This window comes from Topomyia yanbarensis, chromosome 3 (assembly GCF_030247195.1).
Source record: "Topomyia yanbarensis strain Yona2022 chromosome 3, ASM3024719v1, whole genome shotgun sequence".
NCBI lineage: Eukaryota > Metazoa > Arthropoda > Insecta > Diptera > Culicidae > Topomyia > Topomyia yanbarensis.
The window spans coordinates 311802643-311946821 of record NC_080672.1 but is presented as its reverse complement, the minus strand read 5'-3'; the positions used below and the strand labels follow the sequence as shown (position 1 = coordinate 311946821).

General features: G+C 38.8%; 4 protein-coding genes across 13 annotated transcripts in view; 3 read left to right on the top strand and 1 right to left on the bottom strand.

Annotated features, from left to right (window-relative positions):
- Positions 1–42410, top strand: part of LOC131689425 (phosphatase and actin regulator 4) — a 534941-nt gene extending 492531 nt beyond the window's left edge. Inside the window, exons 9-13 of the mRNA XM_058974505.1 lie at positions 15523–15763; positions 16358–16387; positions 39366–39712; positions 39782–40058; positions 40134–42410. Coding sequence (XP_058830488.1) covers positions 15523–15763; positions 16358–16387; positions 39366–39712; positions 39782–40058; positions 40134–40149 — 911 coding nt within the window. The 3' untranslated portion in view covers positions 40150–42410. The remainder of the gene's footprint in view (positions 1–15522; positions 15764–16357; positions 16388–39365; positions 39713–39781; positions 40059–40133) is intronic.
- Positions 42411–68561: 26151 nt separating this feature from the next.
- Positions 68562–98107, top strand: LOC131689198 (lethal(3)malignant brain tumor-like protein 3). Of its 4 annotated transcripts, none has more exons than XM_058974126.1 (7): positions 68562–68700; positions 70653–71304; positions 92965–95805; positions 96375–96600; positions 96661–96987; positions 97049–97214; positions 97280–98107. In XM_058974126.1, exons 2-7 carry the CDS (start codon positions 70825–70827, stop codon positions 97815–97817), a joined length of 4578 nt encoding a protein of 1525 aa, XP_058830109.1. In that variant the 5' UTR covers positions 68562–68700; positions 70653–70824; the 3' UTR covers positions 97818–98107. The 4 variants fall into 4 exon arrangements, with proteins under 4 accessions (XP_058830109.1, XP_058830108.1, XP_058830110.1 ...); XM_058974125.1 differs by lacking the exon at positions 68562–68700 and adding an exon at positions 70444–70596; XM_058974127.1 differs by lacking the exons at positions 68562–68700; positions 70653–71304 and adding an exon at positions 81959–82306.
- A 7859-nt stretch (positions 98108–105966) lies between these two features.
- On the bottom strand, positions 105967–107179 carry LOC131689880 (chromatin modification-related protein MEAF6). The gene is made up of 3 exons (XM_058975234.1): positions 106970–107179; positions 106700–106903; positions 105967–106640 (listed from the first exon to the last, which is right to left on the bottom strand). Exons 1-3 carry the CDS (start codon positions 107045–107047, stop codon positions 106290–106292), a joined length of 633 nt encoding a protein of 210 aa, XP_058831217.1. The 5' UTR covers positions 107048–107179; the 3' UTR covers positions 105967–106289.
- Positions 107180–110182: 3003 nt separating this feature from the next.
- On the top strand, positions 110183–132489 carry LOC131689115 (akirin). 7 transcript variants are annotated; one of them, XM_058973952.1, is made up of 5 exons: positions 110183–110373; positions 111219–111554; positions 126390–126589; positions 130690–130846; positions 130906–132489. In XM_058973952.1, the coding sequence occupies exons 2-5, from the start codon at positions 111335–111337 to the stop codon at positions 130914–130916; spliced, it is 588 nt and encodes a 195-aa protein (XP_058829935.1). In that variant the 5' UTR covers positions 110183–110373; positions 111219–111334; the 3' UTR covers positions 130917–132489. The 7 variants fall into 7 exon arrangements, with proteins under 7 accessions (XP_058829935.1, XP_058829936.1, XP_058829934.1 ...); XM_058973953.1 differs by having other exon boundaries at positions 110183–110389; XM_058973951.1 differs by having other exon boundaries at positions 110183–110394.
- Positions 132490–144179: the final 11690 nt, after the last annotated feature.

Here is a 144179-nt window from a genome sequence, read left to right as displayed (position 1 = left end):
AAGCACATTTCTCACTATATCTCAGTAACCAAGCAGAATGTCAAAATTCTGAAAACGCCACTTTGTTGGGATTTTTTAGACAAATAATGTGGCATATCTAACTCAGTTTACCCCAAAATGGCGTTTGTCATGAGATAGCACAACAGCGACGATTTACGAGTTTGTTTTACTTTCCCTTATTTTTTATGCTCATTTTATGAAGAAAAATGAGCGTCTGGTCAAGATTTTGTGCAAGATGGAGTAATTTCAAAAATTATATTTTAGGTGAACTTAAATTCGGCTAATAGCCAATACAAATAAGCACTCATTGGTTTGCATCGGATGAAAATTGTGAAAGTTATTCAACTTTTCGTAGAATAGAAATTTTTGAGTTTCTCTGGGTCAACTTATTGAACCGTCTCGATCCCAATTTTTTCTAGGGCTTCGCGAGGAGTTGTAGAACTCGAATCACAAAAATATTGGCGCAATTTTTTTGCTTAGATTGAGCAATGTGTGCAGATAAAATTTCAATGCTGACAAAGTCCCACCTTTAAACGGCAAAACATAATTCCAGATTCCACCGGTTCTTGAACACCAATGATATCTTATGAACAAGGAGATATAGAGAAGCGAAAATAATTAAAACCAATGAATTAGTGAAATTAGTACGAAATTGATACTCTTTTTCCAAGGTGCTGAATAGTACAGCAAAAAAGAACAGTTTCTTTTCTGTTACAAATATATTCGTTTTTTTTCATTTCTTTACTTATTCTAGAGGATGACTGATGTAATCTTGAATAATCCTCCTTTCCATTAGCATTTCGTAAAGTACATTTGGCTTAAATTCGAACCTTTCTACTTGAACAAACTCGATTAGATATTTCGAGTCGTTTGATTTGGTTCTAATATGGACATTTGTTATGCAAATCGATGTTAATCGATGTGGTATACATGTCTTTATATAAAACAATAGGTGTTTTAGTCCAGAAATTGAAATTGTTTGGGTTTTTGGCACTTTTTGACTATTTTGCTAATTATTAGAAGCAAAATAATGCAATAAACAATAATTACAATTATTTATTGAAATATATTTTACCGGAATTAAACTGTGTTAATTCGGTAGGACTGCGAAAAGTGCAATAAAAGTGGCCTGTGCGAATGGTTTCGGTTGGAATTTCAATAAAAGAAACAGGTTGAATTTCTTGTTTTCTCTTATATTTTCAAAATCCGGTTGGGACATTATCAAAGTTTATTCAACAAAATATATTATCTTAAAGCTACGTACGCATCGCTATGGGAAATGTGTTCCGTTTAATCCTGAACTTTTTCTCTCTTCTCCTGTTTCTTGGCGTAGATTTTCTATAGTCTTAAAAAATCGCATATTCTAATCGTAAACTTATATGCTTCGCTCTACATTTTCAAAACTACTGTATCTACCACAATACGAATTCCTGCCTACAATCCTAGCAGGAAGATCAACAGCCTACTCGGTCACCACATTGGTACCGCTTTTTAAAATAATTTTAATATCGTAACTACGGGAGAAAGTTAGAAACAATAACCAAAGCTAGCTAATCGGGCCACTTCTGGCACGCATTTTTAAACTAGGCGCGGGTTGTCGGCAAATAAGTCAAGAAATCACAGTTTGCCTATTCTTTACGCTCCATTTTATAGATTGATCAACATCGCCCTTCCCGAGGCTTTACGGTGATGATCTGATCGTACGCAGCTGGCATTGAATAGTTATCGACTATGCGCGGCAATACCCCCGCACGTTTACAAGATTTACTAATAATTGCTATGCTTTAATGCTGCCCAAGAGCGAATCCTATGTTTCATCCAACTAATCGACGATGATAGGACTGGCTCTGATCCAACAATGGCAATACTCAATCCAATCATATTTATTTACGGTAATTTAGTCTTTGACACGGTTGTCGATATTTCACAAAAAACAAGCAGCTCTTCATACTATACGTTGGAAGAAGTGATTTACCAACCCTTGGCTACCGCACAAATGGGGCCCAATTTGTCTGTCATTTTTTATTTTCTTCCGCTCGCATATGACTTCTATGTGAGATGATTAATTAACACACTTTTCGGACCAATGGGAAAAGAAATGGTGGTCATTATAGCGATGTTACAATCATCCAATGTTTACCATACCAAAATTCCACATCATTGCTGTGATCACATGTATTTTCGGCGATTCACCTATGTGTATATTGCGTGCAGAATATATCTTCCTGCACTTTTTAATGTTAATGAACTATTAGTGCTGGATAGATTGTAACGAGCTTCGGTGAATCATAATCTGTTATGCACTAGGGATCTCAATTCTCATCAACATTACTAAAAAAAGCCAATCGAGCTTCGATGAAATATTGTCGCTGGTAACAATATTGTTGCTATCAGGAATCAAAATCTGAACAATCGGAGCATCAGTTGAATATCTATAAATGATTATGAATGTCCTTTAATGGCCAGTTGAGCCAACAACAAAAAACGCTTATTGGAACGTTGTTCCTTTTGTTGCTCCACCGCTCCAATCCCCACTCTGCCGAAGTACACTTCTGCCAGTGTAGAAACTGAAAGGGGACGTTTTTGTCCGTTGAATGAATTCCATCCGAGTATAAACATCATAAATTTTCCACTTCGGAACCACTCCCAGTCATCGGTTGAACGGAACCAACCTGCGATGCCTAAGCAGCTATCGTTACGCCGCATCAGTTTCAGAATGAAATGTTTGAATATTCACACAATGAAAAGCAGATGAAAACAATCAGCTTTCGGTGGAGAAAAATGCTCGAACACACTAGAACACACATCGGATTTATAGCGCCCCGCCTTTTAATGCTATGGATGAAAATCTTGTTTAGTTGGCGGTCAGTGCGGTAAGAAGCGTGTATCCATTTTCTTTGCGGTCGATTGTCATGTAGGGTAATTGTCTCAGGAACGGTTTTAATGGTGCGGTTTTGTACCATTCACTTGGTGGCATAATATGGATTTTAGGAATCATTTCCGTATCCATTAGTTCAATAACCATGAACGTTCAAAATATGCTAATGAATAGTTATTTTTAAAATTTGCGAAATAGGGTCTCACTTTCCGCCTTTTTGCATTCTCGAAAGAATTTCTCAAACGGATTCATTTTTGCGGAAAACATAAAAATTTCAAAAAATAATTGCGGCTGACTCAATTGACCGATTTTAACCCTTTCATGCCTAACATTTGAGGTCAAGAAACACGAAAAAATAATAAAATATATGCTTCTCTCGCAGTGCTAGAAGTTGCTCAATTTCCAGCTTCAGATGCTCAATATTCTTCTTCTAGAATATTTACAATAGTCCAATTACACGACAGAAATTTCGGAAGACAATCTAAATTGATACTTTTCATTAGTTTTCAGTAATATTATATTTTACCGTTTACTGAAAATGTTCCTGGCAGCGCTGCTGTAGCTGAATCCATTCAAATTAATTGCAATAAGTTCTACGAATAGTAGCTTAATCTGTTAGTGTTCAAATGAATGGTAATAGTCACAATTATTAACCTTAGCTGTGATTGTGAGCAAATCTTCCAAAACTGAAAGTAACATCTGTTTTAAAGCATTTTTGTTTATAAACAACATGGGTATGAAGGGGTTGCTTATTAAATCAGCAATGGAATCTTCAAGAGATACGGACTCATTAAAATATGTTTTCGACCTCATTTTTGTTCAGGCATTTTTTATAAATCGTTTATAACAACATGGGAAAAAGATCTTCTGGACCTCTTTTTCATTCAAAAAAATAACACATACAGTAATGAACCGTTTTTATCAACCAAAAATTTTTGGTTGTTTAAACGAGAAAGTTGATGAAATGGGGAAATTTTTTTTAACTTCCTCTTTCTATCCTAAATAATTAGAAGCAAGCTGAGAATTATCTCAAGCTGTTAGTCTGCAGAAAAATTAAACCTACTACCCTATCAGTGCAAAAAATCGTATTTGTCCGCACTGTCCGACAGTTGTCTAATCCAACTTCCAAGCATAGAATCGATCTGAAATTTTGCAGATAGCTTCATAATGAATGACAGTGTATTCTGTTAACGAAATTTAACGTAAATCTCCTTAAAAGCGCGATTTAGAAATTATTCTTTGATTAATTATACATAGAGCGTTGGTAGTTCACATCCATTTTACACCCATGTTCCAAAACTGACATCGAAGAAAAACGCGATCGAAAATGGCAATTAAATTAGCGATCTGGAAAGAAACGGTGGATCAAATAAAGCTTTACAGTCTAAAATTACGTTCATATTCAATTCTAGGGGGATTAGTCCAGTAGGAAAATCTGATAGAAATTGGAAAATTCTGAGCATGTTGGTCCAGCAACCATCCTCACAAATGATGTTATCTATTCATTTTGTTTACGAAAGTGTGCGCTGAGAGCTTTCTTGTTAAGCGGCCGACTTCAAGTTTTACTAAAATCGAAAATGGATGAGTTCGCCATATTTTAAGTTTTTGGAAGCGATGACAGTGATGGAAGTTTTATAGAATCGATATCACTATTGTAGTTATTATTATCGTACCCATCTCTTAGTTAATGAAACTTTTTCTTTCCACGAACTTTATATTTACCTTTTTGGTTATTTTATTAGTGGGACAGTTATGCGTAGAAATTTGGCATGAACTACAACTTAATACTAACATAATATTACTAAATATACAATACTTACTATATACGGTATCTCTTCAATGGTTATTTTTTCCACGGTTAATATGTAAAAGTGTGTTAGTTTATCACGAAAACACACAGCATTGATTTTTTTATGAGAATTCAAGCAACATGTAATTCTAATCCATCAATTACCTTAAATTGGACCAAAATTGGGTAAACTACCCTACATTTTGACTATTACCTAACAATGCGGGACCCATTACCTTGATTAAATACAATTGTAAGATTGTAGGCCTGAATTTCTGGCATAAAAGAATGAATTTGCGGGAGGCTTATAGAATCGGGTACAAAAAGTTAATAAAATCGGGGGTGCATAAAATGGGGAGTTTATAAAAACGGGTCGAAACTGTACTACTTTTAGTACCTGAGGGGTTATATAAGTTCATGTGCAGGTAAATAGGGAATAGTTTAAATTTTTGTAAAGGTATGTGGCCATTTTTTGTTGAATACTTGCGTAGTACAATGTCTAATTTGTAATATCAGCTTGAGAACATGGAAAAAATACTAATGTTTATAAAAGATATTAAAATTTCCGCACGTTTTTACATTTCTTATAAAAGAAAAGTATAGACTTCGCTCAAACTTTTAAGATTTTTTCCGAGGGCCGAGTGGCTGTGTATGTGTCTGTATATGTATGTATGTGGCAAACTCTCATTCGTGTTTCTCAGCAATGGCTGAGCCTAATTCATCCAAACCAATTTTAAATTAAAAGCCTAAAACTCTGATAGAACGCTATTTTTTTTGTTTTTGATTATGATGTTTAATTTCCAAGATATAGATAATTTTCCGTGTAAAAAAGTTTTATAATGTTTTGAATTATCTGTCAAAATAGACAATTGTTCTACATATCACCAGAAAGATGAAAGATTGGCACAAATGACACGTTCCCTATGTTGATCGGAGATTTGTTCCATGCGGTGATTTGTACTCTTATCATTTCTTGAAGGAAGATGAAGTGGTTAGGGATAAGAAAAACAACGACAGATAACTTTGAAAATACGGAAGTATTCTTCACTTCCAAGAAAATAAAAGACACTTCTCGATGAGCGGATGTATCAACACCCCCGAGGGGATATTGAGATAACAGAGCAACAACACCCCGGAAGAGATATTGGCATTCAAATACGGTTTAAACTACTCTTTACTACGCTGGGTTAGGAACAATAGAATATCCTTGAGTTTCAGCTCTCTGTACATAGCTTCATCTATGTATGAAGAACCAAAAATCCGGATATGCAATTGCATGCTGCAGGGCAATTACATACCAAATGATATGAAATTCCGTAATCGAATTCACAAAAATCACTCGAATAATACTCAGCACACTAAATAGTAGCCATATGGTAATTGAGTTTACTATGTCCGGTCAGTGCCCGGACTAGAATACTGCAATTGTGCTTGGATAAATGAAGTGAATTCTTTGAGATTTTCGGACTCATATCCGTTTTTGTTAGAATGCAAGTTTGCAAGTTATGCCAATGGTTGACATGTTCGGATGAATCTTGTGTTTTGTTCAACTCATCGACAGTAGTAGAACTGGCTCTGGACCAACGAAGTCAGTCGCCGCGCCCGTTCTAGTCAATTTGTCCACCCATTCATTTCCGGTAATATCGGAATGACCGGATACCCATAGAAGGTAGATAGCATTTGAAACGCTAAGTTCTTCGATTTGAGTTCGACATTCGATTACTAATTTCGATCGCGAAGCTACCGAATTAAGTACTTTCAGGGCAGCCTGATTGTTACAGTAAAAATAGTTTCATTTACCGAAAATTCCCTGTTGAAGTGCCGATTGTACGTCACACATAATCGCGAACCTTTTTGTTTGGTATTCCGGTACAGTATCTACCAAGCGAATGAGACGGGTTTAATCTCATTTCACGACAATAGACACCAGCTCCGCCTCGGCTCTCTAACAAAGAACCGTCAGTATTACAAACTACATATTCTTCAAGATGTCGCTCCAACTAGCCAGCCAGACAGCCATTCTTTGCGAGGAGGAATTCTCACATTGAAAGTTTTGAAAGGAAACTACATGTGAGTGTAAGGTCATTGAGAGCAACTGTATACTCATCCTATGTAACTATTTGGGGTCACAACCTTGTGTGGCTAGTTGTACGATCTATTGGGTTACTGTTCCAGAACACAGTAGCCTTAAGACGGTATGCGCAAGAAAGTGCTTCTTGTTTCAGAAACACACATGTTGGTTTTATACTCAAAAGTGCCTCTAGGGCAGCGGTTGGTGTTGCCGAGAACGCACCAGTCATCGCCATCAAGACTCTCCTCTGAAGATGGTTTAACTTTGATTGGATTGTCATGACTTCTTCGTTCTACCACCAAACAAGGCACCCGTGTGCCAGTATTGGTCTAACAATTGTTGTGTAGATCTACAGAATGTACTTGGGTGTGAGTCCCCAAAATTTTCCGAAAGCCTGTCTTTATTGACCGAAGGTCATGCAAGTGTCTTGGCTCTCAAATCGATTTGAGCTGTCCAATTAAGTTTTTAGTCAAGAATTTCGCCAACATACTTAACTTGATCTGCGACAAGTTGTAATTCTTTGTAACGTGAAAAGCACCATCGATGTTTTATTTGGATTAACTGATAGTCTAAAAAGAAGGCACCATTACTCAACAACACATGAGACTTCCCGAATAGAAATGTACAATAAGAAAACTATGATTTTCACTGTAACAGTACAGTAATTTTACAATCATTTACAGTAAGTTTTAGTGTTATGCTACAATACAAAAACAATAAATTTTAACGTTTTTACAGTAAATTTAAATGTAAAATAGACTTTTACAGTGAAAAAGGGGGGTGGTTATGTATCTTAACATTAATAAAATCAATTTTTTTCCATACATTTTTTCTCGAAAACAGCAAAATTTAATGTGAATGCACTGTATCAGTTTTTTTGCTGAACAGTGAAATTTATTGTTACATGAAATTTTATTGTAAATCTACTGTGAGAACTTGGCATCGAACAATGTTGAAACAGTAATAACTATAATATTTATTGTTTTAAGATTGTTTGTAGGGTAAATGCTATTGTAAAATTCTATCCGGGTTGCTGCATCAAATCAAGTGCGATACGTAAATACCGGTGATCATTATATGATAATCATCGGCGAAACCATATATCGGAAACCCAAGCTCATTGAATTTCTTCAACAAGCCATCGGCGACGAGTTTCCATAGAAGTGGTGACAGCACACCACCTTGAGGACATCCGCAGAGATTCAGTTTGCTTATCTCTACTTGTCTTAACGACAAGACAGATGTCGGTTGCTAAGCATTACGTGTACATGAAGATACTGCTGCGTGCTGCTTCCAAAATGGATTCCAAAAACACGTTGTCAAAAGCACCTTCGATATCAAGAAAACTCCTAAACTTGATTGCTTTTGCGAAAAAACTTTTTCAATGTTGTAGACAGCATTGTGTAACAGGGTGGTAGTGGACTTCCGCCGCTGATATTCATGTTGCAGTTATTTCCCACCACGCTACTGGAATATATCCTGTTGCAAGACTACAAGTAAGAAGTTGCTTGAAGACTTATATGGAGCAAAACTTTCAATCGCATGAGGCATTTCACGTTGATTTGTCGTGCCATTTTTGTCGAAAGCTACGAATGCGGAGTTAAGTAGCTTTCTAACATAGAAGTTATGGAAATACGGTTTTCGAATCGAAGCTAAGGAAGCTTTTCCTTCCTGCACAAGGCTAGATAGAGTCATAGTTGCTGCAAGTTTATGCTGAAGATTAATTTGTGCTACCATACTCGATCACAGCACTACACATTTCATCATCAGCACTTATTGTACAGCAAGATACCAAACACACCTATAGCGAACCCCGAAATGGGTATTAGGCACATGATCATCATTTAAATCCCACGACTTGCGAAGAAAAAAACATCCACTGTGTCAGAGATTCGCTTAACACAGCAAGGGTATGACCAACTACACTCCGTGCACGACCGGTATATTTTAGTCCTGCCAGCCATTCAGTCCTCGGCACGAAGAAGCACCTTGAATTGAGGACTGCTGTTTTCAGTCGCTTCTTACGACATGGGAGCAGGAACCTAGTGGATCAATTCTTGGTTGAGATACTTCAACCCGCCGGACGACACACGGCTTCTAGGCTGGTTTTGTCCGGAGAAAGATAATAGACTGTTATCAAACTCCTGAATGACCACAGCTACAGCAATAATAAAATTGGATCACAAACTAGTGAAGTAATCCACAGAATAAAGCAAACCTGTTCAACAACGACTAACTATCTTGTGGGATTTTTTTTTCTCAAACATCCTGAAGTGAAACCGTTCAGAATGTGCAATTTGTGTTTGCGAATGGCCCAAATTTTTTCTGCATTCCGAATGACGTTTATAAATGATTGTGGATCTGATAAGGCAACCATGTTTCTTTTTTAATCTTTTTTTCAAGTCACGTTACTTATTCTTAAATTAAAATATTTGAAAAATTGAAATATTTTTTCCAAAAATTGTGAATGTTTTAGAAATGCAAAAATAGGAATTAAAAAAGGACTGAGATTTCAACTCACGAAAATATTCTACAGTGGGAAATGATTTGCTTGTATCCTACATAAACTTACATTCTGATCTGAGATTTTGTCGTGACTAACGACTTACCTTTCAATATTGGGCCCCCTTTTCAAAATTTCGGAAGAAAAATGATGTAAGGTTTTGAACGCTTATATCTTTTGTTGTACTGCATGTATTTAATCAATTTCTTCGGCATTTTGTCAAAAATATTTGTACCAATGTTGTATTAGATTTTGGAATATGTAGGATATTAATTACCAATGGAAACGTAGTGTTTTGAAAAATCTTTCGAAAACGATTCGGAAAAGTGAAAATTTTCAGCCCATCCCGCACAGAGCCGTCAATATGGTGCACCAACCGAACAATAAAATGATGAAAAGTTTTAAATATAGGTCCACTATATGTTTGTTCCTATGATTATTCGTATTGGGTTGCTTGACGAGAGTAGTTGGTGGGGGAAAGCCGGCATATTCGTTTTGGTTATGCCACCCTGTAATGTATATTACATAGCAGGGGTGTCGTGACCACACTTCGAAGTGATTTCAAATCTTGCAAAGCATAAATTGACACAATTTCAATGATTGTTCCTATATGAATGAAATGACAAATTTTCAGGTGAACACGGCAATTATAGGATAATTTTATATTTTTAGTTATCATATAATAACTTTCATCTCTTCCAAACAACTTAATCCTCTGCTGCAAAGCCCGTGGTTTTGCGGGGTTAAGGAGAATCATTGTAAAATGTCCAATACACGATTTTATGATACCTCCAATAAAACCACTTCAAAACACTCCCAGCTGTCATACAAGTACATTGTCTGCTTGTTGAAATCATACGAAACTCGGTAATAAAATTGTTTTACTGAATAGATTAACGAACGGGATCCCCAGGAAAATTTCGCTGAACCCGCTGAATCGAACTTAATGCGTAAAATTTAGCCAATTGAAAGAGATACAAGCAGAATTTTAAGAATATGATCATAGCGGTTAAGTCCCGGACATTACCTGCCCCTAGTTTTTCGCTAAGCGTGATTCATTTCTGTACACTAGGAAAAAGATTCTGATGGTTGTTTCGAGAGATTTTGGCATTGATATTTCAAAGAAAGAAAATATGAAATTTGTTCATTTCATGAATGAATGTCTCAACGAGCTTAGAATCCAGCGCATCCCTATCAACGCAGACGCCAACAACAAAGGTTCTTTTCAGAACCACCATAATTATTATAAAGAATAACTTGAAACATTCCCACATATTTAATTGAGTATCATTCGATTTGAATTACAAGTCAAACAAGTAGTCACGACACTCCGGTTATGTCCTAGACATTAGCCACCCATCTTTTTTTCGATCACGTCACAAGACCTAAACAAAAAACAAAATGTCATTTTCTGAAATCAATTCCGTATCGGTAAAAAGGCGCAGTATAAGTAAACACAAGTCGCGACAGTTAAGTTGTTAATATACATATTATATTAAACCATACACATTAAAACCATACTGGACAATCAAAAGTATTTGTAGACAGGACTATTCAGGAGCGACATGTAGCTTGTATGAGATATATTGCAACAAGAACACAAATTTGAAGCGATAACAAACTCACATACGGCAAAGATAATGATGCTTTGTCGCCGCTAGGAAACTATGGGAATTGTAGCGGAGAAACGACTGTTCGTTGAGTTATGTGGGTGGACGGAGTCTCTTTATATGATTCTATAGAGCGTGTAATTAAAAGCTTGCCAGTTACGTACTGGAACGCATCTCTATCACACAGTCTTTCTATTTTGTGCTGCGATCATATTCCACCCTGGCTTCCCATTAACGAACAAACCAGCACGCAGTATGCAGCATCTCCAGCCAAACCACACACTACTGCTCAACCAGCAAATATCACTCAATCAGTTACGACTGAATCCATAGACACAACCAAAGACGTCGGATTGAGCTCGAAGCAGCAGTGGACGAAGCGAAACAGCGAAACACAATCTCCATGTGCACTGGCAAATTTCGTGCACAAATTTCATATTTTTTTGTAATTAAATAAAATACTAACGGCGCAGGGAAACTGAGTCGAAGAGCTTTGTAAAATTGCTATTTAAAAAAATTAAATTAAATACAGTTTCTTACATTTAAACAGATGTATTCTCACAAGTAACAATTTTGGTCATATTGAAGTTTTATAGCGTTTAATAAAACTAATATTTAAAACCTCCCATGCTAACCTTATGGTCTTATGTACTTCCTACAGGCTGCCATAAACCCATGTTATGACAAATTGGCCCAGTTTTATTGTAATCAGTAGAACTTGTTATGCAAACTATCATGGGAGTAATAGCTTCATTACAGTTCTCTTCTACTCTTTAGGTGTGATATTAAACCAACAGCATAAAACCTTCTCCTGACCTAGCAATGTGGAAAATCACTATATAAGCGCTATTAAACCATCATAAAACTGTGTAAAGTCTTCCTGAAGAAGTCCAGAAAGCTTGTTATGCTATCCATGTTAGAACTTTCAGTTTTAACCTGAATTTTTTCACTGATTAGATGTATTCAATAAAATTTTATCGTGGTTTTATTCCTTAGCATCGCATAATCATCGAACAAAATGCCATATTGTGAGGTCTACATTTTTTTAGAATAGTGAATAAAAGAACTTTATGCTATAATTCACCCTAAGGAGGAAAATTTGGTAAAAACCAAAATTTCTCACTAGGGTGAAAATTTGTTGGTAAAAACCAGTCTTTGTACAGGAGGACACAAATCCTTATTTAATACTATGTTGCGTTTCGGCTTCGCCTCATCAGAAACCGACACTAACTTATTGTCGGAATAGATTAGCGCCGGCTTGACGCAAATCCCTTAAAACTAAAACACACTATGTGTTTCAATCAAACGACTGATCAAAGGTGATGTCCCGTTCGAGCAGAAGTTCTGTTTATGCCGATGAGACACAGTGAATCCGAAACTTGTCTTGGCTTAGCAGGCCTATGCGAAAGCATTATGCTATATTTCACCCTAAGGAGGAAAATTTGGTAAAAACCAAAATTTCTCACTAGGGTGAAAATTTGTTGGTAAAACCAGTCTTTGTACAGGAGGGCACAAATCCTTATTTAATACTATGTTGCGTTTCGGCTTCGCCTCATCAGAAACCGACACTAACTTATTGTCGGAATAGATTAGCGCCGGCTTGACGCAAATCCCTTAAAACTAAAACACACTATGTGTTTCAATCGAACGACTGATCAAACGTGATGTCCCGTTCGAGCAGAAGTTCTGTTTATGCCGATGAGACACAGTGAAGCCGAAACTTGTCTTGGCTTAGCAGGCCTATGCGAATGATGAGGCGAACGGTGCGGTTGTCAAATTTGAGTAGCGCAATAGATTAAAATAAACACACTGAATACTCGCCATCTCTATAGTGTGTTCACCATTTACTGTCAGTGTCATTACAATTGAGCACGAGATTTGCCAGTAGTCGTTCGATAAAGAATCGCAGAAATTTTCTTCAAATTGTGTATCGAAATCTAGGGACAGATCTCTTGAGATGCATTTTTAAAAATTAACGAATTTAAATATTTACTTTCCATCAAAATAGAAATTTGAAATGCATTTTGCGTTGCGTGTAAGACGTCAAAGCCCTACCACAAACTAACTCTACTCCAACAAAGTATGAAGTAGATAAGCGTAAGACGCTTGTTGAACAAATGTTTCGGCAAAATAGTGAAATGAAATGCGTTTTTTCAAATTTGTTATAGATTTCTATAGTGATCTAACCCTAGACCGAAATGCATTTGAATGAGCTTATTGTTTATAGTACTAAAAGGCAGCTGGACTTCCTTTTTTATAACATAATGTGAGAAGTGGTTCTTAAAAATGTTGCAATGGCTGTTTTTGTCGGCGAAGTCATTTTTTTATTACATTGCTGCTTTTAATATTAAAAATTACCATGCCCCTTGAATCAACTACCAGCCTTTATTTATTTATCAATAATGACATAATTTTCACAAATGTATAATGTTCTAATTTCGATATTTACTTATTTTTCAAACGAATGTTATTTCGTTAAATGTGTTTTCTAGCTTCAACATAAGTCACCAAATCGTAAATCGTTTTAAAAATGAAACAATTAATGATTAATGAGCTTCTCGTGATTGCCCGATCAGAAACACATAACAAGAATATTTCAAAACTATATCTCCCGTTGTTACTTGTTATAATTTTCTGTTATTTTAACTACTAACGAAACCAAATTTATAACACAATATGTTACGAAAATTGCATTCTGTTATAATCTTGTTATTTCATTCTAATCGGGTGACAACTGCATCAGCACGCACAAAAAAGCTCTCACCTTTATTTACCATCTTGATAATCATCCTGGAGAAACGAGAAAAACAAACCAATCCTGTCAGCGGTTGATCAGAAATTCTTAAGAGTTATTAACCTGCAAAGACGAAATAATCCTGTCTTGGTTCGTCTTCTGCTTTGGGTCAAAAGAAATTGAGGGAGAATTCTATTTCCAAATGGTATGTTTGAAGTAAGTTATTTGCACTACAGTTACTATATTACATGCAAGTAAACAAAGATTCGAACTTATCACAATTTTATAACTCCTTAGTATAGCTCATGCCTTTCATAAGAGTAATTATTTTAAAGAGGTTTTAATATAGACATTTCAAAACCTGAATACGTGCAATAATCTACGATAAAACTGTCTTGTAACTTAATTTCTTGTTGTATGTTAGTTTTATTCCAGTTTTAACAAAGTATATAAAACCGTTTCACAACCACTACATAAATTTGTAACCTAAAGCTTTATCGTAGAAGTCATAACATAGTTTTGTAGTGAAATTTAGGAACAAATGAAATCCCGAGCAAACGGAAAGTCCATAGTACCCCCATGCTCATGGGGTTTGGCATGGGTGTTTGAAATGAGTTCAACCCATGAAAACACCATTACCATTGTGCGGTAGATCCCATATAAAATACCATATGTTGGTATATTTATGGGTTATTGCGACCATTTTATAGTGTCTTGATGGTTGGGAATTTTGGCACGGACCATGTTTAAGGTCTTTTCAAGGGGATGTGTGGTGTTTGAACCCATGAGTATTTGCTCGAGATGACCGCTGCATAAAACCATAATAAAATCACCGGTTTTAAGGAGATTTAATTAGTATACATTTTCTATCGAGGAACGTTTTTTGTCTTCATTTTTAAGGATTCAGTTTTTCCAGTTTATTTGAAAATAATTTTTGGCACCACTACTCACAAAGCCTCGTCTTAGGATTAGGCTATACATGATAAACTTCGTTATAGCTACGAAAATGATTGGTATTGTGCATCAAATCTATTACTTATCCGAGTCACAATAATCCATGACACAAGCTATCACACAAGACCCAAACTGAGTCATTATTTTTTTAATAATATCATAACCAAAACCGTCTGAGACACACATAGTTTATACTATATGCAGGATATGCATACTATATACAATAAAGAAATTTGATTTGTTGCAGAAAAAAATCAATAATTGTTGCGAGCATTGTGTTTCCCGTTTTCGTTCTATTTGCGCCGTTTTCACTGCATATCATCACTTTCTGTGTGTACAATCAACCCGCTGCAAGCTTCATACTAACCCTGCTGAAATACCCCTAAACCGTACAGCTAGCTACCGCTTTGATTATCAATAACAGGCACTTAGTGCAATGTGATTAGTTTTGGCACTAAATACAATCACTATTGACAAGCTTTGCATAGCGTTCCGCTTTCCACTACAGCAACAGATGCTATCGTTTTCCACCGCTTTGCTCGCGTGAAATATTATCCACAAAATGGCTATAATTGATGATGGTAGTAATCGATTTAAGCGTTTGTGCAACAGTATACCTCCTATACCTATACCTTAACAAGCACGTCAAAATCGCTCTATATACGCCGTTCGTTCGTAGTGGCGAGTGAGAGAATAGTCCGTAATGAATTGGATTTCGCTTGTTGCCAGACACGCCGCGAGAATGTGCGATACCCGTGCGTGGATGATTCAGCAGTAAGAAATGTTACAAATGATTCCCGGTACAAATTTGCTCCCAGTGATGGTTGTTCGAGTTCTCTTGATTTGTGCTATCGTATGGAATGGGGCTCTTTTTATATTTATCTTCTATTGAAATTCTGTAATAATTGGAATCAATTTCATTAATTTGCACCGGTAACCCTTTTCTAACTTTTTTTTTTCTTTTTTGCACCCCCAACACACAGATCATGATACCAATGATCAGGAGGAACTGGACTCGGACGAGGAGTACATGTACACGATGTCGCAACCAAACCCCGCCATCGACACGAACCGCATCGACGAGATCCCCGCGAAGGAGCCCAAATTCAACGCAGTGCCATTGAAATCAGCTTTAAAGAAGAAGGGTTCGAACCCGGGAACGCCGACCCAAGACAATCGGACGCTCACGGTGCGCTACGACAACAATCCAACCGCAACGATCAAGTAAGTGCCCGTAGCCGCTGTCAAATTATTGACCATTGTGAACATTCTGGAGGGAAGGCTCCACAATTTACCATTCCCCGTTCAATTGGATAGAGGTTTTCAGCGAGCAAGCTATTTTTTTTCAATCTTTTTGAGAGGATGCCAAATTGTTATTCCTCACTCATTTCCCTGCCATGAAATCATTATGATAAATCCTTCTTTGGTTCGGTTATCTATGAGCAATGGATATACTAGTTGTTTTAGATAGTGCTGCGTTCCAATTGCTAAACTCCTAATAGAAATTTGACTAATCTATCAATCTATCTAGATCGGTTTGAACCTTCGTAAACTAGTGGCAATGCCAATTGGGCTTTGATTGGTTTAGTTTTCCTACACACTATTCTGTTAATTCTACATTGCTCCTTTTTCTGAACCCTGTTCTTGAAGTAATTTTTTTTTCCTGTCCTTTGTCGCTACCCGTGTACAGTTAAAACAATTTATCGTATGAAGATGACGGTTTCCTATCGCAATGGAAAACAGAATAATAACAATAGTTATAGATGAAACCCAACACCTAATCAATGATTTTTCTGTCCACTTTATTGTACATTTTAGGCCAGTTTTACGACCACGGATTAGAATATGGTAATTCATATTATTAGTGCTGTTGCGAAAATGTTGAGTTTTTCTTGTTTTCTGTTTGTTTGCTATCCTTTTTTCTCTGTCTGCTGTCGATTACTTTGGTCTGTCTTCGTTTTCTCACATACGTTACACATCATTTTTACACATTTATGTTACCTTTTTCAATGTATTTAACCTTCATGTATGTTTGAGTGTGTTGAAACGTGATTAATTGTACAAGTAATAACATCTCGAACCGCAGAGTGACTCACGATACCATATTTTCCCCTAAGGAGAATTTTTTTATGAAACCACCACATTTGCGCATTAAAGGGCACAAAACTATGTGAAAATTGCGTATCGAATTCGTCTCATCAGAATTCGACACTAACTTAGTGACAGGACTAAGCGAGCGCTAGATTGACGCTAGCTCCAAACAAACGGAGACACAACTTGTGTTCCTGAGCAAACCCCTAGTCAAACGCGATGTCCCGCAAGAGAAGGAGCTTTAAGGTGATGAGAACTAGTGAATTCGAAACATTTGGTTTAGCTTGGTAAGCCAATGCAAGATACACTATGTTACCGCAAGGAAAGAAATTTAGGCGAAAAGCTATTTTTCTACACCACACAGTGGTTTTTTTTGCCAAAATCGTGCAATTTATTACGCTTAAATCGGTAAATTAAGGGTAATGACCACTTTAGAGGAATTTGGAGACAATACAAGCCCTTTCATATGATGTTGCGATTTTAATGATTAATTTCTCGAAAAGTGAGATATATTTATAATCTTCCTTGCAAGGACATATACAAAATTTATGTATTACGCAAAGAACTAAGACGGCGCCGGTGGTTGTGTTGTAAGCGTTATCGTCACTCATTCCAGTTGGTCTGGGATCAATTCCAGCCGAGGTCGTTGATATTTTTCTGAGGTGAAAATATCTGTGGTCACGCCTTCCTTCGGAAGGGAAGTGAAGCCGCTGGCCCTCGGTTCATGAGCTGATGGATCGATATCTAGTCCAGTTAGCGAAGTCACCTCCCTGGCCGACGCCAGAAGACGCAGAATTTCAACTTCTATACTTACTAATAAATATCCTCCTCCCGTGATACTTGTGGATTGCGCAGTAGTATATACGGCCTCTAGCAAAAGCAAGTATCGGATTAACCATTCCTTCCCCATCCTTCCGCGATCTACGTTCGGACCTGGCTGGCGCCGGTATTGATCAATAAAAACTTTAGGTTTACCAGGAGTTGCACATTAAAAGATGTTTCGCTACTCCTAAGCATAATTCCCTGTGCAACTTCAGCTAGTCCATATCGATAACGGAGTAGCAGCCAGGGGTGGTCGCACAAGCTCAAGCTCAAGCAACAAATAGTTCGGAGTGGTGGTATCCAACGAGGAAAAACGATCGAAAATGGTGAGTGAAGCTAAGCAAGCATGTGAAAAAAAAATCCCCTCAGAGGCGAGATTCGAACTCGCAACCTTTGAGACTCCGGCCCAATGCGCTAACCCTTATGCTATCCCTGGGTATGATGAACATATGAATTATCGCACTGGCGACGGTGATCGTACCCTGCCTGCAAAGCGAGAATCACACACAACGGCAGCTGACCACCCCAACATGTTCAATCTATTTAATTTCCCCGCTAGATACCAAAGCCCGGGTTAGTGCATTGGGCCGGAGTCTCACAGGTTGCGAGTTCGAATCTCGCCTCTGAGGGGAATTTTTTCACATGATTGCTTAGCTTCACTCACCATTTTCGATCGTTTTCCCCGTTGGATACCACCAGTCCTAAATAAGGTATTGGCACTTAAGTCAAAAACCAAAAAAAAATTAATTGTAGTTTAACAAATAGTTGCCCGTATACCGTATTTTTAAACCTTCCATGCCTGGGGAATTTTAACAAACGGCTTTCGTTATCAACGCACCTCATAACTATCAAACACTAATTTTTCTAACAGGCCACTTCTTTCATGTGAAACCTACGTCCCTAGTCATCCAAGGGGCGGTGCCAATAATGCAATGAAATGCTCGTGCGCTGGTCGAACAGAAGACCATCAATCACGGCACAGTTAAAGACAGCTTCCAAGAACTCATTTTTGGTTTTTATAGTAATCGTATATTCTACGGAATTAATAACACAATAGTTGTGCATGTTTTCGATTGGATAGCGCAAAGATCTGATTATTCCATTCAGTACAACGGTAGTTTTTCACGTTCAAAAATTTCGGCCGATATTGCACAGTGGGCAAAATGAAACCCACAGAGGGACTTAATCAGTCGCCGCAAGATTTCTATCATAATTTATATATCAAAGGCAACTAGAAATCAGAGAGCAACTAGTTTTGTCCACTGCACGCATCTGTGGCCAGAGTTATGGGCGTTTTAGTATCCGGAGTGTTCCCGGTATTTGGCAAAAAGCAATTTCCTAGAGATCGCCGTGGGTTTCCTATCATAATTTATATAAAAAAGTTGAGGAATTTGATAGGAAATCAAACAAAACTGGTTTGGTCTATTGCACGCATCTGTGCCCAGAGTTACGGGGGTTTGATTACCCGGAGTATTCCGGTATTAGGTAAAATGCGATTCCCAGAGGCACTTAATTGGTCGCCGTGGGATTCCTATCATAATTTATATATGAAAAGTTGTGGAATTTGATAACAAATCAAACGCAACTGGTTTTGTCCACTGCACGCATCTGTGGTCAGAGTTACAAGGGTTTGAGTACCCGGAGTATAGACCAAACCAATTTCGTTTGATTTCCAATTAAATTCCGCAACTTTTTTATATAAATTTTGATATAAATCCCACGGCGATCGCTTTTTGCCTAATACCGGGAATACTTCGGATACTAAAACCCCCATTACTCTGGTCACAGATGCGTGCCGTGAACAAAACTGGGTTCGTTTGATTTCTCATCAAATTCTGTAACTTTTAATATATAGATTATGATAGAAATCTTGCGGCGACTAATTAAGTGCCTCTGGGGGTCGCATTTTGCTCACTGTGCATTGTTTTAACAGGGTCCCTATGTATATTACAACTTTACTATTTTATTTCAAAAAGGAAAAAATTAAAAAAAACGTTATGTTTATAGAGTAGAAAAATTGCTCTTTCAAGTGCTTTAACGTCAAAAAAGCTATGTGTGAAAGTGTGCGTGATTTTTTTAATTCACTTATTTAACACGGCTCATAGCGGCAGCTTAATGGAGCCGTGGACCTTTTTTTTGTATTTACAATATCTAAAAATAAAATACAAACAAATATTATTGAACCAGTATTGGATCTCGTGCGCGCAACTTTTTATTGCGAGCGAAAATCTTCTTTCGCGGGGGCGAAACATTTGTCTGTTCGCATTCTGCGGCAGGGGGGTCATTTAATTTTCTTTTGTTTTTCACGTTCAGGTTATCAACGTTGAAGCTGTCTTGGTGCCCGCGATCAGATGTTCTGCTTCTTGCGCTTACGGTTGACCAGTGTAAACCCGTCGTCATTGTTATTACCTTCATTGCCGATGTTGCTTGCAGCTCATTTTGGGGTGCTGGATGCTTCTTAATGACGGTCTGAACAGCTGCCACAAATTTGGTCACCGTTAGTGCTTCAGGCATTGGTATTGAAAACCCTGTTTTGGGTTGGTTTGCCTTAGATGAGTTGGCAATCGGTTAAGATGCATTCTCCATGATGGGCATGCTGATTAGAATACTTGCACGTAGGAGTTTGCCTCTCATAGGAGCATAGTGTAGTTTTATTAATTGTAGTTCCGAAAGTTTTGAGTTTTATAGTTAAATAGAACGGAACAGGTCTTTCGACCAGCATCCTCACCACAAAAACGCCGTTAGTAGTACCCGAAAAGAAGTTTCTCCAAGTATCAGGTGTAAAGGATTCTACTTCCCCGTAATGCAATATGCATTTTGCAATCGGCTCAGGTGGGGTACGAAGTGATAGGTCTAGGCTAGGATAGGCTTTACATCTATTCAGTCATTTTTTATACACACGAGAATCTTAATTCCAACGTTGTCACTTTCAACCACGTGTTCTACGTTATTTTACAAAACAAAATGTTTCGCTTGAGCTAACGTGTTGAATGATAGCAATAGTGCATTGCGAAGATGATGATAATGAAGATAGGCAACTTTCTTTAGCCTAAGCTGCATTTGCACCTTCAGAAGGTAATCCTTTTCACAAAACTCGGTCGTAAAGAACAAAATTTAAGGTTGGAGAGAGAAAGGGTAAAATTCGCAAACGAAAAATGCAATTTTTTTCCACACCGTATATCAGATCTTCATAAAAATCAATCAGCAGTACTGTAACAACATTCTACATACGCTGATTGATTTTTATGAAGATCTGACATACGGTGTTGAAAAAACTGCTTTTTTCGTTTGCGAATTTTGCGCATTCTCTGTCCAACCTTAAGGTCAATGACCGCGACGTTGGGTCGGAGTAGAGCTTTTTCATTAACTTTACGCATGATGATAAGAATAATCCAATGTTTCCTTTGTTGTTCTCGAAACAATGCACGCTAGATCAAGAGGCATGTTTTTCACTTGCCTCGATTCTAGGTCTCACTGCGGCAGAGACAGAAAATATACTCTGAACTCGACACATATCAAAACCTCAGCAGCATGATACCCAGCATTTTCAGCCGCCCCCATCTTCATTATTCACGGGGAATGATAAAGGATAGAGCAGACGGGAGTGTTGAATCTACTTAACGGAAGGGAAATGGAGATTTAGAAGGGTTAAGGTCTAATATTCGCTCCAAGCAAGCGATGCGACCTGGAAAGCATAGATTGTTATCTAGTTGTTTAGTTAGTCTTCGAGTAACCGTCACTCGAAAATAATCTATTTGAGTTTTTTAAACTCTGGGTAGTCGGCTACCGAGAACAACCTATGTTTTCTAAACAAAATCAATTTGAACTCCAATGAGCTGGGAGTATTGCCTAGAAAAGCTAATCTTATCTGCGGTATTGATCGGACCATACGGAACAAAATCATTCATTCATAAATTCATGAATCAAAGATCACGATTACGTGAACTGAGCGATTTACAGAAATCGTGACCAAGTTCCTGAAATTTTGGGTAATAATCCTCATATTCATGAAATTATGTGTGTTCTTAAAAAATTAATTCGCGCAAAAATGTACATAGTTACTGTTGTTGTTCCCTGGACATGTTTATTTTTTACTATGATTCTCATTCAAACCTTGGGGGGTACACTGTTTGTCAACTAAAACGATAGTCATGATTTCAGGAGCCTATTCGTGATTTTCGTAATTTCACATCTCGTTACTGTGATATTTTATTCATGAGTTAAATATCTGATTTTTCTGGCAGAGTTGCACGATTTATGTTCATGATTTCAGCATGATTTTAGTCACAATATTCGTAATTTATATTTACGTTTTCGTGATTCTTTATTCACGCGTTTCGCGTTGATTTTTTCAGGACCATATTCCGTAATTTCTATTTACGTTATATGCTGCTCAAACCTATTACTAATCGCTATAGGCTGTACATAACTGTATGACATTTCACGACAAAACACTAGTTTTGTGAAATAGTTCACTTGAAAATTTCAAAACCATGTGCATAGTTTTATGAAATAGAAAATGGTTCCGGAAGTCTTCTAAACATCATAAGCACTCTAGCACTACTAGGAATCATGAACTAGTTCACGAACACATGAACGATATTTTTGATTTTGCGAACTATTTCACGGCCACACGGTCCGGTGTGAATATTATGTTAGGAATCATGAATCAGTTCACGTTTCTATGAATAAGATTTTATAATTTTGTGAACTATTTCAAGAAGACGAATGGTCAGTCGCTAGGAATCATAAATTAGTACACGTATACATGAATAATATTTCTCGATTTTGTGAATTATTGGTCGAGCTCTAACGGTATGTCGTGACTATTGTACAAGGAATCATGAACATATTTAACGAATATATAAAAATTGTCGTCGTTTTGTGAACTATTTCATGATCATGAATGGTGAGCTGTAACTAATTCTCTAGAAATCAGGAATCAGTTCACGTATATATGAATAGCATGGTGTGATTTTGTGAACTATTTCACGAGCACGGATATTGAATCGAGACTATTATATTTGGAATCATGAACTATTTCACGATGATCGAAAAGATCCATGAATAATATTCCGGGTTTCGTGAAATAGTTCACGAATAAATATTTTTTTCCAAAAGCTATGAACAAAATCACGATTCAACTTTTGGTTTTATGAATAAGGTTCATAAAGTTGTGAACTAGTTCACGTACAGAAAATCGATTTAGTAATGGAATGGCGGAAACCATGATTGAAGTTTACAAAACAAATATAAATCTATTCACCAATAAAAACGTTATATAGGCATTACTGACTGAAAATGGAACAAAATTATAAAACACATGATTTTTGTTCATGGTGCTGTAACGTCCCAAGTAGCACGCTTTGTTACTGTATAGTATTTGTAACTTTCTTGGTAACAACTATGTTATGGAAAAAGCGCACTGTGTTTGTATGTTGTGCAACATGTTCCTAATTGCAGCAAAATAATGAAAACAATAGCTGTGCCATTTGTCGAGCACTGGATAGTTGGACAGTTCTGTTTTAGGGTGGAATGGCAAACAAAGAGGAATTTGCAACTTGTTAGACTGTTTGTGCAAGTTAGCAAAGTTTCTGATAAGTTTCACAACTGTTATTGATGTATGCATACTTAACACTATTGGCCAGTTCTATAGTTACATAGTTACACAATCAGTTTAAAAACCCGTGGAAATTCTTTTCAAATATATCCAACAATAAAAAATATTGTGTAGCAGTTGTGCAATATTTAAAACTTTCAACAAGTTGCAATTGCTACTTGGGGTATAAACGGGATTATTCCGGAATTCATGGCACTTTATTCACGTTTTTGGGAACAATTTTTTTCGTGCACTATTTATTGCAACAGTGCTTAGACAGGTTTAGTTATTTCAACTCTACGAAATATTTATATATTTATTGGGCTGGCAGAAGTAGAAAGTAAACTGATTGTCCGTGACTCAACTTGTTATAGATTGTGTATGCTATCAGTGATACTGATTTACTCTGAACTATCTGGACATAGCGTCAACTCTAATGCATCGCATTTGATAGAAACGACAAAAAACCCCGTTTTGTACGGTCAATTACAGAGGGATAAGTCGTCAAGAATCTTTAAGTTTCAACTGAGAAAGCTTGGAAAAACGGCCATTTTGGAAATAGAAAAAAGCAGTTTTTTCTCACACCAGCTGGAAAAATCTCCAGCAATACTCTACCAATGCCCGAAATACGAGGATAACTGTTTTTTTCATTTTCAAAGAGAGCTTATTAAGGCGCTCTCAGTTGAACCTTAAGCTGGTTCGTATGATTTTTTTTTCTACGCTTTCGTATATTTTCTTCTTCAAACCTTTGCTCCAGCATGAGTCTTCTATTCCCTTATTAATTAAATGTCGTTGAAACATACTGGAAACAAATTCTTCTTTTTTTGGCTTTTTTTATTTTAAATATATTTGACACGGCTAAATGCGTTAGCACAACTGAGCCGTGGATCTTTCGTGTTTTTACAATTTGTAAAAATAGGAAGAAATTATCGTTACAGCCTGTTCGTCGGGTCTTGTTAACGCATCTTACTGCTGCGTATTGAGATCCTCTTCCTTGCCTTGATATCTGACAGCAATCACTTCGGAATGCATCTTACAAACATTTAACCTAACATTAACATGTATACAGCCGACTGGGAAAACATTTTGTTACGCTATATTTTATCAAACAAATTTCTAACACTATCTCGTTCAAGTATAAGTTGTTGTTTTCGCTGCCGCTACCGTGTTTTATCCAATTATGCACTTTTCCATTTCTCTGTTTTTGTCAATTTAATTGCTACACCTCGTTCACATAGCACAACTCGTATAGCTATTTTTCTCCTCTGTGAGCTTCCAGTATGTGCATGGTATCACCTCTTAGTGAATAAATGTGTTTAGAGGCCACAGCAAGCATAAACACCATCAGCACCACATCATAATTCTTGCCATCATAATTCGTTTTAATTATTTTTACTCACATACTCTTTTGCCTCCATATTGAATCACTCCTGGGAGTAGATAGATACTGAAGGATGATTAAACATCTCCCAAAGGATTAGAATATGTTTGTGCATCATTTATTATATCAAACTACAAACACTATAGATGTTGAGTGGTTTTCCGCTTGATAGAAGCGTAAACCACCGAGAGTTGTTCTCAAATGTATAAAATTCGTTTTCCCTACTATCAGATTTATCGTTACGCGAACCCAAGCCTCTCAACCTTAGCGGATTAGGAACGAAGAGATGCAGTGCTTGGCTTTTTAAAACTGAATCTAGTCTGATCTGCAAAAATGTAATGTGAACTCAGGAGAACAAAAAAGAGTACAACGAAGCCGTAAACTCCAAGCAGATTATATTCCCGAACAGGGATCAAGTTGTGTAGAGCACTTGTACTATGCACAGCGTACAGGAATCCTTCCTTGTGGCAAGTACTAAACAAGGGGAATAGATTTCATCGTATTTGTATTGTCTTGAGCCAAATCACGATTCAAGGGTGTAGTAAGGAGGTTCTATTCTATCATACCGCATTATCGACATTGTTTTTCTTCAGTAAAATCCGATTGCATTTATCTCCTTGTTATTCTCAAAAACATATCATTGGAACAAGATTCGACACGAACGATATTATTGCTACTTGACGCAACGAAATGTACTGAATGAATGTTGTTCATCACCCCACCCTACTACATACACACCCGGGTTCTTCGAAAAAGCACCAACTCTTGTTTCCTGTTTTACATAGTGATTCTGTTGGAATCTGCTCGCCAGCAAAGTGCAGACCTCTAAATCCAAGCCATCCGACCACTGTTATTACTACTCAGCTAGGAATGTGTGTATTTCAACGAATCGTAGAAGCTGTGTGTATTAGCATTATAATGGAATAACTTATCATGCTCACGAACATCCTTGTTTAGGTCCTATGCAACGTATTATTAGATTTAGTGAGTGGGTTATTATCTCAGCGAAGAAGCTAGAAAACTATGAAGAGTATTAACTAAATGCTAAATAATTGTATATTCCATACTTCCGCTTCTAGGGTGTCTGGTAGAATGTCACAAGAAAATAAATTTTGATTCACTTAGGATTGTTCTCTGCAGCTTTGGTGTGTGATAGGGTGCGTCATTTTACTAAAAATCTCGGATAAAAAAAAGAAACGGGATATTTCGTCGAATGTCATTTTTCTGAGTGGGTTATTTTGCCAAAAGAATCATACCGCTGAACGAGTTATTTCACCGAATGAATAATTGCCTCGAGACCAAAACGGTGCTATATATATTGTTTAAAATATCTTGGACGTATACGGTCGGATTGTACGATCATCAATTGAGTTATTTGACGTCAATGAAACGCGTTCTTATTTTAGAGACCATACATAAATTCTAGATAAACATGTGAAAAGGGCATAACGTAAATGAGAGCCTCTCTTTGTTTACTTCCTCTTCCGTCAATAACTATGCCGCATTTATGTTTGCTCTTTAACTCTTAGCATAATATGCTAGACGACATCAGAGTCTTTCGATATTTATTGAAACATCGTTGGAAAGTTTTATGATGACGCTATAATAATCGAAAGAGAAACTAAACACAGAGAGACTCTCATTTGCGTTATGCCCTTTTCACATGTTTATCGAGAATTACTTAAGACTTTTAGGGAGAGAAGGGTATGATAAAATGTGACATGTTGTGACATATGACACATTTTAATGAACTTTTTTTAATAATTAGTTACGTGCAAAGAGAGGCACAGATAAAAAAATTTGTGACATTTGTAAATAATAAATAATTCCCAAAGGGGGGAGGAGGCATGTATGCATGACAAAATATATCTCATTCAGGATTTAAAATTTAGAGAATCGAGAAAGTTCGAAAGTTTCCTGGCACTATTTGTATGTAGAAAGTGACGAATAGTTAAATCCTGGGACGAGACATGCGAAGACGGTCTACTTTTTCCCTCCCGATATTGATGTTATTTTGCAGGGAAAAATCCGTGTGCAAAATAATTTCAAGTAAATGCAAATGATAGTGTTGTGCCGATGCGGCATAGATTTCTGCCGATGAGGTATTGATTTGTGCCGAAAATAATAGAGCTTGAACATGACATGAGTTATGTTATCATTTGTCTGAACTGTGTAAAACAACATTAACCATAATTGTTGAGCAGAATAATAAAATTGCATGTGCCTTCAGTGCATTTTGCATATTTGTTTGTGTGCATCTACATTAGAGTGACAGTAAAAAATGACCCCTATCGGCCCACCCCTGATTAGATTCCTAGTCTCACCAGGAGTACTTGCCCCAAATTTGAAGCAAATCGGACAAGTCTAGCTACCGGACCAACGTGCCTGAAGTTTGTATGGGATTTTTCGACAATTTACATGAAGAAAACCCACTTTTGCCGCTAGGTGGCATTGTATGTATCGTATTATCACTGTAAGTAAAAATAAAAAAAAATTAATTGTCTGCAACTTTTTCGAATACTGCTGGTGAATTTGGCTTTGTTAAAAGAAGTTATTAAACTTTTAGTGAAGTGATGTTTGAGTCAGTTTTGCATGGGGCCTAGCAGTGCATGGTTGTGTATCAGTACTCGATTCGCGCGAACTAAAGATTTTTGTGGAATAATCATAAGATTTAGCTCTATGGTATGTTCAGAAGAATTGCAGTAAATAATACGGGCCATGTTTTGGTTAGATCATTTTAGTTCCACATTTTACCAAATAGAGGGCGCTAACACTAACTTTTCAACGGAAAGAGATAGAAATTAGGTGTCTTCTACAAAGTTGTAGAACAGGCATTTTGCAATAATTCTTCCGAACATCGTGATATTCTATCTCTCTTCTATGAGAAGTTAGTGTTGGCGCCTTCTATGCGGTCACATTTGGAACTAAAATTTTCCAACCAAAACAAAACTCGTATTATGTCTTATAATTCTTCTAAACATACTATTGGGCTAAACCTATCGACTATTTCACAAAAATTCATAGCTCGTGGGAATCGAGTACTGCTACACAACCATGCACTGCTAGGCCCCATGTAACTGACTCAGACATCACTTCGTTAAAAGTTTAATAACTTCTTTTAGCAAAGCCGGATTCACTAGCAGTGTTCGACAAAGTTGTAGACAATTAAATAATCTTTCTTATTTTCACTTATAGTGATAATACGATACATGCAGTGCCACCTAGCGACAAAAATGCGAGTTAGTAGGTTTTCTCCATGTAAATTGTCGAAAAATCCCATACAAACTTCAGGCACGTTGGTCCGGTAGCTAGACTTGTCCGATTTGCTTCAAGTTTGATGCAAGTACTCCTGGTGGGACTAGGAATCGAATCAGGTGTGGGCCGATTGCGTTTTCAAAAATTCATTATTTTTCTGGGCAGTCTAATCTACATGCATCTAAGCAACATGTAAAATATGTTTTCTAAATACACCTTGTATACAGCCAGAATATTACGATACTACCCAGACACTGTCCATTCCAAGAAAATGAAAGGTCCGGTTCGCAATGACAGGCCATTGCCGGTTCGCGGTGACAGTTACTTTTTTCACTTTGCACGTCCCGTCCCAGGTTAAATCACGCCGTTCTTGAAAACTATAGTTCAGTCTCTTTTACTCTTTAGAGAGCCGCTCTTGATTCTTTTAGCATTCAAATTGCTTTACTCGACTTATGGGGCTACGGTTAGATGTAAATCTTAACTATGGTAATCGCTCCGCATCACGAAATTGTTAATAATTTTAAAGGCTTATAACGTTGATGATGAGTTTTGATTTGCGCTTCGGACTATGCCAGTTTCAAATTTGCCAACAACTTTATTTTAGTCTTTCAATAGTACACTTTTAAAAATTCTGAAAAATGGGGAAAATGTGAAAAACTGACTAAGTTTATACATTTTGACAATAGTCAGGGTTAGAAACTGACTCAGTTTCGCTTCAAACAAAAACCACATAAGAGTTTGCATCATCATGCGCCATCAATCGATTCAGATAATTCCGGAATAATAATTAGTCGTTGGCATATTCATTTGAGGGACCATCCATAAATGACGTAGCATTATATGGGGGAGGAGGGAGTTTTGTATTTTGTGATGATGTGTGACGACAGAGGGGGTAGGGGGTCATGTCATGCTACGTAGCTTTTTTAAAGGGGAATAGGGGTTGACCTGATGTCACGACAATCTTACCCGTTTCATCTAACTAACATCGTTTTTGATTTTTTTTAAATGTTTTCCGGGGACAACGAGGGGGGTGAGGGTTACCGTCAAGCTACGTAATTATCAGGGGGGGTATATGGAATTTTGTGACGAAATGCTACGATGGGGGAGGGGGGTGTTAAAAATCACTCAAAAAATGCTACTTCATTTATGGATCATCCCTAAGTGTTGTACACTATCGAGAAAACTGTAAAATTGTAACCAATGTCCAGGTAAGATGAATGTTTCGCATGCTTGAGTCAGACTTTCTCTAACACAGACCTTATTTTAGTGCTTATAAGCGGTATGCTAAGAACGTTTTTGACTCTACGCTTCATTTCCGTGTCTGCTCTATAGGAAGTATTAGTGATATTTTTACTGCTGCTGGTAAGATTTCGCAGTTCGAAACTCCCAGGGGGATTGCAAAACATTTAAGGAAAATAACGGTTTGGAGTCCAAATACAGCCGCTGATGCATTTTAGCACGACACATCGCTTTTCTGTGCCAAAAGATCCAGATTCCAAAACTAAGAGGGAGAGATATGTGGAAGAGTATTCGCTGCCAACAAGAATTAGGAAAATGCTCGAATAGAATGCCACGTGTAAACCCGGTTCTTTTCAGCGCAAGCAAATTTTTCCGATGGAATTCCTAACATGATAAAATTGAATTGTAATTTGGCGTAATTTTTTTTTTGCATTATAAGAAGAAAATTAAAAAACAGGCCAGCGAAAACTTAGGAATTACATATAAGTCACATGCAAGGTAACCGTCTGACCCCAATTAATATCTATTACATACTCAAAAATATAATTTCCTATATTTTTTCAAACAAATACTGCGTAATGAATATTTTTGTGTCATCCTAGTTCCCCCATTGATTACCTAGCAACACCGATCAGAATACAAGGGGTAGAAATTTGCCATAGCAGGTCCCTTGGCGATACAAAATTGGAAAGTATTTTTGTCAATAATCAATCGCGTTGATTTAAATATTATAGCTTGAAGAATGAAAGGATTATATAATGTTTCCAGATAGCTTTCTTGTTTAACTCAAGCATTGTTGCGGAACTCAAAAGAAACGCGAAGGTCAAAATAAGATTTCATTTCGTCAGTAAACTTCGATGACTAATTCGGTTGAAGATTGCTGACAAATTGGTGTTCACTACAAATTTTTCATTGTATGAAATGTAGATTTCCGGAAAATTATGAACATTTGAGCTTATCGCTACTCCCAGAAGATTGAATTCTGAAAACAACCACCACAAGTCCAAGTCGATGTTGATTCAATCTGGTCGAAACAAATGTTCATTTTTTTTGCATAGATATTTTCTCTGCAAAATTTCAAAGTTCCAAAAAAATGCGGGCATTAAGTAATGCTCAACCTATCGAGAAGCGACAAGAAGTTAATAAAATTTATTTAAACTTTTCTTAGGAGATCGACAAAAAATTTGTGACATCGGTGCAGCGTCACTGATATATTAAACAGATTGCTATGTCTCAATCGTTTACGTTCGTTCGTTTGTAACCTATAACTTTCTGAGCGATTACCTCCATTAGGGTTAATACCAGACGCTCCATCGTACTTGAAATGCCTGTAGGTTTCACCCAAGGAAGTCACTTAGGACAACTGATCTTTGGTTTATTCATCAACGGTGTCTGTTAACGTAACATATCTGGAAAATAGCACCATGGTGATGACTTGGAAATATTTTCCAAGTTCCATTACGTAGCATTTCCGTTCTGATGTTCTTCCAAATTAATGTTAATGTTTTGTGACTTTAAGTGACATGAAGGTTAAGATGTTCAGATGACGCTGATATGAAATTGTTGCGAATAATCATTTCAGTTCAGACTTGATCGCGAACTACTGAGGTGCCGAGGTCAGTTCGGCGATTCCGGTGGAGTAGAGCGTCCGGTTTGTTGGAGCCTCGGCGCGACTGGTGGTGTCTGTCTCGTCGCGGTCTACTTAGTCTAGTACCCGACGGTCAATCTGACTGTACGCTGACGGATAGTTCCCCGGTAAGAGAAGCTCCCGATACCGATTCATCTTTGGTTTCAGTACCACAACTTCTTGAGCCCTTTGGCTCCGTATCCGCTACCACTTAGCACCGCAACTTCTTTAAGGCCTTTAGAAGGGATTCTTTTGCCTTTTAGTACTACTTCTTTGATGAGCCATTCAGCTCCCCGACTTGCTCGCGAACTACTCGGTCCTCAGTCTAGTCCCCGACGATGGACCTGATCTACTCCGACGGAGAGTTACCCGGCAAGAGAAGTTCTCCCAAAACCGAGCCAATCAGCTAGGTGCCGAGGTCAGTTCGGCGATTCGGGTGGAGCAGGGCGTCCGATTCACTGGTGCCTCGATGACCAGCGACTGGTGGTGTCTCGTCGCGGTCTACTCAGTCTAGTCCCCAGCGCTGATGTAGAATTTCCTGGCGAAATAAGTTCTCCCAATACCGATTCTTCTTTGATTTTCGCTATTTGTCTATCGGGCTAACCGGTGGGGTTCCGTGGTCGGTTTAGCGATTCCAGTTGGAGCGTGGCGTCGGTTCGCTGGCGTTTCGACGACCCATACTCGATGCTCTGTTACAGTCTACTCGACTAGTCCTCGGCGGTGGAGCTAGCTTATTCCTGCTTATTATTTACTTCGCAGCACAGCTACTTATGGCAGACTGGCTTGCTAAGCTTGATCTCCCATTTTAAAGCGTCCCTAGCTTCTCAAAACGTCACTTACGCTCCTCTCCGATCCTGCTCTCTGAGCCCACCTTCTGGTTCTAAGACAAGCAGCGTATAGCGTACTGAGCTACTTATTTAACCAGTCAAGGACTACAAAATGTGGTGAAATTTCTCTCGGTACCGATATCCGTTTCGTGAACCAATAAGCTCCCAGTTTTGACACGATACCAGGAGCCATTTAGTTCCTCGCTTCGCCGCGATCTACTCGTTGTAGTCCTCGGCGTTGAGCTAGCCTCCACAACGAGCCGACAGGTAGGTGTCGAGGCCTGTCGTTTATTTTCACTACAAAAAAATATTTTTGCAAGATAATTTTTGCAAATGAAACTTTGAGAATGCCATTTAAAATATTAGGGATATTTTTGTTGAACATGTTCAATTTTTTGAAAATTTCTTCAAAATATTCGGGGGGGGGGCGGGTTGTACTCAACCACCCCCCCCCCCCCCCCCTGCTACGCCACTGCTAGAACGTTACGTCACGTGTTTTCAATAAAGAACTTTTTTTTTAATAATTTGTTACGTTCTTATGCAGTCCCGAGTAAATAAATGAAATCTGTACCACATGAGCACGCGTGTGTTGCTAGCAGGCATTGCATTCATCACTCATATGAATAAATGAATCCGGATAATTTACCACTTCGACAATAAAAACTGACAATTTCACACGAAAAGTTATTGGCACTCACACAACTTCTCCGGATAAGTACAATGCATTATTTTTCCGGATAAATAAACCCGGCGGAGAATGAGTGAATGAGTTTATCACAGTATCCTTTTTGCGCTCTCAGCCTTGCATCTTGCTTCTTTGTCGGTTTTCACATGACCTTCTCCGGTGAGATGGGAAAAAATTATTCTCACGCTATTTGTGGAGGGGGAGAATTTCGCGAGTCATCTTATCCCGGAAAGTAGCTTCTAAGCTGCTTCTCGCCTGAGTAAATGAGAATTACAATGCCTGGTTGCTAGATGCATATGCCGTTTTTCATTGAAAAACTCCGGGGCAAAAAAAAATCAAGCGACATGTAGATCAATAAGAATGTTAACAAATAGGGTAACAACGTGAAAGTGATACACTTAAAATGTTTTATACAACCCAAACCAGATTTGATTTCTTTTAAATTTCGCGTGCAATAACATGTAAAACTAGGCAAGTTACAATGTGTTTCAGGAATCAGAATATATTCGCTCGATTGTTACTATGTTTTAATTGCTGCAAGGTTCTACTGTATCGATTTTGTTGGTTTTTTTGCCGGCTTTAGCGGTAAAACATGATGATGAGTTGTGTTCTATCACCGTCCATGCGGTAGACTTGGGTGAAAAGCACAACTCCAACCAGCGGAAGGCAAAGGTTCATGTCCATAGGAGACTGCCTAGTCCTAGTTTTCCGTTCATAATTATAACTGATTCGCTCTAGAATACCTTTTCGTCTTACAGTTTAATTGCTTTCGTTTCTCTTAATATTAAGTTTGCCAAAAATAGCCAACCAAATTGATACAGTAGAACCTTGCGACAATAAAGACATAGTAACATGAAATGTTTTTTGCCTAGTACGCTTGAGTGAGATGCCTGGTGCTTGTTAGCGTACAGCGCACTAACCTATTGCAGACACCCAATTTGCGTATAATTTAACTGACTTCATTCTGATCAGTATCTAGAATCTAAGCTTTGTTAAACGTGGGAATCACTAGCGATAACGTGCCCATTTTTGAAGAGTTTTTGTGCTCAATTTCCTCTAAAACTTTTTTATTATATTATTTGTTTATTCGATTCGGTTCAATGCGTCAGCTTAATGTAGCTGTGGGTCTTTTGGGAATATTTCCACGATGTAAACAATAACAATGATAAAACGTTAATGGTTGTTCCACAGATCGATCATTGCGATTGCGGGTGGATCTCGTACACTTCCATGTCATCAGCGTGGTTACTGCCATATTCATGTTCGCGAACATTTTATTTCATCCTTGTTTCATACCCTTACCGGTCACGAGTGTGGACTTTCTCAGTGATGGTGCTGGCTGTTAATTTTGAGATACTTGGCGCAGCTTTTGCCGTCAATATTACTTGAACAGCATTCACAAATTTGGCAATCGTTTTTGGTTCAGGTAATGGTATTGAATTAATGGTCCTGGTGCAAGAAAGTGGTATCAGTTCTTGAAGCTGAGTATTAATTTACTTATCGTCCATATATGCGAGGATCTTAATTATAGCGGCGTCACAGAAACCACGTGCTACAAGTTATTATGCGAAATGACTGGTTTCGCCTGGGCTAATTTGTTGAACGCTATCAGCACTGAATGCCTGACGTGGTAGAACTCGATGAAGGTGACTTATGTTTATGTTTATTACCTTCAGCAACAGACCCTTCGGCATCAATGGTGGTTGCTTGAACTAATTACATTTCAGGATAGTCAATATTTTAGCTTTTATCGAATTCCTCGTCAAGTTGAAGTCAAAATCCGTCGTCGCCACACTTAAAAATATGCTGAAGTCCGGTAACAGCGCTCTCATGAACGAAACTTGCAGAAGACAGTTATAACATATAATTCGAACGCAGGCTTGAAGTCCGAGGATTGTAGGGCAATCCACCCTGGCAGACAATTAGTTCGAGACGAACAGGGCCCGAGAGCAGCCCCTCCGTATGTCTAGTGTCGAGCTGTATTAACTGACAACGGTTTTTCGTAGCTCGGCAGCTCAAATCTGTTTTGCCAGGGAAGATGTCGAAGTGCAAAGCGTATGAACCGACGTTGGGCGGCCTCGATTCTATCAACGCCGTTCTGGTAGTACGGATTTCAAACAGCAGAACAATATTCTAGCGTTGATCGAACCAGTGCGCAATAGTGTGATTTTAAACAGTATACGTCTCTAAAGTTCGGAAGATGAACCCAAGTTGTCTTGATGCCTTATCCACGATGTATGAAGTATGTGGTTTGAATGTTAGTGCCGAATCCATGATGACTCCGAGTTCCTTGACGTAAGAGTCTCTTGAAATGTTCGAGTCGAAGAAATGGTAGTTAAACTGAATCGGATGGCGTTTCCGCGTGAACATAAATGAGCATTTACTTGTGTTTAAAATTATTCTGTTTATATCACACCACGCTGTCCAGTTTACTCTGAAAAAATCGGCATTGGTTTTATCCCATATTTGTCGAAAAATTTTCATGTCGTCAGCGAATGACAGACGTGGTCCTTGTAATTTGATATTGACGTCATTAAAGTAGAGGAGGAATATTACAGGACCGAGATGGCTTCCTTTTGGGATGCTGGATGTTGCGAATAATGGTGCCGATAAACAGTCCTTAATGCTGATTTAGAGTTGCCTTCCATCGAGATAAGAGCGAAACAAGCGCAAAAGTCTTCCATGAATACCAAGTTTGTCCAGCTGCGCTATTTTGTCGAAAGCCTCAGATAGATCCATGCAAATAGCATCGGTTTGCAATCCGTCAGCGAATCCATCAAGTACAAATGATGTGAACGAGAGCAAGTAGGTCGTTGTCGATCGTTTGAGCATTAAACCGTGTTGTTCATCTGCAATGTGGTGTTTGCAGTGAAAGAAAATAGGGTCTAAAACAACCAGCTCGAATAGTTTTGATACGACACTTGTTTACGAGATTTTCCGATAATTGTCAACATCGGCGTGCGCAAGGGGGGGGCCTATAGCTAAAAAATATTTAGTATTGTTATAATGTTGAAAAGACATGTCAAACTTACTGCATATCTCATTTTGTTTAAACAAGCCATGTTATCTTAGTTGGCGCAAGTTCGTTGAAATCAGGAATCTATCGATAACAAGATAAGGTTGCTGAGAGGAAGCGGTAACTGCAGCAAAGATTCGGTTACTGGCTTAAAAATACACAAGTAGTGATCAATTTCATTTTTTGCTTTGACTAAAAATTATAAACTTTTTATTGCAAATGATTAGTGCAGTCGGTAAAGCCATATATAGCGATTCCAGGAGGTATTACATAGAAAGCGAGAACAAGAGAAACTTTCAACTTTCTTCTAAAACAGAACAGTAATATAATCTTAGAAGAATGTTATTTATTTGGATAACAACTTATTCTACTTCTATCTTCTTTGCATTTTAACGACATTAAATTAGCTAGAAATTACTAAGTAGGAAAAGTTTGAAAAAAAATAGCTATGAAAGGATTTGGAATATACAGATAGGAAAGCTTTCGGTTCTCATGGTAAAGAGGGACGACTCTGCTGCTCATGTAAAAGGGACGACTCTGCGACATGGTAGATTTAAGCAATTCGTAGTAACTCTGCCTAAGCACGACTCCTACCAGCAGAAGATAAAAAATAGTCCGGAAGCTACTAAGCCTGTTCCTACCCAAATAAAAATAGTGAATACCAAAAAATATATGTTGAAACATCTTATTTCATGGAAAGCATGAGATATATAATTCCCCTTTTGAGAAAAAAGTTTTTGGGGAACGATCAACAAGAGATTGCCTGATCACAACGTAGCAGCAAGTTCAGGTGATCAGTTCAGCAGTCACATGACTATCGGATAACACACGTGGAAACTGGTTCGATGTGGATTGCCAAGGAGCAACAGATGAGAAAAATCAGACTAGGAGCTTATTGCTCGCACTGGTTATATGTTAGAACAGTGTTGTGAGCTGAAAAGGACGATCACGACAGGGGCGCATAAGGCTTGATAATTATGGACTAGCATGTTAGAGACAGGTTAAAATGATATTCAGCTTTGGGCATGTAGAGCGTAGGAGACTCATTAAAGTGATCAGTAGACAACCTACAAGGCGTCGTCGACTTTTGGGGAAAGCGTTGCTGTCACTGGAGATATGCCATCGAGTAAAATATGTGTGTGGAGCGTGACTGGAAAGTGGCTCTCTGGAAATGTCTAATGCATTCAACCATGGGTCGCATCAAATACCCAGTCGCCATAAATAGCACAGGTTTACAAAAAAAATTGATTTCTTTCCTAACTATGTTTTCTAAATGCATTTTGGACCACACAAAAAACCTCGAAAAGTTTTATTAAATGTTTTCCAACAGAAAGAAAATTTTCTATTTTCTACTTGATTCTCGGAGTAGCTCAGAAGTTGTTCAGAAGTCATAATTTTTCTTATAAATCCATTAGAAATTCCCCCAATACCTTATCCACGATGTATGAAGTATGTGGTTTGAATGTTAGTGCCGAATCCATGATGATTCCGAGTTCGTAGTTGACGTAGAGTCTCTTGGAATGCTCGAGTCGAAGAAATGGTAGTTAAACTGAATCGGATGGCGTTTCCGCGTGAACATAAATGAGCATTTACTTGTGTTTAAAACCATTCTGTTTATATCACACCACGTGCTAAAGCTCTCCAGTTTACTCTGAAAAAATCGGCATTGGTTTTATCCCGTATTTGTCGAAAATTTTTCATGTCGTCAGCGAATGAAAGGCGTGGTCTTTGTAATTTGATGTTGACGTCATTAAAGTAGAGGAGGAATATTACAGGACCGAGATGGCTTCCTTGTGGGATGCCGGATGTTGCGAATAATGGTGACGATAAACAGTCCTTAATGCTGATTTGGAGTTGCCTTCCATCGAGATAGGAGCGAAACCAGCGCAAAAGTCTTCCATGAATACCAAGTTTGTCCAGCTGCGCTAGTTTGTCGAAAGCCTCCGATAGATCCATGCAAATAGCATCGGTTTGCAATCCGTCAGCGAATCCATCAAGTACAAATGATGTGAACGAGAGCAAGTTGGTCGTTGTCGATCGTTTGGGCATTAAACCGTGTTGTTCATCTGCAATGTGGTGTTAGCAGTGAAAGAAAATAGGGTCTAAAACAACCAGCTCGAATAGTTTTGATACGGCACTTAAACACAAGATTTTCCGATAATTGTCAATGTTCGATTTGTTTTCTTTTTTATGAACTGGAAACATGTGCGCTGCTTTTTAGCAGGAAGAGAATTTTCCAGTAGTGAGTGATAGCACGAAGACTCGCCGAAGTGGTTCAAAAAGCTCGCTAATGCACTTTTTGTCAAAATTTTAGGGAACGCCATCTTTTAGCTTGGACTTCCCTCAACATAGCCTCCATTTTCACCTCCAGCAAATGTTTCATATCATGAATGCCTTATGTGTATTATGCGAAAAGGCCTGAAGTTAAAAATCCCTGAGTAGGTATCGTGGCCGGTGTCTTTGATGGTTAGAAATAGCAAACTTTCTCAACATTCTCTCATTAATTTGTTTAAACCATGCAAGATAAAAATTTGTTAAGAAGAGTGGCCGAAAAACATTATGTTTCTTAAATTTATATTTGAAAATGTTCGGGGGAGGGGATGCTATAGCCCCCTATCACCGCTCTGGCTATGTGCCTGGAATCAGAGAATAGCAGAGAAAACAGTACTGAAATTGATTACAATGTTACTGACCTTTTCCAACTGCCGCTTTCACCACCCCTAGGAAAAGGATACACAGATCTATTACATGGGATTTAATTTTTCATCAACCTAGTTCACTGATGGTTCAAAATCGGTTCTTGGATAAGCAAACAAAAAACAAACCAAACTACCCAAGCGGAAATATTTACTATATACTTGACTGACCAACTTAAACACAAAACTGAACCAGAAACGGCAGCAGGCTAAACAAGCTTTGGCATTTTCCCGTGCCAAAAGCTCGGGGAATGATAGAACCGGAAAAATGAAAAGATCTGCGGTAGTGAGTTATCATGTCTATAGCAAATCTCTAACCAATGAGGTCCTTTCGAAATACACCGACCGTTGCTAATAACACAGTGCAGAACGGCGTCCAACGGTGTCCCGGTACCAGATGATGTCTTTATTATTGCTTTATCCAAGCTGACCGCAACAGAACAAGCTTGAATTGAATGAAACGAATCGGGTTTATTGAATTAGATGTCGTGTAAATAGAACAATAAGCTATAGAGCATTGAGGTTAGTCCGGCGTAATAAAAACATGCAGCCGCTTAATTAATGAGTTTTATCAATTCAAACTCTGAACAATGGTGTTTATGTTATTATACGAGAATTAGAATCGATTCGATGCGATGGCATTATTTAGCTGGGAAAATATAGATTATCCCATTTCGACGATGTAAAATTATTCGAATTGAAATCGACTCTGACGAAGGTGAACCGACCGACCAAAATTTTCCATGATAGCTACCCGTCTTCTCCTAATAATTCTCGACGGTATGTTTGTTGATCACTATCTTCACAAACACACCTAACGCCCACGCTTTCAACACACCTCAGGCTTCTTCGGGAACGCAGATGTGACCCACATTAACACTCGCACACAAACACATACAAACACACGTGGCGGAATAGTTTTTCCAGTAATAATACCCTCAGAAGGCAGGATGTGTTCAGTAACGTGGGAGCCACTGATGTTTCACGAAAAGAGCTTACAGCTTTGGATTTCTTCCTTTTGGGGATTAACGAGGAATCATGTCAGGTTGGGAAATAAGATATTTATCTTGGGGATTTGTGGCGAGAATTATAAATATGAGATGGGTGAATGGAATTCGCTTGTGTGTTAAATTGTGTACCAATCCATGATACAAAATTGTTTATCAGAATGCTGTTGGTTAATTGATAAAATTAGCCAGCAAGTAGGTAAAATTATTCAAAAACATAAGTTATCATACTTCGCACAATCATACATTTAACTCATAAAAACTGAACAAATGTTTTTTGATATAACTGCTACTGTAATTTGCATGCGTCTCTTTTCCGCTGCAATGTATATATGTTGTTGCTAATATGTTTCTTCAAGCACAGAGCTATATTTTCGATTTCACCGAAATGGTCACATTTATCGTGAAGCCAGGCAACGATCCTAGAGCATAGCACCCAATTATCTTTTGAGTTGGTTTTCACTTACAATCATGTATTATTTTAACTCAACTGTTTTCACCGAATATACCGTCTACGATTTTGAAAAGACATGTTTCTAATATATTTCCCGTTTTCCCATGACCAAAACACAACCCATCAGCTCGCGACCGATGCGCTTCCAGATTGGCCTACCTAGTACGATGGAGAACAAGGAGAACACGCGACCATTTGTGATCCGCGAAGGCGACAACGACGATCAGAACGACGGTCCAATCCGCTACCGGGATGAAGATCCGGACCGAGTGGCGAAGATTGCTCGCAAGGAAAGTCTCTCGATTAAGCTTGCGCTGCGACCTGACCGGCAGGAGCTGATCAACCGAAATATTCTGCAGTTACAGTCGGACAACGAAAAGCAGGAGTCAAAGGAAGCTATCGGAGCCCGGCTAATCCGACGGCTTTCTATGCGGCCTACCGCGGAAGAGCTGGTAGAGAGGAATATTTTGAAAAGTAAGTTGCTGTTTTCCATCGAATGACGTAACCTGACTGTTACCAATTGTTTGTTTTATACCCCCACAGCACAAAGTCCTGCGGAAGAGAAAAAGCAAAAGGAGGAGAAGAAGCGTTACCTGCTGCGGAAACTTAGCTTCCGGCCCACCGTAGACGAGTTGAAGGAGAAAAAGATCATCCGTTTCAACGATTACATCGAAGTGACACAGGCGCACGACTACGACCGACGTGCGGATAAACCGTGGACACGGCTCACCCCCAAGGACAAAGCGGCCATTCGCAAGGAGCTGAACGAATTCAAAAGTTCCGAGATGGCCGTGCACGAAGGCAGTCGACATCTTACCAGGTTTGTACATGTGGTTCTTTAACAATTTCCTAAGAAGCTAACTCACACGTTTCTTCCGGTTCGGAATCATTTCAGGTTTCATAGGCCATGACAGCTGCAATGTAGGATCAAGCAGAGACATTTTGCCGTTCATTACTTTACATTTCTCATTAAGAATTACTACAACAAACATTTGATTGTGTACATATAAAGAAAACCGAGACAGGAGCATTGGTAGCAACAGCAGCAGAATCCACTGGATCCGCGGCATAACCATTACCCACATATACACATATAGCCCAGCATCCAAGAACACTCACATTCATCGGTGTAACATTGGAGCGGAGAATGTACTCCACACTTCTTGCAGTTTCCGCATTCCCTACCGGGACCCACAAGTGTAGCTGTTTTTTTCTGGGTCTACTTTTGAACCATCTGACATCCGCAGCAGATACCTATAGGACTACTGGACACTTGGACAGAACTACCTTGCCCAACCGATTTGCACACCGACGATTTTTGGACTTTCGGACCTGGACGGATACCTAGTTCCGTGCGGTATCAACCCCCTATCCGCAACACGATTGATATTTTACTCACAAACCGTATGGCAGGAGTAACCGTAACGAGGGCAGTTAATTGGACTTAAGCGAAACTCACACCGCAGCATATAACAATATACAGCAAGTTTGTTTGCAGCAAACCAAGGTCAAGAAACTGAATTATTGAAACAGTAACAGAAAACAGTAAGCAAATCAGAAATTAAAGGAAACCTTAAAATTATAATAAAATAAAGAATAATAATACTGTGATAATGTTGACGTTATTAGAATGTTACCGAGCGATACAAAAAAAAAATAACAAATGGAAAAGCGAGTCGCTGAAAACTAGTGATTAGTTGCTGAAGTATAATCAGAACTTAGAACACTAACGATATCGAAGTGCTTGCCGTGGCCGATAGGCTGGTGAAGGCTGGTTGGCTGGATGGTTGAAAGGAACTGAATCGAACGGGTACGTACATAATGGGGGAAAAAATAATAACAATTATGAGCACACATTTGTTGAGCTAAGGTGATCATATGAATCTGGCATGCTTAGGCGATGCCCAAAAATATTTACACGGAGCACAGTGCAAGCGGATACGGACTGAACACACAACTGAACATCAATGCAGGATCTTCATGAAATTTCTAGAGCACTTTGACATTTTTATTAGAGTTTGAAAGCGAAACAAACAAGTATGCTCAATGCATACTCTATTGCGTTAAAGGACATGTTTTGGTTGTTTGCTTGACTGTCGCTCTACGTATAATTGTCCCATTTGTGTATAATAGGGAATCCCAGTTATGCGTATAGCTGAAGTTCATTACTCGTTTGTTCGGTGTAGCGCAGTTTTACAATTATTTTCAGTTCAAATCCAAACTTCAATTGAGTAGTCAATTTTCTATCCATGTTGGATCTGAGTTGGTTCATCGAGCAAACATACCCTGAAAATAGATAACCAAATATTTCCAATGAACTGCTTGCACTCTATTCTGCATGATAGTTCAGTCAACTTTGAGTGCTGGTTGCGATACATTCAACGGAAAATTCACTCCATATTTCCGTGAATGTAGGAGTCGCTTCTGAAGACATTCTTTTTTATAGATTTGACGTACACCCATTTTGTCGCAGATACATTTTGCATTCCAAATTAGATTTTTTGGGAGATTTTGACATAGTGTTTTGGAACATTATAAGCAACGTAATATTGCTGTCCAGACGATTTACGAATGTTTTCTTTAGTGTGTCATGGTCTAAAACAACGCAAGGTGATTTGGGTAGTAATTCGGTGTATAATTTTCGTACGCACGTATTGGCAACGGTATCTTGTTTGTCGTTCGGGGTTTTGCACTTTTTGCAAGTGTAACGATGGTTAGGCCCTATCAGCATACAAAGGTTAAAGGTCCATTGGTCTATTATTAGAAATTGTTCTAATTGTTTCAATATCTTTTGTTGATCAAAGGCAGCAAATTCTTCACACGTAGCAATCAAACGTTCAGGGTGACTTTCATAATATTTTAAGATATTCATCTTAAATAATAGGCAGTATAGACTGAATCAAAGCGCGACATATACTAGTATCGTGCTTCATGTATTTTAACACATTTCTTTGCTTCATGATTTTTCAACTGAATTATTTACAACTACCGCAAGTTTGCAGCCGAATTGAGACTACCGAAAATATAGCTGCTCACTTCATTACATCAATTTTATGCTCATTGAATCATTGTTTCACTGTTCGAGTTTAGATTCATTAAGACTGCAAAACCCACACCCGAGTCAAACTTCAAAATGACATCATCATGATTTAAAAAGGGAAAATGTACTTTTGCATATAAAATATTTAAAATAATCCTTAAAGAATTGTAAAACGATCCATAAAAAAGTTGTCAATGTTCCATAAAACAAAACTGAAAATCCATAAAACTGTGTGAATGATCCATAAAAAAGGGTGATTTGATCCATAGATTATGTAAAATTGAACCATAAAATGGTCTCAAAAGAGCACTAAAATAGTAATAAAAGAGCAATTAAAATGAACCAATGCCCCATAAAAATATTGGAAATGTTCCATAAAATGATACATTTTGCGCCATAAATTAACTGACATTGATCCATAGAATATTGACAATGTACATTAAAACACGTCGATATGTTCCATAATATCGACAAAAATGTTCCACGGTATTACAAAATGGAGCAATAAAATGTCAGAAAAAGTTCCATAAATTTGATGAAAATGTTTGCTAAATAATTTTTCTTGGTCCATAGAAGATGTAAAAATGAACATTAGAAATGATTCAAATATCGAACGAAATTATGGTTCATGGATATTTACAAAACGATCCATAAGAAAAGAAAATGTAAAACGACCCATTAACCTTTACAGTACCAAGCTAAAATTTTTCTGAAAATTTTGTTTAAATTTTGCTCTCATTTCGTCAATTTTTGACCGAATTGGATGGAACTGGCTTTGAAAGATCTGGAATTTAGTCCAGTTTCTATATACTGAGTAGTGTTCAAATCCGTGGACCGGTTCCGGAACTAATCCGAATTCCCTTGGGGTATATCCGGCATCCCAGTGGGGTGACGGACGAGTTTTGAAGAAATATCCCGTAAATTTAAGTAATTGTATTTTGAAATGTGCTACATATGACTATTTCCCATTGATCCTTCACAATAGACATGAATTGGACCAATCTTGGCCACCGGAGAACTGTTCCGGGAGAACCTAAGAAAATGTATATATTTTTCTATCATTCCAGCGATTTCGGTTCATTGCTTTATACGAAATGCGAAGTTCTTCCAATCATACGGTTCTACAGCTCCCTCAAGGCCATTCCGGCACCGGTTCCGTACGGATGGACATTTGACGCCATTTTGAAAACCAAGATGGCAGCTTCCGGTTACCACAAAATAGTGAAAACCACCATCAATATGGGTGTCATTTGAAAGGGAGTCATCAATAGAAGACAGAAATTGATTTTGACGCCATTTTCAAAACCAAGATGGCGGTTTCCGGTTATCACAGTGCAGTGCAAACCACCACCAATAATGGCGTCATTGTAAAGCGCTAGCGATCAGCAAAAGCCGGAAATTGGTTTTTGACGCCAATTCGAAAACCAAAATGGCGGGTTCATGTTCCAAAGAAACAGTGAAAACCGTCATCAATATGGGTGTCATTTGAAAGGGGTGTGTCAGCAGGAGACGGAAATTGATGATTGACGCCATTTTGAAAACCAAGATGGCGGCTGCCGGTTTCCAAAACCAGTGAAAACTACCATCAATATAGGTGTTATTTGAAAGGGATTGGTGAGAAGAAGTTCGAAATTGATTGTTTATGCAGTTTTGAAAACCAAGTTTGCGGTTTCCTGTTACTGCAAAACAGCAAAAACTATCATCAGTATAGGTATCAGAAAGGGGTAGTCATAAAGTTATTTTTGACGCCATTTTCGAAAACCAATATGGTGGCTTCCGGTTTCTACAAACAACAGTGAAAACCATAAGTATGGGTGTCATTTGAAAGGGGTGGTCAGTAGATGTAGTGGTGGCGGTGGTACTACCACCTTTGTAACAGGAACACTCTCCATAGCACTGAGCAAACTTTACACGACAAACATGACGTGTTCAAGCATTACTCTCTGACCATACTCAGCATGCTACTGTACGAAGGGCCAAAAAGGAATTGCGTGGTCGGAAAGTGACTTCGCTTACATGTACTACGGAAGCTTTTGCTTCCAATAACAAGACCATATAAGCCAATTACAATGCAAGCCATTGTTATAAAAAGTAGCCTCAATAGGTGGGGAGAAAATCCTGCGAAATGTTCACGAAATGTTAGCAACAAGAATCTGGCTACTCCACTCTTCCTGCCCAAATCGTTTCAATCAGGTGGCTTGATGGTCCCTCTCAATTCCCATGTATTCTATGTAAGGGTCATTCCACGCGCAGTGATCAAGGCACGTGTAATCGACCTTCACGGATTTGAATCAAATTTGGAGGAATTGCTCATCTAGGGCCAATATATAAAAACCCAAATTTTTGTGTATATTCAATCATTTCTCGGGCAATGGGAGCACCCCCCCCCCGTTTTGGCAAATTGTCAAAATCCTTGATTTCCTTTTGAACATGTTTCCGGTTCTATTTACTCTAGAACCAAACTGTAAGATGGGTTTTGAAGAAAATTTTTCAAGGAGTTTAGAAAATATATTAGTTATTGGCGGCAGTGCTGCCAACTATCCGATTTTTTCAGCCAGATAGCAAATCAGCGATATTTTGAAGCAAAAAACGCTATTTCCCATATAAAATCTCAGGCGCACAACAATAAAAAAACTAACTTGAGTATTCTAAGTTCACACATAATTTATCGTGAAGTAGACGAGAAATTATGAAAAATTACGTTTTTGGTTGCTTTTTAGCAGATCAGGATCAATTTTTATGACTGTTTGAAGATTTTCTCAATTTTGGCCAATAAAAATGGATTTTTATATGAGAAAATTCGAGTTCTTCCCTTCAAAACAGTGCATCTCAGGATGCGCTCAAATTATATTGACATTATAAGTGTTTTTTATGTAAAAATATCTACAGAACACGATGGCATTAGAATCTTCAAAATTAAAATATTTGTTATAAGAAAAAAAAAAATTTTAATATTTAACTGAAAAAAATCGCATAGTTGGCATCACTGCCGCGAAAAGTTAAGCTCCTTGAGCAATTTTCTTCAAAAACCATTTTTCGAATGGATTCTATAGTAAATAGAACCGGTGATATTTGTAGAAGACACCTAATTTCTATCTCTCTCCGTTGAAAAGTTAGTGTTGGCGCCATCTATGCGGTCACAGGTGGCACTAAAATTTTCTAACCAAGACATAACTCGTATTATGTATTGCAATTCTTCCGAACATACTATTCAGCTAAATCTAACCATTATTCCACAAAAATGTTTAGTTTGTTAGAACCTAGTACCGATACACTACCACGCACTGCTAGGCCCCATGCAAAACTGACTCAGACACCACTTCGCTAAAAGTTTAATAACTTCTTTTAACAAAGCCGAATTGACTAGCAGTCTTCGACAAAGTTGTACACAATTAAATTATATTTCTTATTTTCACTTACAGTCATAATTCGATGCATACTGTGCCACCTAGCGGTGAAAATGCGAGCTAGTGGGTTTTCTTCATATAAATTGTCGAAAAATCCCATACAAACTTCAGGCACGTTGGTCCGGTAGCTAGACTTGTCCGATTTGCTTTAAATTTAGAGCAAGTACTCCTGGTGGGACTAGGAATCGACTCAGAGGTAGGCCGATAGGGGTCAGGTCCTTACAATCGTCGAACGGTTTTGTGTAATCAGATAGGTGTACTAATTTTTGTTTTAAGTTTGTATACAAGAAACAAAGGGGTTGGATAGGCAACCGCTCTCCTCTTGCTGCAATAAGTGTGCTGGATATGCTACACATAGCTATGCGGCGGTACGGTTTTTTGGTGTTGGTGTTTGTTTTTTCGTGTCGTGGAGAAGGCGGTCATCGAGGTTTTTAGATAGTGACGGACCACGGCATCGAACAGACGCCCCGAGTTTTTTTGTTTTTCCGGGACAGTTTCCAGCCACAATAACCAGTGCGGTGAAGTGCGCGTGTGCGACGGTGACAATCCCGTTCGAAAAGTGCCGACCCGTGGTTCGGGTACTCAAGTGTTTTGGTGTCGGGTCTCCGGAAAAGGAAGCTAAGCGCCAAGGAGCAACTCGCTTCCCCGGCTAAGTATAAAGGACCCAGAAGACGCCTTTCCGCTCTCGCTGTGAAGGATCAGCCGAACGAGCCTAGCTCTCCTTCACAGCTAAGCTTCAAGGAGAGCGAAGCAGGGTGGCCAAAGGTGCTCCCTGGGAAGTACACTGCGGTGACTTCTGGGATCTCTCGCGGGGAGCGAGTAGATCCGGCGATAATTCGCCATCGTCGCTAGGGAGGTTCCAACAAAGGAGCCAAGCTCACATCCCTAGCTAAAAGTCAAGGACCGCTGCCGGCGCAGCCAACGACACCAGCAGGAGAACGCGGCCGTTGTGTTCTCGGCCGGTCGGAAGAAACCGCCCGCCTTCCCGCCATCGTCAGAAGCAGCTGATCAACTTCATCGACAGAGTGCAGCAAAGAGGAGATTTGGTGGAATAAAAGTCGGTAAATCTATTAGTTTATTTACCTTTTTTTGTTGTGAAACGAAAATCCGTAATTCTGTAAAAACACCTAGGCCGCCCTGAAAAGAAGGGTACGCCGTGCAAACAAGAACCCGAATAGTGGAAAACCCTTACTTACAAAGTAAAGAAAAAAGTAGGCAACCGCGGCATCTCAGTCGCCGTCGTTCCCCAGCACATTATTCAGCAGCGGCTCACGAGTCAAAACTTCTTGATATCATCCACTGCTTTAATTGAGGCCAGCAATCACTCCATAAACGATTAAGTCATCGAAAAAGCCCCACACACCTGCACGTATACCACACTTTGAAGCCGACATCGACACCAACCACGAACGCGTGAATCAACAAATACATCTCCAATGCAACGCACGATCACGATCCTCAGTATTGAACGAGGAAATACACATGTCCAAATCGAAAATTATTATTATAATAATATTGCCGATGGACAGTCCATGTGAACATCGGCTAGAATGAACTAATCTTGTTGAGATCTGCGTTCAACATATTGACAACAATATGATTTAATTCGGTTATTCTCGCATAGTAATGACTACGAAATGGGAGCAAGTTTTAAAAGTTTCGCTGAACTATATTGAAAATTAGTCTAAATCTGTACCTTTTGAGTCACGAAGAAACTTAGTTGTCTGTCACAACAGCACATACTTATTGTTGGTGTGAAAAATTGCTACTTGGGTGACCGTTCATTTCTAAATAAAACCCATACCGATGATGATTTTGACTATTTTGTGGTACCACCATCTTGCTTTCCAAAATGGCGTCAATCAATATCCGTATCTGCCGACCATCCACTCGCAAATGACTTCCATCTTGATGACACTGTTTTGTGGAAACCGGAAGCCGCTATCTTGGTTTTCAAAATGGCGTCAATCATCAATTCCCGTCTTCTACTGATCACCCCGTTTCAAATGCCACCCATACTGACAATGGTTTTCATTGTTTCCTTGGAACAGGAAGCCACCATCTTGGTTTTCAAAATGGCGTAAACAATCAATTTTCGTTTTTTGCTGACCACCCGCTTTACAATGACACCATTACTGACGGTGGTTTTCACTGCCTTGTGGAAACCGGAAGCCGCTATCTTTGCTTAGAAAATGGCGAAAAAATCAATTTCTGTCTTCTATTGACCCCCCCCCCCCCCCTTTTGAATGACACTCATATTGACAATACTTTTGACTGTTGTGGTAACCGGAAACCGCCATCTTGGTTTTGAAAATGGCGTCAATTATAAATTTCCTCCTTCAAATAACACCCATATTGATGGTTGTTTTCACTGTTTTGTGGTAACCGGAAGCTACCATCTTAGTTTTCAAGTGACCATCTCTTTTCTAATGACACCCATATTGATGACGGTTTTCACTGTTTCTTTGGAACAGGAACCCGCCATTTTGGTTTTCGAATTGGCGTCAAAAATCGTTTTCCGGCTTTTGCTGATCGCTAGCGCTTTACAATGACGCCATTATTGATGATGCTTTTCACTGTTTTGTGGTAACCGGAAATCGCCATTTTGCTTTTCAAAATGGCGTCATTATCAATTTCCGGCTTTTGCTGGCCGTTCTCTTTCAAATAACACCCATATTGATGGTGGTTTTCAGTATTTTGTGGTAACCGGAAGCTGCCATCTTGGTTTTCAAAATGGCGTCAAATGTCCATCCGTACGGAACCGGTGCCGGAATGGCCTTGAGGGAGCTGTAGAACCGTATGATTGGAAGAACTTCGCATTTCGTATAAAGCTATGCACCGAAATCGCTGGAATGATAGAAAAATATATACATTTTCTTAGGTTCTCCCGGAACAGTTCTCTGGTGGCCAAGATTGGTCCAATTCATGTCTATTGTGAAGGATCAATGGGAAATAGTCATAAGTAGCACATTTCAAAATACAATTACTTAAATTTATGGGATGTTTCTTCAAAACTCGTCCGTCACCCCACTGGGATGCCGGATATACCCCAAGGGAATTCGGATTAGTTCCGGAACCGGTCCACGGATTTGAACACTACTCAGTATATAGAAACTGGACTAAATTCCAAATCTTTTAAAGCCAGTTCCATCCAATTCGGTCAAAAATTGACGAAATGAGAGCAAAATTTAAACAAAATTTTCAGAAAAATTTTAGCTTGGTACTGTAAAGGTTAATATGTGCTTATGCATTAGAAAAAATAAATTTAATGAATTCATGCGAAATTTCATGGTAAACTTAAAAAATAAGTTGTGCTTAATAATTCTCATAACAGTGACAGTGTTTTAACAAGTGAGCTTCTACTGGGAGCTAGTGCGATGCGGCTTGGCCGCATATCCGAGGCCAAGGATCCGAAGCGGCGCAAAGCCGCTGAGGATCCGTTGGACGAGGCATTGATTAACCCGTAGCTGGAATTGCAGGCAAACCTGTGGTCCTCTCGTTTGCCCGGTTTACTTAAACATAGGGGCTATGTTAAAAGCCGACTGAGCGGCAGCGAAGTCGGACAGTGCACAAGAAAGCGATGTGGCGTAGCCACATTAGTCAGTGTTCGTGTATAAAGTGTCCGTTTTCGCTTCAGATAGTTATTCAGATAGTATTTGCGACTCATGCCATCCTGTATAGGTGGTCTAATAACACTCAGCGCTCTAATATCATAAATACCCTGACGTTTAAAGAGTTGCCATAATGATTTCAGGTTAGCTAAGGTCAGTTAGCTGACTAGTTGGGTACGGAAGCTGAAGTTTAACTATAATGTATGCATTGTTTGTTGTAGTTTGACATTACAACCAAATGTAATAAACTTTATTATTAGTTCGAATAGCAAAAATTTCGCATGAATTCATTAAATTTAATTTTTCTGGTGCATAAGCACATATTAATGGATCGTTTCACATTTTATTTTCTTATGGATCGTTTTGTAAATATCCATGAACCATAATTTAACTTCGATATATGAATCATTGCCAATGTTCATTTTTACAGCTTCTATGGACCAAGAAAAATTATTTAGCAAACATTTTCATCAAATTTATGGAACTTTTTCTGACATTTTATTGCTCCATTTTGTAATACCGTGGAACACTTTTGTCGATATTATGGAACATATCGACGTGTTTTAATGTACATTGTTAATATTCTATGGATCAATGTCAGTTAATTTATGGCGCAAAATGTATCATTTTATGGAACATTCCAATATTTTTATGGGGCATTGGTTCATTTTAATTGCTCTTTTATTACTATTTTAGTGCTCTTTTGCGATTATTTTATGGTTCAATTTTACATAATCTATGGATCAAATCACCCTTTTTTATGGATCATTCACACTTTTTTATGGATTTTCAGTTTTGTTTTATGGAACATGGACAACTTTTTTATGGATCGTTTTTCAATTTTTTATGGATCATTTTTGTTGTTTTAGCGGCGCAAACTTAGGGCTGCCGATATCAAAATTTTATTGGATATGCTTACATACTTTGCGTTTCAATTAATTAGCTTGCTTATTCTTGAATTTATATTTTCAGCCGTTAAAACAGGAGCACTCCTATGTTTAAACCAAGAACACTAGAAGAGCATTTAGAGTGCTCTAGTTATAACGACAAACAACATTATGTGCAACTTCATGACAGTCAAGTTCTCAATTCAATGTGACAGTATGCTCAGGCAAAGATATCAATAAGGAGAAAGGTAACAAAGATAGCAATAAGGAGAAAAAAGGGAGCAGCTTCGTTATTTTTCATGCATTCTTTTGCAAACATCCCTTTATTCCATTAGTTGTAATCCTACTAGTGATTGCCATCTTGTAATCCTACTAGTGAGTTATTTTTAAACAATTCGCTCCTGTAGCCATCAACATTTCAAGTCAGTAAATTGAATGGTTCTGTTCGCTGCGGTGAGCAAAAACCTAACTAGGGCAGGCTCAAATTGGAGTCTCCATTTTTTCGCTGAAATTGGATATCGTATACCTATCGAAATCTTCGAAGATATTCAACGACGTACACGTTGTGAGCCTAGAAGCCTTGCTAATCCGAGAGAGACTTCGGACTCAAATTGCCTGCCTTGATCTGTGGATACCGTTTGAGGCATACCGAAACGTCACATCCAAGTCACACGAAAAGCATCTGCCACCGTGTCCGCTGTCATGTGTTGTGATGGAACCACCTCAAACCATCGAGTGTACCAATCATTGTCAGAAGGTACTGGTAACCATTTGATAGAGGTAATGGTCCGACCATATCCAGATGAATGTGACGAAATCTGCTTTCAGGTGTAACGAATTTTTCTAGGTATGTTGTGATAATTGTAAACAGTTTTGCACGAACGATTTAATATCTCGGTGCATGTTTTTCCATACAAAATAAGCGGGTATTAGATTACCCTCCAAAAATTTCCAAGTTTATATGGAAGTTTGTATGGAAAATCGGTTAACATTGAAAATAAATTCTTAAAAATCACCTCATCATTCAATTAATCAGAACACTATATATTTCTAAAGGTATTCTTCTTCTGAACACATTGGTAGAACAATTCGGGGAACATTACAAGTTTATGAAAATTCGTTGAGAAAAGTTATTAACAAAAGAAGCAGTATGACTTCAAAACCAGTGGATTTTATTAGTAACCATAGCAACCCTGTTTACTAAGGACCATGAAAGGAATCAGAAAAGCCTGGTGGAGCTAAAAGTCAAAAATTGAACCAGTCTAGTATATATGCCCTTAGAGGCTTTGCTGAAAATTAAGTTCGCGGCAATTGCAGTCTCAATGACGTCACCTTCTAAAGCGCTCGCCTCAGCTAAAGAGTCCGCTTCTTTATTACCTGGGATGGAGCAATACGAGGAAACTCAAACTAAGGTAATCTTGTACGATCTTACAGACGAATCACGCAAGAGCTCCTAGATTTTCCCCAGAAAATGTGGAATATGCTTTCTAGATTTCATTGAACGGAGAGCTTCTATTGAGCTGAGGCTATCCGAGAAAATAAAGTAATGATCGATGGGCAAAGTACCAATAATCCCAAGGGTATACTGAATAGCAGTAAGTTCTGTGGGCTAAACTGAAGCAGGATCATTGAGTTTGAATGAGGCGGTGAGGTTTTGATTGAATGTACCAAAACCAGTGGAGCCGTCGAGACTTGACCCGTCGATGTAAAACATACTGTTGCAGTCGACTTCTCGAAATTTACTATGAAAGATGCTTGGGGTGTGATCCGGGATTCCACGTATCTCGTCTTTCATGGATGTATCGAACAATACAGTTGAATCAGAAGCATGAAGGAGATTGACACGGTTGGGATAATATAAAGGATTGATATTTTGTACCGCATGTAGTCGAAGTACAAGGACATAAATCGGGTTTGAGAATTGAGCTCGACAAGCCTCTAAATTTGAAATTACAAACGGATTCAAGATATCGCATCGGATGAGCAATCGATATGAGAGGCCCTAAAATCGATTTTTCAGCGAAAGGACGCCTGCCAGCACTTCTAGACTCATCGCATGGGTCGTGTGCATGCAACCCAAAGCGATACGCAAACAGCAATACTGGATTCTCTCTAGTTTGATAGTATCGTTGTTTGGTACAGTCTGATCAGGTCTCTTGGGTGGACACCCCACCATGTTCCGGTTATTGTTCGGAGGAAGTTGATATATTGTTGGCACTTCTGATTCAGATACCTAATGTGACATCCCCAGGTACCTTTAGAGTTGAACCATACCCCGAGATATTTGAATGTTGAAGCTTGAGCAATAGTTTGATGTATTAATTGATGTTGTGGTTTCGCTAGTTCACTCATCCTAGAAAATACGACTAGCTCAGTTTTTTCCGTAGAGAACTAGATACCCAGCTGGAGAGCCCAAACAGACAAATTGTCCAAGATATCTTGTAAGTCGATGGCTTTAGGGCCTGTAATAGAGATTACACCAACATCTGAAAGCTTTAGCGTGCACGATTTGACCAGACATTCGTCAATGTTATTCACGTAAAATTTGTAGAGAAAAGGTCTTAGACATGAGCCCTGGGGAAGGTCCACATAGCTAAATCGTGACGTCCATTAATCACCAGGCGAGAAATTCATGTGTTTTTAGACAACAGGTTTAGCAAAAAGTTGCTAAAAATTGTTGAAAGACTATGCTGGTGCACAAATATTGTTGATAGAAACTGGATCAAAAGCCTTCTTAATATTCAAGAATACGCAAGCCATTCGTGCGTCCCTTTGTCTTTACGGAAGCCAAATTGTGTATCTGACAGTAAACTATTTACTTCGACCCAATTGTCGAGGCGAAATAGGATCATTTTCTCGAATAACTTCCGGCTACAGGGCACCATTGCATTCGGCCGGTACAAGTAGTGGTCGGAGGATGGTTTTCCTGGTTTTTGGATGCCACTCACTTGTCTTCAATCATGTGGAACAATGTTACCCTCAAGAAATCTATTAAATAAATTCAACAAGCGTCTTCAACAAGTTAAATTTGATTCTGTCTGACCCTGGGGCTTTATTGTTACATGATAAGAGCACAAGGCGAAATCGAATATCCAACGGTTTGAACATTCCACGCTCTCGTTAGTACTGTTTCGGTTTCGCATACGTCGGACTATGGCCCAAAGAGTGCTCATCGATGTTTCTCTTGTTAACCCGTCGACAAACCGTTGCCAATGAGTACTTTTCTTGGCTTTCATTAAATTTTTCATTCGCGTTTTTAATATCGTATACTGTCGATAGCTAGCGACTAACCCATCGTTCCGGAAGGCTTCATACGCGGCAGCCTTCTCCGTGTATACGACTGAGTACTCTTTGTCCGACCACGGGTTGGGAAAAGGCTGTTCTGATGTTCACGCCAGGTACTCGTTTCGTCTGAGCTTGAATCGCGGTATGGAGAATCGAGTTGGACAAGTACTTGTCGAGTCGATAGTTTTAGATATCGCAGCAGCGTAGCTCTTCCAATCAATGTTTCGTGTGAGGTCATAGGGAACATTGATTGGTTTCGATGGTCTTGAACCAGTCATTACAATTCAATTACAATCGGCAGGTGTTTACTACCGTGGGGATCGGATCAGACCTTCCACTTTCAATCTAACCGTAGTGATGTCGAACATAGAGATATGTCCCGTGCATTTGCTTGCACTGGTGGTCTAGGAATCCGTGTCACTTTCCCTGTGTTCGGAATTATCATGTTGAAGTTTTCACAAAGGTCTTAAATTGTCTAAGATCAATTATCATCGTACAGACAGGCCCACCCTGTACCGTAGGAGTTAACCCATTATAACCCAGGGGTTTGAAAAAGTGAGCCAAATGCAGTGATATCTTCAATTCCACCAAAAAATGTATCAAGGATTATGGGAAAAATAAAACCACCGCTTAAAATGGTTTTGAGAATGAAAATATCTCGTGCAAAAAAATTCGTGCGTTTAAATAAAAACAACAAATTTTAAGTTGTTTGACATATTTCTTCGGATTTTCTGATAGACAACACTTCTTTTACACCTGTAGGAACGTTTTGTCACATAATGGAATTATTAGCACGAATTCCAACAATAAAATTCAATTAAATGTATTGCTTACTTTTCAGCCGCCATTTTCCCCAACTATACATGGTTCAAAAATGTAAACAAAATTATAAAAAATGGCAGTTGTCTTGTTTCACAATGAAATATGAGGTGCAATGATCCCATTAGTGCAATAATAAAGCAGTTAGATGCCAAAATTCTGTAGTAAATACGCGTAAAACGATGGATAGTTCTGCGTATGAAATTTCATACGCTAGGATATAATGGGTTAAAGTCTCCAATAAGTCGGGGTCGGGGCGAGGAAAGGTGTTCAATCACGCTGGAGAATTTTCGGTATCCCATCATGACCCTAGGAGGAATGTAAATAGAAGCAATGCAAAGATCTCTGCCTTTGATTGTTGTTTGACATGCTACAATTTCAATGCCTGGTATAGAAGGAAGGTTTATTCGGTTGAAGGAGTAGCTCGATTGAGTCTTTTCGATTCAAGCGAATAATATTAAAATTGTGGAAGTTAAGGTTTATATTAGAAGTAAGCTATGTTTCGCATAGGAAAAATGCATGACTATTATTACAATCTACCAAGTGTTTTAATGAATCAATTTTGAGAGATAATACTTCTGCAATTCAACTGTAGAACAGTGATCAGATACGTGATTCCGTCTAATAAGCCATTGGAAAATACGATCGCTACAAGGAGGGGCCATTGTTCAATCAACTGTTTAAAATGTTATGCTATTGGTAGAATAACAACCAGTAAACTTTTCAAAGGATCGGTAATGTTGAAAGTTGTGAATATCCAGCACACTATGCCAGAAAATTTAAAGAGTACCGTCTTACCGTTGAGTTTCTGACTGTGAAATAAGAGCACTTGGGATTTTTGGTACCCAGGGAAGTGCTCGGAACTCCTGGTTGTATCACAATTTTCCTTCAAACAGGAGGTATTATCTTGGGATTTGCAGCACTTCTAATTGATGAATGATTTTTATTTTGTACCCCTGTTTGGGACAACCTAGAGTCTTTACGAGAAATTTGGAGTGAGTCTGGATTAGGTTTTTTTCTAAGAGTTTCCAAACGGAGCCAAAGAAGTAAGTTTTCGGAAATATTTCATTTCTGCGTAAGAGCGCCTGGAGCGACTATTGCCGGTACGCTTCAGTTTATCCGCGGAAAGTTTGAACATTGGGCACGTCAAAGGTGCATGCGGATTCTCCCCGCAGCAAACACACTTCTCAGCGGGCCTCCTGCAAGCATCATCCACATGGCATTCCCCACATTTGCCGTTCCGCTCCTTGTTGCTGCACTAGGTGGCCGAATGACCTAACTGCTTGCAATTGGTACAATTCATGACCCAAACAGGTACAAACAGGCGCACAGGTAGACGTGCTCCTCCCACTTCAACATAGCTCGGAAGTGCAGATCCGGCAAAAGTCACGCAATACGATCTTCGATGGACATTGAGTACAATTGCTTGCACTCCAAAATTTTAACTGATTGAATGTTAGGGTTCTTAAAGCGACCAACCCCATAATTCATCAGAATTTTGACAGTTAAACCCGCATAACTTACAACACCGTCAATCTCCACATTTCGAGATGGGATGTAGACGCGATACTCTATCGTGAAGAGACTGTTGCTAGCAATATCTTTGACCTGTTTCAAATCGTTCACGACTACGCGCAGTTTATCTGATTGGACTTTTTTAATCTCAGTCACGGCCGAGTAATGTTTTGTCAGCTCCCGCGCCACAGTTGTGCTGTTTCGCGGTTTATTTTTTGGCCGAAAGTATACCACCAAAAGACCAGTGAATCCGTTGACTCCGGGAAGCTGCGAGACATTGGATGGAGGTGGAGTATGTGGATCGGATATATCTTCTGCTCCACAAGATCAAAATGTTCCTCTTTCCCATTTCCCATCTTTGGGGGTGATCCGCCGTCTTGATTCATTTTGTTACGGAAACAACACGCTCAACCGCACTCACAACTTTGAAATATGACTAGTAAAAAAAGTAAAAAAAAAACCTATTTTAATCCACCTAGCGGTGCAATTGTGCCTTTCTCAATCATGAATCACGAGAATGTGTGCGTTGTTTAAATTCATTAAAAGCTTTTAAATTCATATATTACATTTTATTATTATACATCACATGACAACTCTATACAGGAAAATAAATCATTATTCGAGTTCTAAAATTTTTAAAAAGAAAAAAACAGCCACGGTAATATTGAACTGAAAAAAGCTGCGAAATCGGCAAAGTCCCAAAAAGTCGATTTTAATAAAAAAAAAATTTTTCGAGATAATATAAAATCTCGACGTTTCGTGCATTTTAAAGATGTTTGGCATCAAAAATACGAATTCGATTTCTGAAATTTCAAAAAAAAATTTGAGTTCCGGCTTATATGGGAATTTTATATGTGACCGGACGATTTAGTCTGTATTTCCGGACCCATATAAGCGATCCGTACGAAATTTTATAGACATCTATGGGGATATTATAGCTATTATTTCCGAGAAACTGATGTGAGTTCGTAAATTTTGAAAGATGGCCGCTTTTCCCGGGCACTTCCAGAACCGTCTATGGTGGTCAATGTAGTCAACGAATGTTTGGTTGACCGTCGGTGACCTAGAACAGCAAATTTAAGTTTTTTGAGAGACATTTTAGCGAAATTTTTACTTTTTTTGCTTTCATCGGAGTATCGGTTTGAATCACAATTTGCTATGTGATCGCATGCCACAACATGTAACTCCGAAACTGGAAGTCGGATCGGGATGAAATTTAATAGCCATTTACGGGGGCACAACATCTTTCATTTGAGACTAAGTTTAGTTGAATCGGTCTAGCCACCTCCGAGAAACCGATGTGACTGTTAGTCTGAATTTGGATACTTCCGCCGGGGCTTCCGGAACCGATGATGGTGGCCAATGTGACCAAAGAGACTTTGAATGGCTGTTAATGACCTAGTACTACAAATCGAAGCAGTTGTGGTCACATTTTGGAAAAATTTTCACCATTATACATTCATTGCAGAATTTCTTAAAAACGACATTTTCTGCGTGATCGTACTCATCACCCTGTAATTCCGGAACCGGAAGTCGGATCCATTAGAAATTCAATAGCAGCCTATGGGAACGTTGCACCTTTCATTTGGGACTAAGTTTGTAAAAATCGGTTCATCCATCTCTGAGAAAAGTGAGTGAGATTGTGTTCGCACACACACACAGACGCACATACACACACACACATACATACACACACATACATACACACACAGACATTTGCCGAACTCGACGAACTGAATCGAATGGTATATGTCACTCGGCCCTCCGGGCCTCCGTTAAAAAGTCGGTTTTCAGAGCAATTGCAATACCTTTCTATTGAGAAAGGCAAAAAGGTGCAAAATCGGCAAAGTCCCAAAAAGTCGATTTCTAAAAAAAAAAAAATTTCGTGATAACATAAAATCTCGACGTTTCATGCATTTTAAAGATGTTTGGCATCAAAAATACGAATTCGATTTCTGAAATTTCATGGGGTCCCCCCTTTGAAAAAATTTTGAGTTCCGGCTTATATGGGAATTTCATGTGTGACCGGACCGTTCAGTCTATATTTCCGGAACCATACAAGCGGTCCGTGCGAAATGTTACAGACATCTGTGGGGATAATATAGCTATCATTTGGGACTAAGTTTGTGAAAATCGGCCCAACCATTTCCGAGAAACTGATATGAGTTTGCTAGTTATGAAAGATGGCCGCTTTTCCCGGGCACTTCCGGAACCGTCTATGGTGGTCAATGTAGTCAACGAAAGTTTGTTTGGCCGTCGGTGACCTAGAACTGCAAAGTTAAGTTATTTGAGAGACATTTTAGCGAAATTTTTACCTTTTTTGCTTCCATCGGGGTATCGGTTTGAATCACAATTTGCTATGTGATCGCACGCCACAACCCGTAACTCCGGAACCGGAAGTCGGTTGGGGATAAAATTTAATAGCCATTTACGGGGACGCAATACCTTTCATTTAAGGTCAAGTTTAGTCGAATCGGTCTAGCCATCTCCGAGAAACCGATGTGACTGTTACTCTGAATTTGGATACTTCCGCCGGGGCTTCCGGAACCGATGATGGTGGCCAATGTGACCAAAGAGACTTTGAATGGCTGTTAATGACCTAGTACTACAAATCGAAGCAGTTGTGGTCACATTTTGGAAAAATTTTCACCATTATACATTCATTGCAGAATTTCTTAAAATCGACATTTTCTGCGTGATCGTACTCATCACCCTGTAATTCCGGAACCGGAAGCCGGATCCATTAGAAATTCAATAGCAGCCTATGGGAACGTTGCACCTTTCATTTGGGACTAAGTTTGTAAAAATCGGTTCATCCATCTCTGAGAAAAGTGAGTGAGATTGTGTTCGCGTACACACACACAGACGCACATACACACACACATACATACACACACACATACATACACACACACAGACATTTGCCGAACTCGACGAACTGAATCGAATGGTATATGTCACTCGGCCCTCCGGGCCTCCGTTAAAAAGTCGGTTTTCAGAGCAATTGCAATACCTTTCTATTGAGAAAGGCAATAAACGTCATAAAACAAAATAATAAAGTACTTACCTAGCAATGCTAAGCGAGCAAGTAGGTGAATTACTCCCCACAGAATTACAGACAAAACAGGGAGCTCGGAAAGTACAGCTATGTAACACAACGTATTTTGCTTGATATGCCAGAACATGTATAAAAATCGTAACATTATAAACGAGAATGAAATAGATGATATACAAACCCTTTCTCAGTGAAGGCTTTGTTTCTCGTAAGGGAGCCTGGGGCTAATTGGCGGATGGGTTAAACTGACAGTCCCTTTTGTTCCGTTGTTATTAGACCTATGGCGCTATATCTCGCTGTGTGCTATGTGCTTCAAGTGACGTCAAATACATTCGCCAATTTATTCATGTTGTATTACATTTTGTTTTTTAGAAGTTGTGGGCGATATTGTATTTTCAAGGATAAGGAAATTTTCGTAATTTTAAACATTTTGTGTTATTCATGAAGAGTTTTAATCTATTCCACGGATGATTATGTTTTTGATGGCGCGTGGAAAGTGCTCTCAGAATCCTTATAGATATTACACCTAACCACAAACAAAAGTTTTTTTTAATGTGTTTTTGTAAAATGTGCGGTTGGGGGAAGCTCGCAAGGCTAGTTGATAGTATTATTCACAGTGCAAAAATATCAACTATTTTTATTCCTGGAATTCACTCCAAAGCAAGATAATTCTTTTCTGGTACATATTGTCCATACAGGAGGCATTTACTTCGGACTACCGGTTTAAAAAATTAGAAAATTGGCTTTTGAATATGGAGTATGTGTCAAAGTTAAACCTGAAATATAATCACCGACAAACACCAATAAACTCGGAACAATAGCTCCATCTGTATAATGAGTTACACATCATTACTTAACGTATCTCTCGTTAAAGAACACTAATGTCCTCTAGTAAATGGCTGGACAAGACATATTCAAACGAGCAGAAGTTTTTCGAATTCAAATGAGCGGAGCATTGTATATTAACTTTTTAAGTAGAAAGTATTGTGGTATTGACTGACTTTGATCTCTGGTTGACTCCATGAAAAGTGAATCGAAAAAATTGAATCAACTTCAAGTCGGTTCCGACAGGATGAAGTACAAAGTTACTTTACGCTCGTCCGGACATGCCGCAGACTCATGTGATTTGCATTCTAATGCCAAAAGATCCTAACTCCTGCGGTAGCAGGCAAAAGGCTAAGTCGCCGGAAAGATTGCTCAAATGACCCTATTCCACGCTTTTCTAAACTTTCTTCCTCAACTTCTCGCTCTCCTATGAATACTATGGCTCTTGATAATGAAAAATATACTTCACCTTCCAGTCCCTTGCTAATTAAATTCCGTTACAACAACTTCGGGATTTATTATCACATTGATTAATAAACTATTCCATTTTTCGAAAATGAAACGATTTACGATCGGAACGTAGATCTTTCGTCGAAAATGCAGTGTATGCCATTTGCCCTGAATTATCGTATATTTTGTCAAATATCGGTAAATTTTTATAAAATTTAATCAGTTATTTGTCAAAATTTAATGTTCAACAAAACTAGAACATATTTTTAAGTATGGTTCAACTTCTTTAAGCCAAGTGTCTTGAAACTATGGTTGCCTATTTTCTCTTGTCCAAACTTCTACTGGAGGAACTCTAGATACATAGAGTAGCTTCGATGATTATTAGAGAGTTGACTAAAAATTTCGTAACTCGTACTGTCAAACGAACGTCCGTTTGACAGCACGAGTTACAAAATTTTGCGTCGACTCTCTAATATCTTTCCAAATTTGAAAATACAGTGTCATGTCAGTTTGTCGATAATATAATGACAAGTCGACATAGATTTTTCATTAGGGCTTAAATCGCAAATGTAAACAAACTGCGTTTTCGCTATTACGACATTATGCAACAAAAATACTACAAGATTTAGGTGAAAATTAGTTAAAATGGTTTTTAGTTCGATGTATAATTAAAGAAAACAAAACGGCGAAACATGCATTTTCTTCGAGATTTCGACTTAGGCCCTTCTTCTCATATGGAATATAAAGGCCAAACTTACATTTTTAGACAGAATCGGGCGTACGGTTATTATTCACAAATAAAAGAATAAACGGCGATTCTGTTATATAAATGATAAGCAATATCTACTATGATCATGTCTACTCGATAGTTGTTGCACATAAACATTCGAATATTTCGATATTTTCATGAAATTTGAAGAAAAGATTCACGCGCCCTTTCTTTTACATTGGGTTTCTATGCGCCCATTTGCTGAGCCCTATTAAAAAGTATACTGTCAAGCTCGCCCATTTACCCAGCAAGACAGAGTCAGTTTAGCCCATTTACCGCGCCCTTCTGAAAATTATGTACATGGTTTAGCCCTTCCGCAAATGGTGGTTACTGAAGGGCGAAATCACGACTGGGATGCAAATTGGGCGTAAGCATTTTTTTAGTTTCTACCCACTAAAAGCACATAGGAATTAAATTCTTTGTTATATTGTCATAAGGTTTAACGAAAAATGCTTCCGGAAAAACACGGTCATAAAGTAATTTATACCTACAATAAAAACTACATTTAGAAAACCTTCGCCGAATATTGAAACTGATTTTTCTCCATTTGAGTACATTGCGACTTAGGCCCTAATGAAAGATCTGTGTCGAAGTGACTGTTAGTATACAGTTTCATAGAAAAGACAATCAAAACGATCTAGACGAACTTCTGATGTAATTATATTTCCATCAGTTTGTTTATTTTCTGACGTTACTAAAAAGCATTTAAGGAGAATTCAAGAAGCTTGCCTTAAACCGGAGACTGCATATCCAGAAGACTGGCAACTCTGTCGAGAATCTGGAGACAGTAACAGTAATGCCACTTACGGGTAAACGTAGTACATCTCATAGTGATGCACACACACATATACACTTTTGCTTTAAGCTTCCTACCTTCCTCCAATAGAGGTGCTGTGGGCTTGGCTTAAACATATGCAGCTAGAGCTGCGTTTTCCAGGCCTTCTCATCAAGTCTGGCATTTCGTGCAGCGTTTGTCTTGCGACAGTATGGGTAGTTTGAATTTTGTTCAATTATGGATTTAAGTAAAGCCAAAGCTTAGACAATCGTTTCTAATGTTATATTTTGAAGGGATTCTTGGGCAGAACAACTAAAAGGAAAAGGACATCAACCATAGATCTGGTTAACGATTGCTATTGCCTCACACAATGAGTCCATAAACCAAAATACAGGCACAGTTTCACACTTTTTTCAATCATTTTTCGAGTAACATTTTCTGGTATCGCTCACTGGTACTGGCATTGCTTCACTACGAGTAGAAAGAAAATAAAAGCAAAGTTAACTCTACATATAGGGTTCGCAGTACCGACCCTTTTTGGCGAGAACCGGTACTACGGTACTGAAGCCCTCAGTACCGGTAAAGTACCGGTACTCGAATATTTTTTTAAAAAATTCGAAAAAAGCTTCAAACTGAAATTGAATGCTCAAACTGATGATCTTATTCTCAGATGATTGATTTGTGCTGTTTATTGTTTTTAATTGCTTCGGAATGGCAAGACTCATTTCACAGAGGATATTTTTCGTATAGGGCACCTTCTTTTATTTCGAAATCTAGGCCACTTTGAAATCAATTACTGCAAAGTGGTGCGACTTTCGTCGACTTGAACAGATGGTAAATGTATGAAACCCTATTAACAACAGTAAATCAAAGCGAGAATGGCAGTAAATCCGAGCAGGTCAATCGCATTTCCTTTCTTGCTTTTCTGAGAATTGGTTTCGACCTTTATGTCTTTGCCTACTATTCTCTAATGCATATCAAGGCTCCTTGCTTTCCTGTAAACTATTGAGTTTTGCTGAATTTTCCGATCACCAATAATTATAAATCGCCCCATTTGAAGAAGTTCACCAAGTCTAAAACTGTTAGCTACTAAATCGCTGTTCGTTCTTTTATAGATAAAGGTTTAGGAGCAAACCAAATACAGACATGACTGTATAAGACGTAATAAGACCATAGTCTTATTACGCGCCACCCAGTGAATAATGGAAACCAATCAGAATGTCGCTAATAAAACTTTAACTTCTAGAATTATTATGATGATGGCCCCACCTCATTCCCACACAAAGGTGTCATCTCAACGATTTATCTAGAAGGCAAATTAATATAATTAAACGTTATCTTGCAGACCGATATTTGTCATAAAAAAATTGTATAGTACCGAAAATACCGGTACTGGCTTTTGTTCAGTACCGGTCTTACGGTACCAAAAATGGGTCGTTATTCCCGGGATTTTCGGTACTGGTATTACCGGTACCACAACCCTATCTACATACCGTTCCTGCCCTACTACTGACCACCAAAGCGAGTTGGATTATTACACCAACGCCTTGCCCTTTGTACCGCCAGACCAAGAATGTAGCCATAACTCACAGAAAAGTGTGGATGGAGACCCGAACGGTTTGATCAATTTTAACAAAAAAAAAGTTCACTCAACCAACAGCAACCGCCGAACGTGATAGCTGCGGCCACGGAAAATGCCGATTTGAGCTAACAAAACAAAAATTTGACAACGGAAATCACATCCGATTAATGGTATCTTGTATTATCTCAAGAAAAAGAGCATATTTTTTAAACGACTCAAAGAACTTTTTACCGTTCGAATAACTGTTCAATATCCATAGAAAAGGAGACATTGAAAACTATGCCAACGATAAACAATTCCGTGAGCTGAAAATAACTCAATAACCAATAAAATTTAAAACAAGTACATAGACATTGTGAAAAGTTTACGGCAAACAAGAAGAAAATAATCTGTATTTGTACATATCTTGGGAAAAAACTACTACATCGCTAGATGCAAAAAAACATACAAAAATAACGGAACAGTATGCAAATTAAATTTGAAGAAAATAAGTTCATGGACTTTTTGGTAACAGAAGAGAAAAGAAAAAAACAAAACACTTATACTAAGCAACTAATAGTGGAAACACACACACACACACACACAATAACCACACTAAAGCGGACTGGCGGCAGATCAATCGCAACAGTGAGTAAAAACAACAGAACATAACATAAGACAAGCAATTGAACTGATCAAATTCTTTGGTAGACATTTGATCAACGAAACGAACAGAGGGACAAAAAACTGTGTATTTTTGTGTATATTTCAGTGAATCGAAGAAAAAAGAAAAGTATATCAACTTGTTCCCCAACGATGATAGTTTTTTGTTCAATGTAGGTATCTTTCGTTCGCTCTTCTAGGAAAGTAATCAAACAAAAAAAAGATGTAGAAATCCGTATACAGCAAACAATACAAATTACTTTTAATTTTGTTTTTCCGTTCATTTTCTTTGTAAGTTTTACGTTACTTTACCTGTAACTTTTAAGCTAGGTAACGAAGGAAAAACAATTTTCGGTTTCAGTTTTTCTGTAGTGCAAACGAAAATGCTAGTATACACACAATACAACCTGTAAGCTAGAATAGCAAAAAACGCAGTCGTTCTGTTTCAGAAGTAAAAATAAAAACAGTAAGCAGGTGAGCTTTCGCAATGTGAAGCGTTTCATTAGTCTCCTCAAAGTAACGGAAAAAGTCGCATAATGAAGAAATTCTAAATCGATGGCAATTTTCGTGAAGAGAAACAACAAAACATATAAGAAATCAGTAACTCGTAAGTAAGACTAGACTGTTTCGCTTATTCGTTGTGTTACCGTGCTATCAAAGTGAAGCATTAAAAAACAGTGCAGACGACAGCGAGATAGAGGAATAAAGAAGAAACTACAAATAAGCTGGAACTATTTTGTATAAAGTAACAGAAAAAAAACAATGTGAACATTCAATTAGTGACGTTTTCGAAATTCACGTGATCATCTTATCATATATAGGAAACATACAAGAATGAAAATGGGAATGCGAAATGATTAACTCAATAAATAGACGCAAGAAACACGCATAACGCAGTAACGAAGCATTAGGTCAAAAAAAACAAAAGAGAGCCGAAAGAAAAAAAAGTCTTTGATACGAAACAAACCAACTTGAAGAACAAAATACACTTTTCTCTCTATTTTGAAAACACCCAAACAATAGACAAAACTACTGTGGAATTTTTGGATAACTACTTTGAAAAGAAATAACCATACAATATGGAAAAATATAGAAGTTATAAAACAGAAGAAAAAATAGCGTTTAAGCGTCATGCATATATTATATTGATGAGAAAAAAAACAACAAAATCAATAATTTGAAGAAAAAAAATAAGAAAAAAAATATGACAAATAAAACAAATAATAAATTAACTGGTGGTTTTACTGCAATTTTCTGTCTATAATGGCCACTTTATATCACCCTCATGTTTGAATATAGTTGGGTCGGGAAAAAATTTGTAAAGTTTCTGGGGATAGCATTTTAAAACAATGTTCGTGAATAAAATACGAATCAACCTGATGTTCTATGGATGCGAAATGTTGAAATTATAAATTCACGTAGTAAATCTGATTCGTTGGCCTAGAAGCCTTCGATGGAATAATTTTAACATGTAATTTTAATAAATTTGAGAAGTCGTCAACCAATTAAGCTTCATCGTACCCAGCGTCCATTTAGCTCCCGACTTTTCTAATCCATCTTATCTGCGTTCATCAGGCCGTTAAGATCCTCTGCATACTTAAGCCATATAGCTTTTTATTCAGATAGAATAGGATCGCGAGTTCCACGACGACAGAATTTCGTCAGATGTCGATAACAGTTTCTGTTACACATTTAGTTCCCACTTTTTTCGCGATATATGCAGTTAGTCCCCCCGGTGGTGCATCTATCTTACTTCGACTGAGAGTTCCTTGGCGGTAGAAATTCTATTGATACCGATGCCCGTCTCTGTGAGCCATTTTGCTACCAGCTTTGTCGTAATCTGCTCGGATAGTCCCCGGCTGAGAAACTACCTTACCCGGACTGAGTGTTCTTCGGCGACGGAATTTCTCTCATTACCGATGTCCGTTTCTGTGAGCATTTGTGCTCCCAGTTTTGTCGCGTTCTACTAGGTAGATGCTGTGGTCGAGAAACTTACCTCTTACGGACTTCCCGGTATGGTGTCGAAGTCGACCCGGCGATGCCAGATGAAACGAAATATTCGGCACGCTGGCATGTCGTCCACCCACAACGGATGCATCGACATGATCTACTCGAGCTATTCCCATCAGCTCTGGCACAGACTAACAGACATAACACTTGAAAACAATACTTCGCCCGCTTTAACGATCATTTTAAATATATTTGTAGTTGGAACTGTGGCCACATTTGCATTTATGGCGCCACTGATATATGAGCAAGCATCTCTAGTGAAAAAATTGTTCCCAAACCTGAGGGGAAACCCATTAGCAAATGAGTGTTTGGGACTGTGAATAAAAGGTGGAGCTAGTGTTCTGCGAAAATTGCCGGATAGATGTTTTTGAGGGAGTTCCCTCATAGTGTTATGTCTGTTAGTCTGTGGCTCTGGGCACTAATTCTTTGATATCTTCCCAATTTGCTCTGCAGTTCTAATAATATCTGTGCAACTATTCTACTGACGGTATTCCATGTCGATTCGTGTTTACAAATCTCTACTACCACATTCTCGACGCTTAGAACCGGTACCTCGCTTCACACTTCCTCAAATCTAGGGTAGTCAAATACCACGTGCTACGGTGTTTCCTCCACACACTTAATCACCAAACCGATCCAGCTGTGTTAGGTAAAAATCTATCTCTCCGTATTTTATGTTCGTCCACAAATACATTCGGAATTAGGCGGGCACATGGCCATCGAACCAGCTAAAGCCATCTTACTCACATCTCATTTTTATTTCGGTTATAGTGGTTTTAACATCAAGGTAATTCGCCTTTTCGGGATAGGAAATGTCTAACTCTATGTACGGGGTTAGGAATTTAACCCACGTGAACTGGGTACAAGGTAATCGATTACCAATTACGCTATGCCCGCCCGCCCCCTCATATCTCTCGTTCGGCTTCGTTGATAACATTCGATAACCTCAGCTGAGGTAAGGCAGTAGATACAGAACACTAGATTAGGAATGTCGCTGGTGTTTTCGCTTCGAAGGATGTTTGTTTTGTTTTCGGTATATATCTGTCAAAGTATCGAACGTCTCTCTAGTAAAAGTCTTTGGTCCGCACTCTTGATACACGTAGAAAAATGAGGCCTGTTTGTAACAACAAACTGTTTAGTTCTCGACAAACATATGATTACGGTCTAAAAGCCAACTGTCAAAATTCTCTTTGCACGGAAATTCCGGACAATAATAATCTCTTTTTGTTGGACACAACTTGAGCTTGAGCTTGTGCAACAACCCCTGGCTGCTACTACTCCGTTATCGATCGGGACTAGCTGAAGTCGCACAGGGAATCAGTAAATAATTATGCTTGGGAGTAGCGAAACATCCTAAAGTGTTTTTTGATCAATACCGGCGCCGGCCAGGCCCGAACGTAGATCGCATAAGGAAAGGGAAGGAATGGTTAATCCTATACTTGCTTTTGCTAGAGGCCGTATATACTACTGCGCACTCCACAAGTATTACAGGAGGAGGATATTTTTTTGTTAGTAAGAGTATAGAAGTTGGATCTACTTCTTCTTTACCGACGTCAGAGAGGTGATTCCAACTACCTGGACTAGATATCAATCCACCAATTTCATGGACCGGGGACCAACGGTTTTACGGAATGAGTGGTGGTCACGCTTACCACTCAACCACCGGCGCCGTCAATCTCTTTTTATTGGACACAACTGAAACAAAACTAATATTTTGACAAAAATGGTCTGGAGTGGTGTCATTTTCGACAGGGATTAGCCAATTATAAGAAGAGGTGAAAAAACCAGCTGGCGCATCCTATCCTAGGATACAATATGCTAAAGCGAGACCCCATGACTCAGCCCGTGAAAACATGGAGACAGTAGTACTTTGCTCCCTCTAGTAGTTATAATCTCTATTGTCTCTAGCCTCGATTTGCGTGGCCGGAAACAGCAAGACGCGATTACGCTGTGCCGAATTTGTAAAGAAATCGTAATGTGCGACCTTCCCATCTAATTACAAATCTCCATCTAGTTCTTTGTACAAAAAGTTTCGCTTACATACGTTTGGGCTCTCTTTCGATAGCTGGTAGCCGAAAGTGATTCATAATATCTATTTTCGTTTTGTATAACTCCAGATCAATTGTAGCGCATTCCGGTTAATTACTCCTTCAAGAAGTACCGTTATGCCATGTGTTACGCTACCATGAACTCATGAATCACTCCGTTATGCGAATTGTAAAAATAACATTCATGCGTTTAGGTTTGAATACCACACAGCGAACTGATATCGGTGTTTACCAAATCAAACACACACACACATCTTGATGCGTGACGTGCATTGTTTCAGAACCAATGTGTCGATACGAAAATCAACATATTTATTTAAACAATGATTAACGCATGTGTTTACAGGAAGTTCGATTGATTTTAGATCTTCTGTTTCCAAATAACTGCACATTCGAATACGAAAATGTGCCTCCTGTAATCATGGCTAAATAAGGAAAACACGTTTTTTCTGTTGTGTGTGTGTTTTATGTTTTCTCACTCGCCGTTCATTTCAGGTAGAGAGAATTTCACGTGAGAGAATTGAATTCGCACGAGAGAGTCAGAGAACTATAATTATAGGTAGGTGGATTTTCGAATTTCGAACTGGTTGTTCGAATGCTCGGCAGGCACCCGTCATTTAAAGCGAGTGATTTCGTATCAGAGTTGCAATTGCAGTGCTTATTTAGGTGTAATATTTTGCTTAAAGTTTGTTAATTTGTTGAGAAACGTTTGGAAAGTGTATTTCGGAAAGCAATCGCGGAAGTAAGTACAATTTTGTATATGTAGTATGTATTATTTGGGCAATCAACTTTGGTCATCCAACCTTGCTTGCGGTGAGATGAGAACTGTCATTTCAGCTGATTCGCGGTATAAAACTTGGATTTATTAATTTATAAGAAATAAGAGATATTACATGTCACAATCAATATCTAGTTGTGAATGCCAACAACATTCATCAAAAACAATATTTGTGATTGTTGTTTGTATAATGTATTTAATAATTTAGGCACGTTTGTAGCTTACAATTGTACCTCAGATTCAATTTCAGTATATATCACTAAAAAATCAGTACGGTGTCGTTATGCTAATTGTAATAATATTATTGCCTAAAATCGCTGGTTGTGAATATTTACAAATAAAGGGAAAACAATGTATGCTTTAACGTTTGTAACGAGGTTTTGTTACGTGTCACATCATTTCAAGAAACCATTTTCAGTTTACCGAAAATGTTTTTTTTGTTTCCTTTTTAAATGTTAATTCAATATTTTATATACTGCATGTTTATTATTATGCTTGGAAGGCACACGTTTCTAGTGAGAAGCGTGAGTGAATACAACATCCTGAGTGAATTATGTTGATTAAATTTTATTCACCTGACAAAGTTTCTACCACAAATTTATTCTACATTCCATTTAACCCTTCCGGTACCACGAGGATTTTTGTGGAAAAAAAAATCTTGTTCCTTCTTCGGACAATAAATTTATCATTTGCTATTGTATCAGCTCATTATTGAATGAGATTATTGATAGTCTCTGGGATTGATACATCACTACTAATTCCGTTCAGCAATGTTATATTTTATATGATGTTTATGTAGTCAACTACAAAACATTTGAAAGCAACCTCACAGAAAATGATCCTCCTTTCTTTGTGTACTTTCTTTTTCGTTAATATCTAGGTCATCTTTGTTTTGTGTAGATCTACTGAATAAGCTCGAATGAAGTGTCTGTAGTCTTGCAAGAAATAAATTACTATATTCCGTAGTGGAACTTTAGCTTATTTCTGGATAAACTTCACTGGCGACTCTTAGTAATTTGATATTGTAATTTTATTAATTAAGCGCACGGTCACCTGTTGGTTTTACCATTACTCAGGTCAAGGATAGTGTACAGGACACTTTATGGGTAGCGTACGATCCTCGAGTAACATACTCTAAAATAACAGAACTCAAACGAATCGATTTAATGAGCTTTTAAAAGTGTATTGTTCTATATTTGTACTAGTTCCCTATTTTTTCCAAATAAAAAGCAAGCAAAGGTATCGCTGAGGACGTAAATATCAATAATACCTTAAATGGCCTATCCAACCATCATATTCTGAAGGAATATTGCTGATACCACTAAATTAGATCACCTCAAGAAATATTTTCTTTCGAATAATATGAGTTTGACAGCAATCCAACCGCATAATGTTACTGTGTATACATATTTGTTGATATAAGTTTTCCAAAACAGATTAGGCGGTTTTTGAGAAGCGCTTCCTACAAAAATTTCTAAATCCTGCTGTAATAATAATACCCATTTTTATTCCGTTGCCCGTCGCCACATACGATGCATTTTTTTCATTTTCTCCAACACATTGCTCTCACCGAAATGAACATCCACCGTTTATTTATGCGATCGTTGGATTTCTCTCACTTACTGATTGTCTCTTTCTCATTGCTTCTCACTGTTCAGCATCATCTCATAAACATATCGAATTCACTGTACACCTATGTTGATGCTATATCAGAGCGATAACGTAGAACCACTATTAATCTGAAGTACCGCGGACGTAGCATAAAATAATTCTCGAGTCGTTGTTGTTGAATTCCGAATATTACCATCTTCGCCTTTGAACATGCTGAAAACTTCGAGGAGTACGCCGAACCTGTATATGGTATTTATATAATTAAAACAACAGTTTTTCCTTTACTGTCGATACCTCTCCAACAGACGCAACATTGGAGCCATCGTGAGTGACTTCAGGAAGTGGACGTGTTCATAACTAGCAGACTGCTAACTCATAGAGACATCCCGGGTTTGACACTACTGAGCGATAAGTATTGTACCTATTACGTTGTCCTTGATTGAGACAAGTGAAAGTTATTGGTTTGCACCAAACACGATGGATTCGGACGAATGTGATTTGATTGACCAACTGATATCACCAACGGGGGCTTTTGGCTCCGGTAATCAGCAGAAGGTAATTGTCCAGCGAAATTCACCCATACTTTTCCCCGGAGGAACACCGCTGACGATAAACGCTACCAGTTCACTGCTGGTACCAAACTCGGTGCCCCTGTCTATAGCACCGCAGCAACTGCAATTCGCTGCCTCGTCGGGAGATGGCATACATCCTCTGGCATCCGGTTCCAGTGGTGTAGAATCTGCTTCTGTTATCGTAATTAACAAGGATACAGCTTTTCCACCGGGATCGATTCCAATTAATGTAGTGGCAACCGAACCACAACAGCATCAATTCATCCATCATGGGACTAACATGCAGAAGGTTGTCGTCGCTTCCAACCCCGGACCCGGTGCATTATCTCCGCACGCTGGAGTTCAAATCGTTGCAGCCGGTACTATGAAGAGTCTTCAGCAAAAGGTAAGTCGTAAAACCATTTTTTCTACTAGTAATATCTGAAAGCGCATTCAATCATTGAGCATTGCGAAGGTAGTTTATTTCAAGGAACTGAAGTTTAAACACAATTCTTTATAATTGTTATCCCAATATTTCGGAGCTGCAAATTTAAAATAATGTTTCCGTCTCGTCCTACTTGCAAAATGTTTTTGTTTATTATTTTCATAAGCTTGGGAGATAATGGTTGAAAGAGCTGCAATTTGATAATATGTATTATTTTTTACATCAAGCACGATAATCAACTACAATAGAGCTTATGTTGCCTATTTTACATATTGGTTTCTGATCTAAATAAAAATAATTTTTGTTAGGATAAATTAAAGGAAAAGATTTTCCGTAAGCGTATTGTATTGTACCCATTTGTATAGCGCAATTCCTATTTATTTAGTACTACGACATCAAAATGTTTCGGTTGAGGTTTGAAGGTTTATGCTTCATAAATTGGAAAATAAATGCTATAGGTATACAATTTATCAAGTTTCATTGCACTCTTTTATAATGGTGCATGGGTTAGGCGCTAGCACTCAACCAATTATCGTTCTGTGCACGTAGGACAGAATTAAACAGGTGATTTCTTATTTTTGTTGAATTATGTACCTAATATAAACAAACAAAAACCAATCTTTCCAATTGAATAGTTAAGCAATGCAAAGAGAAATTTTAATGTTTCCTCCTTAAAGGCAACCAATTATTATTTCAATAACATTTAGACTGCAACTTGAATATTCTAAAAGATCAAACCTAGATTACCGATAATGTACTAGTGGGTGAATGGAGAACAGTGAGTCTGGTTATAAAAGGTATGCAAACTAGGCTCTATGGAACTATCCAAGTCAGTATTGGATCACATACATTTGGAGCAACATCAGATGTTGCTTCAAGGTGTTCTCAATCCTTATTCGGCAGTTCTCACGCCTGAAATGAAATCTGTAAGTAGCACTAACACATTATAATTCCAGCTCAAACAGTTCTGTAACATCCAACTTACAAGTGGATATATCAATTTGCTTGGATGGGAGACCTCTGGATCCTGCTAGTTGCTGACTCTTTTAACTTTGGGTATAGGTTAGTTCGGTTGTACCAAAATGCTTATTCAGGACTAGTTCTTATAATTAAACGAGAAGCGACGCAGGTTACAGCGCCTCTATTGGAGGAAGGTGGGAGGCTTCTTATGAAAGTGTATATGCATTTGTGCATCACTATGAGAAGTACTACCTTTACCTGCGGGTAAAGTGGCGTTGTTGTTACTGATGTCTCCAGGTTCTGGACAGAGTTGCCAGTCTTCTTGATATGCAGTCTTCGATTAAAGGCTAATATATCTGTAGCAAAACAAACAAATAATCCCAGATTTCTCCCGTATATTCTTCATATTGTGTTACCAAACGCGCTGAACAAATATCAAAATTTTGAAAATATTCGGTGTTTGTAATAACCGACTGTGATTGGCTTCTGGGGCAATACGAGTAATCTTGAGAGGCAAAATGATCATGTCGCAGCAAAATCATATTTTATAACAAAACTAAAAATTAATTATCGTTGATTTAGAGACATATTCTTTTTGTGAAATTCATGGGATATGTTCTCAACAGCTTTAGCAGAACTATTGGATTCAAAAATCCATATTGTTTAAATCATATCTTTGTGAGTACTTTTCACGAGCAGACATTATTTTACATCGTTTGTAGTAGCTTCGAGTATAAAACGTTCACCTAAAATATCTTTTCAGAATATACATAAACTCGCAGATTTTTGCGTGGTGCTCCTTTTGCACCATACTGTACAGATATTTTTGCAGATTTTCTTTGTAGAAAGTGCGAAGTATTGGTAAATTCCCTACCCAAGGGTGAGGGGTTTGACGGTATTGCAAACGTCATCAGGCATATTGCGTGCATCATCGCTAAAGAACAACTGCTTTAAGATGGTTATTGCATTACGCCTCGATAGTGGCGCATCGTTTGTTGTTGTTTGTTCGGGTAGGACTGCTCGGGAAAACAGTCCCCACTCTGGTTTTCGAAACTGGCTTATAATTTTGCAGTTATTAGGGATTCTGCCAGTGATAACCAGTAGTTGGTGTTAAGGTTAGGAAGTTCAGTCGCGATCTTTGGTTATTGTTTGGTATCGTCCTGCGAGACGGAGTACCCTTCGGCTTTTGCGTCTGCCGTCTCGTTTCTCCCAAATTTTGGTAAACAAACTCGCCCTGGGGTTGGGTTTCTGGTCGGGCAACCTAGAACATGCCAAGTGGTCCTCGTAAGAGGTGGCGCTTAAATCACTTGTTCTGAGATCCGGGGTAAGCGCTATAGCAGACAGTTATGTAGGTACGTTCTGGCTTATGCGCCTTTTTTATGTTCTATGTTTCTTCATATTCTGCACCTGCGCATACAAACGCTCAACCACTGGTCTGTGCGCGGTGATGTGGCCGACTGGCGGGTCGTCGTGCATTGACTTTTGCTGTGTGCCGTGTTTGCAAATATTGTTCCACAATTTGATGGCGGTATTCGTGGACGCCCCGTGGGAGTCATTGTGTGTCCATTTATCGGTCGAATTCGTCATCGTGCATGTACTAATTAAATTAATCTAATAATTAAATTAATTTACTAAATAAATAAGTGGAAACCTATTACTTGTCACCTTGTAATAATCGTAGTTTTTCGTACTAGTGTACAATTGTTATGTGCTTGTCGTATGCCTATCTATGTATGTGCTCGTCTGAGTACTTGTGACAATTGGGACAGGGAATGGATGCAGAACTGGCGTATATGATAGAATAGTGACTAATACTTCTGATGATCAATTTGTGCATTTGGTTCTATTCATTCGGGAAAGTCGGATTAAACAAATTAGGGTACAATGAATTTACCGACGCACGTGGGTCATCCATTCCCGGCCAGCATAGCACGATGAAAGTCTAACAGCGATGTATACCAAAATAGTAGCGGTTAATTCATACACTTCTAATCAAGCTCTTTGCATCTTTTTTTCTTTATTCGGCATGTTATGATTCTTTTTATTGATATCTCTACTATACGCTATCTATACTGATATAGATACGAACGCTCGTGTCCTTCGCGATAACGCAAACCTTGCCACAAACCCGACCATGCAATTGCAAGAATCCACACATACTTACGCCCTGTAGTTTAGTAAACGTAGCATCTTTAAACTTCCAAACGCGGCCTTAAACATTAACCCACCAGTCGCGCGATCATGAAACGGTCACTCCGGTAGTGTTACCTCGGTCCTAGCAGTCTGAACTAATGTCTTCAGTTGAACCAATCAAAAAAGTGATGCTCATATTCACTAAACAACACGTTCCATGGTGACATGACCTGGAACTCTAGTGATATGGGAACTAGGGACAGATTACTTGTGATGCATTTTTAAAAATCAGTGAAATTAAATGCATTTATTTCCATCAAAATAGAAATTCATAATGTATTTTACGTTGCGTGCAATGTCTTTTGCGTTGCATGTAAGACGTCAAAACTCTACGAAAAAACTAACCCTACCCTAATAAAAAAAAATTATAAACAAACTTTAATCCATATAGTTCAACGATTCCACATGTTGTATGGATGATACCCTGAACAGGTCGTTAGGCTCTTGGATCGTAAGATGTTTATTAGGGTACATTCCACAAAACGTCGAACAAAGTGGATCAGCGTTTGTTGAACAAACTTTTCTGCGAGGGAGTGCAAAGCTGATGCAAAAATGGAAATTATATGCATTTTTTCTAATTTGATGCAAATTTTTTATACATTCTTAGAGTGATCTGCCCCTAGTATGGGAAACGGACTCTATTCTACCATCTGTACAATACACTAAAAATTAAGCATCAGATTCACGGTTCGCGCGCGATCAAATAAGAATACACGCTACATCATTATAAAATAGAAATTATACACCCGAAGTCACATACACGTGTCGAACACGTTAATATACAAATGCTTGAGCCCTTCGCGACCATCCACGGCACCTACACCCGCAATCTCTTAAACATGATAACATCCCGGTGATAAAGTGAATGTCTCTATCCTTGATATCAGCAGACTAGGTCCATGCCTTCAATTGGATCAATTAAAAAAAGAAAGCTCTCATATCCTTTGGACACCAGGTTACATGGCGACATGGCCGAGGACTCTAGTGATATGGGGTAACTTACTCCCTGTCAGAATGTGAATTATACACCGAAAACTATCAGAATGAAGGTCCGCGTGACCATTCAAGAACGCACGCCTATGTAGGAATGGCCACACGGTTACAAAATCCAGTTTTGTACACGTTAACATACGAATGCTTAAGCCCTTCGCGACATCACCGGGAACTCTAGTGATATAGAAGATCTCACTTTCTTTTAGCATCTGAGCCGTGCACCAAAAATAAAGCATTAGATTCACGGTCCGCGCACGATTATCCAAAGAACACACGCGAATATGCGAAAGGCACACTGTTATAAAATAGAATTTATACACGCGAAGTTACATACACGTTAGCACACGCGACATACAAACGCACATGCGATCGAACACGTTATCGTACAAATGCTCGAGCCCTACGCGATGATACACGCGATCGCGAGTCCCGACGCCCGCACATACCTGAACCGTACAATGAATATTACGCTCAGAATCACGGCCCGCTACAATGTGGGCGCCATTGCCTGTCTCGTCTGCAAATTGTAGTATGTGTGTTTCTGACGGGGAGCCCCTCCGAGAACCTAGCTCTGCAGCTCCAGTAGGACAACTCTCGAAAAAAAGAAAGTGCGAAGTATTGGTAAATTATTTCTATATTTGAAATTGCTAAAAAGTGTTAAAATGATCTAGGAATGCATGAATTTTGCAATTGCCGTAGGCATACCTAATACGAATGCTTATTTCATTAAGCTGGATTTTTATAACATATTCAGTTTTTCGACATCCTGTCAGATTTTTGTATTTTTTGTGCCTTATACACCGAAACGTTTAGGAAAATTTCGTTTAAATTCGCAAATTTCGCGAAAGTGTTTTTCCTGTTTCGCAAAAATTGCGAAACTTTTCGAAGTTTATCGAAATTTAACTAATTTTAGAGTTTCTTAGTTAAATCAATTTTACACAATACTGATAACGATTTATCTATTGGAAGTGAACCGATTCCTCCGGAGAAATTCTCAATACTTAAAGCCGACCAACGATTCCGATAACTGCTCGGAGCAACGATTTACCTGATTTGTCATCTGCATGGCGCACTAATTAAAAACTGAATCAAAATACAGCTTACTTATTTTATACATTAGTTGTATAAAAATTAACGGCCTATTCAAAGGTGGTTGAGATATCTGCACTAGTTTATAAATTTAATAACACCAGTTTACAAATGTTGGGATAATCGCTTTAAATTAAGAAAAAAGTTGTTTTCTAAATCAAGTTTACCCGCTTTACCTGTTTTCCTTTTTTAAAAAAAGTGTTTTTGAGATTTTTTTTGAAAGCATGTTTTGGGTACTCTTTGCATTTATTCGACGCTATTTCGTAAAAAAAACATCCGACGAAACAGACTTATAGTTCGAAAGGTTACCCTTTCTAAAAATGCGTAACATGGGTAGATATAAATTAATTTTAAGTTTTAAGCCTTTTTTTAAATTTATTTATAAGTTTCAAGCGACTAAAATGTAGATAGTATAATTTTGACCATATTTAAATATTTTTTTTAAATTTTGACTGTGATCGCTTGTAACGCGACATGTGATTAACACATATTTGATTTTTGGGAAGAACACAACAACATCCTTTGAACAGTGTATTGATTGTATTGATCGGGTAATTTTCACACGAGATAAGGAACAATAATCAAAGGAAGAAGGAAATGGGACATTACGAAATATTGCTGTTTTTGTGCACAGCGACTCAAAATGAGCCCAGAAAACGTATTTTCTAGCCACTTAATTTATTTTTAAACTGGTATAATTCGTGATACATATTTGCTGTCTTCTGAAAAGATATGAATAACACATTATGAATGGATTTCTGGGAATCTTCTATTTCTAGATCGGGGCGGATATAGCTTTGTTGGCAAATCGATTGTCTTGTACGTACCCGTAGTCCCAACCCCGCACATAGAGTTAGAGTTAACCCGAAAAAGAGGCGAATGACTAAGGTTAAAACCTCTATAATTGAAACAAAAAAGACTTAGATGTAAAAGTTCAGAATCCGGTAGGACGCAAGCTTGAGATTTTTTTGAGATGAAAAAAATCTGAGGTCACGTCTTCCTTCGGAAGCTAAGTAAAGCAGTTGATCCCTGGTCCATGAGTTAATGGGTCGATATCTAGTCCAGATAGTGTAGTCACCTCTCTGTTGAAGAATTGCACTCCTCTTTACTTACTAACAAATATCCTCCTCCCGTGATACTTGTGGAGTGCGCAGTTATATACGGCCTTTAGTAAAAGCAAGTATCGCACTAACATCCCTGCCCTTCCGCGATCTACGTTCGGGCCTGGCCGACGCCGGTATTGATCAATGAACACTTTAGGATTAACAGGAGTTGCACATTGAAAGATGTTTCGCTACTCCCAAGCATAACTATCTACTGATTCCCTATGCAACTTCAGCCAGAGCTTAAAAAAATTGACATCACTGCGAGAGCTTGAAAGGAAACGAAATTCAATTCATCCCCGTTGCGATGAATGAAATGCTTGGTTCGCTTCCCTCGTCATTCGTTTCAGAAGCAAACTGAATTTTGTTTCTATGCTAGCTTTGAGGGGGATTATTGAGCAAAAGTGCACCAGATATAGATTACACAGTTCACTTATGCTCGAAAATGTAGAAAATGCCAACTTCTGTCTTAAAACTGCTCATAAAATAACAAATGAATGCTTTGGTTGGTGAAGGAATCAATATTTCCTCTGCACTCAAGTATTCGATTCTGCATGAAATTACCGTCAGTTGTAAAGTTAATGAATGAGTGAGTGAATCTGAATGTTGGTTTCGGTAAATACAAGCAGAAATAGGTAACTAATTTTGATATTTCGTAGCACTGACTTCAGCTAGTTCAGATCGATATCGGAGTAGCAACCAGAGGTGGTCGCACAAGCTAAAGCTCCCGGGCAGTGGCAACTATATTGCCACCAACAACTTTTATTTGTGTGCCTCTAAGGCAGTGGCAACTATATTGCCACCAAGATTATTGAATATTATTCATCGAAAAAAATATGTGCGTGTAAAAACAATGTCAATTCTAATATTTATCATAGTGGGTATTAATTCTTTGCTTTCAAGGCCTTATAAAGGGTTAAGAAGAGCGTCGGGTGTAAAGAGCTCAAACCGAAAGTTATTTTGTTTTACAATTTGAAGGCAAGTCAACAATGGATCTTTTGTGTAATATCAAGATCTATTTATACATTCAATGTGCGCGAAAAAAAAATATTTTCATTCACGCAGAGCTACACACAGGAGCGTTCCAAGAGTAGACGTCCAACCATTTCCACGTCGAGGAGCGCCGCAGCGAACACGATAACTCTTGATAAAATTGTCAGACACATGAAATTCAATAAGATTTGTAAAGCTCAGACTTGTAGTTACTCGAACCAAAAATAATAATCGAGTTTCGGAAAATGGCTTCATGAAAACCAAAAAATCTCATATTTTACTGAAAAATTCGCTCTTTTTATACAATGTAATAGGGAAAAACAATTTTTTTTTATTCCGTTTTCTGTGGTTCACCGACAGGCTACACATATTTTGCATTCTCATAAAAAATTCAAGTCAATTCGTTGATTAATTTTTGAGTTATCGTGTTCGCCAATTTGAAAAAATGCATTTTCAAGAAAAAACACTTAAAGGGTGTCCCACATCAAATTGCATCACGGAAAAAACGCTATAGAAAAAAAATTTATTGGATATTTTCCCTTGAAAATTTGGGTAGAAGTAGTTTAGAGTGTATTGTTTATACTATCGCTGTCAATTTTTCGAAATCTGTAGCCGATAGATTGAAATCTGCGTGTGTTATAGTAAAAATGCGCGAGGAATGCATGGCTGTTTAAAACAAAAGAAGTTCTGCGTGCCAATCGAGATACTGTTTTAGAGGTTCAATACTAACAATTAAGCGGATAAAAAAGAAGCCGATTTTTTTTGCCCATTACACGGGGTTACCCCTAGAACGGTTTTGTGGGGTATATATGTACCCCAGAGCTATTTGCAGTCCCTGTAATTCCGATACGGTTTATTTTAACTGCAAGCATTCTTTATCATACATCAATTTGGTTATTAAACTTCCATTAAAGCAGGTGGAAACTATTTCTTTCACTTGACCAACTTAACAGTGTCAGCTTAAAGTTCGTCTGGGGTACAAATGTACCCCACAAAATCGTTTACGTTAGTGTTTTGTCATGTGTACATAATTTGGAAAATTTATTATACCTTTTTTTAAAAGCAAAATATCGATACATAGCAAGCGAGAAGCTTGTGTAAAATTGTATAAGCTTCAACATTGTTGAACAATAGTATCCGTTATTTGATCTAATAAAGCTACTACAGCGAAACTAAAAAAAGGGGTTGGAATCGTTATCGTATATTTTGCTTCTGCGGATGAATGAGACAATATGATTTGTATATAATATACAAGGTACACCACTCGATTCGCCATTTTCCGGAGCTCATGCTCTGGAACATACTTACTTCATAAACACGTACAATGCACCGGCTCTACCTGTCCCTTCGACGCCTTCCTGTTTTATCTCCGTTACTGCATATTGCTGTATTTTTACTGTTTGTATTGGCGTTAGGTGCTCAAAAAACATCGGAATAATTACACTTTTCGTCCGGTTTTTAAATAATTTACTACTTGTTCGAAAGGCAATTTACAATCTTCACAATGCCGTATAGATGGTCAAAATCGGTTCGAAACTACCGGAGTTATAGCAATATTAAGGAACAAAGGGAATTTTGACGTACTTAAAATACTTGTTCTATAAAAAATAAAATATTGCATAATAAAATAGACAATACACGAATATTTTTGAACAGACACTTTTACGAAGGGTTTTAGAATAAAACTATCCAATTTAATAACAAAATTCTATAAAAATTAGGCATATTAGAGCGATTTTAGTGCAGCGGTACGAATGTACCCCACAAAACCGTTTGCGTGTAGTCACGAAACCGTTGTAGGGTTTAGCTTGAAACTCTGAAAATGTTCATCTTACTCGAGGCGTCCGGCTTCGGCGCACTTCCTCTGCTGAAAGGTGTTGCTTCCAGCGAATATATTGTAATCTGAAATGGTCCTGGCGAATAACGGAATAGAAATCACTGGTGATCTTTCATGCTTAAATGGCGATTGACATAAGGCAGCAAGACAGGAACGATGTACCGCAGCGGAATGATTACCGAGGGGTTGTTTTTTACAGCACAGAGAGCTCAAACTAGTTGAAGTCAATGGGGGGAAACCAATAAGATGGGATGATTCCGAGGCAAAGTTTTTGATGGTTTTCTGGAAGAGTACGGCATTCTCATAGTGCTCATGAAATGACTGAATATGGGCAAGAAAAGTGGAACATGTTGACGTATGATCTAATGGTTATTGGTTACATGTCATATCGCTCCGTTGAAAAAATCAACTTCTGCGATCACTGGTTACTTCTTGATTGTTTATCTTGTTTCTCTTATTTGCAGTATCAGTCGGAACGGGACTGCAACTCTTTATTAAATTTAGTTCATTGAGTCGAGGCTTACTTATGGTTTATGTTGGTTCTCCACCAGACCAAGAACTTCTGAACGTATTACCGAAAAAATGAAATATTATAATTCAGCTATTTATGCGCAGCATTTAGACAGGGCGTGACATTTTTCATTCTATTTCTTTATGTTTCTACTCTCATATGATATGTAATAATATAGCTAAATGGTAGTTAGGTGAATACATAATAACTAATAACCCGTTCACTATAGAGTGCCAATGAACTTTACTGTGCCTTATTTCGTTGACCTTGGATCACCAATAAACACAAGAAGTCACGTAGTGTTTAGCAAAAAAAAAATCAACTAGCATGCTTACCTCCATTTAACCTTCGTTTGGTGTTTCAAAACGAAACTTGCTTTTTGAACGTTACCTAGTGTATATGGTGTTTCTTGTGCTCTAGTTTTATCTGTTTCATTCGCTATCCTATATCTGCATATGCCATACAGGACTCCGAATGAAGAATTGGGATATTTTGGTAAAACAAAAACATTCCTATAAACCTGTTCATCATATCACGCCAATCGTCGGAATTACACGGCAATCGCCACGTGTCCACGCACCGCATGCACACTCGCAGGTTACAGTTTTTTTCTGATATACTCAGCTAGAACACCCCAAATATCGATAGCAACGAACTGCAAAGTAACACACTGAAAAGGGTACCATCCAAGTAGCTCGATTAGCAGTCTAACTACTAGCAAACAAACTCTACTCCATTAGCAAACACAGGGCCAGTACCTAAAACAAGACAGCGAGCAGCGTGCGAGCTACTGGCTGATCACATGTATACGTCGTCGTCCTACATATCTATAGCTAAGCCCTGACTGGTATTAGAGTGAAACATGTATTTCAGCTGAATGTGAGAGACTCGGCAAACGCGAGAAGCGAGTCAAACGGCGAGCATTTGCTGCTTTGCTTACTATTCACTATCGAATCGAGCAACGGAGCAAAAGGCTGCTTACGCGAAACTCAGTCCACATAACAGAGTGCACATAAATCTGCTGCTGGGCTGCAAACGTGAGATCATGTGTTCGAGATTGTGCAGCGGCTTTTCTCGTCATCATCATCATATTGGTAGTGAAACATCCATAAAGGATCTAAAATCCTGAATGTAACATTCGTCGTCTGTGCCATTGTTGTGATAAGGCTACGGTCAAGGTGATTGTGAAATTGTGGACTATTGAACCAAAGCAGCAAGCAAGATATCGCCACACCACGCTAGGGAGAGTGAACAATGTGAAAATACGAGGTGGTTCTGTCACAGGTACGTGCGTCGACGGTGTGTCATCTTGGTCGTTCTCAGACAGGCCGTTTTCTTTGAAAGTTTTTGCAATATGTTTCATTGAATATATCTTATCCAGTCTGTTATCCTGATTGGTTACACGAATCGCTCCCAGTAGAACGAAGAATAAATTGGTGAACAACATGGCTGCTGCAGGCTCAAGAGTTTCATTGCCTCCTTCCACATGGAAATATTGTTTTAATCCAATTGAAAAGACCGGTGTGTGTTCCCAGTCTGGCGAGTGAGAAGGTCTTCATTCATCGCAAATGGCTACACGCTTGTGGCGTTCTTTTGCAATTTCGGCAAAGGTCGATCATAATAAACTGTGAAACGTGATAATTCTTGTCTTTAGTGAGGAAGAGTAGGTTTTTCGCCTAACTGATCTTCGAGGAACAAAGCATTCACAGACGATATTGTCTCAAATAGGTTCGCTGTGCGTGTTGATTTGATTGATCAAAATTGCTGGCGCAGTAACTAATTCATCTGTGGGGGAGAACTTCCTGCAGAGCATTGCTGAACGAGCGTATGTAGTTGCATTCAAAATACATACTGATATGTTTACCGTAACCGTACTCTACCGATACGCAGTGACTGTTCGATTCCAAATTATTAACTATCGGTATCATTCATAGGAGATTACGCAATAATGGCTGGTTACAATTGTTGTTTAGAGCAACTTTAAATGGTTCCAATTTTAAAGTACCATTTGCATATTAAGAATGGTTGTCTTCTACCTTTTGCGATACTTTTCATTCCTTGATATAATTTGACCTTCAACTCGGCACATCTCCAGTCTACGTTATTCTCATAATTAGCAACTGAAGCGTTATATGTTGACGCATGATTCTCGAACTAAACTCTAAATAAGTGAAACGAACCGTGATTCGACGTTAACGAGGCCAACGTCTCATTGATTCTTTTTAACATCGTTTTAGTAGCAAATGAAAATTTATATAGATATGTTCAATGACAATATAAAAAAGCTGTGCAGTAAGTCGTATACTTTGTTTTGCAGCTATTTTTAACCACAACTTACAGTCATCGCAGTAAGATGAGTTATTTTTTATTAACTTAGCTCATAAATTGGCCTGCACATTATTGATAAACAGTGTGTATATTACCTATAGGAAAAATGGACATTATTTTTAAAAACTTCAATTCACCTAACAGTGTGACGAGAGCATTCTCAACACTATATAGGCACATTAATTAAGTAATTTTTTATATTGTATTTGTATACACAAATTCGTTTGATATAAGTTTGAGGTAGACTTAAGACATTGCTAGTCTATACGAGAATATTGCATGAGTATGAAGAAGAACTCGTAGTTGCTGCTATGTGGTTGACCAGAACAGGATAAATTGCACAAAGAATCAACGAATGGAGCCTGAAAGTAGCTATCCATCCTCATGTGCACGTTACGAGAGTTCTATAGTTTGAAATACCAAACACGGGGCCGGCCCCGTTCTTATATTCATCGGGGAAGAAAACCCGTTGTTATGGAGACCAGGGATGTAATGTACCTCAGAGCAAATAAAGAGAAGAATAAAAACGCTCTTTGCACTTTTCATGCGAACCATCGCGCTTCTCTTTCACAATAAACCACTTCACTCCGATATGTATTGCTTCCATACGTGCATTCTACTCCATGGCTGCACACCTCAAAGAGTAGAAAAGAGCTCTTTAGTGTGAATTTTGGTCCCACGCACACTGAAGCAGAGAAGGCAATCAAAAAACATTTTAAAAACGTTCTTCCGAATAATCTTTTTCTGAATTATAGTTTGATTCGCCTTCCGACCTGGTTGCGAAAGGAGGGGAGGCACAAAAAAGTGGCTCTTCAAGGCGACTCTTCGCGCAAATTTGTGCAGCTCTTGGTGCACATTGGATGTTTATTTGTGAGAATATCTGGAGCATCTATTTGGCCAGTTAATATCTTCAAATTGCCTGTTCTACAACTTAATTAATTACTGCAAATTGCCTGTGCTACAACTTTGTATAAGGCACCTAATTTCCATCTCTCTTCGTTAAAAAATTAGTGCTGGCGCCCTCTATGCGGTAACATATGGAACTAACATGTTCAAACCATAACATGACCCGTTTTATTTGCTATAATTCTTCCGAACATGCTATTGCACTAAACCTAACCATTATTTCACAAAAAATTAATAATTCGTGGGTACTGGTACACAAGCATGCACTGCTAGGCCCCATGCAAAACTGACTCAGACATCATTTCGTTAAAAGTTCAATAACTTCTTTCGACGAAACCGGTTTGACTAGCAATCAACAACACAGTTGTAGACAATTAAACCATCTGTATTATTTTCACTTACAGTGATAAGACGATGCATACAGTGTCACCTAGCGGTGAAAATGCGAGCTAGTGGGGTTTGTCCATGTAAATTGTCGAAAAATCCCATACAAACTTGAGGCACGTCGGTAGCTAGACTTGTACGATTTGCTTCAAATTTGGTACAAATACTCCTGGTGGTACTAAAAATCGACTCGATACTAGTACTGAATCGATACTTCTGTTTCCGATACTCGATTTTTTGGTATTGATACTTCAAGCGCGATACTTTACTGATATCGATACAATATTCACGACATCGAAAAGAGTGGAAGCAACCAGTAGGTGGAAGAGTTTGATTCGGAATTCTGAATGATTTTGGAATGATTTCCGAGTCAAATGCAATTACCGATCGCATTTGATGAAAAAATTTAATAACCAAAAATGAGAATAATTTAAATACCTTTCTGTAATTAAAGTAAAAAGTGTAAATTTGTTTTCTCTCCTAGGGAATTTCTCTCTATTTTTTCGATTATACAGGGATTAGAGAATTCTCTAAATCTCTTTTGGAAAAATCTCTAACCCTATGTGCGTAGTTGGGAATCGAACCGAGCTTCGTACAAGTCAATTAATTTACCTACGCTATGCCCGTCCCCCTGGTGGCATGTTTCTTTTAGCTCGAATGCTGTCAGTTCAATCGAAGATGGCGTTGAAACAGCAACCACTCCGCGAGCGTGTTGTACGGTTTTACGAAACGTATGCTCATCGTGGAACAAAGTTTACGGTAGACCACTTTCGAGACGAAAACGCGCCCGTGAGTACAGTTTACCGGATCCTGGCATGCTGGAGTACCTTGAGTAGAAAAAGATACCGTACGTGCTGAAAGAAAGGAAGCCGACCAACTTGCCCCAGTGCCGTCCCATTGAGGATTTTTCTTGGCTCCCTCAGTGCCCTAGTGTAGAAAAATAATTGGCGGGCCGAGGATATGAAGCAGTTCCGGAATTGTATCCGTAAGATGGACGTCAGTGCCGTCCAGCGCTCTTGTGAGAGCATCGCGTCGTACGGCTGACCAGGCACCTTCTCCAATATTCATTGACGTCTTTTTGAAGAATAAGCATTATGTTTTTAATAAAAAAATACTGAATTCGTTTAATTTTTTTTTGTTTTTCAACTACATGACTGAAAAAATTCATTTTTATTGCACATCTGTTAGATGATTGATAATCAATCGATTGCAAACGTTGCACATTATTTAGCTTGTTTGTCTAATGGGTTTTTCTGCTCGCAGGAGCAGAGCAAAACATTGACTGAAAAAACGTACTGCTGAATTGTGAAACAAATGGTTTGTAAATTGCCTAATTTAGGGAATTATGCTATTGTAAAAGTGTGGAATCGAATAGCGATACTTTCAAGTATCGATGCTACGACTACGATTATATGGAAAGTATCAGTACTTGCATTCAATACCAGTATCTAAGTGTCGATGTATTTTAATATCGCAAAGTCCCTCGTGAGCCGATTGAATTTTCAAAAATTCATTATTTTTCTGGGCAGTCTAATGTACAGTGGTAGCTTTCCGGGTTACGTCACGGCAGAGTTCTAAGAACAAAACGGAGGAATCTTGTTTGCACTACTTCTATTCGGTTGATCCAAATGCTCGTATAAGGACACCAAATAGGCGTTGAAGCTTCCAGGACAGATCGATACCTTACCTTGATACCTTGTTGGCTACACCGTCATCTCGCCAATGCCGGGTGTATCGTAGAACTCCATCTTTATCGGTCTTGGTCCACTGCGTATAGCCAGCGTGTTCCTAGCCTCCCACTAAGTCGGCATGCTCTTCCTGGCTCCCTGCTGAATATTGTTTTTGTAATTCTTGGCAGTTTGGCGTAGTTTATCTGTTTAACAATATCCGCAGTTTTGTATACTTGGTGCAACTCATGATTCATGCGTCTGCCCCACAGTCCATTTTCGCATATCCCGCCGAGTATTGTCCGCAGCACTTTATGCTCGAAGACTCCGAATGCTCTCCTATCTGCCTCCCTCAATGTCCATGCTTCGTGACCATGAAGAGCGACAGGGATGACCAGTGTCTTGTAAACGGCGAATTTTGTTGACGTTTGCAGGTTGCAGGACCTAAGCTAGTTTCGTAAGCCGTAAAAGGCCCTGTTGGCAGCTGCATTACGCCTTTTAGCATTAGCTTTACTCCACTATATGGAGCTGGAACTAGGTGTAAAACTAAAATCTAAAACACAATCCGCGTCACGAAAATGTGGCATAATTTTAAACGACTGTAGCGCTGTTAATTGTTGATAGATTTGCGTCATTCATATACCAATCGGTTCAGAGAAGTCCAACTTAAAAATTGATTGCCACTTGATATTGGTATTTCGACTGTACATTATTGAAAAATCCGTATTATTGTAAATCCGTGAGAAAATGTAAGAAAACAAAGTTTTCATTTACGTTTTGTTAATTGTTGATGGATTTTCATGATTCGAACACCGATCGATTCAGAAAATTGCCAGTAAAAAATTGTTATCAAATGTGTATTTTATTAGCACACTATTGAAAAATCTGTAAATCCGCAAAAAATAGGGAAAACATACAATTTTTACAAACTTGCGCAACACTTTCCCTAACACAGACCTCATCTCGACACTCATGAACTGCCCATGATCGCATATCAGTCCCATAAAGATAGGAAATCCTATAGAAAACGGGCAGTGGCGTAGCCAGAAATTTGGTTTGGAGGGGGTTTTGATGAAAATCGCAAATTTTTTGAAAAAATCTTAAAATTTAATGAGTTTGATAAATTATTGAAAACTCAAAAACATAAGTAGTCTAACAGACGTCATTCCAGTCTACAAACAAGAAGGATCAACATGGAACAGTTTTCAAACCTCTATAGATTATTTTCTTGTATAATATGTCAATGAAGTCAAAATTTGCGATCTTTTAAAGTGGGATAAATGATCTAAAAAAAATTCAACGTTCAAGATCACCTAATATAATAATCCTTGACTTTGAAGGTTTGACAACTTCAGGAAGTTATCAACATAAAACAGCGCCTGCTTTGATATAGAAATTTTAGTGATTAATTCTCATAGAGGTAATTATGGTGAATTAATTTTTCAAAAATATTAAGAGACATGGTGCCTTCAGCAAAGTTTTTGATAATGTCATTTCAAACAATTTTGTTGAAAATATGAAGGCTACATGAATTCAACATATAGGGATTTAAATGGACTGGGCATGCTATATTTCTCCTTAGTGAAGAAAAATTTAGGTGAAAACTATTTTTTTCTGCGCTACGGATAAAATTGTTTGAAATAATCATTGCGAGTTGAGAACACAAAACCTATAACTAAATTATGGATGGATGGAACTGAAACTTGCGTTTCGACTTCATCTCATCAGAATCCGACACTAACTTGGTGGGCAGACTAAGCTAGCGTCGAATTGATGCTAGCTCTTGAAAATGGAATCACTCTTTGTGTTTTTGAGTCCTTTTAATATCTGGGAATTATTTGTTTTAAATCCAGTTCCCTTATTTTTTGTAAGCTTCAAAGGCACCTTGAACGCAATGTGGATTTATTATTTAATTACCGCAGAAGAGATTTATCAAATACAGTAATTTGAGAATAGCTTGTTGTAAAGGTTTTCTACTACTATATTTCGATACTCTGAATATGTGGGATATTTATGTCTTTGACAAAGTTGTTTGAAATAGCACTTTCGAAAACTTTGCTGGAGACATTAAGTGTCGACCCAAATTTGGTTGAAGAGTAATTCTTGTCTATAATTACTTCTAGGAGGATTAACCGTCAAAATTATTCTATCAGCAGATGAACAGTTTTACGTTTTGAAATTCTTCAATGTTACTTAACATCGAAATTTGGCAGTTTCGAATTAATGTGATCGTGACCGTTAAAAATTTATCGAGCATTAATTTTACTTTTCTTCATTAGTCAACCTCACAACTTGCAGTACGTAGCACACAAAATTTTAGTACGCCATTCATTGCATCCTGCTAAGAGGCTATTCATATAGTTGATAATACAACAAAAATCCAATGCTCATGAAAACGATCCTGACCTGCTAGAGACAAAATTACATCAGCTTTCAACTAGTTTCTGAAATGTTATTCTTGTTGTTAACCATATTGAATTGTTGTCTAAACTCTACACAATCTAAAAAAATACATTTTCAGCAAATGTTGAAATGTATGCAAGTTTTCGGTAAATAAGCTTATGTTTTATATGCAATCAACCTATTCAAATTTAGATTCCCATTCGAAAAATTGTCTCTAATCTATATTTTGAAGCATCTTTCCAAAAATGAGCTCATAATAATTCAGACAGTTATTTTATTTTACATTGAAGTAAATTGACAACTATGGGATTTTGGCTAAGAAATAAGTTACAAGATCCCCTTCCCACAATTTTCCAAAAGTTTAAAAGTGACGCTTTAAACACAGTTCTCAATGTAGTGATCAGAGAATATTTTTCCAAAAATATTTTGTGGAATATTAAATTAAATTCGTCAGTATCAATTTTTTTTCTTCAATCCAATTAATTTTGGTTTGGGGGGGTTTTAACCCCCAAACCCCTCCCCCCCCCCCTGGCTACGCCACTGGAAACGGGACAAATATGCGATCATGGGTAGTGAACGTCTTACACATTTCATCGCTTGATATAAAAGGAATGTTTCTGATTACTGATAAAACGAGGTAGCCTATCCCTACTGCTGCTGGTAGGATATCTGTTATATCTTGCATCTGATACGAGCCACGGTAGGGGAGCGTTTGCGTGCACTGGAAGGATTTTGCTCGCAGTTTCAAGCGACGATGGCGGAACAAAGGCGAGATGGCGAATTGCTAGTTTATGCAGTGCGTTCAGTCGTGCAAGCAAGGCTCAAATCGTTCCATAGGATTCTCGATCCTGTATTACAAGACCGTAATTCGCAAGCCGTCCTTATTAGGACGAATACATCATGGAAAAAGAATTGATGAAGGAAATTGTTTTTATTAACTTGTATTAAGTCTGTGCTTGTTAATTCTGTACCTTTCCCAGTAAACCATAATATATTCTTCAAATTAATAATGTACAAACTAGAAGGCTTTTAGACTTTTGCAAAATAAATGAATGTGGCAACGCTGCCACTAAGCGAAAGCCTCACCCAAAAGAATGATGAAAATATTTTTATTTATCGTACAAAAGGATGGTCTTCCATCTCCACCAAAAAGTTGATAAACGAGAACACCTTGTTTCACAAAGTGCTTATTTGACATGAGCTGCGAAAGGGGAATGTTCGTGTGTGTGTGTGTGTGTAGCAGAAGCGAATCGCCGGCAAGGTTCGAATCGTTTCAAATGATTCTCGTCCCGTATCACAAAACATTATTAGCAAACCGTCCTTATTAAATGAAAAAAAAAATTCAATTAGAAAATTCCTTTTATTAATTTGTATTAAGTTTGCGCTTGTCAATTCTGTACCTTTACCAGTGAATCAGATTATAAACAAATATTCTCACATGATACAAAAATCCCTTTTATTAGCTTGTCTTAAATTTGGGCTTGTTAATAATCAATTCTCTATCTGCTTGAATAGCTTGTATAAACTCTCAGTTTGTAATGGGGTCTCGTCGGCTGGTGTAACGCCGAAGCGCAGCTGCTCGCAATCTTTTCAGTTTACGTAGTTGACGATTGGACCATGCTGGTTTTGGTCGGAAACGAGGTGCGGGAACAGTAAAAGTTTTTCTTCGGCAACATCGATCGTGGAATTCAACAGTCTCCTAATCGATTACCTGCAATGAGTTCTGAGGCCTAGATAAATCAGTCTTCGAAAAATTTAACTCCCTGACATCCAGTATTCCGTCATAAACAACCATCTGGGGACAAATATGTGTCACTAGAAGAATAGGATGGTGTGCGTCATAAGCAACTAACGGATCAGAGGCTTCTGAAACGCTGCAGTTTATAGAAGCTTCTTCATTTACGAACAGGAGGTTCTCGTCTGGTATTAACTGTACACTTTTGCAGCATGTTTAATGTGCAAGAGTCGTCACGTTTTGGAGTCACCCCCTTTTTATAACTCGACAGTCCGGCTCATTTTCTTAGTTCGATATGCTCTTGTAGACGATACTCCCTGCTTGTTTGCGACATCTCGGACGGAGAGGTTGAGGTTCCGCTTGAAACAGCTGGCCACACTTTTTGCTTTTTTGTGGCGTCCGGTTTTCGATTTCCTCCGATCCGGTCCTCCTGACTGTCGACAAACGTTTTCCGAAAACTTTTATTATGTTAGTGACACATTAATTTGGCCACATTAAACAATTTCGCTAGCGTCGTGTGAGAAAAGTGCGGATTTTCGCGAAGCGCCAGCAAAATTTTGCTCCGTAGCTCCTGTTGCTTCAATGCCATTTTGTGGAATATAAAAGTCAAACTCGGATGATACTCTGTTGAAAGTCCGCTGGAAAGCAATGCCAGCATCGTTAGCTTCATAATTAGGAGAAAAGGTATTCAGAGGAATACATTATTGTGGCCAACGTTCACATTTATCCCACTGAGAAGCTCTGGGTAGTCAATTCGTACTGACTCAATTTGACGGCCTGGAGAATAAACTTTTTGTTAGGAACCCCAGGAAAATCCTCTTGCCCATTGGACACCAGGAGGTTGCCCTACAATCAGCCAAAATGTATCTAAAGCGAAGGATATACTTGCTCTCAGACGTCAAAAAGCAAAAAATGAATTATTTGTCTACTCCATCCGCCGCCTATAGTTACCGATATCAATAAGGACTCGATAAGGTTTCGCAATGATTGCCACGGCGTATATAGTTTCTGTTGTCTACTCGGCTGTCTCGGCGAGAGAGTAGTAGGTATACGGCCAAGCTCCCCCCGGGTAGTACTAAACTGATAAGCCACTGCGCAAAGTATATTTTTACTTTGTTCAGTTTGATTAGCTATGAAATGGGGAGTTTAATATACAGGGGAAATACGTATTGTTTGGACTGAGTAGGATGATGGCTGATTTTTTTTGTATCATTTTTATTATTGGTTCTGGGTCTGTGTCCTCTATCTGGCATGGCATTCTCGTTGGTACGGATGTCTTCATCATGGGTTGGTGGACGTGTGTTCCTACTTGAAAGTGAATTGATCACTTTACTAAAGTGGGGGTGGAACCTGTTAGTTGTCGATTCTGTTGACTATGGGTACGTTGGTTCAGGGAAGGAGTGCAGGACTGGCACCTGGAATATTGTAGATTGTTTCACTCGACCAGTCACTTTGATTCTTGGAAATGACGAGTCACTCCCTCGGTTCGATGTGGTTCATTCGAGTGGATGCTCAGTGATGGAAGCGGGCACTCGGTTCGAGAAGATTGGATTGTTCGGAAGATTGATTCGTCTCCAAGAGTAGATCTAATGAAGGGAGATTTTTTTAGGGACTTATAAATGTTGTCACTACTCTAACATATTTTCCAAGTCCACATCATAACTGCTTCCAATATCGACTAAAACAAGGATTATCAAATTCTGTTATAGGATCAATAAGAAATATAGGACAGTTGCAGGGACCGGGATCCACTAAGCCATAGGTTGCAGTCTTATCAGTCCTCAAAAAAAAACTCCTCTGTGTATCTCCTGCTGGTTCTGTAAATCCTACCGTAATGTAACAGTTCTTGCCCTCATTTGTGCAGAGCATGCACTTCGGTTACTTTGTGCAGTCTCCTGCAATGTTACCGTTCTCCCCGTATTTTTTTTGTACAGATCAGATCCATCCGGGCCTTTGTTTTTCGCCTGGAGACCAAATCCCAAGCATTTGAACCATTTCTCCATTTGTGTGTTAACTTTAGGAACCGCATGCAATGAACACACCAAACCTTGACTCTAGCAGATTCCTAGCTATGCTCGTCGAAAGCTGTATCGATTCTGTATGCGTTTCCCTGTATGTCTTCCTCGTCTGGATTACCATTCGTTCATCTGCCAGATCATACTGTTCCTTCAGCGCACTTATCTGCACGTCTTCGGTTAGTTCCATTATTTAACCACTGTCTCATATGAAATAGACCTTACACTTGCTCGCACAACTTCTCTTCGATGGACGTCCTAAAGGCTATGCCTTTGACAGGGAATCTTTCCTTTGTTCGAAGAGCATCTCGTCTTTCTCAGTGCGGCAAATTTTCGTGCTCATCCCTAGCATGTATGCAGAATTGTTTTGGTTGATATGAAATTCTGTTCTTGACATTGGTACTTTCTGGAGAATGCGCTTCTGGAAATAATATAATCGCTGATATCTGCTTCAATTGTCCAAGTTTAATCAAACGTAACGTCAACTTTTTCTTTTTTTTCTAGATGCAAACACCTGGCTTCAAGATTCAGATTGGCAGCACAAATATTATGTCCTTGCAGCAAAAGATAATTGCCCCGATCGGCCAACAGCAGCAAGTGATACCCCCCGCCATTACCATGATCCAGCCGAATTCGATTGCAATTCCTGGCACAGCAGAGCTAAAACGATTACCTTCCTCGATAAAAATCTTAAAACCAATCGCACCTAAACCCGTTATCACGAACTACACCAGCACCGTCATAAAACCAGCCGCGGAAAACAACAGCCAACCACCGGCACCGGGATTGTCCAACGTTAGCCATCACGTACTCCCGTTCGGAACAACTATTAAAGTAACTGCCGGGAATGACCCACTCCCGATTCCAATCTCAAAGCATCAACATATCATGCAGCAGACTCAGCTAATTCAGTCTCAACAACAACAACAACAACAGCAACAACAGTTGCCCCCAGCTCCAATCGTACCTCAGCAGCCCTTGTCTCCGCAAACCTCTGCACTGTTGAAAAATATTCGCCCGGTCTCACCAGCATCCATGGCACCCTCTCATACAGCCGTTCTCTCGCCTAATCAGAATAAGGTTATCATCAACAAAATTATCTACAAGACACCGGAAAACCATTTGGGCCCTGGACCTACCGCTGGTCAACCTAGGATTATTCCGGCAACACCTCCACTATCGCCGGTATCTCTTCCTGAATTGAAACGTAAAATTATCATCACTGCTTCTGGCAACCGTAGACGCTTGCCTACTCCAATACAGTCCGCTTCAGCTATTCCACAGCGTTCAGCAGCCATTCAACCTGGCTCGGCTCAAATTATCGTTCAAACAAATACGCCACCACTGGTCCCGGCACTTGCACCGAGAACCACAATCGAAAACATTCCCACTACAGTACAGTCTGGATTTTCCACCTCTAACAGTAACAACATAACAGTAACGCAGATGGTCAGTCCTACTCTACCGATGCTTACCCCAATGCAAGAGGACGTACCACAATCAACCATGGAAGATCTGTTCCCGGATGAATTTCCGGATTCTTGTGAAATGGATCAAGACGTTAAAACTGTATTGCAGAGTAACTCGCCAGCGGCTGTTTCCGAAACGGAGGTCTCATCTACCACTACCGAACACGTCCTTGATGGATGTAGCCAAGACAGCAAGGAAGAGACGGAGGACGAAGCTGAACAAATTGAACCTATTGAAATGGATCAGTTGCAAAGTGCGCAGGAGAATAGTCAAGCCGCAAGTTCAAATGAGATTCCTGAAGAGACAAACGATGAACAGGAACCAATATCGGAAACAGCACCTGATGGAGTCGATGAGCCACAAGATCGGCCCAAGACACCGATTGAAGTACAGCGAGAAATTCTAGAGGATTTGTGGAATGAACAGATGAAAAGTCCCCGCTTGCAGAAAAGAGCCAACTCGGAGAACCAAGAGGTGCCAAGTCCATCTCGTGTAAGACGACTTTCAGAACCTGTCAAACAGGAAAATCACCCACAAGAGGATGAAGTTGCTCCGATGCCAAAACCTTTGGAGATTATTAAAAAAAGACGAATCAGAAAATCAACTAGCCGTAGAGCCACACCGAGCAGATCTCTCACGTCACTGCTTTGCAACGAAAAGTTCGAAATGGAATCCGATGAAAGTCGAAGCATCAAAACGTCTGCCTCGAGTTTGCATACCATCAGTCCTCCCAAGAGAGGAGAAGCCTCTTCAGAATCACCACCGGCTTATGATCATGATAAATTGCAAGCAGCGATAGAAATGTACAAGAAAACTCAATCAGTTTCTAGATCTAATCGCGAGAAAACAAGATCTGAGTCAAGATCGGTGGCGGACCGAGAAGAAAAAGAAGAAAAGGATTACATCGAGGGAGACTTCGGTTCTACACCTTCGGATCTGTTCAAATGGGACGATGGGATCGGTTATATGCGCAGCAGCTACCTTCATTTTCAGTTCAATCAATTCGGGCTGGTGGAACCGATGGATACTAAAGAGTACTCGAAACATGTTAAAACAAACGTGTACGAATCGTTGAAGGAACCACTTACCAGCAGAACGTCGTCGAAAAGTAGTCGCAGCAAACGGAAAATGCTACCTGATGAAGTATCCTACCGCTGTCGAGGTTGTCGTAGTCGTGGTGTCGCCACCGACTTCGCCACTCCTGACTACTGTTCAGTAGCCTGTATGAAACAAAACAAGAATGAATCAATATTGGCGAGCATTGCACGTTCGAGATCCTTGCAGCGAAAAGGTCTGGGATCATCTGAATCGGAAATGTCCAATAATACACCGCTGCCGACAAGCGACGATGATTCTATCGGCAGTTCAGTAAACTTCAGCAACGCTTTCAAGGAAAAGAATATTATACCGAATAAGGAAGTACCAATCAAAACGATGGTAGACGTTCCATCAACTGTAGTCGAGTCACCCAATGTGCCAAGCTTTACCTGGGAAAACTATTTGGCAAAAACGCAAGGAACCGCATCACCAATGAATCTTTTCGTCAATCCCTACCCAAGCGGTCCGAACAAATTTCGTGCTGGTATGAAACTGGAAGCCATCGACCCGGAGAACAATTCTCTTTTCTGCGTGTGCACTATCGCCGAAGTTCGTGGCTATCGAATGCGGTTAAGCTTCGATGGCTATTCGCGGGATTACGACTTTTGGATCAATGCGGACTCGTTGGATATCTTTCAGCCCGGCTGGTGCCGCAAAACTGGACGTATCCTGCAGCCACCTGCAGGCTACGAAGGGGAGTTTAGATGGATGGATTACCTCACCAAGACGCACTCGATGGCGGCGTCGAGGTACTTGTTCACGCACCTGAATTCGACGGTGAGTTTGGATATATTCTAGTAGTAGATAAAAGTGTAATCAAGTGTAGGTATTATCAATTAGTCGTTTAAACTTCCCTTCCCACAGATTAATGATTCTTGGATTGTATTTTATCGTAGTTGCGTTTATAGTGCTTATAGGGGAACCATAACAACTCGAGAGAGTTATTATCAGCTGTTAATTTCGGAAATAATATGTTCTGATTGTTCTATATTGTTTAAGTAGAGTAGTGCAAGCAACAATAATCATGTTCAGGTAGTTATTTTGACACCTAAAGTCACAAAAGATGCTTTCAAAAAGTCGCTCCGAGTCGATTGAGCCATTTTAGAATGAAACGATCATAATGCAAGCGAAGCAAATTACTCCGGAACGTTTTAAAGTGACTTGCAAAAATCAACTAACACTTCCCCATACAATGCTAGATTTGTTATGGATGTTTCCCAGAAATACAATCTTATAGAGCACGCTGAGCAGCATATTGATGTCAGTCACTAGCTCTAGATAATAATATCTGCTTGGGTTAAATTCCGGTATTTCATTTCACATATTTCGCTTATTTTTTGTTTTAGTCAAATGAAAATAAATTTGAAATCGGTATGAGTTTGGAAGCTGACGATTTGAAGAAATCAGGAAAAGTTTGCGTCGCCTCAGTAAGCGATAAAATCGACAACCGCATATTGGTCCACTTTGACGGCTGGGACGAACGGTACGACTACTGGGTGGACGTCCATTCACCCTACATTCATCACATCAATTGGCACCAGGAGAATGGGTACAACATCACGCCACCGCCAGGTGAGTGCTCGAATTGTTACGCAGTTTAAATTAAGTTGACGACTAATATTTTGTTTCTAGATTGGAACAAAGGTCCATTCGACTGGGCAAAATATCTACGACAGAAGTCCCGTCGCATCTGCAAAACTATAATCCCCGCAGATAAATCTTTATTTGTCACGCGCCATCCGATGGAGTTTGAACCAGGTATGAAGCTAGAGGTAGTAGACCGCAAGAACCAGATGCTGATTCGACCCGCCACCGTAGTGGCCACTGATGGATATGAAATTAAAGTATGCTTTGATGGTTGGCCAAATTTTTACTCGTTCTGGATCGAGGATGATAGCTCCGATATTCACCCGATAAACTGGTGTAAAAGAACAAATCATCCGATCGAATTTCCCCCTGGTAAGAACTTACACCCTCTGGTACGATTAGTTCCACGTTTTATCATATTTGAACATTTCAGATCATCGACCGGCATCAATTAGGAGTACATGCGAAGTTCCATATTGCTTGGGACAAGGAAATGCTAGATTGGCCTGTAGTCGAACCCACACAAAATTGGTTGAATGTCCTTACCGGACAAACAACTGGCTTGCGGAAGACAGAAAACGGTCACGGCTCACGCATGAGTAAGTAGTCAACATTGGGAACCTTGGTCATATTTCTTCTAACCAACTCTTGCTTATATTTGCAGTCAAATCATCACTTCCAACAATTACAGCTGTGAGCAGGAAGCCATATCGCTGGAACCTCCCCTTGCGAAAAAGATTAAGAACGAACCAGAAGATAATTTCCCGAACATCTCTATACAAACCGCACATGTAGCACCTCAGCAAGCGATCGCAACTGAAAACCACGCAAGCATAGATACAATGATAAAAACCGCTCTACCTGTCATTCTCGATTTCGGACCGCGTTTGAAGCAGTCTTACAAACTGTGGAAAAACAGTTCACGAGTTTTGGACCGTTGCATCGAGGACGTTTCTGAATTCAAACGCAACCCACTGCGGTGGTCGGTTGATGAAGTAGCCACCTACGTGGAACACTTTCCCGGATGCGCAGAGGTGGGTAATCAGATCCGTGACGAACAAATAAACGGAACGGGCTTCCTGAGTTTAACACAAGATGATCTGGTCAAGTATCTGGATGTGAAGCTAGGTCCTGCTATCAAGCTCTACAATCGAATAATACACCTTCGACTGGAGGTGGAAAAGCATTTCGTTAAGTTTTAATCCCCACAAATCGACAACAGAAAATAAGGTTGTTCATCTCCATGATAAGTTCGAGAAGTGGTTTCGTTTATCACTTTTATATGGAATGCTATTTTTGTATAAAAAGTGGTCAATCAGAGCTTAAAAGCAATTATCTATAGCATTGAATAGCTTCGTAATTCAGTTTTCTTTATCGTTCAAATTGTATATAGCGCGTTACGTGTTTTCTTCCTACCACAAGCAAACTGAACATAATTGAAAGCCAACAGTAATAAATTATTATTCCTAAAGTTTGGTCAGTTAGTTAAAAATCATGCGTTTTAGTACAATCCGAAAATAACCGTTCTTTCGTCCAAAATCTTTACCGCTTAATTTTACAATTGTTAGGACGATGATATAGCTTTTGCTCGATTGAAGTTCTTTCGTAAGCCGTGTTTCTAATAAACCACGTATTTTACTCCTTGGGGGTTGATTTTCAAATAGAGGTTAACCCCAATCATGAAATGCAGGTTGTCTCCTGCTTTTTGGCTGCGGTCTTTGTGCGGCCTGCTCTCTGTCCGTGGAAACATATAGGGTTACTGTTCTTTTTTTTTACAATGGAGAATACATTTACGTACTAGCCCAGTGCACGTGCTATTAGTAGATGTCAAGCTACCACACGGGTGTACTGGGGGTGTGTTGGGCTCTAATGGTGACGCAGCCATTAATACCGACTAAACTCCATTGGGCTCCGCCATTGTTCCCCCAGGGACTACCTCTCGGTATTACTTCTGGGGGGATGGCTGTACTTGATGTACTCATTCACTCTCGCTCACGCGTTCATACGTCCTGTATGAAGCTTACTTGGGTGCTCTCTCTGTCACACCTTGATTCACTCTCTAACACTCCACATGAGGCTTACTTTTGTGCTCACCTTTTTCGTGCCTTGCGAGGCTGACTTGTGTGCTCGCCTTTTTCATTCCTTGCTAGGCTTACTTTTGTGCTAGCCTCTAACATACCATGTGAGGCTGACTTGGATGCTCACCCTATCACCCTATGGTTCACTCTCAATCGTACCACTCTATTACACTCCTGTCGCTCCCCCTGGCATCCCATGTGGGACATTTTTCTTAGGCCCCACTTCTGGCATACCATGTGAGGCTTACTTGGCTGCTCACCGTTTTCATACCTTGTGAGGCTGACTTTTGTGCTCACCTCTAACATACCATGTGAGGCTGACTTTTGTGCTCACCCTTAATATACCGTGTGAGACTGACTTGGATGCTCACCCTTTCGCTCCTCTGCCACGCCACGAGGCATCGATAGCTAAGTCCCAACATACTTCGTTACGATTCTCCCATCTTGGAATGAGGCAGTCCACATATACGCCTATACACTCGCTCTTCTGCCTTGCTTCGGGGTGGCTGGGTTTACTCCTTACGCGGTTGCTAGTCGTTGCGCCAAACCTGCCTCAGCATGAACAGACCATTCACTCACTTTTATGTGCTCGGCCTTTTTCGCTCCAACTAACCAATCACTAGTTAGTCGTGCCCGTCGTCTGTTGCTCGGTGCGCCAAATTCCCTGTAGCCTGCAGGCAATCTGGGTGGTTGCAGTCGAGACTGCGTTCCACTTCTCCACCGATTGACACATCCGCTGAATAAGGGTATCAGTGGTCGTGTCCCAGCCGCAGACGTCAAGCATTGCTCTTCTTTCGACGTCGAAACGAGGACATACGAACAGTATGTGTTCGGCAGTTTCGTCTACACCTGGGCAGGCGGGGACCTCCGCGTGCCAGAACCTGTGGAGGTACTGTCGGAAGCAGCCATAGCCTGACAGGAATTGTGTCAGATGGAAGTGAACTTCCCCATGGGGTCTGCCCACCCAGCTCGATATGTTAGGTATCAGCCGGTGGGTTCACCTACCTTTCGAGGAGTTATCCCACTCACGCTTCCATCTGGCGACCGAGGTCACCCTGTGCGCTCGCGGGCTCCTCTATTTCCACGTAGCTCGAAGCACTCCTCATCTTCCCGGATGATCAGCCCGATTGGCGTCATGCTCGCTATCACGCAGGATGCATCGTGTGATACCGTGCGGTAGGCAGATATCACTCTGCGGCACATGACGCGGTAGGTGCTCTCCAATTTCCGTAGGTAACTGGTTACCGTCAGTGCTCTTGACCATGACGGGCCGCCGTACCTGATGATAGATATGGCAACGCCTGCCAGTAGCCTACGTCTATTGGCGCACACCTTTGAGCTGTTGGACATCATCCTCGATAGTGCCGCAACAGCAGACGCTCTCTTGCATGTATAGTCGACGTGGCTGCTGAAGGTCAGCTTGTCGTCTATAATGACTCCGAGAGATTTCAGACTTCGCTGTGAGGTGATCACGACTTCTCCCACATGGATAACCGCATGTTGTGCCGACTTGCGGTTGTTGACGATAACTACCTCCGTCTTATGCTGAGCGAGCTCCAGGCCTCTCGCGCTCATCCATTCCTCCACCGTGTTGATCGCGTGTTCTGCAGTTAGTTCTACCTCAGGGATTGACACCACATAGACCCCCAAGGTTACGTCGTCGGCAAAGCCGACGATCTTGACCCCAGGAGGGAACTTCAGTCTCAGAACCCCGTCATTTGTTGTTATTTTCCTTATCCCTAACCTTACCACTTCCCCAATCCTTCCCATTAGGAAAATATTGAAGACAAATCACTGCTAGACACAAATCTTCGATCAACATGGGGGACCTGCCATTTGAGCCAGAGTCGGCGAAGGCAACGAACGCAATAGCGAGAATCATGCGAAACGTCAGCGGCCCGAGAAGCAGCACGAGACGTCTGCTATCTAGTGTTTCGTCATCGATACTCCGATATGGGGTTCCTGCTGCGCTGAAAACCAAGCGGAACCGTGAAAAGTTGAACAGGACATTCCGGCCGATGGCTATACGAGTAGCGAGTGCTTACAGAACAATCCTGTTGGAGGCAGTATGCGTTATCCGAAATGTGTCCGTTTGAGTGCATGGAGAGGTGAACTTCCATTTGACGCAGTTCCGGAAGCACTTGCATCGGTTTGGACATGCTTCGTCACCCCTTTGCCCGGAGTGTGTAAACGTGCAAGAGACACCGGAACACGTGGTATTTGAATGTCCTAGGTTCGAAGAAGTTCTTAGGGGTATGCCTGGTGTGACAGTTGACAATATCGTCGAAGAGATGTGTCACGAGGAGCATACCTGGGACGCTGTCAACACAGTGATTATGAGTATACTCTCCAAGTTGCAGAGAAGGTGGCGAAGGGACCAACAAAGTAGCCCCACTGGCTAGAAAATCGCCGTGAAATAATTTTCCTTCTCGCGGTGACCGTCGTCACTCAAAATGACTCTGGGAATCGCTCTGCCAGGTGACTTCTGTCACCTTGGGTGACTATAGTCACCTAGGTGACTGCGGTGATCGCTTTTTTCGCTCTCACCTCACCCAACTAGGTGAGGTGACGGTGAGAATAGGGCCCAACAAATCGGGTTTCGTGAGAAATTCCGCTGCCGGGGAACTCTCCGTTGGTGTAGACTAGGTCCACCGCCAGGGACCAGTTGAGTAGTACGCAATGTAGCACCGGGCTCGGCTCGTCGGGCAGCCGTGAGTAGGCTAGATTCACCGCCCGCCGGGGATTAAACCGAGTAGACAGCGTCGAATACCTAGCAGTGGGTCGTTGGGGCGCCAGTGAACCGGAAGTTGCGCTTCACCCGGGGTCGCTGGTTGGATCTCAACACCTACTGGCTGGCCCGTTGAGCAGGCTAGGTCTACCGCCGGGGACTAGATCGCATAAAGCGGGGGCTAAATGGCTCACGGAAATGAATATCGGTATCGGGACAAATCTACCGCTCGGTTTCAGGAGAATCTCTCGCCGGAGAATTCTCTGTTGAAATAGGCTAGGTCCATCGTCGGGGATAGACCGAGTAGTTCGCGTATAAGTCGGAAGCTCAACCAGTAAGTGGGGCTGAATGCAACGAAAAGGGAGTTGCGGTGCTGAATGGCACAAGGGAGCCGAAGGGCTCGGTAAATAAGGTAATCTAAAGTTTGCCGCCTAGATTGTCTTTGTAGGGGAAGAGTAATAAGTCTCGACCCACAGCTAGCTTTCCGACTACCATGCAGAAATTACCAGTCTGTGTGGATGGTGGAGAACTGGTGGTGTGTCGAGGAGTGGTGTTGTAACCCTACTGAATTAACTAACTACTAAGTAGTGGAATTAAACTGGGTGCTATGCACATAAAAAACCTCTCCCCGAGGTAATGCCGTTAGGTTGTGCCGGGGGAAATAAGGTTCTTGGCAAGAACATTGGTTTTTAGCGGGTCGGGTGGTGGCAGTCCAAACCCGTTCCCCGAGACGTTAGGTTTTCGTACATTTTTTTCCTGCAGTTTCAGGGCTTTTTTGAACACATACACACAAGAAAGCAAGAAACCCACACATATGAAGTAGGCATGGCGAATCCATTCGCCAAAAGTGGTTTAAGGTTCAACTGAGAACGTTTGGAAAGTCGGCCATCTTGGAAAACGAAAAAAGCAGTTTTTTCTCACACCATTGGCAAAATGTCCATGAAAATCAATCAGTAATACTCTACCAATGCCCCGAATACATTGATCCATTTTCATGAAGATTTTCCTAATGGTGTGAGAAATCGATTTTCAAGATAGCCAGTTATTGAGGTGTTGTCAGAACAGCCCCAGCAGTCACAGCCACAGCTTCAAAAGAAGCAGCAAAAGCAAGAAGGCAAAGCCTGGTTGAAAATATCGTACATCAGTAGCTAAATAACTGGTGGATGCACTGCACAACTTTGTTGACAAAAGAAGTAATGTGCACAAGGGCATCAAGACACCGGTCATGAAGATACAAAGAAACTTCGGATTGGCCGTCAAGGAATGGAGATGTTTGGAGCAGAAAGTGCAGGTAACCAGAAAGAAGTTATTGACGGCCAAGAAGATCCTGGAAATAAGACAAACAATAGCACAACCGAAAGTAAGGGATACTTACGAGGCGAAAGGCAAACCCCAAGGAACGGAAACCGTGTCCCTCTCTACATCGAAGAAGCCCAGAGCATCACCAGATGATGTGAGAACAGGAGGTTCCAAAAAAGACATGGAGGCTCCCGGCGTCGGCAGCACAAATCGGAAGACGAGCAACAAGGATAGGTCCGAAAAGCCAAAGCTCTTCAACGGACGAAACAAAGGTGAAGCACTCACAGTCAAAGCTAACGATGACTCGTACGAGATGGTACTGCGCGTAATTCGGATAAACCCGGTACTCAAGAAGTTGGGCTCAGACGTGAAGAAAATCAGGCGCATCCGCAACTGAAAAAGGATCCGAAGTCAAACAGCTTTACTTATAAATAGTTCACCGAGAAAACTATGGGCGAAGCGGTGGAAGTGAGAGCCTTGTGCCCAGAGGCAACCATCCAATGTAAGGCTCGGAAGAAGAGCAAAGAGAAGCACTGAAAGAACAGTGCGAGGTTGGAGCAGTGCAGATGACGATCTGAGAAACTGCAGTGGACCTGATAGAAGCAAATTTTGCAGAAGGTGCGGGGAAGAAGGCCACAATTCAAAAGACTGCTGACAGACTACGAGATGTGTGATCTGTGCAAACGAAAAAGGTAACAACCACGTTACAGGAGGCCCACGATGTCCGGCCTTCAAACAGGCGACTGCAACGAAGTCATAGTGGAGGTAACGCAAATCAACCTCAACCACTGTGACACAGCACAACACTTGCTGCGGCAATCTGTAGCGGAGTCTAAATGCGATGTAGCTATCATTTCGGAGCCATAGCTTATCCCGGCCAGCGATGGAAACTGGATAACAGGTAATTTGGACGACGGGGAGAAATCCATTTCAGGGAGTGGTTTATCGTGCAGATGAAGGCTTTGTAATCGCCAAAATCAATGGAGTCTTCTCCTGCAGCTGCTACGCACCCCGCGGTGTATGGCCGATCGATTCACCGAAATGCTCGATAATCTGACAGAAGAACTTATCGATCGGAGACCAGTCGTTATAGTCGGCGATTTCAACGCTTGGTCAGTAGAATGGGGTAACCGCTTCACCAATTCAAGGGGGAGTAGTCTACTTGAGGCCTTTGCAAAACTGAACGTAGATTCAGGATCTCAACAGGTAAACATGCTAGTGATATTATCCGAAAGGCTCCAACGTACAAATAAAACAGTTGCGAACGATGGTACAACCAGAACCTACCGCTACGAAGGTCAATAATCAGTTATTGACGTTACCTTCTGCAGCCCCGTGCTGGTTGGAAGTTTGAATTTGAGAGTGTGCGAGGAGTCTACCTACAGTGACCACCAAGCGATCCGGTATTCTATCGGAAGCAATAGGCAGTCGAAAGCTTGTGTGACTCAATCAAATGAGTGAAAATGGAAAACAAAGTTCGACAAGAGAGTTTTCGTCGAAGCGTTGAGGCGTGAGTGCAGTTACCTTCACTTCAGTGCAGATGAAGTGATATCAGCATTAGCAAAAGCGTGCTATGCAACCGTGCCAAGATAAGGTAAAGCAAGCTACAGTCGCCGCCCAGCCTTCTGGCGGAACTTGGCGATGGTCGACCTACGTGCATGTTGTTGCCACCGAGCCCGGAGGAAAATACAGAGAGCCTACAACGTCGCTAAAATAGCTGATGTAATATCAGCGTATAAGGCGACAAGAGCCGCATTTAACAAGGAAATCAGAGGAGAGGATGAGTTATTGTAGAAGTGCTATTTCCACAGCACGAACCGATGGTCTGGCCGCCCACTCCATACGGGGCTCAGTATGACTCGGAGGAAGAAGCTCGGGTAACCAACGAGGAGCTGATGGTGGTGGTAAAAGCATTGATAACCAAGAAGGTCCTGGGCTCAGATAGTATCCCCAACGTGACTCTGAAAACAGCAATCCTAACGAACCCAGAAATGTTTAAGACCGCGTTGCAAAAGTGTATCGACGATGGTAATTTCCCCGACATCTGAAAGCAACCAGGTGGTGCAGTTGCCGAAGCCAAGCAAGCCCCTTCCACTCGAAGAAGATAGCGAGCGTTAGAGGGATCGAGAAACGAGAGAAGTTCATAAACGAGCCCGAGCTGATACCTTAAACAAGTGGCAATGGGATAACGCTGCAAACGGTAGATGGACCCATCGGCAAATTTCAACGCCTAAACACGTGGTCTTTGAAAGATCGCAATTCGAGCACGAGCAAAACGATATGACAAAGAACAATGGGGCGCGGTGAACAGAACAGTCGTTCAGATCATGTCAGCGTTGCAACAAAGCAACGCCCGAGAGCGAGAGAAGCAACGTAGCAGTACACGCCTTGGAGTCGTCGATGAACTGGAAGTTACACTAAAACCGGAATCGCAGGACCGATCTTGAGCGCAAGAGAGATAAAGTAGAGCAACGGGCGCGACCAGAGTAGGCTAGATCCACCGCCGCACGCATCGTCAACCATACTTCCCCGGGAATCGCTTCGGACTGACTTCAGGATTGGATCGAAGCAAGAATAACGCGTCCGTCAACGGTTGCAGGAGACATTCTTTCATAGGGGAACCCTTCGCCGAAGTATGCTAGCTCCACCGTCGGGCACTACGCCGAGTAGCACCGAACACGACAAACCACCAGTATAGGGTTGGCGGGGTACCAGTGAACAGGAAGCCATCCTCCAACCGGAATCTCTGGATCGACCACGGTATCCTATTGGTCATGGCAGAGAGGAGCGCATGTAGAATATCATGCCGTGCAGGACTGATATGGCGGTTATGATACCAGTGAACTATCACGTATAGCTAGACCTGGAATCAAGCGAACTGTATGAGCACAGCCTCCCCCCGAAGTAGTAATTTCAAATGGAATCCGGGGGAACAGGCAAATGATGAACTCCTTGGTTGAGTTTAGATGAGTAGGGTTCAGAGTTATCTTTTCTGTTCAGAGTCCCTCACTCTGGCACACGATGGACGAAATCGGTAGTATGGTGTAACTCGCTCTTCTATTCACAACTTCAAAAGAGTTATTGAATAACAGACAAGAGAGTTCATCACCTTGCCGTAGCAAGTTTCAAAAGGACTTGAGAGTGTCCCCGATACTCGGACGTTATACATAACTAGATCCATTGTCGCTTTGACCAGTCGTATCAGTTTGTCCGGAAATTCGGATTTTCCATTCGCAATTGTTCTAATTTTATAAATTTTAGGATGTGATATATCTTAGGTCAAATCATTACGATCAATGACACTTAAAATTTACATTTGATACTATTACTTATAGCTATAGCTTTACCGCCGATACAGCGTTACGCCTGGTTACTCATTCGAACGAATGATTCGTACTCTCAGTAACGATAGCGACATGATGTTGAGAAACTGATTCCATCAAACCATATTGGTTCGATAAATCAATTCGGCGTGCTGTAGAACAGGACCAATAGTTTAAACAATCAATCTCAAACCTAAAGCTCAAAATCGATAAACACGGATATCCCACCGTATCTGCGCAAGCCAATCAGCGATGTCGCACCTTCTTATTGGAGTTAGTCTTTTTCACCGACCCGACACTGGTTTTGTGCTTAGCGGTGCTACTAGGAGTAGTGGATTCCTTAACCGGAGCGACCACCTCCTTGGTAGGCGTTGTCGACCGGTTCAGGAATGATGACGACTTCTCTATGCTGCTTTTAGACGAATTAAGTCCTTTGCTGACCGAATTTTTGAGTGAATTATCCATTCCGGATCCAAGGGAGGAGTTAGAATTGATGACACCCATCTGGTTGTCACTAGAATCGTCATTTGTCATTGAGTCTGACTCACTATTGCGGTCATGCTTTGTTTCATTGGGATCCACTAGACCACTTACAGCCTATAATAAAAATTATTTCACGTAAAATGCGTTCAAATATATCATTTCTATGCACTTACCGCCATCGATGTGATGGACGATTTTGAAAACAGCCGCTCCGCTTCCTTGAATTTTCGGTTCCGCTTATCCGCCTTGGAATTTGTCGTCTTGTTTGTAGTTAAATAACGATCCCACCCTCGTATGATATTTCCGTATAGTTGTGTATCTTCTAGGTAGGATCCCTCAAATGCATAGATCTGTCGTTCTAAGTTGGCGAGCGTCTCCTGAAACCGAAACGTTTTGGTAAACATTCACAGCGTACAACTCTTTCGCGCCTATCAATAACCTACCGAAATTTCCGCTTTCCTTTTGACCAATTCGGCCAGCTCAGCCCTCGCGTCTAAACTGTTGGATGATTTGGTTGACATCTCAAATTGAAATTTTACTTATTTTAGAAATAATATGCGGATTATTGAACGAGTGTGTGTCGAAAATCAGTAACTGTTTGTTGACAAATCGATGGATGGGTGAAAAACAGAATGTCTTTAAATTTTGACATTTCCATTCTACGGAAAGAAAGTGAACCGGTCCGGGCGAAATCTAAGCTGCTTACACGTTTAGACGAAACAACTAAAAATTGAGCTATAATGCCATGTTCAGGAATGTTTTAGGGCATGTTCAGGAGCGTTTTATTTTGTATGGGCGTTTCAAAGTAGAACTGGAATTGAAACATTCACATCCCCAGCAGAGCGTTTTGTTTTATAATTTCGAACAGTTTTGGTTCAAAATTTAAAACTGTTATACGACGCCGTTCTATTTGTTGCTGATTTTAAAACACGTTTAGAACTGTGTTTTAAATACATGGAGAGTACTCAGACCAGATACTTAGGGTGCTTACAGAGTGGCGGCGAGAAGCTGAGCTGGCGCTGATGCTGACATTAGAATGCGAGAAACCTGCTTGCTGCAAACCAAAGGGATGATGTCAGAGTGAAAGCTGAGCGGATCGGCGCCGACTGCCTGCTTTTACTCTGACAGGTTACAATTGATAGATTACTGATAAGAATCCAAATGTTAATTATATTCGCTTCAAACCACTTAAAATCGAAGAAGAAATGCTAATGGTATCACGCGCATAACTGTATAAACAATGTAGGTACACACATTAGTTATATGTGCGTACATTGAATAACTCCCCCAGTAAACAAGGTTTTTCACAAGTGACCAAGTTTTTTTTGGGATATTTTATGCCATTATAAAATCTATGTGAAAATCAACAGGCATAACGTTTTTTTACAGTGTATAAAATTTAGTTGGTAAAAAATTTGATTTCTGCTAGCTGAGCTGTATCATGAATTGCTCTCAGTGTGTGCGGATTGAATAAAAATCAATAAGTGGTTCAATCACAACAGAATCGATTGTCGATTGAATGCATATTGCATACGTACATGGCTTGATGCTAGTAAAAGGGTAAACAATGATCGTGTCGTCGTTCTAGGAGAGGGTTCGATGATGAATTATGTTCTTTCAACTACCATGCGGTAGACTTGGGTGAAACGCCCAACTCCTACTAGCAGAAGGCAAAGGATTCTTCACATTTCCTTTCGATCATGTTCATATGAGCCTGCCTATTCCTACTTTTCCGTTTTGAGTTTATAATTGATTCGCTCTACCTATCCGTCTTTCAATTTCATTGCTTTCGTTTTTCTTAGTCTTAAGTAGAATTGTGGCAATTACAACATAATTTTGACATTTGGCTTTTGAGCCCTTTAATCATCGGCCAATATAAGTTTAGTTTAACACATTGGCCGTTTACTTGAGGAAACGGCCAATAAACATTTTGGTTTTGTTTTGGTTTTTTGGCCCTTTACTTTTTTCGTTTGAAAATGACTTAAACATAATCACACACCATTTCTAATATTCGAGAGCTTTATTATAGAACGGAAGAAAGCATTTTTCTTAGTATTCTCTTTTTAAAAATTTCTACTCATGGAAGAAATATGCAAAATATATAAACGACAATGCATTCAACTACCCAGCTAATTGAATTAACGCTTAAAACACATTGAGTTTGTCCATAACTCTTTTTGAGACGTAAAAAAGTAAGTTTAGTAAAAGGCCAACAAATAATTTGACGTTTCAGCAAAGGGCCAAACGTAAACGGCCAAAAAGCCATACGATTGAAGTAGAAGGCCAATAAATTTTTTGATCGAAATCTATCAAGCTTAATATCCAGTAAGGAATGTATGCTTGTCAAATAGATAAAAAAACAGTACAAGGTGTAAATTGCTTTAATATCTTGATTGATAATCATTGAGACAAATCAGTAGAACTAGAACTTTTCTCAATCCTATTCGTCTAATTTGATACTTTAATAAAAAGCGCGTGAAATTATGCTACGCACATTTTACATGCGTTCAGCATATTGTCTATATCGATATAATATAGCATTTCGTTGAGTTGCTGCTATATGGGAAACCCTCGAGTGCGATCGAAACAAAAACAAACGTCAAAACGTTTTCTCACTCGCACTGATGCATATTAGATGGGCGCGTAATTCAACGCACGGCCCGGTTGCGCATGGCTGAAAAGTCGCAATGTGGATTTAAGAGAAGATTCGCAATACTATCTAAAACAAAAAAAACCAGAATGTATGTAAGGAGAGTGAAGACAATCACTCTCTTTATATGCACTCAGATAAAAACATACGTAATAGCCAACAGCAGGGTGGCCAGACCTACGGATTTATCGGTAGTCCTACCGATTTTGGTCTTCCCTACCGATTCACAGACGACCAAGGCAAAACTATCGATATTTTGTTATACCTACCGAAAACTACCGATTTTTCCTGATTTTGGACACATCCTACTCAACTTTTTTTGGGTTGGATTTGGTCTGAGATCTGTGTTTTCAGTATTTTACAATTCTCGACAAACATATGATTACGGCCTAAAAGCCAACTGTCAAAATCCACTTTGAATGGAAATTTCAGACAAACGGTTACTAGTCGAACACAGTTCACAACAGTTTATGAAAGAGACAACTTTTCTCTTTCATTTATTACCAACATCTGTGATTGGCGTGTAACGGTTTGTCCGGAATTTCCATTCAAAGTGGATTTTGACAGTTGGCTTTTAGGCCGTAATCATATGTTTGTCGAGATTTGAAGTTTGGCAAAGGGCCAATAGTAAACGGCCAATGTGCTGTACAATAATCTTTTTTGAGTAAAAATTCGCTCAAATCAAGTAAAATCTCCAGTAATTATTGCATGTTTTCAAAATATAGATCAAACTACAACAAATGTGTGCATCGACAAAATTCACCTTCGTTTTCAAATAGCAGATTGAAATGTTTTAGTAAAATTTCATACTCATTTTACTCGATTCAGTCATTTTGTTTATTGGCCCTTTTCAAAAAAAGGCGTGATATGTTAGTTAAAATTTTTAGTGTGTACACTAATTTCGCCCTTGGCTTGCTTTTTTATATTTCATTCGTCTTTGACGTTTCATGTGTTTGTGTGCTCTTTCGCTATGCGTTCTGCTTCTGACGAGGTTTGATGGTGAAGCTGATGAACGCATCGCAGACAGAAAAGCAAAAATAGCAGCAGCGTGAAGTTTGTGCAGCCATATTTTTTTCGTGTATATTTCGTCGCCATCAGTGGCAGGAGCGGAGCAAAAAGTGAACGCACAAAATAATTTCAAATTTTTGGGATTATTTCGGAATTTGTAACGCTCCTGGTTACGTGCAACATACGCAGGTTGATGCTGGCAATGGTTTGGTATACATTGAAGTGTCTAAATTAGGTTTCAAAGTGGAGATTTTGTGGAATCCAAATCAAGACTGATTTTTTTCGTCTGCCTTCCACCTGGATAGTGTCGAGTTCTTTTCTGTTGCCTATGCTCTGCAAGTTTGTAAGTGCTTGACGGAACAAAAGAAGCGTTTCTATCGAAAAGTAAAACGATTTCTAGAGTGCGTGGAAGTTTTCCCTACATTAAGTGCCTCATTGTGAAGATTCGTTGTTCGAGGAAGGTGTCTAGAAAATCCTTTGAAATTGCTACTGGCAAAGAAAAAATCCGACAAGAAAATGTGGCAACTCTGCAGTGTCTGTGTGTGATATTAATTTGGTCATTGTCGCAGTAGTCGCTGAAAAGGAGTACTCGTTGGTCGGAGGCCATTGCGTTGTCGAGACGACAAAAGTCATTGACGGTGGAAGAGGAGAGAGCAAGGAACAAGGCAAACAGAACGACAAAAGTGTATCAGCAGGAAAGAGCGAAAAGAAAGAAAAACTGGCCGTTTTAGGCGATAGAAGAAAGCATTTTTACTGGAGTTCACCATTGAGTGACGGAAGTTGTGGAAACAGGAACAGGAAAAACTAGCTGAACAGGAAGACGGACAATTTAAATACGATTCAGGACATAGCTTGCAGTAATATGCATACCAGAGTGGTCTTATTTTGACAGCTGGCAGAACAAAACTGCAGGTGGCATTTTGTGTGTTTGTGCAAAGTGTAAAATTCCAACGCGATTATTTAACCTGACTGGCTGGTTTTTCCTGTTAAAAATCGATGAGTGTCAACTTACTTGTTTAATGTTCCTTTAACAGTTTGGCTGCAATATAGCTTAAAGCGGTGCTATTAAGACTGGGTAGAAACCTCATTATTTTTATAGAACGACTGAAATCCTCAATACCTACAACGGCATAACATCTAGTTCCACAAAATGGCCTGTGCAACACTAAAACGTTCGCTTGACTGGGAGAGTCTGAATCAAAGACCAGCAAAGCGCCGGAGGTGCCATCCATTCGGCAGCCCCAGTAGCAGCAACGCCCAAAACAGTCCGTCATCGTCTGCTTCCTCTTCCTCCTCGGGCAATGCAATGCGCGTGATGGAGCCAAAGCCTTCGCCATTTGTTGATGCTGGCTGTTCCAAGCTGACCCCAGGTAAGTGCATGCAAGCATCGATTCGCAGACGTTAGCTGAAGCTACAGTCGAAAAATATCGTTTCTGTCGAATATGGAGTTTCACTTTTCTCATGTAGTAACTCCAAAACTCGCTGGTTTATTGATTGAAATGCAGAGAAATTGCTTTGTGCAAATTGTGATAATGCTGTCTGTTCAATGCTGATCTATTTGTAGCTTTAATAACTCGTATGCTAATACTTCAATCATCTTATTTGCGATCAACACACATTTCGACTAGATTTTTCATATGGGCCTAAATCGTAAATGTAAACAAACTGAGTTATTGGTATTATGACATTACGTGAGTAAAATACTACAAGATGGTCGGTGTTAAGTCAGACCGGACTAAGTCGCAAAACATCAAAAAATGAGATAATGATAGCACTGGATAAAGACTTTTGCCAGATTTGATATATTTAACAATAAACAAGAATTATGGCAAAAATAAATTTGCAATCGTAATGTAAAGGATGCGGCGATTTAAACTTTAAACTTGTTTTTCTCGAAATCAATATTTTGTCACTTAGTCCGGTCTGACTTAACACCGACCAGATGGAGGTAAAAATACCTTTTAATGCGTTTTTAGTTCCACTTACAATTAAAGAAAACGGCGAAAGATGCATTCTTCTTTGGGAATTCGACTTTACGCAATATGCCTTTTTTCGAATAGAATATGAAGGCGAAACACAGGTATCTGCTACGCTTCCATGATTTTATGCCAACATCTAAAACGTCGCGTTAGGGTCGATCCACAATAAACAGAATCAATTTCATTCGACACAATTTTGTGATAGTCGAGTTCGTTTAATTTGTTGGTGCACCATGGTGTAAAGTTTTTGTTATTCACCGACATGTCCACAACAACATATTTCTTCAATTAGCTATCCAATATTTTCGCTTTTTAACAAAATTTAACATGTTTAATGTCTGAAAATTGAGTCATGCCGTACAGTATGTGATTAGTGAAAATTAAGCTTTGAGCAAAACAAGCAGAACAATTTGAACTGTTATTGGGGCCCATAATTTGTGTGCCGCTGAGATGTTGGCTTATGTCAGTTCAATACAAATGGGATAGGGGTGTCATATACGTGGGGAAACATGACAATTTTGGACAGACCTAACGCCATTGGCTATACCCTCGATCCTAGCAACCTAGACTCGTGCGTTCAGTTGAACTAATAAAAAAAGACGCTCATATCCACTAGACCACGCGTCCCATGGCGACATGACTGAAAGCTGTAATGATATGGAAGAACTCACTTTATTCTACCATCAGAACCGCATGCACCGAAAATTTAGTATCAGATTCACGGTCCGCGCGCTATCATCCAAGAACACGCGTTTATGCAAAAGGCACGCGGTTATAAAATAGAATTTATACACGCGAAGTTACATACACGTTAGCACACGCGATCGAACACGCTAACGCTCGAGCCCTTCCTGATGATACACGTGATCGTGAAGTCCCTACGCCCAGACAATGAATGTCACATCAAGAACCACGGCCCGTTGCAATTGGCCTTAAGAAGTGCTATAGTGGATGACATTTCCCGTCTCGTCTGCAATTGTAGCACAGACTAACAGACATACCACTCGGAAACAATGCTTCGCCCGCTTTAACGGTCATTTTAAATATATTTGTGGTTAGGACTGTCGCAACATTTGCAATCATGGCGCCACTGACATATGAACAAGCATATGGGGGATAGACCACTAGCGAAAAATTGTTCCCAAACCTGAGGGGTAACCCACCAGCAAATGAGTATTTGAGACCGTGAATAAAAGATGGAGCTGGTGTTATTTCCTCATAGTGTTATGTCTGTTAGTCTGTGATTGTAGTGCGTGATTATGACGGGGAACGCTTTCGAGGACCTAGCTCAACAGCTTCAGTAGGACAACACTCGAAAAAAAGTTTCGTTCAATATTAACCTTAAAATATATTTATTAATTTGCCTTTCTGATTCGATAATATGTACGCTAAACGAAACGAAGAGGTACGTACTATCAAAGTATACCAGTATTGAAGAAAGTTTCCGGTTGGATGTTTGTATTTCGAATTCATCTCGGCTGTAACTAGCACTACCTTGGGGCTAAGGTAGACGATGTATCTAAACTAGTACACAAATCAGTACTATTTTCAAACAGTCTTGTGACATAAAAGCAACTACTGACATGTTTGATAGGTAGATTTGGCTTTACTATCGGCGCACCTTTTTTAGTCATTAACAACGCCTTTGAATGGCACACATTTTACTACATGGTTAAAATAATGAACATCTTAGGCAAAACTGGGAAAATTCATTGATTGTGTAAACATTACATACCCAATAATGGAGATTATATGTATACGTCAAATAATGGGTGATTTTTTACCCATTTTTAAATATTTTCATGCACTAAAAATGCATGGAAATAATCCCAGTTTAGAGTACTTTCAGAAAGAAAATATTCTTTCAGATCCCATAAAAACAATGTGAAAGCGTAGACTTTTAATTATTCATTGAATCATTCGACAGATCTTCATATTTCCTAAATTGATTTGTGCAATTGCTTCTTTAGTAGATCAGTATGAATCGTAATGTTTTTATTATTGAAAAATGGCATAGATAACAGGAACATAGACGCATCTGTAGCTCTAAATACTCCTATTCTCCTCATTGGAGTTCTGCTTCGTTAGCAAGTGGTGGAATCAATCCATATTCTTTACTCGAGATCTATTGAACAAAAAATATGAAATTCATTATCATGCCAACCAACAAACCTTTTGATTCTCAAACACGATACAGATACAGCAAAGACTCGTTTTTATCAGCCCCTAGGCGAATTTTAAGCTGATAAAACAGATACATTGATAAAATCGGGACATATATTTATCTGTCTTTTTAACAAACCGAAGCTCTTAAAATAGATTGTATACTATTCCCCCGAAAATCGTTCCCCAGAAAGCCATTCCCCAGAATTCCACCACCCCCAGAATATTATTATCCACACTCAAAAAAAAGTAAACGTTATGCCTATTGATTTTACACATAGATTTTTGCAATTAACGGAGGCATATAGACACTATTTGCTGGCACATAAACCTAATGTGTGTATTTACAAGAAATATTAATCTTACATTCACATTTCATAACTATTAGGCACATAAAACCCCATTCTATAACAATATGCACATATAACTTATGTGTGTGCATACATAGTTTATACAGTTGACACATAGAAGGTATGTGTGCGCGAGATAACAATAGCATGTCTTCTTCATATGAATTTTAAGCGGTTTGAAGCAAATAGAATTAACGTTTGGATTTTTTTCAGTGCAGAGATTCATTGCCCAGAATGTACCATTCCCCAGAATTCCGAAGCACCATTTCGCAGAAAGTCATTCCCCAGAAAAGCTTTATTTTTTATAACTTTGATCTTTTTAACTTACTACAGTCGTGATTCGCTGGTTGGTCACTTTCGAACTGGACCGCTTTTTAGTTGGACCTCTGCTAGTTGGACCATTGTCCAACTAAAAAGCATCTTAATCGGCCCTATTCTGCGCGGCGTGTGACGTGAGACGACTAATCTCACCTCACTCTAAGTGACTTTTCTCACCCAATTCTGAAGAGTCACTTCGGGTGACGTGAGACACCCATTTAACCGCAATGGGGAATCTCACATCACCCGAGTCGATTCTCAGAATAGGGTAAGAAAAGTCACGTAAAGTTGAGTGAGATTAGTCGTCTCACGTCACACGCCGCGCAGAATAGGGCCGAATGTCAAAATCACCTTGACAATCAAACTGAAAATAATCAGAGATGAATTTACACTACTAACGGCTCCTTTGGATAGGATAGATAGACGTCTGTCAGTCAGTCCAACTAACAAATCGAATTCGCTAGTTGGAAATAGGTTGTGACCCAACCAACGAATCACGACTGTGCTCGTTCCCACTTCCATCAAACGATATTCTTAACTTTCGATTCGTGCACATTCCAGACAAAATAAAATACCGAAGTGTTTTCACCAGAAAGAACTATTGTCCAGGAAACATGTAGAACAAATTGCAGAATCTAATACAGGTGTATTTTGAGAGACATTGGGCAACAATCATAGGAAGCGGTAGCGCCCCTTCCTAGGATTCAAAAGAATGAAACAGTGTTATGTAAGTAAGATTATATGGTGAAACCAAAACTTTGTGCATTATCGAAGGAATTGTGTTAAGTTGCTGAGGATGAGCTGCCGAAAGCGATGGCTCCTCTCAAGTAAGCCAGTTATCCATTCGCTTACCCGATTTACTCAAACATAGGAATTGATTCCTTCTTTCAAACATGAGCAGTTCATTGAATCTTCATGAAAATGACTCTTTACGTCTGCCCATTTTATACTTGAAGAATTGTCACAACTTTTAAGCATGACTATACTGTTCGGTATAAAGTCTTTTGGCACAACATCGTCTGACATGAGACATTATATGGTAGTTGGCCATTTGACCTAACAGTCGTGTAGCATAAGCACAGACAGACAGACATAACACAATGATTAATTCCTTAAAAATATCGATCCGCCAAACACTATACACGCTTCTAACCACTCATTTATAAATTAGTTAACCCTCAGACCCAGGAACTTTTTTTACCAGTGGCAAATGCTATCACTGTCCCAACCAAAAATATATTCAAAATGACCGCTAACATTAGCGAAGAATTGTTGTCGAGTATTATATCTGTTAGTCTGTGGTATAAGTACCATTTGGCATAAGGTATGAAAATACTTTCGAATGTATTTCGGTTGGATCGTACATTTGCGTAGGAAACATTTCCAATGTAAAAGAAAGATAAATCTCGACAAACATATGATTACGGCGTTAAAGCCACAATTCACTTTTAGCGGAAATTCTGGACAAACCGTTACTCTCCAACCACAGATGTTGGTAGTAAACATAAGAGAATTTCATTAAATGCTGTGAACTGTGCTGTCATGTTTATCGAAAAATGCTCTAAAAACACTCCAAACCGTTTGTCAAATCGAGCATTCATTTCGATTTTAATATAGATTCAAGGAAAGTTCAAAGGATTTAACACCTATGTTTGAATAAACCGATCAGACGAAAATATGACATATTTGCGTTCAAGAGTTATTTGGCATACAAAATCAAAAAACTGCTCATGATTGAAAGAAGGAAACAATCCCTACGATCGAGTGTTATACGAGTGGATAACAGGCTTGCTTGCGAGAGGCAGTCACATTCGGCGGCATAACCTCAGCAACTCCACACCGCATCAGTTCCTTGAATTAGATAATGAGCAAACCTTAGGCTTCACCACAAAAAATGATTACGAACATTAACTTTTCTGGGGTATGATTTTCTGGGGAATGGAGCATTCTGGATAATGGCTTTCTATGGAATGGTACATTCTGGGCAATGTCTTTCTGGGGAACGGTACATCCTGGGGGATGGAATTCTGGGGATTGGCTTTCTGGGAAATGGCTTTCTGAGGAATGGTATACACCCCTTAAAATATTCTTATTTGTTCATTAGATACTGCCTTTCAATTTTTGCTGATTATTTACTTTAAGTTCCCCTTAGAGGGGTCTGACAGTGCAAACTGTAAAAAAAATAATATTTTTATTTTTGCATTTTTTGGATCTCTAAGATAAGAAATATATGCCCAAGAAAGGATTTACTCAAATTCAACTTGGTTCGTCTGCTAGAGCCCATTAAACTACCAACTATCAATTATCATATGAAGCTGATAAAATCGGGTCAAAAGCTGATAAAATCGGGGGCTGATAAAATACGGGTCTCCACTGCATAAATAAAATTTTTATTTGCATTTGTTCCTAGGGGCAATTAGCACAGGCGAATTGAGTCAAACGTCATTTTTTTTAAATCGCCTGACTATGTTCGTCCGCTTTTTTTTTTGACAGGGAAAGCTTATGGAATGTTCCGTGATGCCAGTAAGTATGCATGGTTGCTAGTTTTGCTGTTTTTGTCTCCGCAAGTCTGTGTATAAAGTGTCTGTAGTATTACCCACTCTTCAATACAGTGATTTTCGCCCACCATCGTGTTTTCTATCGAGATTTCATTCTCTGAATTTCATTTTATTATAAACTGGACCCGGAAGAACGAATTCTTAGTGATGTAATAAGAAATTTGCCATCTAGATATTTTTCCGAGTTCGGAAACATATTTTCTTCGTCAATATTACTTTTCATTAGAAGAAATCACATTCAATTATAATATTGATTGAGTTTATAAAATTCAAAATTTACTTTTCTATGTGCTTCAAAACATCATCATAGATCGCGAATTGACAGTTTTCGATGACGTCAGAGAAATGGTTGAGATAAACAAACGGATTTTTAAGCTCTTACGGTGAAAAAATGTGCAACGAACTGTTGACGTAAATTACGCCATAATAATTATTACACCATACACATGGGATAATCAGTGCATCAATGTGATTTTTAGCAAAAATTGCTATTTTTGCTGCATGCCATAGAAAACAACGATTTAGCATCAAAAGGCTAAAGATCGAAAGGCCGAAAAAATAAGGCGAAAAACGAAAGATCTAAACTTGTAAGGCAAACTTTTTTATTTTCGTTTATTTTACATTGTGTTCTTCTTGATTGATTAATTGGGGAAGAATTCATTTGCGATTAATTAATTTCACTTGTTACCAACTCAGCGTTCTGCTGAGACAATACGTTTTGAAAAATATACTACTCAAGTTTTCAGAAGCTAAAATTTCATTTATTTTATTCCAACCGCAAAACTATTAGCAATTTAGTGTCAAAAGAAGACAAAATCTTAAAGCGAGTGGTCGAACTTAAAAATTACAAGGGGCAGCCCTATGGGGTTCCACGAACTGTAGACGTAGGACTATACTACTTAATGTAAACGTAAGAAAGAAGATAGAAAACCGTAACCGAACTAATATCTGGAACTAAATCTTTATAGCACAAGATCAGCTTTTTAAAATTGTAAAAACTTTTCGATTGTGTGTGGTAAAAACCCGGAACGGCGAAGAAAAATCAAATTTAGGCAATATACATGGTTCTATCACATTCGCCCGAATGACATTCACCCGAAAGTCATTTACCCGAATGACGTTCGCTCGAAAACCATTTACCAGAATGGATCATTTACCCGAATGTCATTAACCCGAATGGACCATTTACCCGAATGCCATCAACCCGAATGGACCACTCGCCCGAATGTCATTAACCCGAATACCACATTCACTCAAGCATAATATAAAATCGGTAATTGTCTAGTTTAGTGACTTTTGTGATAGAAGTCCGACTTTAATGCGGTTTTTTTGCCAAAAGGATGTATTTTAACCTAAATAAACCAAATCCGAGCGGGAAATGTGAAATCTTTAACTAAAGTTTGATAAACTGAACAATAACAAGTGAGCTTATACAGCTGAGCTAGTTTGATGCGGCTTGGCCGCATATCCGAGGCCAATGATCCGAAGCGGCGCCGTTGTTCCGTTGGACGAGGCGTTGATCCACCCGTCGCCGGAGTTATAAGCAAACCTGTGATCCTCTTGTTTGCCCGGTTTACTCAAACATAGGGGCTATAGATAGTTTAAAGCCGACTGAGCGGCAGCGAAGTCGGACAGTGCACCAGAAAGCGATGTGGCGTAGCCACATTAGTCAACCGTACACTGATCAATGTGGCTATGCGACATCGCTTTTAGGTGTACTATCCGACGTCACTGAGGTTCTGTTGCCAACGCCACAAATGCTCTTCAGGTGCAAACTGATGCATATAGGACGCAGTTGTCAGCTCGAGCGGTGAAATCTTCTGGTAAACCTTACAAAATAATAAGAAATCTTTCGGAAACACGACCGATCGAGGTAAATATATATTAAGATGTTCCGTTAACGAATTGAATCAATTAAATTAGTAATTATATCTTGCATGGTGGGAGTCCATTTGGCACTACACCGTTAGTAAATAGTAGCTCATAAATGTTATGTTGCGAAGCTAGTGTGATGCGGCTTTGCCACAATTACCGAGGTCGAGGAACCGAAGCGGAGGTCCCTACTCGGCAAACCTGCGATCCATTGGTATGCTTGGTTTACTGAAATATAGGGGTAGATTCCTTCTTTAAATATGACCAGTTCTTTGAGTTTGTATACCAAATAGCCCTCGCAATCAAACCGGTGATCCACTCGTTTGCCCGGTTTACCCGCACTTAGGGATTGATTCCTTCTTTTAAACATGAGCAGCTCTTTTTCCACAATTAGGGGTTGATTGCTTCTTTCAAACATGACAAATCCTTGGATCTGCATGCCAAATAAGTCTGCAAAGAAACTGTTGATCCACTCGTCTGCCCGGTATACTCAAACATAAAGGTTGATTCCTTCTTTCAAAACAAGAGCAATTTCTTGAATCTATATACCAAATAGCTCTCTACGTAATATTGGATTTCGAGACAGTTCAAGTTTTTTCAGAAAAATAAAACAACTTGGTCATCAGACAAAATATTCGGAAGATCACCGAATACAACTAATTTACAAACAAGTTGTCGCCTTGGCTTTCTTGCCCCATCAAGGTATTCCAATGGCACTCGAAGAATTGAGGAAAAGTTGCCCAAAGGCTCTCGACGATTTTTTGGATTACATTAGTAAAAATTGTATTTTTGGTAGGAAGGAAACTAATCAAAAAGTTTCTCGATACCCTTCTTTGCCCCTCGCTCCGTGGTCAGTTTTCGAAAATGTATCGACAAAGTTTCCTAGAACCACCAATAATGTGGAAGACTAGCGCAATAAATGGAACGGTTTGTTAAGCCGTGGCAATTCTATGGTGTGTTGAAGCAGTTGCAGCTTGAAGAGAAAAACCCTAGTACGTATGTTTTACGTACACTACAAGCGGTGCCAACAGCTAAAAGTCTAAAAAACTCACGAAAGGACTTAAAACTGGAAATCCTAGTTAAATCATACAAACCAGGTGATTGGATTAACTATTTGACTGGTATAGCTTTAGTGTTAATTTCTTCATATCATCAAATGTAATAAAATTTGTATTTCATCTTAATAAATTATATTTTTCCGATTGACATTTCGATGTTTTTCGGGTATATGGAATTCGGGCGAATGGCATTCGGGTTTATGTTGCATTCGGGTTTATGTTGCATTCGGGCGAATGTCTTTCGGGTGTTCGTGGCATTCGGGTGAATGACATTCGGGTTTATGTGACATTCGGGCAAATGTGCTTCGGGTAAATGGCTTTCGGGCGAATGTCATTCGGGCGAACATGACAGAATCATATACATACCTATTACCTACATACACATTCGCCTCAAACATTGAACCCAAGCGCACAAAGGAAAATGAGTCAACGCTGATGATGGATAGAGCTATAACCACGACACTATGTTATTCGTGTTGTGTACGAATAATTGCGTTCGAGATTGCACATAAAAGTGTGCTGGAAACGAGTACAACACAAAAGAAAGCATAGTTTTTAAACGGGCAAGCTCAGTCGCGTGTTGAATTGAACGGCACTGGATAGTGCACCTCCACAGCCAGTTTAACGGAATTCTAACTCAGCTACACTGGCTGTGAAAACACAGCACAGTGATCTGCTCCGCCTGCCGTTCAACAGGCAACTGAGTTTGTCCGGCCAAATCCGTTCTTTAAATAGTCGATGATGACGTCACTCATAGAAGCGTAGCGCGCTAGGTATACAAATCAGTCGTGCCAGACTTGGGAAGCGTTATCTTCTGTGTGTAAATGTGCGATATCTTGACTAGGTTGTACATTATTTAAATTTTTAATGCAACGATATCAAAAATCTTCGGGTTTATCCATTGGAATCTATTTTTAGAAGTATTTCGAGGCGATATGCGCAAAAAATTTAAAATTTATCGTGAGATGACTGAATTATATGCATTGAAAATTGGACCATATTTCGTTACATACCATTTTTGTAGAATTTGCAAAGTGCACCCCCATATTGAAAACAAAGACGTAGTCCTACGTCAAAAATTTTTCGAAGCTACTTACATACATTCGTCGATTTCTGTAGTTCTAAAAAACGGAAAAAAATGGTTTTTGGCCATGGAACCTTTGCAGAAAAACGCGTAGGTGAAAAATTGCTACGCTGCTACTATATAGTGATAAAATTACTTAAAATATTTTTTTGGGCTTGACAATTAGTATTATAAACCACATTTATCTAATTTATTTAATAATTCAATTTGAATTGATTAATCCTAAAAATATTTCCAATGAACTGTGTATTGTCAAAAGAAGGTGATAGGTTTTGGCATGGGTTTTGGCCAACCTTAAAGAATTTCGTAATTTCATATTATATTAGAGAGATTCAAAAAGTATTTAAAGCAACCTCACATATAATCTCATTTAAATTCAATATCTTTGAAAATCATTGAAATATTTCCATAGAACTATCATTGATAAAATAAGGTAATATATTATATATAACGTTATTATGATGTCGTTTTTGTACAGAATAGGAAGGATAAATATAAGTTTTTCATTTTGGCAGTAGGGTGTTTAGCAGACATTTTGCCTAACCATTATTTGCAATAATGGTCATTTGAATTATTTTTATCCCCAGGATGTCATTTTGCATAATTTCTATTGTGGGGCATAACGGACAGAATTATCTTTATCTGCAGGCTAATGGTCATTTAGCATAATTTCTAATAAGCGTAAAGTGAGGTTGATTTGGTATAACGGACTTTTGGCATGATTTCGAGAATTTGTCACACTGAAGGTTTTTTGACATATATATTTTCATCTTTAGGGAAAAGACATAACTGTGCAAGAAGTATGGTCATTTGGCATAATTTTGAGCCGTGCTACTGCTGAGGGTAATTATTTTTATATTCAGGAAAACTTTAATTTAGCATAATTGGTCGTTTGGCATAGCTATATTTGGATTCAATAACATTACCTCGAAAATCGTCCCCAGAAAATAAAATGCCAAAACTTTTTCCCGAAAAATACATTTTGCAGAAAGTGTCAATTCTCAAAAAACTTAAAAAATACCAAAGCATAGAAAAATTTTGTTCACCGAAAATTCAAAATTTTTCAACAAAATGCGTAATAATCGTTTCAATTACATTGCATTTGCTCAAATGCTTATTATGATTCGTTCGGGGAAGGTTCATTTTGTGATATTGGAATAGAGCACAAACAGATAATCAATTGAATTGTTTTCATGAATGAATTATGTGATTCTCAAAGTGCTAAAAGTGAATTGCTATTCGGCAAAAGTTTGTCTTTGACTGAGCAGTTCTTCGGGTTCATTAAATGACTGAAATGGTGGACAAAAGGGGGAAATGTTCAAGACATTCTCCAACATGAAATTTTCGAAGTTCAGTATGAATCATCTGGTTTGGCAAGCTTTTTGCAACTGTGACTTGAAAAGCTGCATTTACCTTGTAACTGGGACCATGAGCCAGGAAATTTCATCTTCATTTATTTTATTCTTTAGTGACCGTCATATGAAACGATCAATGAAACACATCAAATAAGAAACTTCGATCCTAGCACCTCAAAAGCCTGTAAATAAATAATGATTGAATTCAAAAATGTATCAACACAAATATTTGAAACGCGAAACTCTAAAGAACAGTTAATGCTTAAAATAAGAGACAATCTTTTATAAAATGTCAGTTTCAACGCATGAAAAGTCTTTCGATGTAATAATTTTTGACATAAAACATTACATAATCATTTGACATAACAGTCGTGTAGTAGAAGTACAATTTGACGTAAGGACGTATTCTCGAAAGTATTGTGTCTTATGTTTGAGTTAACCGAGAAATCGGGTAGCTCAAACGTTTACGTATGAAATGTTTCAAAAGTAAAAGAAGGATAAATGCTCAAAAACCCACCAAACTTTGTGTCGAAATGTCCATTAATTTCGATTTTAATAAAGATTAAAAAACAAATTAACCGCTATGGTTAAGCATTCCGGGCAGACGAGAGGTTCACAAATTCGCTTGCAAGCTTAATTTGCTTGCAGATTCAAAGAACTGCTCATGTTTGAAAGAAGGAATCAATCACTATCGTCGAGTAAGCCGGGCATACGAGAAGATCACAGTTTTGCTTAGGAGGGGCCGCTGCATCCGACGACTGATCTTCAGAAGTTTTACATCATTTCAGTTCCTCGCAAAGCTTTGACTTCATCGCATGACCTTACTATTATTTTAAAATCCATCAACAAGTGCTACGCACAACACGGTTTCTTTCTATTATATCCCAGGAAGAGGAGAGGGGTGGTACCGCCTACGATTGTTGCCGAATTCACTTCCTAGCTTCCAAACATATGCTGATCTTTGATCCAAAGGGAATCACTAAACATTAAATATCGCTTCTGGCACAAGATGATAATTGAATCTATTTTCAATGTCTATAAGTATTTCTCAGACATCTGCTACGAGAATTTTGTGCGACCTTTTTTACCTTCTCGCTACCAATTATTATAAGGACCTTCTCATTGGTTTGTGTTCTATTCAATATATACACAACTATGGTAAACTAATGGTAAAGGGATTTTATAATTTATAAGTAACTAAGAGTCTCCGTTAGGCGCTCTCAAAATACATCTAATTATTTGAGTTATTTTGACCCAATAAATTACAAAATTTCTTGTCAGTAAAAAAAACAAAAATATTGGGAGTGTGCGTATAGAGAGCACAAAGCCAATGCACAGGACAATTGCCCTGGTAGGACGGTTACTGTTTTAGAAGCAACAACTATACCGTCCTACACCAAAAACGTCATAACCACGATTTGAATCCGATCGATGTGGAAGAAATTTCGTATCGAAATGCTGATATCAGTTTGCCTTTTGAAATTTCGCCTTTTGATTTTTCCGCCTTTTAGATTCGGCCTTATGATTTTCAGTTTTACGGTCTCGACCCTGTTATTGGTAATCGTCTAGTTTGTAGACTTTAGGGATAGAGGTCTTTTTGCAGTTTTTTGCCAAAAGGTTGTATTTGAGGCTAAATAAACCGAATCCGAGAGCGGAAATGCGAAATTTTGAACCAAGGTTTGATAAACCGAAAAAATAAGTTGTGCTTAATAACATCCATAACAATGACAGTTCTTTAACAAGTGAGCTTATGCAGCGGAGCTAGTGTGATGCGCCTTGGCCGCATATCCGAGGCCATGGATCCGCAAAGCCGCTGAGGATTCGCTGGACGAGATGTTGATCAACCGTTCGCTAAGTGAACCTGTGATCCTCTCGTTTGTCCGCTTCACCCAAACATAGGGGATATAGTTTAAAGCCGACTGAACGGCAGTGAAATCGGACTGTATGCTAAAAAACGATGCGGCGCAGCCACATTAGTCAGCAGCTTAAGCACAACTTATTCTTCAGTTAATCAAACTACAAACTACACTGTCCATAAAAGCATGAGTCCCATATTGAAAAACAGCAAGCCGAGAAAAACGCTGTTCAAAATTTGCATTTTCATTGAGCCTTATGCATGGGACAACCATGTTTTGTTATTTTTTTTAGATGTTTTCTAAACAAACCTGGTAATCTTATTTGTGCATTGTGATTCAGTGGTGATACAGAATACAATCCAACAGATAACTCATTTTTGACAAAAATCCACATGGGCTCGGATATGTGGCTCTTAAGCTTTTCTAGGCAGTACACCTTACACCATTAAAAATCGACCTGTATCACAGAAGTCCTTAGTGACAAATGTAGACAAACTGAGTTATTTGAAGCGCAGCATGTGATTACAACATAGCTAACGAATCCCGAAAACCAGGATTCATTATACCCAGTATTTATCAAAATAACAAGCATTATATAAGAAGTCGCAAAGTTTTCATGATCATATTTTGAAATTTTGCACTTGAGACCTTTTAAATTGAAAGGACCTATGCGTGAAACATTTCAAAACCTCTGCAACTGCTCATAGGCGCCATGCAAAAACGACGCAAGATTCATTTCATTCTATGTTTTTCCCACTGCACATAGGTACCTTGTAAAAACGTCCTAAGCATCAAAATAAAAGAAATTATTTTCTTCTGTTCATGCGACTTATTTTCGAAGTTGAATTTAAAAAGTATAATAAATTAAATGATAATTGGAAAGCTTGGTTATTCTAAATTAACATCCCATTCGTTGGTTTTAACCAATTCCAGCCAATGGTTTGCTAATATAAACTAAAGTTTCCCGCAATGTTTTTCTGCAAGACTTCTGTTAAATCCAGTGCAACTATTTACCATAGTAATGAAGAACATTCGTATTCCGGTGCTCATTTTGTATAAAACTTTGAAGAAATTCAATATTCGTCGCAAGAGCTACCTTTGCTGAAAAAAGCCTTATGTGCAGCGTCGTATGATTCTTAGGCCCGAAAAAAAGACCTAAGTGAAAGGTCCTATAATTTCAAAAAGACGCATCATTCTAAATCGTTTAAAAAATACATTAGCGCTAAACATTTCATGTTTTTAGTATTATTTACCCTTAGAGCATAGTCCTTGGACTATATTGACATAATTGTTCCATCAAAACACATATTTGTTCTCTAATAGGGATTTGTTTTAGGTCCATGAATCTTCAGCCTCGTTTTTCTCAGTTCGAGCTCAATGTCACTTAGGACCTTTTGAATAAGTACTCTTGAATTACCGTTTTTTGCCGTGATGCAATTTGATGGGGGGCACCCCTTAAGCTATGGTTGATGATGACATTTATAGAAATAATAATGATGAGACAAAGTAAATGCAACCCACGATTTTATTAAATAATTATTTTAATCCGCAACTTAACGTACGTTCCCACACCACTCCATTATCATTATAATTTTAATTTTTTATTTTCCAGAAAAAATGGCCCAAAACATCACCGAAGAGATCAAAAGACTGCACCGCCGGAAGCAGCTGACATTCAACACTGGCAACATGGAGCGCATGCAGGACTCAGAATCCAGCGGTTCCGAGATGGGCCCAGACAGTCCCCGCAGACCGGACAGTCCGCCAAGTATGGTCAAAAATCCGGAGAAGGCACTCTTCACATTCAAACAGGTACGTGCTTCTCTTGGTTCCTTCATCATACTGAGACAAAGGAGCATCATGCATGGTTGTCATGCATACGCACAAGCTGTTGAGAAACGGCACAATAGGGGTAGCAGGACCTTTTTTTTGTAGGAAAGGACCTGATAAAGACAGATGTGTATTGCAGTTGTCTGAAATCCCTTGTAGCATGGATAATTTTTATGCTTCTTTTTTACGAATTTTCTATTAGACGCAGCAAAGAAAATGAGAAATTTTTACCTACCCTGCTTTTTTTTGATTGCCTTTGCTCGATTCAGCACGTTCAAAGAATGTGAAAAAAAAAATTGATTTTATCAATAGATTAAATAAAAAATCTCAAATCAGGTTGAGCGGATATTTTCGTATATTGTAGGGTAAAGTCAAGGGGTGAGTCGCTTAGCACAAATCGAATTGTGCTCACAAACAAACAGCATGGTAGCTTGTGCCGCAATGTGCCACGATGTGCCATGGTGTTCAGTAAAACAAAAGCAATGGTTGCTATGATTATTCAACTACATTTTGTTGACAATTTTTGAGTTGTCAAAAGTGTGCCTCATTGTGCCACACATTGTGGTAACGAGTGAAACGATCGTGCATTACTGTGAATCGTAATCTCATATCGTGTTATCGTAGGTGATACAGTGTGTATGGCACATTGTTCACCGTATTAGAGAGGGTGCCTACCATCGATGGAATGCCTATAAATTGGCATCAACAGCTTTACTTGTTCGTTAAAATCCAATATAGTAACACAAATGCTCTGAAAAAAGTGAAATGCCCGCGTTTGAGCGCAACGAAACTCGAATCGAGTGCCCCAATTGTCGTAATACCATTTGACCCACTGCTCTGCAGCCCACGCTTATAATGTTAATGTCGTTTGTGGCTTCTTATCCTGAATTCACCGGATCTTCGTTTTACCTGTTATATTGAACCACAAACTAAAGTGCATTAACCTAGTTCAATCCGCCAAACATCTTAAACAAGTTGGATATCTCACCGGCTATATTGATACTTGTCCCTCTCGAAGCCCGCATCGTTTTTCCCGTCTAACGCGTTTTGCCAATCGATGACGGCGCCGGTGGTTGAGTGGTAAGCGTGACCGCCAATTATTCCAATTTGCCTGGGTTCAACTCCAGCCGAGGTCGTTGAGATTTTTCTGAGGTGAAAAAATCTGTGGTCACGTCTTCCTTCGAAAGGGAAGTAAAGCCGTTGGTCCCCCGGTCTATGAGTTTTAGTGGATCGATATCTAGTTCAGATAGTGAAGTCACCTCTCTGGTGTCGGTAAAGAAGAAATGATCCAACTTCTATACTCTTACTAACACTAACACTTACTAACTCCTCCTGTGATATTTGTGGAGTGCGCAGTAGTATATACGGCCTCTAGCAAAAGCAAGTATCGGACTAACCATTCCTTCCCTTTCCTTCCGCGATCTACGTTCGGGCCTGGCCGACGCCGGCGGTATTGATCAAACTTTAGGATTACCAGGAGTTGCACATTGAAAGTAGTTTTCCTACAGGACATTCCATGTGAAGATTCCCTCTCGAGAGGAGTGGTTGTCTGGCTATATGGAAAGACAACGCAAGTACATAGTCTGTTACACTGACGACGGTTCTCTGATGGAGGGACGTGCTGGTGTTTACTGTCGTGAAACGAGACTGTAACAATCTCTCTCACTAGGTAGATACTGTACACACCGAAAAAAAATATTGGTAAAAGTAAGAGTGTTCCGCTCTTAACAAAAACCAACCAACGCCTACTATTAGGTTGAAAGTAATTTTTTTAAATTAATCAACAATACCAAACAAAATAAAAGTTTTCCTTTTAAACTGATGAAGAATAGTAATCAAAATAAAAATTTTATTTTCAAACTAAGAGTATGCATTGGTTGTTTTTTTACTAAGAGTGAAAAACTTTTATTTTTACCAACATTTTTTTTCTGTGTGTACTGTATTCTCCCGCGTTCGCGCTATCATGAATGCCTTCAGTGGACCAAATAAAGAAAAGAAAGCTCTCATATCCACTAGACAACACGTTCCATAGCGACATGACCAGGAACTCTAGTGATATGGCGTAACTCCCTGTCAGAATCTGAACCGTATTGAAAACTAAATATCAGAATAACGGTTTGCGTGACTATCCAAGAAGAACTTCATTTTCTTTTTACACCGAAAATTCAGTATCAGATTCACGGTCTGCGCACGATCATCTAAGAACACACGCGAATATGCGAAATGACGCACGGAGGAAAACTCGAATTTATACATACAAAGTTAAGTGCACATTAACACACGCGACATACAAATGCACACGTGATCGAATACGTTAACGCACAAACGCTTCAGCCCTTCGCGACAATACACGCTATGGTGAAGTAATTACGCCCGCACATATCTGAACCTTACAATGAATATCATATGCAAACCCGCTGCAATTGGCCTTAAGCAGTGCTTTAGCGGGTGACATTTTCTGTCTCGTCTGCAATTGTGGTGAGTGATTCTGACGAGGAGCCTGGCCGAGACCCTAGCTCTACAGCTCCAGTTTTTTGTTATTACTGTCAGAAAATGTTTGTTATTCCTACTAGCCAGTCTTTATATAGAGAGTGAGCCTGGTGTAGATTTAATACTTTTATTTAAATTACCGAAACTGTTTTTTTGAAATAAAGCATTTTTGTTATTCAAAATATGATCTTATTTTTAAAACAATGGAAAAATGCATCTCATTTGAACATTTTTTGTTCTTATAAGAACCAATTAAAACCAATATCCTGATTATTGTATTTTATTCTTTTAGCCTGAGGGGCTCATGTTTTGCGTCAATTCCTGATTTCGCCCAATTTCTTCTAAACCAAGCTTTTCAAGCTGTTTTAATAGCTTCTCTACTCGTTTATGTTTCAAAGTTTTGCCAGTGTATCTTTTTCCTGAAATAAAAAATATTGGGTTCGTATTACATGACTAACACTTAATTTCCTAACCTTTGAAAAGATTCAAGATTATCCTTGAATTTGAATAAAAGTTCCAATTTATCTGATACGAATATTCCCCGTTTTTCTGTCAGATTTTAGAATAGAGGTAATAAGGTTACTGTGCCCTAATTCATTTTAGCTCCTGTATTCGTCCCACCCATCTAAATATATTAGTTAGAGCAGTGTCTGCTATCTTTATTCAATGCATTAGGTCAACTGGTAGGATGAATAAGGGTGCGTTGGACCCGAGTTTTTGTTCGTGCAAACGCGAGTATTTTACATTTTTCAAACCAGGTTTTTTTACGCTACTGCTTCTTAAAAACGAAGCAAGGAAGATGATACCTATTTTAGCGCAATCCAATCACGTTAAGTCGAGTTACAATCAAAATAGTGTGACATCCTGACTAATGAGATAAGTAAGGGCTCGTCTGTCCTATTTTTCTTATTCAGAAATGTCAATATTTTTGAACCAACACTGTCTGGTACTTAAGGGAAAAATAAATTTTCTTTCTGTTTCAATAAAATCTTTGAATTTGAATCAAAGTCGCAAAATAATTGATCCAAATATTCATTTTTTTTCTGCGTGTATAAGGAAGCGTTCATGATAGTTTCACTTTTACGCATCAATATTGTATCATAGATGACGTAAAGATGGACAGAGGCAGAATCCGTGGAACTAATATGCCACAGTTGGAAACAATATTGGTGTATTTGATTCTACCCCAAGGAGCAGAACATTCCTATGTTTGCCATTCATGATTTAGCAAGCGATTTGTACGTGCGGAAAACAGAGCTCCGATGTGATCCGATGTAAAATGAGCATTTTTTAGCCAAAACCATTTACTAGGTCGGATTTACCCCACCTTACCCTACGTGAAATCTGATGTGGAAGGAAATTTTATAAAAAAACCACGAAAAAATTTTTATAGGTAATTCATCATTGGCCCAACCCTGATTTTTTTTAAATTTGTTATGTGGACGGGGACTGAATCAGCTGTACAATTCATTTCAAACATGTATTGCAACCAGACCGTAATTGTACTGTGTTAATATTTTCATTTAGTTTGGTTGCTTCTTTTATTGAAACATGCTGTAATGTAAAATGTTTCAAACTTTATTACATTTCAGGTACAAATGATCTGCGAGCGTATGATGAAGGAAAGAGAGGATGCCTTGCGGGAGCAGTATGATGCCGTTTTGACCACCAAGCTAGCCGAACAGTACGACGCATTTGTCAAATTCACCTACGACCAAATACAGAGACGCTACGAAGCGGCGCCAAGTTGTAAGTATTCGATCGAATGGAACGGCAATATGATTCTGATTCTATTTTATTTGTTGCAGACCTCTCCTAATCAGCTAGTTATTTAATATCGTAACTGCAGAAAAAACACAACGTAGAATGATATGCATTCACGCAACACTAAAATAGCAACACTACAACAAAACAATACACACACATGCATCTAAATGTTTAAAATCCTGATACCTATGTCTTACTGAATAGAGCTCTTCATTTATGTTGTACTAAATTCTACTAGCCATACATACCTACTGATCTAACACGAGAGAAAGGCAAGAAATCCCAATAGGGATAAACACTCAATCAGCAGCAGTAGTCTGATAACGAGTATTTGATTGTATTCTAAACAGTTCTTCAAGCAAGGTTGAATTTTTTTTCGCTCGGTTTATCGATGTCGTTTAGTTACATTAACGAACTAATAAACTTATGCAATTATAAAGCTTTACGTACTTCAAAGGACACGTACAACTGGTCGAGGCGCAGTGTTGCCCGTTTTCCGTTACTAAGTCCCAGTAGTTCCGTAACTGCTCATCATATTCGAAGAAAGCAAAAAAACGCAAATACTAACTGATCGGTCTGGCCTATCAAGAACAAGAAGGATAAACTTTGTTGTTCTGTACACTTCTCAATGATGGATTTTTTTGCTATTCGTTTATACTCGATTTATTACTTTGAAGAGAGTACCTAGTAGTATATTTTTAGTCCTTAATTTTGGATCTTAAACAATCCATAGCAAAATTTAGTTCTAAGCGTTTTGTTTCGTTGATGGTATGAGTATAATGCTAATTCTATTTGTTTTTCCTTTTCCATCTTTCTCATTGATTTTGTTTCCCTTCGCCATTTCCCCCCACCATAGTCAATTTTGTTCAATAATTTCAACATTTTGTTCTACTCTTGTGTAAAAATAGTCGATAGTTTGTTTTCTTTGTACAACAGTGTACTTTTGCAATAAGCCTAACACCGATTCCATTAAAGAGTCACTTAGTTTTGTTGTTTCTGGAAATATGTAACCTAACTAATAATTGACTTTCGTGATGCTTCCGGGATAGCCACGCGAAAGGCGAAAAAAGTAATTACAGTCAACAGGAGATATTTCAAAGAGGGGTAAAACTAAACAAATTATCTCATTGAATAGGGAAACTTGATAATACTAATAGAATACGATGGTCAAAAACTAGTGGTAAAGCGAGCAAAAAACTAAGCATAATAAATAGACAACACACAACATATACATTTATACATATGAAACTATATATATATTTATATACATATAGACAAAAGCATAACAATTGTTTAAAGCTTAACCATCTAGAAACCAGAAAACAACTAACTGACAAGATGAGATAGACAGAAGAAACAGTTCATGTAAAGTTAAGTTTCTATATAAGTTAAGGTTAAATTAAGGCGAGAGTAAAAAAGTTGGGGGAACCCGCAAGGATCGTCATTATATATTAGTATACAGAATAAAAAAAGCAAAAGATTGAGCGAAAAGAAAATCGAAAAACACAAAAATTAAGCTTATATTACGAACAGTGAGATGAGTAAGTTAAAGAGTAAGCGTTTATATACATATGTTTTATATAAAACGATGAAAATGCAACAAAATTATTCTTCAAATCACTAAACTAATCGTTTTGCGAGCAGATAACAAAAGCGTATATAATGTTCCGGCGTCATACAAAGTAACTCACGTGAGCACCTTCATAGAATCAAATAGTGCATTAAAAGGCAGCAGCAGTGCTACTAATTAAAGAAAAACTACCTACCTTAGCCAAAACAAGCCACAACAGCAGACGCATGAACCTAGCTCATACCTTTACAAACAATGTACGAACCGTTCGATGTTTAGTCACAGAAACAGAAAAGGAAACCCCACTTAGCAACTCCACAATCACCAACAACTTACACAACACTCACCAAAGCAAAACAAACAAGAAATAAGCCGAGAGGAGATATTTCGACAGTAACAAAGATTGAGTAGAACATAATCAGCTGTCTACAAGAATGAGTTATGTAAAACAAAACTACGTTAGAGGGTTTGGCGAGAAAGAGGAGAAACAACAAAAAAATCTCAAAACGTCGTTTTCAGTTTAGCCTTCCGTAGTTCAACAGTTCTCTGAGCGGTTGGATTTGAATTGTAGCAGGTCGAAACAATCATCCCTACCTACTAACCAAACAACATGCGAATAAAGTGCAGTTTGCCAAGTCCATAAATTGAGACATCGCGCTTGATGTTAGCCTATTTCAATCTTATATCACTTTCTTATACAATGTTGTTAATGTTCAAGGTAAAATGAGTTGCAAGTTCTCCTTCAGTAGTACTTTAACGGCGGTGTATTGGGAATGGGTAAGGGATTGTCTATAATGAAGGGGAGGGGGGGGGGGGGGGGGGGGGTCAGGTAAGGTAACGAAGAATTTATTCTGCGATTCACCCTCTCCTAGGTTGACGGTATTGCAAACATCTTCAAGCATATTTGAGCCGACACCTGCTTTAGGATGGTTATTGCATTGCGCTTCGATAGTGGTGCATCGAGGAGACCGAGAGGGCTTATGGGCCTTTTTTATGTTTTGGGTTTTTTCATACTCTGCACCAGCCCAAACTAACAGTCAACTAAGAGCCTGTGCACACTGGCGTGGCCGATTGGCGGGTCGCCGTGGATTGATTTTTTCTGTGGGCTGTGTTTGCAAACATTGTTCAACAGCTTAACGGCAGTCTTTGTGAGCACGGCTCGCAGTGGAAGTCATTGTGTGTCGATTTGTCGGTCGACCTCGGCAACGTGCACAGGCGCATTAAAAAAAAATAACAGTAGAACCCTATTAGTTGTGTTGTGTTGTAATAATTGTAGTTTTTGGTACTAGTGTACAATTGTGTGCTAGCCGTGTGTCTATCTGTGTATGTGGGCGTCTGAGTATTTGTGACATGTGGACCAGGGAATGGATGCAGAACTGGCTTATATGATGGAATAATGGGTGATCCTTCTTGGGATTCGTTGGTCACTTTTTACTGATGTTCAATTCGTGCATTCGATTCGATTCATGCGGATTGGATAAATGAAGGTACGATTGATTTACCGACGCACGTCAATCATCCATTCCCGTCCAGTATAACTCTCATAACTTCTAACGGAATTAATTGTCGTTAATGGTAAATATATATCATTTTCTGGCATTTGGACGATTCCAAGTAGTTTTATTGCATGGTACATGTGTTGTTCAATTAATATTCAATAACAGTACTCACTCTACTCTTTGATACCGTATACCGACCTTGCTTGTTATCCACCAGGATTCAGAACAATGAACTGTACGCCAAACCTTTTCAGAATACATACTTTTTACTCAATAGAAAATGAGATCAAATAGATTTGAGTCTTAGTGGAATGATATAGCTGATTGTGTTATAGTGAGAAAGTATATAGATACGGAGCATTACATAGTGAATATGGCTTGTGAGGCTGCAGGGTTTGGATGCTTAGGAATTTCTAAACGGACGCTTCTTCCCGTTGGAATCAAGATAAGTTATCCTTTTTCATATTTTAATCTGCAATGCCCTTCATATTCTGTATATTATCGCACCAAGTTAGAATGTTTTTAATGTGTGAACCGACCATGGAATATATAGTAAAATTACGCAGTTCATCTCACACACATACACTGTTTGGGATCGATTGGGGTCTGTTTGCCAGTTGTTGGACTTTGTAAGTCCGACAGCCATCGTGTGGATGGCGGCTTGTTTCTTCTGATAGGTTTATTGTCTTTCTAATTGGAATAGTTCCATCCTGACAAAGAGAAATTAAATCATCACCGTCTTTCTTTGCACTGATTCTCTCATTTGTCTTTAAAACGTGCAGTGTACGCTGAGGGACGGGGATATGCAGGGTTTGCTTGATTTCTGTTACCTGTCCTGTCTCTTTTATTCTATTGTGATTTTTGTGAGTTTTCCTGCATATATTTCTGGTGAGCGTTTGGGAGGTGGATGGACCGAGTTTGTCTAGTGCGTTGAGTCAAGGGGAATACATGGAGGGGTTTGCTGTTGATGATTGAATAAAGTTCCCCGTGTAGTGTTGACGTTTTCGCTGTTTTCACCTTCTGTTACGGAAAAGCCTATTAATGTGTTGCATCTTCCAACAGTTTGTATTGCCTGCCATGGATAAGCTGCTAGTGAATACACGAGGAGCTCTTTTTGTTCATCGATGAGGTATTGCTCTGTTTGCCTCTCTTTTCTTCTGCTGTGAATTATGTTCATTGAACGTGTTCGGTCTGTCCACTCATTGAATGTTATTGGAGGTGTATGCCCGAGTATACATGGAAATCACGGCGAAGTGCGGGGGAGGGGGGGGGAGGAGAGATGGACAGTGTAATGTATGCTCTTTAGACCCACGTGGAATAGGTATTGCGATTGCCGAGATAATTAATGCTCTCGAGTATTTCGTTGATATGATCAGTATAGTATTCCATTCTATGTGTCTTCAATGCTCACTGAAATTATATAACATTTTTCGAAATTATTTCATTCTGAATTATATATGTAACAGATTGATTATAGATGTAACATACAATATTGAATATTAATTATAATATTAGTATTGTGTTGGGAAAAGACAAGAACATGATTCTCTGCTTCATTTTTTACAAATTCTGCTTATTTTAGCTTCAATCAGTAGATTGCATTCTTCTCCTTGCCTTCGGTGTTGCCTCAATTCGGAGTGGCTAGCGTAAAAAAGCGCGCGTCATCGGTTGTATATCGGACATACAAAGTCGGTCGTTTTAGGGACTTAGGTGGTGCTTGCTTTATACCGCTCAAAATGCATTCCAGCTAGCATAAAAACCCGCGCGAATATCGATTGCATGAAAGTCTGTATTTTATTAAATCGTTCGTGAAGAAAAAGCAATTTATATAATTGTCGTTTCATTACTTGTAGTAGTATCAATGATGGTAATCCATAAATGTTATGTTACTAAATCTTGATCTAGGCTTTATGTTATATTGTATTTTTCTTGAATGGTCGTGTTTTGCCGGAAAGATGAAACAGGGAATAATAAATTCGTGTGCATGCCATCTGAAAAAAAAATTGATTCATTCAAGTATAGGCAACACTCCCGGCAACCGGTTGCCCGGAGTTGAAGTTGCATTTTTCACAAATCAAGTATTTTCGAATTAATTCAACAAACGATAAATCTATCATAAATTCTAACAAATAACAAACACATGATAACATCTCTGAGAGTTGCATAATCGTATCACTTATCAAGGTGAATCCAGATTTGTGTAACGCTTTACCCCATCCCACTAACAAAAACTCCTTCCCGTGGCAAACGTGAAGATGCAGAGGTATACACGGTCTCCATAACAACGTTTACCACACTAATATTCTTTTCCTTCCCCGATGACTGTAAGGACGTGGCCGGCGCCGTTATTGACATTTTAAAGAATAGAACTCTCGAGACTTGTACATTGATGGTGGATAGCTACTCCCAGGCCCCATCTGTTGATTCTCTGTGCAATTTCGCTTGTTCTGGTCAATCACGGAGTAGCAACTACGAATTGTGCGGTCATCATGCTCATGCTCATGCTCAATAACAGTACTCACTCTACTTTTTATTTTATTTATTTTCGGTCTCATGCGTCATATTCCTCTGATGACTTCTCCGAGATAATTTAACATAAAAGGGCAACATTGCTGTCAACAATGACTATTCGCTGCCATCAGACGTCGCCAGGTTTTAGAAAAATTGAGATGTACTTTCATACTCAATTGAATCAGATAAGTAGGAACGAACAACAAACTGTAAGTAGCATATTACACATGTCTTATTTTAACATCATGCATATTTGTATTAACATATTATTTACAGGTAACACACATATCTCAACTTGCAACACTTCCCATACACACGTAAACATTCACACACGCAAATATACAAATGCTCGACAGGTGACTGGGCCAAGTGCATTCACTCGTAGGATCTATCATTTCGATGATCTCCTCGATTCTACGAAACCAGTGCACAATTAAGCTGACATAAGCTAGTCTCGTCTGGTGAATGCATGTAACCTGGAAGCCCCAGACACGACAGGACGAGACGGACAGATGACGGACTGGACTCGACGGGGCCTAGTTCAGAGTTTTAGGCATTCTTCAATGCACGGCTAGCGAACTCAAAAAAAAAGAAGAATTTATTCTGCGATTCAGATAATCTAATTAGGGCCATTCATAAATTACGTAGCACTGAGGAAGGGGGTTGGTGAAAATGTGACATGTTGTGATATATGGGGGAGAGGGAGCAAGCTAAAACGTTACGTAACATGCTTTTACCAGAGATAGTTTTTTTTGAAGAATTTATTACGTACTAGGGACTAGGCGGGTGTGTAGGTAAAGAAAATTTCGACATTTTGTTCATGGAGAGACCCCCCCCCCCCCGCATAAATCTGTACCATATGCCAACCATTGTATCAAACGTCGAAAAACCATTTTCAATACAGTTCGTGCAACAATAGATTAACCATTGCCTAGTATAATGTCGAACATAACCAGTGTCGTTTTTCCATGCTCGACCATACAAACAACGGGTCGTTAAGAACAGTCACCATACCAAAATATGCGATTTTCCATATACATTTTGACAACATACTATTCAAGAACTATACAGATTATGGTGGCATGCATATTTTAGATCTAGCGATGTATAAAATATTGGCGCTGAAAAAAGTCCTCCCTTTCACATTTCAATTCTATCGATTGATGAAATTTCATTTTGTTACACGCAATCTTCTGATGAGAGCTAGGTTGAGACTAACTGGACTGTCGCTTTATCCAACTGAGCTATCGCCGTAATATTGCAAGACGATGATTTTTGATCATGTTAAACTACAGGTTTTTGGAGCAGCGTGAACAGATATGCGAATAACAAAGACCACCAGAGCAATATTAACCTCTAGCGCAAAAGTACAATGTAGTATACAAATCTCCAATATATGATACACGGAAGGTATTGGAAATGGTAACTAAAATGAGTATGGTAGTATAATAGTTCAATTATAATGGTGGAATATAGCAGTAGTATTCCCAATATGGTGAGTATTAAATGAATAGTTTGGAAATGGTTCCAAAGGTGTCTGGAATGGTATTTATTTATACGGGACGCGTTTGCAAGTCCTTTGTGCGTACAAAATAAAGTGATCTGTGGGCCGAATCTGGTATACAGTCGAATATCGAGTGAACAGATAGGTGCCCTCCTATACTGAGAAGAATGTTTTGACTAAAGGTGAACGAAAATTTGAAAACTGCTAGGCTAGACGTGCCCTAATTTATCTCATTAGTCAGGATGTCACACTATTTTGATTGTAGCTCGATACACAATGACTGGATTACGCTAAAATTTGTATCAGCAGTCTTGTTCCAATGAGGTTGATACTAAGGTGTGGCAATGCTATTGCTCTCTCGCTCGATCTCTGTAAAGCACGTGAACAGCAGATATATGGAAAATATATGGAGTTGAACTTTATTACGTAATAAAGTTACAGAAATTGAGCGAGAGAGCAATATAGCATTGCCACATCTTAGTATCCAGTACATTGGTCTTGTTCGTTTCTATAGCGGACTCTACACGAGCAGAAATATTGACAATAGATCATACATTGATCAATATATTGATGGTGTAAGGTCATCTTGAAAATATTGATTCTGTTGAATTTAAATGGGATTGATGGATTGAAGCATATATTTATTGACAATATTGCTGTCTCGTGTAGGGTCCGCTTAAGAAGCAGTAACATAAAAAATGTGGTTTGAGAAATGTAAAGCGGACCCTACACGAGACAGAAATATTGTCAATAAATATATTGACAAGACTCCTTCAATCCATCAATCCCATTCAAATTCTACGGAATCAATATTTTCAAGATTACCTTACACCATCAATATATTGATCAATATATGATTTATTGTCAATATTTCTGCTCGTGTAGGGTCCGTTTAAAATACTTGCGTTTGAGCGGAACAAAAAGTCGAGTACAACGCACCCTTATTCATCCTACCATTTGGCCTAATGCGTTGAATAGAGATAGCAAACACTCTATGTAATGTACTCAGATGGGCGGGATGAATACAGGAGCTAAGATGAATTAGGGCACAGTAACCTATTGCGTCATCGATTCCTTCTTCGTCAGCTTTATCTGAGTGGAATGCTAGAAAAAAGTAGCATAACGGTGGTTCCTGAATTTGGTGAGATGAATCTAATATATAATTAATTTTTATTATCCATTTAGTTGAATATTATATAAATTACTCCAAACCCACATCCCATTTTCCTTCCCTACAAACCAATTATAACATCTGTAATACTTATGGAGATTGCGTGGATTTCCCGCATATTCTTAAGTAGGTATTCAACTAACATTTCCTTCCATTTGGCGTTCGTAAGGACATGACCAGGTGTGCAGTGAACAATACTATTGCATAAAAAGATTTCACGGTATCAGCCTCCCATGATGAGTACGATCGTTTTTGCTATGCTATTTTTGCATTACGTAATTTCGAATGAACATAGGAGTATTGAAATGTATTCAGGACAAGTAATGTTTTTTTAGCTTATTTAATATCAATGTTTCTAGTTAATACTAAATATCGTTCACAAAATTTCAAATGGTTTATTTTTTAATTTTTTTTTTGCATAGAGGTTTTAACCTTAGGGTCATTCGCTTCTTTTCGGATTAGAGAAGTTTCTTTTTGGACAAATCTCTAAACTATATAACGATAGTTTAGATATATATATATATATATATATATATATATATATATATATATATATATATATATATATATATATATATATATATATATATATATATATATATATATATATATATATATATATATATATATATATATATATATATATATATATATATATATATATATATATATATATATATATATATATATATATATATATACAGGGTGTTTGGTTCATGAGTAAGAATCTCTCGCGGGGTGATTTGCTGTCATATTTGGAGCAAATAATCGTTCTACACATACCATCAAATCTCAACCGTTACAGAGTTATTGAACTTTTTGTGTAAAGAACTTGTTTATCTTAAAACACCTCTAACTCAAAAAGTATACCTCGTATTCTAAATCTTTTAGTGCCATTGGAAAGGCGAGAAAATTTTCTATTGAATAATGTTCTCATACCTTTCAGGAAGTTAGTTTAAATTGCCTTTTAGTTGTAAAGTAGTTAAAAGTTAGTGTTTTTGATGAGGTTTTTTTTAATTTTCTCAAAATAATGAATTATGACTATAGCAATATCTATTATCCAAAAGTTGGGTTTGAGGATGATTCATAATTTGTTCTTCAACATAATATTCCTATCTCTTCTCGTTTCCTTGTAATTTGACTTCTAAATTTTTCCTGTAATTGACTTGAAAGTTCTTAAAAGGCTCTAATTTAAAAAATATGCTTTATATCGCTATTATCAGGGTTTCATTGGAAAGCTGAGAAAATTTCCATTCGATGTATGTATAGATATCTTTTAGTTAAGTGTACTACATGACTTTTTACTAGTAAAATAACTCAAAATTTGCGTATTTTGGTGATTTTTGTTATTATCGTCACTATTGTTCATTTGGTGCCCCTTAATATTCTCTATAACTTGTTATTTGACACTTAATCCCTATTCCTTTTCATTTCGCTGCAATTTAATAGTTAACAAAGCATGGCCTTATCACAAATGCAGTGGGTTCGAAATCGTTGTTTTTGCATATGAAACGAGAAGATAAAACTGATTTTGCTTCGAAACTAAAAGAGATAATTGAATGGAGTCAAAGGAAGAATTGTAGAACTTGCTGATATGCATTAATTCCATGATAATAATGGTGAAGTTTATTATTTACTATTTTAAGAAAATAACGAAAATGCCAATAATAACACTAACTTTAAACTAATTAACTTCTAAAAGAATACTAAATACACTTAACTGAAAGGTATTAATACATTTTTCTCTGCAAAATTTTCCTGGCTTTCGAATAAAAATAAGAAAAGGACAATAAGTGCCATAGTTTTTCAATAAGAGCTAGTATTAGTGAATATGAGATAAAAATATCCAAGTTCAATAACCCAAACACATGAAAACAAGACAAGATAAGTGTATCATGTCAAAGAACAAATTATACAACTTTTCAAGACTAACAATTTGAATTATTAAAATAGTGATGTTAACTATTAAGATTTTCGCGAAGTGAACGAAAAATCGATCAAAATTGTTAAATTTTAAATAAATTACTGTGAAAAGATTACTTAACCTAATTAGCTGACACATTTGAGGACACTTTTCAGTGGAAAATTTTCTCACCTATCCAATGGATCTAAAATATTTGAAATACAAAATATATTTTTTGAGTTAGAGCTATTTTAAGACAACTAAGTTTTTTACACAAAAAGTTCAATAACTTAGTAACGGTTGAGATTTGATGGTATGTGTGGAACGATTTTTTGCTCCAAATATGACAGTAAATCACCCCTAAAGAGATTCTTACTCATGAACCAAACACCCTGTATATATATATATATATATAAACCTATATGGATGCTTTTCAATACTGGCTGTGTATGGGTTAGAATAGAATAGAATAAAAATCTCTAAACCTATATACGGGGTTGGGAATCGAACGCAGGTGAGCTGCGTACAAGCAAAGATGATCAAGTACAAGATAGCCCACTGTCAGATTACACGAACAAACCTTAGTCAACATCATTTTAGTGATTCCAACACCATCTTTCGAGTTCTCATCGAACCAGCACAACGTACTTGTACAAATTTCTTTCAGCGTGCAATTGCGCGAGCATGTCAGATAAAAGAGATTATAACTACAAGACAGTCACTGCAATGTAAGCTATGTTAACCCCTTCCGTTCCTATCGCTCCCCCGTGTAACAACATGCTTCATAATTCCTCCTTTTACTCTTAAATGTGTGATGTAATTTTTGAATGACCTTGTAAAAGGGTTTTATAGTCGTTTTTTGAATATATATTTTTGCATGCAAGAGACAGCATGCGACAAATGGTTATCCCTGGATTTGATAGCGTTTGCTTTATAGATTCGAATGAATATGGCTTTGTCTGCGGAAATTTTCGGATTGAAGTGTTATTTCATACCAAAATGTTGCTTTTTGGCACTAAATCTTTCGATAACACCTTAGATATAAGAGATAGAAATAAACCTGCGTAACAAAAATTGTGCATTTTTTTATGCCGAACAAAATCTTAGAAAATTTTGAAATTCTAAAAAATCACCTTGAAAAGTTATTTTGAAAAAAAGGGATTTTCATGGGTGTATCATAGAAAACTCCACAAATGTGTATTAAAATCAAAAGATAGATACATAGTCTCTTCGGCAAAGTTGTGTCTAATTATATTCCCAAAAACTTTGCTGAATAATTTTTTTTAAATGAGCAAACAAAAATTTGCTTCTCAGCTTTAGGGGGATTAATCATCAAATTAATACTAATAATAATAATAGTAATAATAAGATGGGGAATATTTTATAGACAAACTTTGCTGAAGACACTATAGCTCGGAAATCGTTTTTTCGTGGTCAAAACTTTCGATCTCGTTTTTGTCTATTTGGAAACACGGTGCGGTGGTTGGGTGGTAAGCGTAACCGCCACTCACGCTTACCAGAATAAAATTATCCTTTTATTTCATAAACTGATGGAACTCACATTTCTAAATATACAAATATATGAGCGACCGAAAATAAAAGTCACAAGGACAGACAGAACCGGATATAAACTTCAAGCGTAAAAATCGGACTGGGACATTCCTTTGTAAGAGTTGGATAAAAAAAACCTTCAGTGAAAAAAACCGGAAAAAATATATCCGATTTTTACAAAGTTTTTTTTTTGGCCGACTTTTAATCTTGAACATCAAGATACACGGATACTCCTACGAACGATTCATTTATTTTTGAACAATTTTTATACTGGAGGTTCATCCTTGCCGAGTTTTACGGGTGAGAACTTTTTAAGCGATTCTTATACTGAAGGATTTCTGTCCGATTATTATTCTTGAAAGTTTATTTCCGATTTTTATATTCTATATGTTTGAAACGGGTTTTACAAAGCATGTTCTATCCTTGCGACTTTTATTTTCGGTCGCTCATATACAGGGTGTTTGGTTCATGGTTAAGAACCTCTCGAGGGATGATTGACTGTCATATTTGGAGAAAAAAATCGTTCTACACATACCATTAAATCTCAACCGTTAATAAGTTATTGAACTTTTTGTGTTAAAAACTTAATTGTCTTAAAATAGCTCTAACTCAAAAAATATACTTTGTATTTAAAATCTTCTAGATCCATTGGATAGGTGGGAAAATTTTCCACTGAAAAATGTCCTCAAATGTTTCAGCTAATGAGGTTAAGTAAACTTTTCACAGTAATTTATTTAAAATTTAACGATTTTGATCGATTTTTCGTTCACTTCGCGAAAATCTTAATAGTCAACATCACTATTTTAATAATTCAAATTGTTAGTCTTGAACAGTTGTATAATTTGTTCTTTGACATGATACACTTATCTTGTCTTGTTTTCATGTGTTTGGGTTATTGAGCTTGGATATTTTTATCTCATATTCACTAATACTAGCTCTTATTGAAAAAATATGGCACTTATTGTACCTTTTCTTATTTTTATTAGAAAGCCAGGAAAATTTTGCAGAGAAAAATGTTTTAATACCTTACAGTTAAGTGAATTTAGTATTCTTTTAGAAGTTAATTAGTTTAAAGTTAGTGTTATTATTTGCATTTTCGTTATTTTCTTAAAATAGTAAATAATAAACTTCACCATTATTATCATGGAATTAATGCATCTCAGAAAGTTCTACAATTCTTCCTTTGACTCCATTCAATTATCTCTTTTAGTTTCGAAGCAAAATCATTTTTATCTTCTCGTTTCATATGCAAAACAACAATTTCGAACCCGCTGCATTTGTGATGAGGCAGCGAAATGAAAAGCGATAGGGATAAAGTGTCAAATAACAAGTTGTAGAGAATATCAAGGGGCACCAAATGAACAATAATGACGATAAATTTAGTTGATTAATAATTAGAATAATTAGAAAAAAAAACGCATTTTTTGAGTTATTTTACTAGTAAAAAGTCATGTAGTACACTTAACTAAAAGATATCTGTACATACATCGAAAGGAAATTTTCTCAGCTTTCCAATGAAGCCCTGATAATAGCGATATAAAGCATATTTTTTAGATTAGAGTCATTTAAGAAATTGCAAATCAATTAAAGGAAAAGTTTAGAAGTC

Bases quoted from the DNA above. Each gene is read 5' to 3' on its own strand.
- LOC131689198 (XM_058974126.1), top strand. From the start codon at position 70,825: ATGGATTCGGACGAATGTGATTTGATTGACCAACTGATATCACCAACG. The intron at 95,806-96,374 runs GTGAGTTTGGAT...TTTTTGTTTTAG, and splicing joins TCACGCACCTGAATTCGACG to TCAAATGAAAATAAATTTGA. The intron at 97,215-97,279 runs GTAAGTAGTCAA...TTATATTTGCAG, and splicing joins CGGTCACGGCTCACGCATGA to TCAAATCATCACTTCCAACA.
- LOC131689880 (XM_058975234.1), bottom strand. From the start codon at position 107,047: ATGTCAACCAAATCATCCAACAGTTTAGACGCGAGGGCTGAGCTGGCC. The intron at 106,904-106,969 runs GTAGGTTATTGA...TTTCGGTTTCAG, and splicing joins AAAGGAAAGCGGAAATTTCG to GAGACGCTCGCCAACTTAGA. The intron at 106,641-106,699 runs GTAAGTGCATAG...TTTTTATTATAG, and splicing joins CGTCCATCACATCGATGGCG to GCTGTAAGTGGTCTAGTGGA.
- LOC131689115 (XM_058973952.1), top strand. From the start codon at position 111,335: ATGGCCTGTGCAACACTAAAACGTTCGCTTGACTGGGAGAGTCTGAAT. The intron at 111,555-126,389 runs GTAAGTGCATGC...TTTATTTTCCAG, and splicing joins CTGTTCCAAGCTGACCCCAG to AAAAAATGGCCCAAAACATC. The intron at 126,590-130,689 runs GTACGTGCTTCT...ATTACATTTCAG, and splicing joins CACTCTTCACATTCAAACAG to GTACAAATGATCTGCGAGCG.